The following is a 144,179-nucleotide window of genomic DNA, read 5'->3' as shown; positions in this document are numbered from 1 at the left end:
AATATTCGTTCAGAAGTTGATATAGTATTCATAGTGTGCCAGAAATTTATTCAAGGAGTCATGTGATGGATTATATATGTTAGAGCTTTATTTTAGGTAACTTAAACTCGGTCGACTTGTGCCTGATCGAACGGATATATAGAGTTTCCTAAGGATAAATGTCTTTAAGCTTGTCTAGTCTTTACCCGGTCGGACGTGCATAGAGATCCTTATGTTCCACCGACTTTTGTTCTATCAGTCTTATACTAAGAACTTTATGATGCTAAGTGTCTTTAAGCCCGCCCAGTCTCTACCAGACCAGGAGTACACACATAGCCTAATGTTCGACCGACCTTTGTTTGGCTATTTTTATACTAAGAGTTTCATATGGCCAAGTATCTCTAAGCTCGTCCGATTTTGGCCCGACCGGACGTAGACAGATAGCCTTATGTTCGACCGATCTTTGTTCGGCCAGTCTTATACTAAGAACTTTATGAGGCTAAGTGTCTCTAAGCCCGCCCAGTATCTACCAGGCGGGGCGTACACAGATAGCTTGATGTTCGATCGACCTTTATCCGACCGATAGTATACTAAGATTTTAGGAAGGCTAAGTATCTTTTGGCCCGACCGGGATTTTACCTAGCCGATCGTACATAGATAGCCTTATGTTCGATCGGCCTTTATCCGACCGACCGTATATTAAAATATTGGGGAGGCTAAGCATCTTTTGGCTCGGCCAGGATTTTGCTTGGCTCGGCGTACACAGATAGCCTTATGTTTGATTGACCTTTATTCGGCTGATTATATATTAAGATCTTGGGAAGGCTAAGTATCTTTTGGCTCGGACGGGATTTTACCTGGATGGGTATACACAGATAGCCTTATGTTCGATCGGCCTTTATCCGATTGACCGTATATTAAGATCTTTGGAAGGCTAAGTATCTTTTGGCCCGACCGGAATTTTGCCTTGCCGGGCTTACACAGATAGCCTTATGTTCAATCGGCCTTTATCTGGTCGACCGTATAATAAGATCTTTGGAAGGCTAAATATCTTTGGGCTCGGCCGGGATTTTGCCTGGTCGGGTGTTTACAAATAGTCTTATATTCGATCAACCCTTATCCGACTGATTGCATATTAAGAGCTTCCTAAAACTTGAGTGCCTAGAATTTGGACAACTTTCCATCCGGCCGAGCTCCTTTGAACCTGGCCAGCTATTTATTGCCCAAGCACATGATTTCTTTAGTTTCAGAGTAAAATTCTGGAGTCCTTATATCCGACCGGATTTTACTACTAGTCGGCTTTATATGAACGTCCTATGTGTGTAGGGCATGGGAACTTTAAAACTAGGTGATCAACAAAGCCAAGTGCGGAATGTTTCTCTATCTTAACTTTGACAGCTACATTACCTTAACTTTGACTACCACGTCATCTTTTGGATCTACACGCTATAACCCGTATCAGTGACCAACTTATGCAACGTGGCGGGAGCTATAAGACAACCAATATGAAGCTATTAGAGTGATCCGTAGCAAAAAAGTATGGCACGACCAATGCTTATAGTTTTTTCCATCCACGAGGAACAATTGTACATTAGGCATTGATTGTCTAGAAGGTTAGCCTGTTGCCCAAACATCAATTTACATGATGGCTGCTTGCTCATAGGCGATTGTGAACAGCGAACAAATTGCCTTGTGTACCTCACAAACAGTGCTCCCTGTGTTGACAAGCTGTGGAGTCAAACGATCGCATTTTCTTTTAGTGCCCCATACAAGGTTGCTATGAGATAAAGTTTGGGATTGGCTAAATATCAGGCCAACTATCTACACGATAGGTAGCTTGATCCGAGCCTTTCAGAGGTAATTCCAAGGCAAAGGAAGGTTGATGAAAGTTCATTATTTAGTGGTAACTTGTATGATTTTTTTTTGTATGACAAGCTCTAAACTGATCTCATTTTGAGGGTGAGGGACTCTCTCAACATATTCCATAAGATTCAAACTCATGTCTACAATTTTGAAGACATCTACTATTTGTAAGTTTTCTTTGATCTATTTATACTTTTACCATGTTAGAGTGTATACTGAAAGCCTAAGCTTTTGTAAACATTTATTTTGAATAAAAAATCACATTTGGTCAAAATATCTATATTTGTTTGTAGTTGTTCAATTAATTTATATTGTAGATAACATAGTATGTGGTGTCACATATAGAAGATGATGTTATCAGTACCTTATAAATTATAAACAGCAGCTCACGACCAATGGAAAGGAACAAACCATTGGAAGGTCGTAGTGTAATTAGGAATTAGTTTATCTTAACTATATAATCACACTAGTACACTTAGAGTGTATTGAGTAGGACCATTTGAGGTTGTTTCTTTTATACTGATTTTATAAAGAAACAAATACCTCAGTTATTATGGAAGTGTGTGCTCTTAATCCTAATATAATAACAAGCACATATATTTGATATTTATTTCTTTAATTTATCAATGGGTGAGATTTAGTTCGATAAATCAATAAGCCCGATAAGTTGGGAAATGATATCACTTATAGTGTGTTATTGATTATAGAAGGAAACTGTGTCCTAGTAATCTAGGTTGATAATATCCCCAAGATGAGCTCATAAGGATTGTCATGTTAAACCCTGCAGGTAAACTTAGTCCGACATGACGATAAGGTTGAGTGGTACTATTCTTGGATTAAGATATTAATTAAATGAGTTGTCAGTAATTCACTTAATTAGTGGACATTCGACATCTTAAACACAGGGAGACTAATACACTCATAATAAGAAGGAGCCCAAAAATGTAATTTGGGATTGGTGCGATAGTTCAATAATAGTTCTCTAGTGGAATGAATTATTATTGATAAAATTAAGTTGTGTATTCAGGGCGAACACGGGATGCTTAATTTTATCGGGAGACCAAAACCAATTCCTCCTCTCGGTCCCTATCGTAGCCTCTTATTTATAGAGTACTATACCCACCTATACCCACCTTCGTACCCATGATGTAGGGGCCAGCCAAGCTAGCTTGTGGTTCAAGCTAGGGCCGGCCAAGCCTTGGTTCATGGGTGGCCGGCCCTAGCTTGAACCCAAGCTTAGGTGGTCGGCCCCCATTAAATTAAAAGGAATTTTAATTTTAAATATTTCTTATGTGAAAGATATAATTTGTTCGAGAGATTAAAAATTAAAATATCTTTTTAAAAGGATCTACAAAAGATTAAAGAAAGAGATTAAATCTCTTTCCTTATTTGTAGATTGGAAAGATATTTTATTTTTATTCTTTATAAATTATTCACATGTAGAAAAATTAAAATTATAAAAATTTATTTTTATCAACCATGAAGGGATTTTAAAGGGAAATTTTATTTTTTTAAATTTCCGAAGACAAAGAAGGAATTTTAATTGTTGATTGAAATTGCCTTGTTTGCTCCTATTGAGGTGGCCGGCCATGATGAAATTGATTAGGAAATTTTATTTAATTTTTCTTAATTAATTGTTGTCAAGGAAAGTTAAGGAAATTTTATTGTAATTAAATTTCCTTATTTACCAAAGCTAAGGAATATAAAAGAGGGGGTTGGGGTGCCTTCATGAGATACAACTTCTATTATTCTCTCCCTCTTTTCCTTGGTATTGTGGCCGGCCATCCTCTCTCCCTCTCTTCCTCTTTGTGGTGGCCGAAACTCTTCCATTGCTTGGAGCTTTTGTGGTGGCCGGATACTACTTGGAGAAGAAGAAGAAGAAGAAGGAGAGAAAGCTTGCATCCCTTGAAGCTTGGTTGGTGGAAAAAGTTCTTCATCCTTGGATTTTTGGTGCTTGGTCGAAACTTGAAGGAAGAAGAAGAAGGTGCTAGGTGGTCCTCATCTTGGAAGATCGTTGCCCACACAACGTCCGAGGTTAGAAGAGGAATACGGTAGAAGATCAAGAAGTCTTTCTAAAAGGTATAACTAATATTTTTCCTTTCCGCATCATACTAGTTATTTTTGGAAATAATACCAAATACAAGAGGCTTGTGATTCTAGTATTTCGAAATAGTTTTCGAATTTGTGTTTTTTTTGTTTTTCTTATCCTTGTGATTTGATTGTTCTTTTCGGTTGACCTAAAGTTATTTAAGGAAATTACATATTAGTTTTCCTTAAAAGGCTTTGTCTAGTCGGTGGTGGTTGTTCTCATATCCAAGAGGCCATGTGCCTCGCCACGTCAGTACTGGAAGTCAATTTTAGAAATTAATATTTAATAGAATTAATAACCTAGGTGATTTGGATCGAAAGTGTTAAGTTCCGCAGGAGATCCAAGTCTAAACCTAAAAGAACAAATAGATTAAATTTTGGATCAAACGTGTTAAGTTCCGCAGGCGATCCAAGTTTAATTTAAAAGAACACATGGTAGCTAGGAAAAGGTTCAGACCTTTGTACAAAATTTTTGTACAGTGGAACCATTATGTTTTCCGAGTAGCAACCAACATACCATTCCTAAAATAATTTTATTTACAAATGAAAGTGCATTTATCCTTAAAGCAATGGTTCAGTAGGACTTTTTCTTAATTTCTCGGATATCTAAATATTGAATCCTAATTTTGGAGAATTAATGGATGAATTTTCATTAAAGGTGGTTGACCTAACAACATTAGACTGATAAACTCCCATTACGAGTGCTTCTAGATTTATCCTGGTGGTCGATGGAAAACTTCCTTTAGGCCGAACTGATTACCTCCAAGATTAGTAAATGGAAGCTGGATACCTAGTGTCGACTAAAAAAATATATCTGTATTTACTGTGGAAAAGGTGAAATCATCACTTTGGCGGCTACTCCAGTGTGGCCTGACACTTATTAGAAGAAGATAATGTAGGGGATCGGTGGCCGGCTAGAAGGGGGGTTGGATAGACGGTGCCCCCAAATCGAATACTTCCTACGTATTTGTTAGTTATGCAAGCGGAAATACAATAATACAAACTCAACTACGAAAGCTAAATACTAAAGGAGAGAATGCAAACCAATACACGTCGATGTAACGTGGTTCGGAGATAACTTGCTCCTACTCCACGGCTGTCCGTAAGGTGGACGATCCTTCAATCCGTCAGTGGATTAGTCTCCGGCAAACTCCGGCTATCTCAAGTTGCTCCTTGTGGGTGGAGAAACCTCACCACAAACTTACCAAGACCTCTTGGATTACACAAGCACTTGAGAACTCTTGTGACTACTAATTAGGCTTTAACCAAGTCTAATTTCGTCACCATGGCCGGCCATCCCAAGCTCCTTCTTATAGAGCTTGGAAGAAAATAACCCTGCTGTTTTATCGTTACCAGTCGACTGGTCCTTGCATCAGTCGACTGGTGCCAGCCTAATGGCTCTCTACCAGTCGACTGCTACAGTGCACCAGTTGACTGCTACAGTAACTGCTACAGTGTCGTTGGCTGCTATAGTACCCGTTGATTGCTACAGTACCCATCGGGATTTTCCCCCGAGTACAATCTCTCATGCACTCGTACCCTCATGACTCACTTAACTCTTCTTTACAGCCTTGACCTCTTGCCTTCAAGCCTACTTCCTTTGGCTCTCGTCCCTCGGATGCATCCAAGCCTGCGGCTTGTCCCCAATGCTATCCTTCGCGTATGCCTCGAAGTCGCTTCCCTCGGTCCTTGTCCTTGCTGCCTTGTCTACGGCCCCTTGGATGCTCCATCCTTCACCGGACCCGAAGCCATCAAGCTGAGTCATATGTGTATCCTGCAACCCTACACACTCACATACACATATCAAATAATAAGGGTAAACCTAACTTAAACCCTTTGCCCAAACACCAAAACACATGGTCGCACAGACTATTGGGATTGCTCCAACAATCTCCCCCTTTTTTATGTTTGACAATACGTTTAAGTTAGGGAAAACATATAGCAAATAAACATACTAAAAAGAAACAATGGACTTACGTTGCCAAGGCTACACATTGGACTTACACTACCGAATGGACTTACGTTGCCAAGGCTACACACTTAGACTTACACCGCCAAATCAAAATGCAACATGCATTGGAACCTATCCTAAGGCTCCCCCTGCACCTAAGCTCCCCAATGAGCTAGGATTTTTCCACAGGGATTTTTAAGAACCTATCACAAGGCTCCCCCTATGCAAAGACATTTAAGGTTTTCCCAACTAAACCTTACTTCTCCCCCTTTGCCTAACATCCAAAAAGCTCTCCAACAATATCCCAATTGTTGAAAACTTATCATCCAGACTAACCCTAAACTCATGTATTTATCCCCTATGAATCTCATACATCTAAATGAGTTGACATTGTCAAGAACAGCACTGAAAAATAATATCAGGCTATTATCAGTCAACTGCCCCCCTCGACACAACCTTACAAAAGCATTCTGTGGTAAAAATCTACTGTTACCAGTCGACTGGTACCAGCACCAGTCGACTGCCCACATCAAAATGAGCTTACAGAATCATTCTGTACTAAAAAACACTGTTGCCAGTCAACTGGTATCTGCACCAGTCGATTGGTACCCTATTTCTGCAAAAATCAATCTTTTCAGGCCAACTTCAGAAATGCACCAGAAATTCCATAGACTTCCAAAAATTCTCAAATTTTGTGGAGAGGTCTATTGTACCCTTATCTACTTGGAAAAAATATATTACAAAATGTATCTATAACCAATCCCAAGATTGACATAAAATCCAAAACTAGCTAAATGGTTCAATTGAACCTTGACCTAAAGTCCTAGTTTTGGCTTCTTGTTGATGTATTTGCCCATACCAACCCACAATGCATCCCTAACATTGGTTTATATGGCATATATACATCCAAAAACAATTATCATTCTATATGACCCCAAATGTCATATTTCTTGCATGAAACACAAACTATGTGTGCCAAATCTCTAGGTTTGAGACTCAAGTCCGTCTCCAAACCATTTGGCACACTCCATGGCTCCTCTAGACTCCCAAGTAGTATTCACCTGAGATCCATTTGCCATGGGTCCCAAATTAACTCTTTGAGCTCCCCCTAGAGCCCTTAGCCTTAGCCACCTCCCTAGGTGACTCATCTATAATTGCTAGGCTGCATTGGTGCACCTTCGGTGACACTTGGCCTACAAACCTAACCTTTTTAACCTTGGACATCTTGTCCTTGGTTAACTTCTCCTTACCTTGAAATGGCTTTCCCTTGCCATTTATTGGTTCCTCCTTACTGTAGTCATATGCGACCCTAGCATATGACTTTCCCTTAGCCTTGGAGACATTAGATCGGTATCCCAAACCCGATCTATTGTTGTTGGGTCTTTGGCTACCCAACACCATACCTAAACCCTTAGATCCAATATTAAATTTTTCTAGGGTTTTCTCCAACTTATCAAGCTTTGCCTTCAAAGCTTGATTTTCCCTTTCTAGGTTCCTAAACCTAGAATCAACATGTCCACCATGGACATTCCTAGACCTACCCATTTTTCTAGGCATATGTCTTCCCTTCTTGGGATTAATGTCTTGGGTCTCCTTGGGTCTACTATTTCTAGAGTTATCATGAATTGGTCTCCTATGATTATGATCTACAATTACCCTACTCCTATCATGATATTTAAATCCAAAGTTATGCATGGGTAAATAATAACAATTATTCCTAGCATGCATGGAGGAATTTAAATTTGACTTCAAATTTAAATTAGGGCTTACCTTACTCTTTACCTTTGGAGCTCCCCCTTGACATGAGCCTCCATTCTTCCTCCACTTCTTATCCTCCTTCTTCAAATGCGTCAATTTTTTGATTTCTTTCTTCCTTGGGCATTTGGTGTGGTAGTGACCCCGCTCACCACACGTAAAGCACATTATGTGATTTTTCTCCTTCTTCTTCCTACAACTCAAATTAGAATCAAAATGAATTGAATTGAGTTTAGGAGATACCTCTTTCTTACCCAATGGACATCTACTCTTGTAGAGTCCCTTTTCATTGCACCTGAAGCACACAATGTGATCTTTTGACTTTGCTTCGGTTAAGGTGCTCACTAGGTTGACCTCCAAGACCTCTTCTTCATCCGTCTTGGATTCTTCTTCAACCCTAGAGGACATTAATGATGCTTCATCTTCCTCATCCACACTTGTGGATGACCTTTCTTCATCCTTCTCTTCCTCGGATGTTGAGCATGGCTCAACTTCCGTTTGCTCCTCCTCAACTTGAGCAATTAAACTCATCTCCTTGGGTTCTTCTTCCTCTTGTGTAGGTTTAGGTTCTTCCCGTAGAACTATCTTCACTTTGCTCCACAAATCATGGGTGTTCTTATTGTTAGAGTGTATACTAAAAGCCTAGCTTTTGTAAACATTTATTTTTGAAATAAAAGAATCACATTGGTCAATATCTATATTTATTTGTTAAATGTAATTGTTCAATTAATTTATATAGTAGACAACATGGTGTGTGGTGTCACACACAGAAGATCATGTTGTTAGTTCTTTATAAATTATAAACAGTTGCTCACGACTAAGGTGGAAAGGAACAAACCATCAGAATAGTCGTAGTGTAATTAAGTATTAGTTTATCTTGATTAATAAATTACACTGGTACACTCTAAGTGTATTGAGTAGGACCATTTTAGGTAAGTCCTTTTTGTACTGACTTAATAAAAGAACTAGACCTTAGTTATTATGGAAGTGTGTGCTCTTAATCCTAATATAATAGCAAACACATATATTTAATATTTATTTCTTTGACTTATCAAAGGGTGAGGTTTAGCTCGATAAATCAATATACCCGATAAGTTAGGAAATGATATTACTTATAGTGTGTGTTGTTAATTATAGAAGGAATTTGTGTCCTAGTCATCTAAGTTGAGAATGTCCCCAAGAGGAGCTCATAAGGATTGCCATGTTAAACCCTGCAGGTGGACTTAGTCCGACATGACAATGAAGTTGAGTGGTACTACTCTTGGAGCTAGATATTAATTAAGTGAGTTGTCAGTAACTTACTTAATTAGTGGACATTCGTAATCTTAAACACAGGGAGATTAACACACTCATGATAAGAAGGAGCCCATAATGTAATTTGGGATTGGTGCGGTAGTGCGATAATAACTCTCTAGTGGAATGAGTTATTATCGATGAACTTGAGTTGTGTGTTCGGGGCGAACACGGGATACTCAAGCTTATTGGAAGGCCAAAACCAATTTCTCCTCTAGGTCCCTGTCGTAGCCTCATTAAAGCCTCAAGTCCATCCAAATATAAGCCCATCTTGGTGTCCAAGAAGGGGGTCGGTCCAATGCTTGGTGACCAAGCAAGAGCCAGCCACATCCTCTTCTATGGGGGCCGGCCCCTACTTGTTTGGTCACGGCCCAATTGTTTGGTGACCAAACAAGTAGGGGCCGACCACATTAATCAAACAAGGAGGGTTGTTTCGAATTTTTAAAATCTTCTCTTTGTAGGAAACTATAAGTTTTAAAAGAGAGATTTTAATTTTTAAAACTTTCCTTATTTGAATTAGGCCACATGTTTTAAAAGAAAGTTTAAAAGTTTTTAAAACTTTCCTTTTTTAACCATCCTCATGATTTAAGAAAAAAAGGAGGATAAGTTTTAAAATTTAAATTTTCTATCACCATGTTAAAAAAGAAAATTTTATAAGAGAAGTTTTAAATTTTAAAACATGGTTTTAATTTTTAGAACTTTCCTTTTTTAACTCCTACTTTAGGAAATTAGAAGAGAGCTTGTAAAATTTTATAAGAGAATTTCTTCTTGTAAAATTTTATAAAAAATTATTATATTTCTTTCCTCTTATGGGGGTCGGCCAACCTTGCTTGGTGCCTAAGCAAGGTGGTCGGCCAAAAAGATAAAAAATAAATCATCATCCAAATTGATTTGGTGATTGATTCAATCAAGAGGAAAAAAAAGGAAAATAAAAAGGGAAAAGGAAAAACTAGAGGAAGATTTTAATTTTTGTAAAAAGTCTTCCCTTATTTGGCTTGGGCAAGTATTATAAAAGAAGGGGTGAGGAGGCTTCATGAGACACAATTCTTATTCTCTTGCTTGGAGGATCTCTTGGTGTAGCCGACCCTCTCTCTTCTCCCTTTCCCTTTGCACTCTTCTCCTTGGTGGTGGTGGTGGCCGGATTTAAGAGGAAGAGGAAGAAAGCTTTTGGGTGGTGTTCATCTTGGAAGATCGTCATCCACACGACGTCCAAGGCGAGGCGAGGAATACGGCAGAAGATCTCGAGGTCATTAGTTTACAAAGAGAAGGTATAATTAGCAATTGTTTTCCACATCATGCTAGTTATTTCTTTTTGTAAGAATTCCAAACACAAGAGGCATTAGATCTAGTATTTCGAATTAGTTTTTCGAATTTGTGTTTTCTTTGTTTTCGAATTTGTGATTCGAATGTTCTTTTTTGTTAACCTAGAGTTATTTAAGGAAATTAAATATTAACTTTCTTAAAAGGCTTTGTCTAGGCGGTGATGGTTGCTCCCATATCCAAGAAGGCCATGTGCCTCGCCATACAGTCCTGGAAGCCAATTTTGGAAATTAATATTTAATGGAATTAATAATATAGGTGGATTTGAATCAATAGTGTTAAGTTCTGCTTGCGATTCAAATCTAAACAATTAAGAACAGATAAGTTAAATTTGGAATCAATGATGTTAAGTTCCGTCTGCGATTCCTAATTTAACTTCTAAAGAACACAATAGGTTATTTAAGGAAAGGTTCGACACTTGTACAAAATTTTTGTACAGTGGAACCGGTACGTTTTCCTAAGACTAACCAACAATTGGTATCAGAGCTAGGGTTTGCATCTGTGTGTTTTGGTTTTCAAATTAATTATGCACATGTCATACATAATTTAGGCAGGATAATAATAGGATGTGCTAACTTTGTGGTTGCAGGTTCCAACTATTATGACATTTAGATAGAAAATTATGTATGATGTGCTAACTTTGTTGTTACATTTTGGCATCAATGTCAAATGTATTACAACATCAGCATCAAGATTTACCAACAGCTTATGATATAATGAATAATCTCAAAGAACTCTTTGGGCACCAGAGTCGGACCGCTAGGCAAGAGACAATGAGAAAGCTAATGACAGCCACCATGTCTGAGGGGACACCCGTAAGGGATCATATCCTCAAAATGATGGCTTATCTGAATGAAATATAAGTCCTTGGAGGAGAAATCGATGGGGAAACCCAGGTCGATATAATTCTCCAAACGCTACCCAGAAGTTTTGAGCAGTTTCGCCTGAACTATAACATGAACAAAAGAGGAACTTCTGACAGAACTACAGGCAGCAGAAGGTATATTTCGTCAAAGTTCTCAGATTCACTATGCTGAAAATGGTTCTACTTCTAAGCCGAAAGGAAAGAAGAAGAAGAAACATGTTTTTTCAGCAAAGAGAGTAAATAAACCTCAGGGACAAAAAGATGGAATGAAGAAGTCGAAGGACAAGTACTTCATCTGCAAGCAGTCAGGACATTGGAAGACGGACTGTCCTCATAGGAATCAGAACAATAAAGGTATATCTCATGCTCTAGTAGTTGAAACATGTTTAGCGGTGTTATCTACCAGCACCTAGTGTGTAGATACGGGAGCCACTGATCATGTCTGCAATTCTTTGCAGGGGTTCCAGGAAACCCGACCACTATTTGATGGAGAGATAACCGTCTACATGGGCAATGCTACTAAGGTGGCGGTTGTTGCAGTGGGAGACGTCTACTTATCTTTTGATAGGAATAAAAGTTTGAATTTAAGAAATTGTCATTATGTACCCAATTTTAGAAAGAATTTAATTTCAGCTTCTAAACTGTATTTGGATGGATATTCTGTTTCCTTTAGTAACAATGTCGTTATAAAGAGAAATAAGGTAATTATCTGTTCTGGTGCATTGGTTGACAATTTATATACTTTAAATCCAATTTCTCCTACAAAGCAAAATATGAAAATTAATAACACATCTTCTAACTCTAATAAGAGAAAAGAACCTTCGGAAATGAACCAAACGTATCTTTAGCATGTAAGGCTTGGTCATATTAACTTAAGTAAGATTCAAGGGCTTGTAGCCGATGGACTCTTGGGTTCATTAGAATTGGAAAACTTTCCAACATGTGAATCTTGCTTAGAAGGTAAAATGACCAAGAGACCTTTTAAGGCCAAGGGGTATAGAGCCAAAGATGCGCTATAATTGGTTCATTCTGATTTGTGTGGTCCTATGTCTATCTAGGCAAGAGGTAGTTACGAATACTTCGTCTCCTCTAGACGATTATTCAAGATACGGATACATTTACCTGATGCGCCACAAGTCTGAATGCTTTGACAAGTTCAAAGAATATAGGGCTGATGTGGAGAAACATCTTGGTAAAAATATCAAGATACTACGGTCTGACCGTGGTGGTAAATACCTCTTTGGAGAGTTTAGGGAATTACTTATCAAAAGTCGAGATTCAATCCCAATTGTCTGCACCTGGTACACCCCAACAGAATGGTGTGGCAGAACGAAGGAATATGACTCTTATGGAAATGGTTAGATCGATGATGAGTTATTCAGAATTACCAAATTCGTTTTGGGGATATGCTCTGGAAACAGCAGTGTACATTCTGAATATGGTACCTTCTAAAACAGTTCCTTCTACTCCCATGGAATTATGGAATGGGTATAAGCCTAGTCTGAATTATATCCGGATATGGGTTAGTCCAACACATGTGCTGAAGGGAGATATTGATAAGTTGGAATCACGTACAGAAGTTTGTGTAAGACCGTTAGATTCGATAGAGGGGGGTGAATATCGATTCGAAAATATCGAGTATAAACGCAGCGGAAAAGTAAAATAGACACAATGGTTTTACTTCATTCGGAGCCTGTGACGACTCCTACTCGAAGGCCCGTGGTCCTTGACCACTTTCGTTGGGCAATCACTAGCAATTCGAAATGATGATTACAAAAGAACCGTACAGGGAATGCTAATGAAAACTGAAAACAAATACCGACAAAAAGGGAAAAGAACGGAGCGTAGTGTCGGAGCTTTGTTGGCATCGCACTGAACGTCGAGAAGCAAGACCAGCAGTAGAAGAGTTCTCAGCTTGATTGATTCTGAAGCTCCTGCCTGGTGCTTCTTTTATATGCTGTTCCGGGCGCCTGGATTCCTTCCGGGCGCCTGGAATGTGACATAACTGCTCAAACCGAGATGCTCCACGTGGCGACGACTTGGCTGGATAGAATTCGCCTTCCGGGCACCCGGACCACCTTGTTTCAGAAAACTCCCTTTTCCTGCAAAACAAAGTTAGTCCGAGGCAAATATACATCCTGTAAAACAGATTGTTAGCACAGTTAAAGTTCAACAGGTGGATAAAAAGAGTATGACTTAGATTCCGTCTTTCCGAGACCGGAATCTAGTCACGATCTCGACTTAGACATCCGAAATGGATCTAAGCCGGATCGACGCCTAATGTTCCCTTCCCGGGAACGCGTCCTCGCAGTCACTCACCTCCAGTGACTTACCTGCCAGACGTCCGGTCAGCCCGTCGACCCGTCTGGACTTCTCGCCAAGCGTCCGGTCAGCCCGTCGCGCCTGCTATCCGGTCAGCCCGTCGACCTAGCTGGACTTCTCGCCAAGCGTCCGGTCAGCCCGTCGACCCGCTTGGACTTCTCGCCAGCTATCCGGTCAGCCCGTCGACCTAGCTAGACTTCGTGCCAGACATCCGGTCAGCCCGTCGACCTGTCTGGACTTCTCCTGCACACTCGATCAAAGTGTCAGACAACAACAAAACTAACTTAACCTATTTGTCATTCATCAAAACCTGGGTTAAATCGTTAGTGCTAACCGCACCAACAGTTTGTCTGTTTGTGGGATATCCTAAGGGAACGAATTAGGTGGTTTGTTTTATAATCCTAAAAATCAGAAGATCATTGTTAGCACCAATGCTCGATTTTTAGAAGAAGATTATGTAATGAACCATAAGCCCATGAGTGAAATAGTTCTAGAAGAAATAAGAGAGGACATGTCTACTTTAGTACCAACAGTACAAGATGAAGTACCACTAGAAACTGCAACACGTGTCACACATGATACACAACCAGAGACAGTGTCTCATCGTAGTGGGAGGGTTGTAAGGCAACCTGAGAGATTCATGTTTTTGGGAGAGTCTTCAAACTTAATCCCGGGTAAACATGAACCTGATCCCCGAACATATGACGAAACACTCCAAGATAAAGATGCAGTATCTTGGCAAAAGGCAATGAATTCTAAAATAGAATCTATGTATTCTAATAAGGTCTGGGAGCTTGTAGAACGACCTGATAGTGTAAAAGATGTTGGATGAAAATAGATCTACAAAAGGAAAAGAGGGACAGACGGGAAGGTAGAAACCTTCAAAGCAAGGCTTGTTGCGAAAGGGTATACTCAGAAAGAGGGAATCGATTATGAGGAGACTTTTTCGCCGGTAGCTATGCTTAAGTCTATCCGGATACTCTTATCCATTGCCGCTCATATGAATTATAAGATCTGGAAAATAGATGTCAAGACAGCTTTTCTTAACGGAAGTCTTGAGGGAAACATCCATATGAAGCAACCAGAGGGATTCATTGAAAAAGGCAAAGAGCATCTAGTATGCAAGTTAAATCGGTTCATTTATGGACTGAAGCAAGCTTCAAGATCTTGGAACATCTGGTTTAATGAAGTAATCCAGTCATATGGATTTATTCAGTGTCCGGATGAGTCTTGTGTATACAAGAAGTGTAACGGAAACGTGATGGTATTTCTTGTACTATACGTAGATGATATTTTGTTAATTGGCAACGATGTCAAAGTATTATCGGACGTAAGGGTATGGTTGTCCAACCAATTTGATATGAAGGACTTAGGAGAATGTGCACACATTCTTGGGATCAAAGTTATAAAGGATCGCAAGAAAAGAATGTTGTGTCTATCTCAAGCTTTATATATAGATACAATCCTTGCTCGTTTTAGCATGCGGAACTCCAAGAAAGGTTTCTTACCTTTAAGGCATGGAGTAGCCTTATCTAAAGAGATGTCTCCGAAAACATCAAAGGAGATAGAGGACATGAAGGCAGTTCCTTATGCTTCGGCTGTGAGAAGCCTAATGTATGCAATGCTGTGTACGTAGAGCTGTCAATTTGGGTTGGGCCCGTCAAGTTGGCCCGCCCCGTCAAACAATTTAAGCGGGTTGAGTTGGAATGTTATCAACCCAAGCCCGCCACGAGCCGACCCGCTTAGGCCCGCGACCCGCGCGGATCAGCCCGCGATGGGCTTGGGTTGGCCCGCGGGTTGAGAAACACATGTAAGTTAAGTTTTTTGTCAATTTATTATCGTTTTTTGTTATAATTTTGAAATACAAATAGTACTATTCATCCCACATAACTACTCGTTTGTGTTCATTTATATTTAAAATATATGTTTATGAATACATTTGGTTGATGAAACATTTCCGAAGTAAAACATTGAAAATATAAAATATTTTTTATTTTTTTTTAAAAAAAATTGATAGGCCCGCGGGTTGGCCCACTAAACCCGCCTAATATTGGGTTGGGTTGGAAATTTTCCATCCCGCCAAGTTGACGGGTCGGCCCGCCCCGCCCCGCCCCACCCCACCAAATGATTGACCCGCCACGGGCCGACCCGCCCTGCCATGGATTGGCCCGTTTAACAGCTCTATGTGTACGAGACCTGATATCTATTTTGTCATGGGCATGGTTAGCATATATCAGAGTAACCCTGGACAAGGACATTTGACTGCTGTAAAGCATATATTGAAATACCTGAGAAGGACTAGAGATTATATGCTAGTTTACCAAGCAGACGATTTGCTCCCTGTGGGTCACACGGATTCGGATTTCCAATCAGATACGGACAACAGTAAGTCTACATCAGGCTATGTGTTTACTTTAGGAGGTGGAGCCATTGCATGGAGGAGCGTTAAGCAGAAATGCATTTCAGACTCGACCATGGAAGCTGAGTATGTGGCAACCTCTGAGGCAGCCAAAGAAGTAGTTGTTGGTTAGTCCTAGAAAAACGTACCAGTTTCACAGTACAAAATTTTTTTGTACAAGTGTCGAACCTTTCCTTAAATAACCTATTGTGTTCTTTAGAAGTTAAATTAGGAATCGCAGACGGAACTTAACATCATTGATTCCAAATTTAACTTATCTGTTCTTAATGGTTTAGATTTGAATCGCAAGCGGAACTTAACACTATTGATTCAAATCCACCTATGTTATTAATTCCATTAAATATTAATTTCCAAAATTGGCTTCCAGGACTGCATGGTGAGGCACATGGCCTTCTTGGATATGGGAGCAACCACCACCGCCTAGTCAAAGTCTTTTAAGGAAAGCTAATATTTAATTTCCTTAAATAACTCTAGGTTAACCAAAAAGAACAATCGAATTACAAATTCGAAAAAGAAGAAAACACAAACTCGAAAAATAAATTCGATAAACTAGATCAAATTGCCTCTTGTATTTAGAATTCTTACAAAGAAAATAACTAGTATGATGCGGAAGAAAATTACTAGTTATACCTTCTCTTTGTAAGCTAATGACCTCGAGATCTTCTGCCGTATTCCTCACCTCACTTTGGACGTCGTGTGGACGATGATCCTCCAAGATGAACACCACCCAAAAAAGCTTCTCCTCCTTGTAATATTTGGCCACCACCACCACAATAGAAAAGAGAGCAAAGGGAGAAGAGAGGGAGAGAGGGGCAGGCCACCAAGAGAGTCTCCAAGCCAAAGAATAAGAGTTTTTGTTTCATGAAGCCCCCTCACCCCTTCTTTTATATTACTTGCCCAAGGCAAATAAGGAAAAACTTTTTACAAAAAATAAAATCATCCAAGAGTTTTTCTCTTTTCCTTTTTATTTTTCCTTTTCTTTCCTCTTGATTGAATCAATCACCAATTTTAATTTTGTGGTGATTTTAATTAATTTAATATGGTCGGCCACTTGCTTGGGCACCAAGCAAGGTGGCCGGCCACCTCATCAAGGGGGAAAAGGAAATATATTCTTTTATAAAATTTTACAAGAAAACTTTTATAAAATTTTACAAGCTCTCTTTCCTAAAGTAGGAGTTTAAAAAGGAAAGTTCTAAAAATTAAAATCATGTTTTAAAATTTAAAACTTCTCTTTCAAAATTTCCTTTTTTAACATGATGATAGAAAATTTTAATTTTAAAATTTTTCTCCCTTTTTTTTATTAAACCATGAAGATGGTTAAAAAAGTAAAGTTTTAAAACTTTTAAAACTCGCTATTAAAACATGTGGCCAAATTCAAATAAGGAAAGTTTTTAAAATTAAAATCTTTCTTTTAAAACTTATAGTTTTCTACAAAGAGAAGATTTTAAAAATTCAAAAACAACCCTCCTTGTTGGAATATTGTGGCCGGCCCCTTCATGCTTGGTTACCAAGCAAAGGGTCGACCCCTATAAAGAGGATGTGGCCTGCCCTTGCTTGGTCACCAAGGATTGGACCGGCCCACTTCTTGGACACCAAGAAGAGCCTTATATTTGGATGGACTTGAGGCTATAATGAGGCTACGATAGGGACCTAGAGGAGAAATTGGTTTTGGCCTTCCGATGAGCTTGAGTATCCCGTGCTCGCCACGAACACACAACTCAATTTCATCGATAATAACTCATTCCACTAGAGAGTTATTACCGCACTACCGCACCAATCCCAAATTACATTATGGGCTCCTTCTTATCATGAGTGTGTTAGTCTCCCTGTGTTTAAGATTTACAAATGTCCACTAATTAAGTAAGTTACTGACAACTCACTTAATTAATATCTAGCTCCAAGAGTAGTACCACTCAACTTCATTGTCATGTCGGACTAAGTCCACCTGCAGGGTTTAACATGGCAATCCTTATGAGCTCCTCTTGGGGACATTCTCAACCTAGATAACTAGGACACAGATTCCTTCTATAATCAACAACACACACTATAAGTAATATCATTTCCCAACTTATCGGGCATATTGATTTATCGAGCTAAACCTCACCCTTTGATAAGTCAAAGAAATAAATATTAAATATATGTGCTAGTTATTATATTAGGATTAAGAGCACACACTTCCATAATAACTAAGGTCTAGTTCTTTTATTAAGTCAGTACAAAAAGAACTTACCTAAATGGTCCTACTCAATACACTTAGAGTGTATCAGTGTAATTTATTAATCAAGATAAACTAATACTTAATTACACTACGACTATTCCAATGGTTTGTTCCTTTCCATCTTAGTCGTGAGCAACTATTTATAATTTATAAAGAGCCGACAACATGATCTTCTGAGAGTGACACCACACTCCATGTTATCTACTATACAAATTAATTGAACAATTACATTTAACAAATAAATGTAGATATTGACCAATGTGATTCCTTTATTTCAAAAATAAATGTTTACAAAAGCTAAGCTTTTAGTATACACTCTAACAATCTCCCACTTATACTAAAAGACTAAGTTGCCATATCTATTACCATACATCTGATTCTCATTCCCTCCACATGTCGATCAAAAGCTTTCTCCGGAAGGGCCTTAGTGAAAGGATCTGTCAGGTTATCCGCTGATGCAATCTTGGCGACGACAACTTCTCCTCGCTTGACGATGTCTCGTATCAGGTGGTACTTGCGCTCTATATTTTTACTTGACTTATGGGCTCGTGGTTCCTTCGAGTTTACAACTGCACCGCTATTATCACAATAAATTGTGATGATCTTAGGCAAACCAGGAATCACATCTAAGTCCATTAGAAAATTCCTGAGCCATACAGCTTCTTTGGCTGCCTAAGAGGCTACCACATACTCAGCTTCCATGGTTGAGTCCGAGACTCATTTCTGCTTAACACTCCTCCATGCAATGGCTCCACCTCCTAGAGTAAACACATAGCCTGACGTAGACTTACTATTGTACCTATCTAATTGGAAGTCCGAATCCGTGTAACCCACAGAGAGCAAATCGTCTGCTTGATAGACTAGCATATAATCTCTAGTCCTTCTCAGGTACTTTAATATACTTCACAGCAGTCCAATGTCCTTGTCGAGGGTTACTTTGATATCTGCTAACAATGCCCACGGCAAAATAGATATCAGGTCTCATACACAACATTGCATACATAAGGCTTCCTACAGCCGAAGCATAAGAAACTGCCTTCATGTCCTCTATCTCCTTTGATGTCTTCGGAGACATCTCTTTAGATAAGGCTACTCCATACCTAAAAGGTAAGAAATCTTTCTTGGAATTTTGCATGCTAAAACGAGCAAGGATCGTATCTATATATGAAGCTTGAGATAGACACAATATTCTTTTCTTGCGATCCCTTATGACTTTGATCCCAAGAATGTGTGCACATTCTCCTAAATCCTTCATATCAAATTGTTTGGACAACCATACCCTTATGTCCGATAATACTTTGACATTGTTGCCAATTAACAAAATATCATCTACGTATAGTACAAGAAATATCACCACGTTTTCGTTACACTTCTTGTATACACAAGACTCATCCGGACAGTAAATAAATCCATATGACTGGATTACTTCATTAAACCGGATGTTCCAAGACCTTGAAGCTTGCTTCAGTCCATAAATGGACCGATTGAGCTTGCACATTAGATGCTCTTTGCCCTTTTCAATGAACCCTTCTGGTTGCTTCATATGGATGTTTTCTTCAAGACTTCCATTAAGGAAAGCTGTCTTGACATCCATTTTCCAATCTCATAATCCATATGAGCGGCAATGGATAAGAGTATCTGGATAGACTTAAGCATAGCTACCGGCGAAAAAGTCTCCTCATAATCGATTCCCTCTTTCTGAGTGTACCCTTTCGCAACAAACCTTGCTTTGAAGGTTTCTACCTTCCCATCTGTCCCTCTTTTCCTTTTGTAGATCCACTTGCATCCAACGACTTTTACACCATCAGGTGGTTCTATAAGCTCCCAGACCTTATTAGAGTACATAGACTCTATTTCAGAATTCATTGCCTTTTGCCAAGATACTGCATCTATATCTTGGAGTGCTTCATCATATGTCCGGGGATCAGGTTCATGTTTACCCGGGATCAAGTCCGAAGACTCTCCCAAAAACATGAATCTCTCAGGCTGCCTTACAACCCTCCCACTACGACGAGACACCGTCTGTGGTTGTGTATCATGTGTGACACGTGTTGTAGTCTCTTGTGGTACTTCATCTTGTACTGTTGGTATTAAAGTAGACGTGTCCTCTCTAATTTCTTCTAGAACTATTTCACTCATGGGCTTATGGTTCATTACATAATCTTCTTCTAAAAATCGAGTATTGGTGCTAACAATGATCTTCTGATTTTTAGGATTATAAAATAAATCACCTTTTGTTCCTTATGATATCCCACAAACAGACAAACTTCTGTACATGATTCCAACTTGTCAATATCTCCCTTCAGCACATGTTCTGGACTACCCCATATCTGGATATGATTCAGACTAGGCTTACGCCCATTCCATAATTCCATGGGAGTAGAAGGAACTGTTATAGAAGGTACCATATTCAGAATGTACACTGTTGTTTCTAAAACATATCCCCAAAACGAATTTGGTAATTCTGAATAATTCATCATCGATCTAACCATTTTTATAAGAGTTCTATTCCTTCGTTCTGCCACACCATTCTGCTGGGGTGTACCAGGTGCAGACAATTGGGATTTAATCCCGACTTCTGATAAGTAATTCCTAAACTCTCCAAAGAGGTATTCGCCATCACAATCAGACCGTAGTGTCTTGATACTTTTACCAAGACATTTCTCCACATCAGCCCTATATTCTTTGAACCTGCCAAAGCATTCAGACTTGCGGCGCATCAGGTAAATATATCCGTATCTTGAATAATCATCTATAAAAGAGACGAAGTATTCATAACCACCTCTAGCCTGGATAGACATAGGACCACACAAATCAGAATGAACCAGTTCTAACGATCTTTGGCTCTATACCCCTTGGCCTTAAAAGTTCTCTTGGTCATTTTACCTTCCAAGCAGGATTCACATGTTAGAATGTTTTCCAACTCTAATGAACCCAAGAGTCCATCGGCTACAAGCCTTTGAATCCTACTTAAGTTAATATGACCAAGCCTTAGATGCCAAAGATACGTTTGGTTCATTTCCGAAGGTTCTTTTCTCTTATTAGAGTTAGAGGATGTGTTATTAATTTTCATATTTTGTTTTGTGGGAGAAATTGAATTTAAAGTATATAAATTACCAACCAATGCACCAAAATAGATAATCACCTTATTTCTCTTTATAACCATATTGTTACTAAAGGAAACTGAATATCCATCCAAATACAGTTTAGAAACTAAAATTAAATTCTTTCTAAAACTGGGTACATAAAGATAATTTCTTAAAACTAAATTTCTATTCCTATCAAAAGATAAGTAGACATCTCCCACTACAACAGCCGCCACCTTAGTAGCATTGCCCATGTAGACGGTTATCTCTCCATCAAATAGTTGTCGGGTTTCCTGGAACTCCTGCAAAGAATTACAGACATGATCAGTGGCTCCCGTATCTACACATCAGGTGCTGGTAGATGACACCGCTAAACATGTTTCAACTACTAGAGCATGAGATATACCTTTATTGTTCTGATTCCTATGAGGACAGTCCGCCTTCCAATGTCTTGACTGCTTGCAGATGAAGCACTTGCCCTTTGGCTTCTTCATTCCAGCTTTTTGTCCCTGAAGTATTCACTCTCTTTACTGAAAAGAACTGTTTCTTCTTCTTCTTGCCTTTCGATTTAAAAGTAGAACCATTTTTAGCATAGTGAATATGAGAACTTTGACGAAAAATATCTTCTGCTGCGTGTAGTTCTGTCAGAAGTTCCGCCAACGTATACTCTCTTTTGTTCATGTTATAGTTCAGGCGTAATTGCTCAAAACTTCTGGGTAGCATTTGGAGAATTATATCGACCTGGGTTTCCCCATCGATTTCTCCTCCAAGGACTTATATTTCATTCAGATAAGCCATCATTTTGAGGATATGATCCCTTACGGGTGTCCCCTCGGACATGATGGCTGTCATTAGCTTTCTCATTGCCTCTTGCCTAGCGGTCCGACTCTGGTGCCCAAAGAGTTCTTTGAGATTATTCATTATATCATACGCTGTTGGTAAATCTTGATGTTGATGTTGCAATACATTTGACATTGATGTTAAAATGTAACACCATGCCATCTCATCAGCTTTCACCCATTTCTTATGATACTCAATCTCCTCTGGGGTAGAGTCACCGTCAGGTGCATCAGGGCAAGCCTTAGTCAGAACAAACTTATAGCTTTCAGCAGTAAGGACAATGTCTAGGTTTCTTTTCCAATCAATATAGTTGGGACCAATAAGTTTGTTCTCTTTCAGTATAATGGCCAGTGGGTTGAAAATCATCCTAAGAATCACAAAAATAAACTTTGGTCAATACTCTAAATTTAGAATAATATTTATTCCTCAAACAATACTATTTTAAATTAACCAACATCTCAAATCACCGTGAATATTGCATGTCACTTTAGTGTGGACGTATACAAATTCAACATTTGTAAGAGGAGGGTGTGACCCATTAATTTTATTATCTTGTCATCCTAACTTTATGACAAATGAAATTAATAGTTGGTTTCACTTTGGTCACACAAAACAATAGCAGTGACTCCGTTGGGAAGGATACTATTGAATGTGTCTAAGTGTATACCATTACTTGATACTAAGTTCATTAAATAGGATTGTGCCCCTTCAGTTGGAGAAGATCACACGCTCCTAAATAATTTCCTATAACCATCTATAAAAGGAAGTTTGATCTAGTGATCAGCAACAAACCCATCCGTTGTGGAGGGAGGCACTTAGAGCCAACACGCAAGCTTGTTGCATCACTTATAAACCAGTAATGGAGACCATGAGATTTATTAAAATAAATCCCTCTCCCACTTAGTTATTTAAAGTGAGGAATTTTAAACTATCCTAGCATACATCACATGCAAACACACACATCACAGTAAATAAAAGCAATAAATATGAAAATTATTTTCCAACTATTATGGTCTTTTTCTGTTACTGTCCTCCATGTGCACCAACCCTAGCTGCTGCCATCTTTAGCCACAAGATCGCAAGAAAAGAATGTTGTGTCTATCTCAAGCTTTATATATAGATACAATCCTTGCTCGTTTTAGCATGCAGAACTCCAAGAAAGGTTTCTTACCTTTTAGGCATGGAGTAGTCTTATCTAAAGAGATGTCTCCGAAGACATCAAAGGAGATAGAGGACATGAAGGCAGTTCCTTATGCTTCGGTTGTGGGAAGCCTAATGTATACAATGTTGTGTACGTAGAGATGTCAATTTGGGTTGGGCCTGTAACGACCCAAATTTCCTCATTTTGAGCCCCAAAAATAATTCAAAAATATTTAGAAATACCTTTAAAATATTCTAGAGATTTTTAGGAATTTTTAGAGTATTTTTACGTAATTTTTGGAGTTCGTTTGGTATTTTTACCAAGAGGAAGAAGTTTAAAAAAATATATAATAAAATAAAATAAAAAATGTTGAAGCCGGGTTTTGAACCCAAGAAAAGAATGTTGTGTCTATCTCAAGCTTTATATATAGATACAATCCTTGCTCGTTTTAGCATGCAGAACTCCAAGAAAGGTTTCTTACCTTTTAGGCATGGAGTAGTCTTATCTAAAGAGATGTCTCCGAAGACATCAAAGGAGATAGAGGACATGAAGACAGTTCCTTATGCTTCGGTTGTGGGAAGCCTAATGTATACAATGTTGTGTACGTAGAGATGTCAATTTGGGTTGGGCCTGTAACGACCCAAATTTCCTCATTTTGAGCCCCAAAAATAATTCAAAAATATTTAGAAATACCTTTAAAATATTCTAGAGATTTTTAGGAATTTTTAAAGTATTTTTACGTAATTTTTGGAGTTCGTTTGGTATTTTTACCAAGAGGAAGAAGTTTAAAAAAATATATAATAAAATAAAATAAAAAATGTTGAAGCCGGGTTTTGAACCCAAGACCTCGGACCCAAACCAGGTTTTAACCAAACTTAGCCAACCAACCGATCTGCGAGAGTTTTGTTAATAAAGTATGGAATAAAATGTATATAAGCAATTTTTGGGAATAGAAATACCAAAATAAAAGGGAGCCGAGCAGAGTTCGAACACGTGACCTTTAACTCGCGCTAAACCGCTGCTGACCAAGTATTCAGACCGTCGGTTCTGTTTAGAATTGATAGCAAATTTATTTAAAGAAGTTAACCGAATATTGAAGTTATAAAAGAGGAGAACTTAGGGCTTAATTGATTACCCGTGACCTAACTTCCTCCCCTTTCTCTCACGCACGGCGCGTCGACGCTCCTCTTCACGGGCGAAGATGCAGCAGGGAGTTGGGGCTTCTCCGACGGCCGGCCAAAGAGGATTTCCGCGAGCTCTTCTCGGACCCGAGTCCCTCTCGTCAAGGAGAGCTCGTGGGTGCAAGGAAGAGCTGGGATCTCGAGCTCGCCGAAACCCTAGAAGTTATTCCGGTTGTGAGTCAAAGAACAAGAGGTAAGTTGCTACTCACCTGCGGTAAGAGTTGTTCCGATTTTTGCTTTGCTATTTTCTTGTTTTCTTGAGTTTTACCGTGAAGAAATCTTGGTTTTTGTTTGCTGCCGTGAATCCTAAAGAAAGAAGAGACAAATTAAGTTCAGTAAGCATGAAGAATGGATTTGAATTTAGGTTTTCAGCGACAATTTTTCCTTATTAGAAGCACTTTGGTTTCTTTTGTTTATTTACTGTGGTACTGATTAGAAGGATGATTGAGTTAGGAGTTTTACTGCCGTGAGCCTAAAGAAAGAAAGAGGATGATTAGTTTGGAATCTTGTTGTTGGGCAAGGTACAAGAGAGGGTTTAGTTTTGTTCTAAAGTTTGTAGGTTGATGTTGTAGCTTACTGCAGAATAGTATACTTTGTTAACAGAACGTGAAGAACAGCTGAGTTAGATTCTTTAGTTTTATGATTTAGCATGTTGTTAGACTTTCCTATTTGTTATTAGTTAAGCATGTGTAGTTTCTTTATTACTAGAAGAGCATGAGCAGTGTTGAATTGTAATGTTTCTCCTTGATATTAGAATAACATGAACAGACTTGGGTTTGGTTTATCTTGAAGCTTGCTGCCATAAGACCAGATTTAGTTGTTTAGATTTGGGAATGAGAGCATGTAACATCCTAGTACTTGATTTTCTTCTTTGCTGCCATGTGTAGGAATAGGCCTTTTAACGAGCATGCAGTAGAGTGGTTTTGTGCTGTTAGCATTTCCATTGCTTAGTTTGATATAGATCCTTCCTTATTAGTTTTATGCATGCAGTTTTCAAGTTTATGTAGCTCCAATGAGTAGGAACAGCTATGTCAATTCACGTTGCAGTTTTGGGTTTCCTTTGCATTATAACAAATCTGATCAGCTTTCATTTTAGCATGCTTAAAGATTTCAGAATTATTTTCCTTTGATTTAATTCTGTTGTAGCATGCCTATATTCTTTTTAAGAGTTTAAGGAAAATATCAGAAAGATAAAGAAAAGAAATAAAAAAAAGGCCAAGGCCTTAAGTAGATCCCAAAGTCAAGACTTTAGGGATTTTGACACACAAAGTGCTAAAGAAAATGCCGAGGCATTATATAGAAGTATTAAAAGATAACAAGTATTTTACTTTTATCAGTGGCACTGTGTTGGACTCTCTGTCCTTGGGCTGGGCTCTCATAGTCGTCCCTAGGTTTAGATAACCTAGTAGTAACGGCTTGGCCGACGGTCGACGGTCGACGACCATAGGGTCGCCAAATGGGCCGCCGAATGGGTCGGGTCGTTACAAAAGTAAAAGCACAGTTGCCGGGCCCAAGAAGAAGTTGATTATTATTTTGAAGTATTATAAGTATAAGTTTTTGAACAAGTAAAGCAAGTTTTACATAAGTATAAAGTATTAAAGAATAAGTCTTTAAGCAAGTGAAATAAGATTCAGAAGGTGTTTAGAATTCAGTAAGTTTAGTCCTTTATGCTAGCATGATTGTATAGATTTACTTTACATGTTTAGCCTTTCAGTATGTTTCTTTCACTAGTAGATGAGCATGAGTAGATTTCCTTTTGAGCATTCAGTTTTAGATTTCAGTATATCCTCATGCATATCAAGATTTTGTGAGTTAGATAGCGCTTACTAAGCAAATTTTGCTTATAGACTACACTTCCTCTTACTGCAGATACAGGAAAGGAAAAGATATAGAAAGGAAGGCGACAAGGAGGTGTTCGAAGGATGTGTGATGCCAGGACTATGGAAGCCTTGGGACTTAGTTTAAGAATTTATTAAGATTGTCATTTATTAGGAATGTATTAGATGAGTCATTTTAGTCTTCCGCTGTTAGTTAATTGTATGTTTTTATTTTGTTTCCGCTATTTATTACTTGCATGATTTGATTTTATTAAACTACGTGGTGATGTTATTCCTTTTGTGTGTTTGATATGTGTTCCAGCCGCCTGTGGCTGTGTATATTATATTATGTATGTCAGTTTAGGGTCACCGGTACAGGGGAGATTCTATCGAAATTTTTCGGTAGGGTTTCCATGTGATTTCTAATCATACCGGTTAAGTAGAGTTAGTAGATAAGTAACGGTCATCCTTAGAGAGTAGTAGTAGTAAGAAGGGTGGTCGTTACAGTTGGTATCAGAGCAGTTCCCATTCTCCAGCATCACACATCAGCACCATCCTTGCCGTCTTCAAGTAAGAAAGTATTTAATTTTTCTTTTATGCTAATTAATTGCGGTATAGAGTATCTGCTTATATGCGGTTAAGTAAGAAGAAAATTCATGTTTTAATTTTCTATGTTTTGATACATATGCTTAGAAAGAATAGAGACAATTTTAGTTTTGTTTCTCTTATATTCGTATATACATAAGTATGTTTAGAAAGGATAGAGAAGATATCAAGTCTTCCAAAGACCACTAATGGGTATGAATCGATATGAATGATAGAGGACCGAGAAGTTAAGAGATTAAGGAACAAAGAGTATCGTTAGTGAAAGTCATTTGGAATCAGAAGTATGAGGAAATTACCTAGGAGTGTGAGGACAGTATGAGATAGAAATATCCAAAATTATTCTAATTTCGAAGACGAACTTTTTATAAGGTATGGGGAATTGTAACGACCCAAATTTCCTCATTTTGAGCCCCAAATATAATTCAAAAATATTTAGAAATACCTTTAAAATATTCTAGAGATTTTTAGGAATTTTTAGAGTATTTTTACGTAATTTTTGGAGTTCGTTTGGTATTTTTACCAAGAGGAAGAAGTTTAAAAAAATATATAAATAAAATAAAATAAAAAATGTTGAAGCCGGGTTTTGAACCCAAGACCTCGGACCCAAACCAGGTTTTAACCAAACTTAGCCAGCCAACCGATCTGCGAGAGTTTTGTTAATAAAGTATGGAATAAAATGTATATAAGCAGTTTTTGGGAACGGAAATACCAAAATAAAAGGGAGCCGAGCAGAGTTCGAACACGTGACCTTTAACTCGCACTAAACCGCTGCTGACCAAGTATTCAGACCGTCGGTTCTGTTTAGAATTGATAGCAAATTTATTTAAAGAAGTTAACCGAATATTGAAGTTATAAAAGAGGAGAACTTAGGGCTTGATTGATTACCCGTGACCTAACTTCCTCCCCTTTCTCTCACGCACGGCGCGTCGACGCTCCTCTTCTCGGGCGAAGACGCAGCAGGGAGTTGGGGCTTCTCCGGCAGCCGGCCAAAGAGGATTTCCGCGAGCTCTTCTCGGACCCGAGTCCCTCTCGTCAAGGAGAGCTCATGGGTGCAAGGAAGAGCTGGGATCTCGAGCTCACCGAAACCCTAGAAGTTATTCCGGTTGTGAGTCAAAGAACAAGAGGTAAGTAGCTACTCACCTGCGGGGGAAGAGTTGTTCCGATTTTTGCTTTGCTATTTTCTTGTTTTCTTGAGTTTTACCGTGAAGAAATCTTGGTTTTTGTTTGCTGCCGTGAATCCTAAAGAAAGAAGAGAGAAATTAAGTTCAGTAAGCATGAAGAACGGATTTGAATTTAGGTTTTCAGTGACAATTTTTCCTTATTAGAAGCACTTTGGTTTCTTTTGTTTATTTACTGTGGTACTGATCAGAAGGATGATTGAGTTAGGAGTTTTACTGCCGTGAGCCTAAAGAAAGAAAGAGGATGATTAGTTTGGAATCTTGTTGTTGGGCAAGGTACAAGAGAGGGTTTAGTTTTGTTCTAAAGTTTGTAGGTTGATGTTGTAGCTTACTACAGAATAGTATACTTTGTTAACAGAACGTGAAGAACAGCTGAGTTAGATTCTTTAGTTTTATGATTTAGCATGTTGTTAGACTTTCCTATTTGTTATTAGTTAAGCATATGTAGTTTCTTTATTACTAGAAGAGCATGAGCAGTGTTGAATTGTAATGTTTCTCCTTGCTATTAGAATAACATGAACAGACTTGGGTTTGGTTTATCTTGAAGCTTGCTGCCATAAGACCAGATTTAGTTGTTTAGATTTGGGAATGTGAGCATGTAACATCCTAGTACTTGATTTTCTTCTTTGCTGCCATGTGTAGGAATAGGCCTTTTAACGAGCATGCAGTAGAGTGGTTTTGTGCTGTTAGCATTTCCATTGCTTAGTTTGATATAGATCCTTCCTTATTAGTTTTATGCATGCAGTTTTCAAGTTTATGTAGCTCCAATGAGTAGGAACAGCTATGTCAGTTCACGTTGCAGTTTTGGGTTTCCTTTGCATTATAACAAATCTGATCAGCTTTCATTTTAGCATGCTTAAAGATTTCAGAATTGTTTTCCTTTGATTTAATTCTGTTGTAGCATGCCTATATTCTTTTTAAGAGTTTAAGGAAAATATCAGAAAGATAAAGAAAAGAAAGAAAAAAAGGCCAAGGCCTTAAGTAGATCCCAAAGTCAAGACTTTAGGGATTTTGGCACACAAGGTGCTAAAGAAAATGCCGAGGCATTATATAGAAGTATTAAAAGATAACAAGTATTTTACTTTTATCAGTGGCACTGTACTGGACTCTCTGTCCTTGGGCTGGACTCTCATAGTCGTCCCTAGGTTTAGATAACCTAGTAGTAACGGCTCGGCCGACGGTCGACGACCATAGGGTCGCCAAATGGGCCGCCAAATGGGTCGGGTCGTTACAAAAGTAAAAGCACAGTTGCGGGCCCAAGAAGAAGTTGATTATTATTTTGAAGTATTATAAGTATAAGTTTTGAACAAGTAAAGCAAGTTTTACATAAGTATAAAGTATTAAAGAATAAGTTTTAACAAGTGAAATAAGATTCAGAAGGTTTTAGAATTGATAAGTTTAGTCCTTTATGCTAGCATGATTGTATAGATTTACTTTACATGTTTAGCCTTTCAGTATGTTTCTTTCACTAGTAGATGAGCATGAGTAGATTTCCTTTTGAGCATTCAGTTTTAGATTTCAGTATATCCTCATGCATATCAAGATTTTGTGAGTTAGATAGCGCTTACTAAGCAAATTTTGCTTATAGACTACACTTCCTCTTACTGCAGATACAGGAAAGGAAAAGATATAGAAAGGAAGGCGACAAGGAGGTGTTCGAAGGATGTGTGATGCCAGGACTATGGAAGCCTTGGGACTTAGTTTAAGAATTTATTAAGATTGTCATTTATTAGGAATGTATTAGATGAGTCATTTTAGTCTTCCGCTGTTAGTTAATTGTATGTTTTTATTTTGTTTCCGCTATTTATTACTTACATGATTTGATTTTATTAAACTACGTGGTGATGTTATTCCTTTTGTGTGTTTGATATGTGTTCCAGCCGCCTGTGGCTGTGTATATTATGTGATGTATGTCAGTTTAGGGTCACCGGTACAGGGGAGATTCTGTCGAAATTTTTCGGTAGGGTTTCCATGTGATTTCTAATCATACCGGTTAAGTAGAGTTAGTAGATAAGTAACGGTCATCCTTAGAGAGTAGTAGTAGTAAGAAGGGTGGTCGTTACAGGGCCCGTCAGGTTGGCCCGCCCCGTCAAACAATTTAAGCGGGTTGAGTTAGAATTTTATCAACCCAAGCTCGCCACGGGCCGACTCGCCTACGCCCGCGACCCGCGCGGGTCGGCCCGCGATGGGCTTGGGTTGACCCGCGGGTTGAGAAACACATGTAAGTTAAGTTTTTTGTCAATTTATTATCATTTTTTGTTATAATTTTGAAATACAAATAGTACTATTCATCCCACATAACTACTCGTTTGTGTTCATTTATATTTAAAATATATGTTTATGGATACATTTGGTTGATGAAACATTTCTGAAGTAAAACATTGAAAATATAAAATATTTTTTAAATTTTTTTTTTAAAAAAAATTGATAGGCCCGCGGGTTGGCCCGCTAAACCCGCAACCCGTCTTAGATTGGGTTGGGTTGGAAATTTTCCAACCCGCCAAGTTGACGGGTCGACCCGCCCCGCCCCACCAAATGATTGACCCGCCACGGGCCGACCCGCCCCGCCATGGATTGGCTCGTTTGACAACTCTATGTGTATGAGACCTGATATCTGTTTTGTCGTGGACATGGTAAGCAGATATCAGAGTAACCCTAGATAAGGACATTTGACTGCTGTAAAGCATATATTGAAGTACCTGAGAAGGACTAGAGATTATATGCTAGTTTACCAAGCAGACGATTTGCTCCCTGTGGGTCACACGGATTCGGATTTCCAATCAAATAGGGACAACAGTAAGTCTACATCAGGCTATGTGTTTACTTTAAGAGGTGAAGCCATTGCATGGAGGAGCGTTAAGCAGAAATACGTTTCAGATTCAACCATGGAAGCTGAGTATGTGGCAGCCTCTGAGGGAGCCAAAGAAGCAGTTGTTGGTTAGTCCTAGGAAAACGTACCAGTTCCACTGTACAAAAATTTTTTATATAAGTGTCGAACCTTTCCTTAAATAACCTATTATGTTCTTTAGAAGTTAAATTAGGAATCGCAGATGGAACTTAACAACATTGATTCTAAATTTAACTTATCTGTTCTTAATGGTTTATATTTGAATCGCAAGCGAAACTTAACACTATTGATTCAAATCCACCTATGTTATTAATTCTATTAAATATTAATTTCTAAAATTGGCTTCCAAGACTGCATGGCGAGGAACATGGCCTTCTTGGATATGGGAGCAACCACCACCGCCTAGTCAAAGCCTTTTAAGGAAAGCTAATATTTAATTTCCTTAAATAACTCTAGGTTAACCAAAAAGAACAATCGAATCACAAATTCGAAAAAGAAGAAAAACACAAACTCAAAAAATAAATTCGATAAATTAGATCTAATTGCCTCTTGTATTTAGAATTCTTACAAAGAAAATTACTAGTTATACCTTCTCTTTGTAAGCTAATGACCTCGAGATCTTCTGCCGTATTCCTCGCCTCGCCTTGGACGTCGTGTGGGCGACGATCCTACAAGATGAACACCACCCAAAAGAGCTTCTCCTCGTAATATTCGGCCACCACCACCACAATAGAAAAGAGAGCAAAGGGAGAAGAGAGGGAGAGAGGGGCCGACCACCAAGAGAGTCTCCAAGCCAAAGAATAAGAGTTTTTGTCTCATGAAGCCCCCTCACCCCTTCTTTTATATTACTTGCCCAAGGCAAATAAGGAAAAACTTTTTACAAAAAATAAAATCATCCAAGAGTTTTTCCTTTTCCCTTTTTATTTTTCCATTTCTTTCCTCTTGATTGAATCAATCACCAATTTTAATTTTGTGATTATTTTAATTAATTTAATATGGCCGGCCACTTGCTTGGGCACCAAGCAAGGTGGTCGGCCACCTCATCAAGGGGGAAAAGGAAATATATTCTTTTATAAAATTTTAAAAGAAAACTCTTATAAAATTTTACAAGCTCTCTTTCCTAAAGTAGGAGTTTAAAAAGGAAAGTTCTATAAATTAAAACCACGTTTTAAAATTTAAAACTTCTCTTTCAAAATTTCCTTTTTTAACATGATGATAGAAAATTTTAATTTTAAAATTTTTCTCCCTTTTTTTTATTAAACCATGAAGATGGTTAAAAAAGGAAAGTTTTAAAACTTTTAAAACTCTCTATTAAAACATGTAACCTAAAAATGAAAGTTTTTAAAATTAAAATCTCTTTAAAACTTATAGTTTTCTCGAAGAGAAGATTTTAAAAATTCAAAACAACCTCCTTATTTGAATATTGTGGTCGGCCCTTCATGCTTGGTCACCAAGCAGGGTCGTCCCCTATAAAGAGGATGTGGTCGGCCGTTGCTTGGTCACCAAGCATTTTTTGGACACAAAGAAGAGCCTTACATTTGGATGGACTTGAGATAATGACGACGGGACCCAGAGATGAAATTGGTTTGCCTCGATGAGCTGAGTATCCAGCTGCCCGAACACACAACCGAGTTCATCGATAACTCATTCCACTGAGAGTTATTACCGCACCCATCCCAAATTACATTATGGGCTCCTTCTTATCACGAGTGTGTAGTCTCTGTTTAAGATTACAATGTCCACTAATTAAGTAAGTTCTTGGCAACTCACTTAATATCTAGCTCAGTAGTACCACTCACTTCACGGACCACCGCATGGTTCACGGCATCCTAGCCCTCTTGGGTGCATTCTTAACCCAGATAACTAGGACAGATTCCTTCATAATCAACAACACACACTATACCAACTTATCGCATATTGATTTATCGAGCTAAACTCACCTTTGATAAGTCAAAGAAATAAATATTAAATATATGTGCTTGTTATTATATTAGGATTAAGAGCACACACTTCCATTCTATTAAGTCAGTACAAAAAGAACTTACGTAAATGGTCCTACTCAATACACTTAGAGTGTATCAGTGTAATTTATTAATCAAGATAAACTAATACTTAACTACACTACGACTATTCCAATGGTTTGTTCCTTTCCATCTTAGTCGTGAGCAACTATTTATAATTTATAAAGAACCGACAACATGATCTTCTGAGAGTGACACCACACTCCATGTTATCTACTATACAAATTAATTGAACAATTACATTTAACAAATAAATGTAGATATTGACCAATGTGATTCCTTTATTTCAAAAATAAATGTTTACAGAAGCTAAGCTTTTAGTATACAGTCTAACAGCAGTATGGCTCAGGAATTTCCTAATGGACTTAGATGTGATTCCTGGTTTGCCCAAAATCATCATAATTTATTGTGATAATAGCGGTGCAGTTGCAAACTCAAAGGAACCACGAGCTCATAAGTCAAGTAAACATATAGAGCACAAGTACCACCTGATACGAGACATCATCAAGCGAGGAGAAGTTGTCATCGCCAAGATTGCATCAGCAGATAACCTGGTAGATTCTTTCACTAAGGCCCTTCCGGCAAAAGCTTTTGATCGGCATGTGGAGGGGATGGAATCATATGTATGGCAGCAGATATGGCAGCTTAGTCTTTTAGTATAAGTGGGAGATTATTAGAGTGTATACTAAAAGCCTAGCTTTTGTAAACATTTATTTTTGAAATAAAAGAATCACATTGATCAATATCTACATTTATTTGTTAAATGTAATTATTCAATTAATTTATATAATAGACAACATGGTGTGTGGTGTCACACATAGAAGATCATGTTGTCAGTTCTTTATAAATTATAAACAGTTGCTCACGACTAAGATGGAAAGGAACAAACCATCGGAATAGTCGTAGTGTAATTAAGTATTAGTTTATCTTGATTAATAAATTACACTGGTACACTCTAAGTGTATTGAGTAGGACCATTTTAGGTAAGTTCTTTTTGTACTGACATAATAAAGGAACTAGACCTTAGTTATTATGGAAGTATGTGCTCTTAATCCTAATATAATAACAAACACATATATTTAATATTTATTTCTTTGACTTATCAAAGGGTGAGGTTTAGCTCGATAAATCAATATACCCGATAAGTTGGGAAATGATATTACTTATAGTGTGTGTTGTTGATTATAGAAGGAATCTGTGTCCTAGTCATCTAGGTTGAGAATGTCCCCAAGAGGAGCTCATAAGGATTGTGCAGGTGAACTTAGTCCGACATGACAATGAAGTTGAGTGGTACTACTCTTGGAGCTAGATATTAATTAAGTGAGTTGTCAGTAACTTACTTAATTAGTGGGCATTCGTAATCTTAAACATAGGGAGATTAACACACTCATGATAAGAAGGAGCCTATAATGTAATTTGGGATTGGTGCGGTAGTGTGATAATAACTCTCTAGTGGAATGAGTTATTATTGATGAACTTGAGTTGTGTGTTCGGGGCGAACACGAGATACTCAAGCTCATCGGAAGGCAAAAACTAATTTCTCCTCTAGGTCCCTGTCGTAGCCTCATTAAAGCCTCAAGTCCATCCAAATATAAGCTAATCTTGGTGTCCAAGAAGGGGGTCGGTACAATGCTTGGTGACCAAGCAAGGGCCGGCGACATCCTCTTCTATGGGGGTCGGCCCTATTGTTTGGTGACCAAACAAGTAGGGGCCGACCACATTAATCAAATAAGGAGGGTTGTTTTGAATTTTTAAAATCTTCTCTTTGTAGAAAACTATAAGTTTTAAAAGAGAGATTTTAAATTTTAAAACTTTCCTTATTTGAATTAGGCCACATGTTTTAAAAGAAAGTTTAAAAGTTTTTAAAACTTTCCTTATTTGAATTAGGCCACATGTTTTAAAAGAAAGTTTAAAAGTTTTTAAAACTTTCCTTTTTTAACCATCCCCGTAGTTTAAGAAAAAAAGGAAGATAAGTTTTAAAATTTAAATTTTCTATCACCATGTTAAAAATGGAAATTTTATAAGAGAAGTTTTAAATTTTAAAACGTGGTTTTAATTTTTAGAACTTTCCTTTTTTAACTCCTACTTTAGGAAATTAGAAGAGAGCTTGTAAAATTTTATAAGAGGATTTCTTCTTGTAAAATTTTATAAGAGGATTTCTTCTTGTAAAATTTTATAAAAAATTATTATATTTCTTTCCTCTTATGGGGGTCGGCCAACCTTGCTTGGTGCCCAAGCAAGGTGGCCAACCAAAAAGAAAAATAAATAAATCATCATCCAAATTAATTTGGTGATTGATTCAATCAAGAGGAAAGGAAAGGAAAATAAAAAGGAAAAAGGAAAAACTAGAGGAAGATTTTAATTTTTGTAAAAATTCTTCCCTTATTTGCCTTGGGTAAGTATTATAAAAGAATGGGTGATGAGGCTTCATGAGACACAATTCTTATTCTCTTTCTTGGAGGATCTCTTGGTGTGGCCGACCCTCTCTCTTCTCCCTTTCCCTTTGCTCTCTTCTCCTTGGTGGTAGTGGTGGCCGGATTTTAGAGGAAGAGGAAGAAAGCTTTTAGGTTGTGTTCATCTTGGAGGATCGTCGTCCACACGACGTCCAAGGCGAGGCGAGAAATACGGCAGAAGATCTCGAGGTCATTAGTTTACAAAGAGAAGGTATAATTAGCAATTATTTTCCGCATCATGCTAGTTATTTTTTTTGTAAGAATTCCAAACACAAGAGGCATTAGATCTAGTATTTCGAATTTGTGCTTTCTTTATTTTCGAATTTGTGATTTGATTGTTCTTTTTGGTTAACCTAGAGTTATTTAAGGAAATTAAATATTAGCTTTCCTTAAAAGGCTTTATCTAGGCGGTGGTGGTTGCTCCCATATCCAAGAAGGCCATGTGCCTCGCCATGTAGTCCTGGAAGCCAATTTTAAAAATTAATGTTTAATGGAATTAATAACATAGGTGGATTTAAATTAATAGTGTTAAGTTCCGCTTGCGATTCAAATCTAAACTATTAAGAACAGATAAGTTAAATTTGGAATCAATGATGTTAAGTTTTGTCTGCGATTCCTAATTTAACTTCTAAAGAGCACAATAGGTTATTTAAGGAAAGGTTCGACACTTGTACAAAATTTTTGTACAGTGGAACCGGTACGTTTTCCTAGGACTAACCAACACTTATATTTACCTACACGACTCATCACGTCATTAGGCAAAATATCAATCAAAATAGATATTACCTTATCATTTGCCTTTGATTGTGAGGTTTACTCTTCGTCTAATGACGCGGTCGGAGTCTCTTCCCTTTCTTATCGTTTGGGACTTCGAACAGCTCTTTGACCACCATCATGGTGTCTCAATCTGTGTTAAAGAAGACCTCCATTTTCATCATCCAATATGTGATGCCCCCAAGGCTTTCTCTTTCAAACTTTGAAGGTTCAATCAAGTCGGTCATCTTCTTGTAGTTGCTCTTCTTGGTGGTTAGTCCGGTGAAGTGCAAACCTCACTCTGATATCATTTGTAGGGGATCGGTGGTCGGCTAGAAGGGGGATTGGATAGACGGTGCCCCCAAATCGAATGCTTCCTACGTATTTGTTAGTTGCGCAAGCAGAAATACAATAATACAAACTCAAATACGAAAGCTAAATACTAAAGGAAAGAATGTAAACCAATACATGTCGATGTAACGTGGTTCGGAGATAACTTGCTCCTACTCCACGGTTGTCCGTAAGGTGGACGATCCCTTAATCAGTCGATGGATTAGTCCCCGGCAAATTCCGACTATCTCAAGTCGCTCCTTGTGGGTGGAGAAACCTCACCACAAACTTACCAAGACCTCTTGGATTACACAAGCACTTGAGAACTCTTGTGATTACTAATTAGGCTTTAACCAAGTCTAATTTCGTCACCATGGCCGGCCATCCCAAGCTCCTTCTTATGGAGCTTGGAAGAAAACAGCTCTGCTGTTTTACCGTTACCAGTCGACTAGTCCTTGCACCAGTCGACTGGTGTCAGTCCAACGGCTCTCTACCAGTCGACTGCTATAGTGCACCAATCGACTGCTACAGTGCACCAGTCGACTGCTACAGTGCACCAGTCGACTGCTATAGTGCACCAGTTGACTACTACAGTAACTGCTACAGTGCCGTCGGTTGCTACAATACCCGTTGACTGCTACAATCACCCCCCTAGTTAACTGCTACAATACCCATCGAGATTTTTCCCCGAGTACAATCTCTCATGCACTCGTACCCTCACAACTCACTTGACTCTTCTTTGCAGCTTTGACCTCTTGCCTTCAAGCCTACTTCCTTTGGCTCTCGCCCCTCGGATGCATCCAAGCCCGCGATTTGTTTCCAATGCTATCCTTCGCGTATGCCTCGAAGTCGCTTCCCTCAACCCTTGTCCTTGCTGCCTTGTCTACGGTCCCTCGAATGCTCCATCCTTCACTAGACCCGAAGCCATCAAGCTGAGTCATATGTGTATCCTGTAACCCTGCACACTCACATACACATATCAAATAACCAGGGTAAACCTAACTTAAACCCTTTGCCGAAACACCAAAACACATGGTCGCACGGACCATTAGGATTGCTCCAACAGATAAATCATGGGAAACTTCACCTAGTGGTGGATCTAGGGGGGAGCAGGGGTGTGCTTGAGCACCCCCTTGCTCCCAAAAAATTCCACCAGTATGCTGCAGTCCAAGGGGCAGCGAGAAAGAAGACAAGCTCCAACTCCCTTCTTTAAGCACCCTCTTCCTTTTTTATCTGGATTCGTCACTGTGACTTCACCCAACATAATAATACATGTCAGGGTGAGGTAACTAGTGACACATTTGTGTTTATTGATTCTATATTAGTTTGCTAATTGGGATCTATTATCAAAATTTAGTAATAAATTTACATCTATCTTTTTTTATCGCTTTCGCTTTGTGTTTGATTGTGCTACCAAACTTAGTCAATAATTCTCACTCTCTCTCTATCTCTAATTTTGGGTTACTTATTTGATGTCCTTTCGGGATGGATAGTTGGCTAGCGTATGGTGGTATTATCATCATGAAATCTGGAGGTTAAATCTCAATTAGTAGTTGTGTGTCTATCCTATTCCATGTGTTACCATGTATAACTCATCCCTATTTACTTGTCTCCTCAGTCACCATGATTGACCTCATCTATGTTGAATTTGAATGAGATAGTGGATGTTAAAGGTGAGCGCTTCGCGGTTAATCACTTGGTGAAAGATGAGGTTAATTACTTTAAATTTAGTTTTAAAAGGTTAATTGGCTTGTAAGGTGAGGAAATCCCTTTGCCATGTTCCCCAAACTCCGGTTGTTGATTCATCGTTTAAAGCCCTATTGAATTTGAATGAATCAGTTGTTTTCTCGAGTGTTTTTTTTATTTAATTGATGTGCGCAGATTAAAATATTAGAATGGTCTGAACTCGAAACATGACATCAAATCCAAATCTTCTCAGGCATTCAAATTGTATGCCATTGGTTGGTTTTGAATAATTGATATTTTTTTAGTATTTATTATAATTATTTATTTTTTTTAGTTGACATTTTCTCTTTACTTATACCGATTAATTTTAGAGGTGATCAATCCAATCTATAAAAATTTTTCATAATCACTAAAAATAAATTAGCTCTAGTAGTAAGTAACCCTTTAATTTACTATTCTTAGATCAGCTTTTTAGCCGACCACATAGCTAAGTTTTAGAATTATCAAATCGTATAGGTTAGTTTCAACATTACCAAATCACTTACTCACTTCCCGTTTTATTCCAATAAGTCAATTGATAAAAAAAGTCAGTTGAATTGATTTCTATTTGAAAATTAGTCATTTGCTTTTTAACATTAGTCGATTGATTTTTAACACTAGTCTAATCGATTTCTCTATGTAGTGAAGTTTCGAACAAATCAGTCGATTGAAAATCAGTCGAATCGATTTATTTATGTATCAAAGATGATTTTGGGCAAAATCGATTGATAGACCAAACAATTTCAGATTAACATGAAATTAGTTTGAATATGTTTGACTAGTTCTCCTAATTATATCCATATTCTTAAACATTAATTTGACTCAATATATTGAGAGTGGTGATTTTTTAAAGATACATGTATTTAAAAAATTCAATTAGTGTTTAAAAAAATCATTGCTCTCAATATATTATATCAAATTGATATTCGAGTGAATGGATATAATAAGGAGAAATAATTAAACACATAGCAATTAGTTTCATATCAATCCGAGGATGTTTGCTTCATCAACCGATTTTGTCCAAAACCGGCTAATAGACCATGATTGAATTTCTCGAACACATTACTATTTAAAAAATTATTATTCTTAATATATCGGGTCAATATTTGAGAATATGGATATAATCAAGAGAATTAGTCAAATATATAGGAACTAATTTTATATCAATCTTAGGTCGTATGATTCATCAATTAATTTTGTCCAAAATCAATTTTGATATAAAAGTAAATCGATTCAACTGATTTTTATTAAAAGTTGATTGATTTATTCAAAATTTTGATATAAAGAAAAATCGATTTAACTGATGTTAAAAACCAGCCAATTGATTTTTAAATGGAAATCAATTCAATTATTTTTTAAAATTATTTTTTTAATCAGTAATCAATTGAAATCAATTCAATTATTTTTAAAATTATTTTTTTATCAGTCGACTACTGATTAAAAGTAAAATTAGAAATGAGTACTTAATTTAGAAATTTTAAAAAGAGCCTAGACGATTTGATAATTTGAAAACTTATCAAAAGTGTTGTTATAATGATGAAGTAAATCGATTTGTTCATTGGGATGAGTCATGAGCCTATTCTCTCTAATACAGTAAAAGTAAAAGGGAATCTGGGCCTAGGCCCTACTAATTCAGCCCAAATAGTATTTCTTGGGCTACAAGTCACAACAGAATTGCTGGCGTATTTGTTTCTTCCGCATCGAGCTTTTCTTGCTTATCGACGAACCCTAGAGACTTCCTCTTTGATTCACAATTTCTGGTTAGTTGTTTGCTGCTTACTCGATTCTTGGAATTCCTTAAACCAATTCTTTGTTTTCTTTTTGTTTGCAGACATTGGCCATGGAAGCTTCGCTAATCGTAAATAATGGTGCTACTGAAAGGACCTTGTATGGATCTCGTAGTATCTTCCTCGCTTTCGTAACTTTTTGATGATCATGATTGGTTCCTCAGTGAAATGATCTCACTATCAATTTAATCTCGAGATTCCGAGCGTCGATCTAGCGGTTTATTCTATCAAACTATCGAAGAAGTTCTTATTTAGCTATTTTAGAATCTGGGGCAGCAAGAATTCATGTGATGATTTCTGCAATTTAAGCTGACGCTATAATGCAATAATTCGTCCAGTTTTTTACTGGTTTGATTTATAGATGCTGGGAGCTTATGTGGGCTCGGGTACCATAGCAACAGATGATTGAATTTGAGCGTAAATATGTCGTTTGAAAGTACCTTACGCATGGACTTCTAGGTGCTGGGATTAAGGTCGTTGATCTCTATAGCATCACTTGCTAGTAGAAATCACTTGGATAATTTCCAACAAGGCATGTAATTGAGAGATCATGCACATCTAGAAAGCTTGTGGCAGAGGAAATCTTTGCTCCAAGGTTATCAAACATTTTGTGCATACCTGACGACAATTTGCTTCTAACAATAAGAAACAAGAGAACCAAATCTAACATTAAAGCAAATAGGTTAACCTGAATTTCATTTGAAACTGAACTGTATCACTTGCTATTCTCGCATATAGGATGACACTTCTCAGTCTTTGATATGAAAGTTTATTCAATTTCATTAGTAATTATTTATGATTCATCAGTATTCCGTGTTATAGATAATATCTATATGATAATTGTGTTCAATCTATTCTTTTTAGTGTCTTCCCAACTTTCTATAATTTTGAATAATACTATCTTATTTGTTCATACCAACTAACATAATATTAAACTTGTCAAATATTTTGACAGGAATCCATATGTGACTGGAACATCAGTGATAGGAATGAAATATAAAGATGGTGTTATCTTTGCGGCTGATACTGGAGGTTGTTTTCTTTGAGATTTTATTTTATTTTATTTGTAGTATTTTTCAGTTTTCACTATTATATCATAGTGAAAAACCTTACCAAGAAACTAGTTGAAGAAGCCTCCTGATGATGTTACTTTGATATGATGTAGATTGTTTTCTACGAAAATGCTAACACTGGGTTTAATATATTTCTCAGTGACTTGTCTAGATGGAATTAAAGAAGACATAAACAGAAGTTGAACAAAATTATAACCAAACTAGTGGTTGTGCATGTATTTATACGCACATAAAATATGCAGACAAGGTCATAGAACTGAAATTGGTTTAATTAATTTTTGATCTATTGGCCTTTAACTTTGTGATCCTTTTCTTCCCCTCCCCTTTTTGTCTTTGCTCAAAGGTGAGCAAAGCCTAAGGATTGTCGTAACCACACTAAATGAGAGGATGGATATAATTTATTACCAGAAATAACAGAGGAATCCATCTAAATTTGATGGAAAATTAGAAAACGGCTGATACACTAAACTCTTGGAAATCTTTGCAGATGCAAATGATAATGAGACAACAGTGAAAGAGATGAAACTCAAATACGAACAAAAAAAAATTTGAGTTCTTGCAGTAGCAGTGTCAATAAAGAATTACTTTTAAAAAAAACAGAAAGATGAAAATGCAATAAGAAATATAGTTGATTGTTCCATTGCTGCTATGTTTTTTCTCGCCAACATTTGTTGATTGGAAATCTGCAGGTTCCTATGGTTCGACTTTGAGATACAAGAGTGTGGAACGTATAAAACCTATTGGGAAACACTCTATCCTAGGTGCAAGTGGTGAAATCAGTGATTTCCAAGAGATCCTGCGCTATCTCGATGAGCTCATGTAAGAAATTTGCTTGCATATTCAAGTATGGGTTGCTACACCTATTACTTTTGAAATAGTCAGCAAGTCTTAGTTGGTGAATATCTGGTTGAATTTAAGTTGAGCTAACCTCATGTAGTGTTGGAATTTCATGTATCTGTCTTTTACCTTTTCATGTATTAACAAGAAGCATTATTTATTTTCCCCTAGCTTGAATGACAACATGTGGGATGATGGGAATTCACTTGGTCCCAAGGAGATCCACAACTATCTAACTCGAGTTATGTACAATCGGCGCAATAAGTTCGACCCTCTTTTTAACTCACTTGTTGTTGGCGGAGTGAAGAATGGACAAAAGTATCTTGGGATGGTATGTAAATACCTTCTTGTTTTTGTTTGTGTTTGAATTAACTTAAGAATGGAATGCCCATATTATAGGTGAGTATGATTGGCACACATTTTGAGGACAATCATGTGGCCACTGGATTTGGAAATCATCTTGCAAGGCCATTACTTCGTGCTGAATGGCGTGAAGACCTGAGCTTTGAAGAGGCTGTTAAGCTGATGGAGAAGTGCCTGCTTGTGCTCTTATATCGTGATAGATCAGCAATTAACAAGTTTCAGGTATAATCTCCCAACTGGCCTAGATTGTCTTTTTGTCATTATTGATATGCAACACAAACAAGGGGAAAATGAGTAATGTTAAGTGTGATTATGTTCAACTTCCATTTATGCGTTCATACATATATTCTCCATTCACTTTAATGATAGTAAATAGACAAACGAAAGAGAAAAGGGTTATCTGACAATAAATGGGTGGAGAAGGATGTGGACTTTAGTGAGATTAAAACAATTGATTTTCTTTACAACAAAAAAGGAGTGAAAGGAAAGCATGACTGAAAGGTCGGGTAATTTTTTGACAATACCCTTGAACTTTGGATTGACTAGTTTAAGTTGAATTACTGGAAGAAAAGATAAGTGTGCTAGGAATGGCCATACACAAGATCCAATGAACTTGATTTATGGTCTTGAGTTTGCGTAGGGAATGGAACAAGAGTGGGGCACATCTCAAAAGATGTCCTTCTCATAGACGGAGGGAGATGAAGAAACACCAGATTTGCTAGTGAAAACAATACATCCAAACTTAACTAAATATTTTTACCCAGTATAGAGGACCATTTCGTAGCTCTGAGTGTTTGCTTATGCATTGCTGGCTACTTGGGTTGCTTCAGAAGACAGTTGATTAACGACTAATTAAACATATTTACTTGAATAGATTTTGCGATCGATGTGTTCATTGAAAAGATAGTTACATAATGTTTCAGGTCTAGATGAGATATGCTACTAAACTAATAAGACATCTGGATATTTGCTGCTTTCTATTGGACAATTGTCGTAATGCACTAGGCATTCACCTTAGCATACCGAATAATGGCAATCTTCAAAAAATCTCAAATGGGTGTTGCATTGTCTAGCTCAAAGATTTCCTTTGTATTCTACCATGCAGCAAGATCTGTGATGATTGTTGATCTTATTTAATAAGTGCGATAATTCTCCCCGTCAAACTTGGAAAGCATGGTTTCTTAACACTTCAATTACATTGCAGATTGCCAAGATAACAGAGGAAGGAGTGACCATCTCTCAGCCATATGCTCTGAAGACCAACTGGGGTTTCTCTGCCTTCCAAAACCCAAGCAAGGGAGCTGAGGGAACATGGTAAAAATTGCTATGCACTGAAGGAGTGGTGTGTTGATATCGTTCTAGTTTCTTGGGCAGAAATCTAAAATTATGGAGACAATGTCGTGCACTTGTTAAACTGTATGTGGATGCATTGTGATTGACTTTGGCGAACTTGTTCCAAAGATTTATTTTGTGCCTCGCCCCGGAGTTTGTTTTAGAAATTTTAATTTGCCCTTGGTTCCAATTTATGTTTTGCCTGCCAATTTATGTCTTGAATGAAAGTGAAAAAATAGAGTTATTTATTTTGTCTTATGCTTCATTTGGAGGAAAAGTATAAACTTTCGAAACTTATTTATTTCTAGAATAAGTTTTAAAAAATAAGTTTAGTTTATTTTAGCCAGAGCTATTGATCAATGTTTTTTCCCCGTCGAATCAGATTGAAATAAATTTTGGTGAAATTGAAAAAGGGCTAAAGCATTTCTTCCCTTGCCTCTATTTTCACCAAAGAGAACGAACCAAAAAAAAAAAAAAAATTGATTCATGTCACGTCACCATTTTCCCTCGAAAAGATCCCTTGAAACGAAGCTTATTATATTTTAAATTATTTTAAAAAAAATCTAGATCGTTAATCCCATTGATCCAAAGTGTCCCACCGACCCAAATTCGGAAAGTACATATAGATTCAGTGGTTTTAATACGGTGGGTATATAATACGCCTTGCAAATCATTCATACTTGGTATCATCACATTGTGTGTTGGGGGTGTTATTTTAAATTGATTTTTTTAAAAAAATAATCTAAGTATTCAACTCTGTCTAATCTCGACTGACTCGGCATTATGAAATTTTTTATCGACTATCAGGATAAAGTAAGAAACGTTCATAGAGGTCAACCAAGCGACCAATTTTTTAGATTTGTCATCTACTGAAGGAAAATTCTTACAGTGTATCGTAAATTGAGATTCAAACCTTAGATATCCAGTTAACCGCTTGAAAGGTCTAACTACTGTATCATAGCCTTAGGGGTTTGCATTTAAAATTATTTTTTTAGTTGACACAATGTATCTAGCTATTCGAATTGGCTAATCCTGGAGATGATCAACGTTTGACTAATCCTGGAGATGACCGATTCAATCCCATAAAAGTTTCCTACCGGTCCACAAGATCAATCGGAAGATGTTTGTGATGGTCTATTCAGATGGTCCATTTTCTCAGACCCGCTACTCACTAGAGAGAAATCTCTCCTGTAGTTTACCATAGTTGAGTCTCGACCCTAAGATTCCTGAGATGCACCCTGGAGGTCTAACCACTTCACTGTAGCCCCGAGAGCTTGTATTTTAATTGACATGATAAAAAATAACTCCCATATTCCAAGCACTCCTCATCGTTGGTCCCACAATGTTAACGATGATCAAGCGACCTCTCTACGTGGGAGAAATTTTATTCCCTAAGAGAACATTCTGATCTCTTAGGAATTCGATCTCCGCTCTCATGTGGCAATCTACTACTCAAGTATCAACTCGGCTATACTTGTGGAAAACTCACTCATCCTAAGTGCCCTTCACCGTTGACCCCACAGTGTTGTATTTTAAATTGATTGTTGCAAAAGGAGATAACTCTCACCATGGGTAGCGATGACAACGAGTAGGATTTGGATTGGATTTCATATATTCCGTACTCATCCCTATTTATTAAATACATCCCTATATTCATCTTCATATTCATCGGAAGATCAGATATCCATACTTTACCCATGATTCTATTACTATATATAATTATTTTTAAAATAAATAAATAAATTATTTTAATAAATTTATGAATATTTATTAAATTCTTATATTCCTCGCGCTCCTTCGATTATATGAGGATTTCTCATGAAAAAGAAGATGAGATACGTGTTGGTAACCTAGAAAGAGGTAAAATAAATTTTTTTCGTAGGAAACAAACTAAAAAATTTTCTTTCCAAACAATATATATATATATATAGGGTAGAATATAAGTAGAATTTTATCACATGCACCTCCATATCCAAATCCAAAAATACTCATACCTAACACTCTGTTTGGGAGGTGAGGGAAGGGAAGGAGAACTTTTAACCTCGTTTGGAAATGAGTGAGTTACATAGATGAAGGGGAAGTAAAGGTAAGCTTTAACCTTGTGAGAGGGCAAAGAAGTTGAATTCCTTACACCCCAAATCGGAGTGTAAGGGAAAGGAGAACACAACTAAAATTTCTTTCAATATAATCCTTTGCCAAAGCTTGAGGAGGAGAAGATGACCGAGGCTCTTTCGACAAGTAGCAACCGTAGAGGTGACGTGTGACGGTGAGAGCGTGCTTGAGGAGGCGGCGATGGTGATGAGAAGACACCGCCACCTACTATTCTTCGACTGCTTGATGAAAAAGAGGGGGTAGCAATAGACTCATGGCGATGCGAGCATGTTCGAGGAGGCGACATTAATGGTGAGGAGATGTCAACGACGACTCTTCTCTGCTCAATGGGGAAGATGGGAGTAGGCGACGAGTGGATCACGCAAGCTAGAGGAGTGCGTCGTGCGCAAGGGAAGAGAAAAGCAGGACAAAATTAAATTTTGAATTAAAACTTTGATTAACATTTCAATTGATTTCTAATTTAAATGAGATATATAAATTTATTTTAAAATTATAAAAAAAAATTATTTATTATTTTTATATTATTATTAATTTGATTTAATTTATTCTAAAATAAATTTATGATGATGTATTAATGTGGATAATTTTATACGTTTAACCTTCATTCCCTTCCCTTTTTTCCTAAATAAGATAAATGTTAAGTTAATTAACCTTCCCTCCCTCCCAAATAAGAGAAAACTAAATATTTTACTTCCTTTCCGTTAATAAGCCTTCCCTCACCCCATACAAATATAGAATAAATATCAATTATTTAATTGGATCTAACCTTTCTCAATTCAAATCAAATATTAAATTTAGATGGAATTATTATCTCTAGCCCTCTAGCCTATGCAAGACCCTCCAATTATATTGGAGTAAATCAAGGCGCCATGATCAAAGCAGGGATCTCCTGATCCACATTTTTGTAAACTAGGAGATGGATCATACGAAATTACGATCGGATTATGATCGCGATCCGACCGCAATTAATTGTGATCCCTCTCTGAATTCACTGTCCCTCCCATGTTATAATTTAGTTTGAAACAAGCGGTCTGAGGTTGCTCAGAGGCCACTAGTGGTGGGCAAGTGGCTAGATTTCTGGACGTCGTACGGGAGGCAGCTTTTGGACGGCCTACGGTCGTCCGCTTCGAACCAAATTATAACATGAGAGGGGCGGTGAACCCAAGGAGAGATCGCAACCAATTATGGCCGGATTACGACCATGATCCAATCGTAATTTCATGTGATCCATCCCTTGTTCCACAAAAATGTGGATTAGAAGATCCCTGTTCCCGTGAACAAAGGTGCAGTCATGATAAATACTAGAAATGCAAAACATTCATAGAACCAATACAAAGGGAAATTGTAAACTTTAAGTTGATTAAAGCCAAATTCCTATACAATATCTTCCACAGAAATTAAAAACCTCGAAGGATAGCATTTTCACTGGAACCGACATATATAGCATGTGCATGGTTTCAGCTTTGTAAGAACAGCAAAAAAATGGAGTTTGTGGAGAAACTTCGCACAACAAAACAATAGAAAACAGTACAGGTTATGGAGACATCTGTAGATGCCAAAATAACAAACAAGAAACAGCCTTGTCAAGACGAATTCATAGAAGTTTTTTAAAAAATATTCATGCCTAGCATTGATTTTGTGAAATTTATTCCATATAGAGTACTAAACCCAGTTCAATAGACAGAACTATGTGCACAGTTTAAACAATTTGCAATACTGAGTAACATAGGTAATCACAAGTTTGACAAGTAAAAATCCATCTCTATCCCTGTTGTACGAGGCATACTTTTTCTAGGGATTCCTTAATTCAAACTTAAAGAAACTGAAACACTTTGCGATCATAAAAAACAAGTTGAAGGGCAGTGCTAGAGATATGAGAAGTTTGTAGCTCTGTTTCATTATAAGAACATGGCAAAATCCTATAGATCTTTTTTCAAGACAGAGAACCTGAATCTATAAATAACTGTTCCAAAGTGTATGAGAGATCCATGATTTCAGGAATGTTTTTAGTTAAACAAACACAAGGATCATAAAGTTGCAAAAAGTAGATAAGGTTCTACCCTGTGGAGGCAGAAACAGATCTCAGAAAGGATGCCAGCTGACTAGAAACCACATTATCAGATAAGTGAACAACTGACTAGAGAACTTTTAGGATAATTTTCCTTCAAAATAGTTTTAGAAAAAGCTAAGAAGCTCCCAAACAACTAAACAAATCTATGCATTGCTTCAACTTACACTAAACTGACTCAGCCTCCCAACAAAATGAATTACAATGTCCCAAACACTTATGGTAATTACTTGGATCATTTACTATCATCAAAATCTGTACAAGTTGATATTATCTTTAGTCAGACTAAAAGCAATCTAAGTATTTATGTTTAATAACGGTCATTAAGTAAAACATACAGATCATATATAAACATTTTATATAGGTGAGCAAAAAAATATTGTTACAAAGTAGCATCGTCTTTGAACTCCTTGCGTTTTTTCATAAATAGAAAAACATAATTTCATTAAATTTCTCACATTCCTGCTACAGGACAAGAGGAAATAGGAAAATGAACGGTCAGGAAGTAGGAAAAATAAATGGTGAAGTCATAGGGGTCTACCTCTGTCTACCACTGCTAATTGCTCTAGGAGGTCGTGTCTAGCCTTTAGTAGTGGACTCAGTATGCATTAGCCCTTAATAAAAATCTAGATATGCCAATTAAAGATTAAATAAACCAATATAGAGTATGCATATGCGCTAATGTTTTAAAAAGCCATTTTAGGAGATAGGCAATCATCCCACTGTATAGCCACCTAGGCAGAAAGTGAAAGCTTAGGCAGTTGATATTAAGATAATATTAAATTAAAATAGATTGATATTAATATTAAAACATGCCTACCACCCTATATATCCAACAAAGCATATGAATTAATTAAAACAATATTACTATCACCAGTAAACAAGTGATAATTGACAGGCAAACTCCTAACAACAATAAAACAAACTTATTCCACATTGAATCATAGAACACATAACTCATCAAAAACACATAAGAAAAACAATGTGCATCAAATCAATTATAAGTAATTAACAACAACAACCAACTCTTATCCTAATAGGTGGAGTCAGCTATATAGATTCTTCTATGTCATTAGGCTCTATCCCCTACTATATTATTATTTATATTTAAATAAATTTTATTTTATTTTACTGTTGCTAATCAAATCTTTTTTGGTCTTCCTCATTTGATTTGCATATTTGTCATAGTTTCACATCGCCTAACTGGAACAGTTATTGATCGTCTAAGTATATATTTGTATCATCTTAATCATATCTCTAAGAGTTTTTGTTCAATAGATGCAACTTCGACTTTCTTTCTAATTTTTTTTATTTCTTATCCTATCCATCCTTGTATGTCCGTACATCTACTTTAATATCTTCATCTCTGCAACTCTCATTTTATGCTATGTCCAAAAGTCATAACTCAACATTCAACTCCATATAACATAGCAGATTTAACTATCATTTTGTAAAACTTTACTTTTAAATCTTAGAAGTACTTTACGATCACAAAGAACACCGACGCTTTCTTCCATTTCAACCATCCTGCTTGTATTCTATGTAAAACTTCTCTCTCAACCCCTCCATCTTTTTAAAAAATAATTCTACATATATAAAGTTTTCAATTAGAGACAACTCACCATCTCCTATTTTAACAATCATCTCATTATATTTAATATTGCTTAACTTAAGCTTCATATATTCCGTCTTTACTCTACTAAATCTTAAACTTTTCACTTCTAATATTTCCCGCCAAAATTCGAGTTTAGCATTTACTTCTTCACATATCTCATCTATCAAAATAATATCATCAGTAAACAACATGCATCACAGTATTGTATCTTAGATGTGTCCAATGAATTGGTCAACGATAGACTTAGAGTCTATCCTTGATGTAATCATATATTTATAGGAAACACTTTGGTTAGTTTTGTCGTTACATCTTCAAACACATCCGTAATTAGTTCAATATATGTTATGCTAACACTTCTCTTTTCTAGAATTCTCCATATAATTTTCTTTGGGACATTATGATAAGCCTTTTCTAGGTCGACGAATATCATATGTAAGTCTTGCTTCAGTTCTCGATACTTTTCAATTAGTAGATGTATAGTTTTTATTGTCGACCTTCCAGACATCAATCTAAATTGATTTTAGGCTACCATGGTCTTCTTCCTTAGTCTTTTTTCTATCACTCTTTTCCAAAATTTTATGGTATAACTCATTAGTTTAATATCCTTATAGTTTGCACAATTTTATATGTCTCTTTTATTCTTTTATAAAAGAATTAAAATACCCTATATTGATCAGATATTTTTTAAAATATTTAATATCAGGTTGAATAACTTTGTAAGTCATTTAATACCTTGTTTCCCGAGGTGCTTCCATACTTCTATCAGAATAATCATTTGGTCCAACTATTTTATTTTGCATTCCCTTTAAAGATTCTTCTACTTCTTAGGATTGAAATTTAATTCTACGATAAAAAGTTGAAGAAAATAGTTCTTCTATCACTCTTTTATTTCCTCATCATTTATTAGTATCATATTATATTCATCTTTAATACATCTTATTTGGATAAGATACCTGGACCACTTAGGAGATTAGGAGGGTCTCTTGAACTACTTTTGAAAAATCCACCTAAAGGAATCACTTATTCAATAAGTGAAGTGGTCCCCTAACAAGACCAACCAGACGACCACCTAGGTTACTTTTTTGAGACATGATTTGCACCGTCTCACAAAATCTCATCCAAATACACACTCAATACAGAAGCACGATTGCAGTGATATGGTGAACCCATTGAATGTGACTGTATGGACTAATTCTAAAACAATGCACTGAAAGTCTTCCTCCAATCATGTTATAGTCATAACATTAATACTTCTTTCACTTTAACATCTAGTAAGGATATTATGCATACCAAAGATCTCTTAGACTTAAACATTTTGAGTAACAGTATTGAACAATACCTCAATATCTGACTCATACATAGTTGCTATATATGTTTATCCATACTACATTAAGATCTAAATATTGACCTCACACTGTCAAAGATGTGAGCAAACATTTAATGTCAACTACAAATTAATCTAAATCCTTAAAGTTTCAATGAATTTCTGAAAATGAGGAAAACTGATCATAAGCATATTCTTATATGATATGTTTTTTTTTTTAAAAAAAATAATAAATCATGCTGTAACTCATTAGAGTAATTCTAACAACAACAACAACAAAAAACTGACTTTGAATGTGCACTTTCTTCTTACATGATATTATCCAAGAAAAATGAATCGCCACAAATAATATTATAAGGAAACAAGAACTCTAGTATTAATATAGGAAACCAACTGCACGCAGATTACATCATTCTTCAAATAACATAAGCGTTGAATTATGCAAAACAGTATCATTGAAGATTATTATTCGAATAAACCAGAAAAACATCAAATGCCTTTGATCCAGCAACAGAACGACGAGCACGATGAGTTTTTTTTCCCACCTATGGGATGTCCCAGGGCTTGGGTTTAGGGACAACGACGACCATACCTTGCAGTTCGTGCTGAAGAATAATCTGACACGCAAGCCTTGCGTGCTTGTTAAACACACGTTTCTGGGGTCTCGCGGTGCGGACTAAATGCTCATGGGTGAGGATGTAACGCTCATCGTAGGACAAGGGGGGAAGCTTGTCAAGCCACTCCTGGGCGATATGGACCTCGCATTCACCAGAGCAGGCGTCGATTTCCTCAAGCCGATGGGACGCCGGGTCGATCAGGCCGCCATTGATCAGAGCGCGGAGGAGCGTATGCCCGACCAGTCCGATGATCGCGTGCTTGTTCTCATGGTGATCGATGGCGGAAAGCTTCACGATCCGGTCGGCAATCTTATTGGATCCAGTAGCCGAGGGCGTCGAGACGGCGTCAACGAGCGCCGAAGACGCGGAGGTGCGGGAAAGAGGTTGTCGGAGGTGGGAGGGGCTTGTTCGGCCGAGGTGGATAGGTATCCGGCGAAGGGCCGCAAACGCCATTTCTAGGGCTTCCCAAACTCGTCGAGATCGGGAAATGAGGGGGGAGTGCGATCGCTGTGGGGTCACATCACATGTAGTCGGCTCTTAACAGGTCGGATTATTCTGTTCGATCATAAGGATTCGAAATCCAAAACAAGCAGACCGGGTGACCCGACTCGTCCAACCAACTTGCCTCGGACTCACCGTTTATTGACTGAGTGTTGATTCGAGATACCGTTTTGGATCGTACAGGCAACATCGTCGTGAACAATCGTTATGCGATGATAAAATTTTCTTTATTATTTATCTATTTATATTTTATTATTAGACGAACGATACTAAATTGTGTAGGATAGAATAAAGTATTCAGTCAAAATCGAATAGATTAAATTCAAAAGATGAATCATCTCACAAATGAATTTTTTTTAAATTAATTAAACGGACTAAATTAATCAAAATTTTATAATCTTACTTTTCACGTCTGATCCTCGGCCCACCCGATCTAATAAGACTCCTTATTTAGCCGCAATTAAGATTTCCTGCGTCCTCTTGATCCGAATATAGGAGACCTCCAGAAATTGAAATTTACTGATACACCTAGTGAGTTCCGATTGCACCCATTTCAATTCTTGTAGATTTCTAAAATTATAAGAAGTCCAAATATGCCAAATGAGTTTCGACATTCCTAGTGCGTCCTCTCTCTTTCTTTCTTTTTCTTCTTTTTTCTTTTTTCTTTTTTCTTTTTTTTTATTAGACCTTATATTTTTTTATATCAGATTGTATGATATCTTCCCATATCAGGCCCAACGTGGACCTGATATGGGAGATATCAGGCCTAATAATAAAAAAAAGAAAAAAAAGGAGAGATATAGGTTGTGGGTCTAATATGATTTATATATCATGCGTATGTTATGCATGCACGCATTGAAAAAAAAAAAGAGGAAAAATTAGATTGATTGTATGCATAGAAGAAAATAAATAGAAGAGAGAGTGAGAAATGACAGTGAAAAAAAAAGTCAAATTTATCATAAGGATAAAATAGAAAATGCACTTAAAAAAGTGCGTTCTTTTGTAAATATCAAAGTAATATATATTTTTTTTATATAAATTTAAATCTCTCTATGCGTCCTTTGATAAATTGTCAAATTTTCTTTATTATTTATGTATTTATATATTTATCAACTAGTTTGTTGCTGGAGACATTTTAACGGTCGGCTGTAGCTTCGAATGCAAGCATCACTCCCTGTCCCTTCCATGTCAAGCGTGTACTAACCTTTAATCATCAGAACAATATGTCGACTAAGTACCATCGTGAACCCAATCTAACTAACTAATAATTAAGATGCAGTAAGAACCAAGCAAGCTAATTGATAGCAAAGAACTTGAAATCCAATCCTTTTTTTTAGAGAAAGCTGATTGAACTCGCAATCTGTTCTAGTTTAGACAAATCGAACCAACTGAACCGACCTGATTTGACTTTGGAAATGTTGCTGTGCCTTCTAGGGCACTGTTCTCTGTAATGCAAACAAAGAAGTCTATCTCTAAACTGCATGATTGTCACTTGCTAAACCTTTGCTTTGACTAGGCAACCACCCTCTCTTTTTTTTTTTTTGCCTTCTTTCAAAAACAAAGGAAAAAAGAGTTATTGCGCATGATATCCGTGGATATAAATACAGAAGAGAAGGCATAATTAGGTTTGCCTTGCATTCTTGCTCTTAAAACACACCTGGCCATGGCGGCGGCGGCGGCGGCGGCGGCGGCTGTTGCTGTTTATTCTTGTTCTTGTTCTGTTCCTGGTTTTGAAATGTGATAAGCAACAGCTGAAAGAGGTGGTGGTATGGGGAATCAAGCGCAATGGTCCGAGAGAAGAATTCATGTAAAATTATTAGTTTGTTATCTGATTAATTATAGTTGATTTTTTTTTCTTTTTTTTTCAAGTTAATAAGATGAGTGGTCTTTGTATATATATATATGTGCTATCTGTGTGTGTGAAATTAAGCTTTACTTCAATCAAGAAAGTGCTGATGAAGCTGGGCTAGTAGGGTTTTGCATTATATCATGGATTTGAACTAGTTGAATTGTTTAGATATATTTTTATGGGTTTCAAATGTTGATTGTGATGTACACCTCTGGCTATTAATTACAATTGAGAAATTAAGGAAAAAAAAGACAACAAAATTTCTTGATGAAGGATCACAAAGACATTTTAATTAAGGGGAAAAGGAGACGAGACAAGTCATGTAACAATCCGACCACTACAACATTCAAATCATGCTTTTAGAATTAGCTATTATATGCTATCCAGCAACAGTGCAGAAGTTGGTACATACTTCAAATTGAAAGCGGTATCAGAGGCAATCATATTAGAAAAACAAAATTAGCATGATGTTTGATGGAGCATGAGACATTTCTTAGTTGAATATGCAGGATCTGGTCATTTCCTGTTTCCTCCTTTAGTTACCTTATAGGTTACAGATGTAGTAGAAAAATTACATCCAAAGTACAACAATAATAAAGAGAATAACAGAGTTCATGTATGCCATTGTCAAATTGTTTCCAACACAATTAAGGAATTCTCTTTCATGACAGTTGACAATATCTAACAATCTGAGCGGCAGGAGGACAGCCATATCTTATCAGGTTATAATCTAAATGGAAGTTGCTATTTTTTGATAAACAAACTTTAAATATCTGAAAGTGAAAACATTTTATCTCAGAATTATTCTTAGTGGAGTCTAGCTTTAGTGTATGTTTCTGCTTTGTTCTACTAGTGATGATGAGTATTAAAACAACGAGAGTAATGGATGGTCAAGGAGAGAATTATTGCCACTTGAAGGATGGTTCTCGGATGATTATTATGAAAATAAAATAAACAGATTTAGTTAACATTCAGCTGAATCCAGCATAGTGACTGACGAACTTAAACTTACTGTGAGTAGCAAGCTCGCAGATACATATACACAGAAAATCTGGTAATGAATCTGCTTCAGCAAGATAAGTATTCAACAAAAGAGTAACAAGGTGGAAAGGGATCTAGAAAGTTATGAATCTTAATTAGCAACTCAAATGATCATATTCATCAAGGACACAACTTTAATACAAAGCGAACCTCACGAATTAGGAGACAATTGAACCATCGAAAAGCAAATTGAAGGAACTCAAGCCCTTGCTCTTCCATGTGTCTTGATACAGGCTCTAGAGCCAAAAAAGGAAGGTCAACCATCAGGATGGAAAAATTTTGAATCCAAAAATTATGACAAAACTAACTACAGTGGAAGTAAAAAAACTTCTCTGAGATTAACTGAAGCACACTCCAAAAAGCATATAGCCACTGATCAATTTAACAATGCTATTTCTATTTGAAAGATTATTTGTCAAAAGAAATTACCGAAATTTAAGTAATCCCTTAAGACAATGGTTTGATGTGCTATAACAACTAAGCTGAGACATCAAAATTCTAAAATACTATTTGTGAATGTCTTTAATATCATACATAATGATAATTACATGATATGTCCAATATATATGTTCTGATTATACATACCATGCAAGCTCATTGGCAAGTCCTACAACCACAAAATGTTAATAAGAGAAATTCATGATTCAAGAATCAGATAGTTGAGTGGCAACGAAACAACAAATTTGTCAATGGAGTGCCCAAAAAAGCATGACACTGCTGGCCAAAAAACCACTCATTTAGTTGGACATAACAATTGATAAATCAACCATAACTTATAGTGCTGTAATAGAATGATAGAAGAAAGATCTACATACTGATTTAAACATATTTGCAGGTCAACATTACCACCTATCAAGAGATGTGAGAAGTTGAAACAAGAAGCATTAAAAGATCAAACTAGATTCCAATTAAACAAGAAACATGTGCATATTTGCCTGATAGGTGCAGGAGTATGATTAGAATTAGATTATATAAAGTTGGTATGAGGGAAAAGAGCAATTGCTCCAGTGTAGCAACCTGTGATTAGGACTTAATACAAAGAACAAAGGAAGAAAGCTTCATGCAGAAAACAGATCAGCATAAGATATAAAACTAATCTAGTGGAATAATAATAAAAAAAAAGAAATATCACAAAAGATTAGAATTACCATCAATCCGACAAACCAGTTCACACAATCTGAAAACAAGGTGCTGAATTCCTGGTTGAGCAAACGTGTAATGATCCTGCATGCCATCAAGCAATTTTGAGAGGCACCAGTAACAATCAGCTTCAGTGTTAGATATTATCTGAGGAGAGAGATCTGAAATTGACCAACTCTCTCCATGCTGCCATTTAGATATTCAGATAAGAACACTATCAAAAATGGTGTGAGAAGATCATTTATTCCTTGAACATATCCACTTGTTGGGTGACGAATAGCCCTGGAAAGAAATAAATCAAATAAACTAAATTTTAGTGCACTTCTGACAAAATAATATATAAGAAATACAAGGAATGTTAAAAAAGCCCATAAAGCCACTCACTTTCACCATTTGGATACAATTTCCAAGAGAAAAAATAACATCACAACTTTTTGAGTGACAAATTTTAGAATTTGGAATGACAATCATGCAGATAATATTAAAAGTAGTTTAAAGACTTTTTACTTGTTTCAGAAAAATAAAACGGTCCGGTAAAATAATCTGGTACATGATCTAAAAATTAAACATAATAATATTTACTATTTGTAGTTGAACTATTTCAAGCAAATCTAGTCTAACAACATGTCTGCTTGAGTCGAAGAAGCAGAGAAAGGAAAGAACAGTGGTGGGGAAGGGAGGAAGGGAAGCGAAGGCCATAACTTTTGACTTGGTAACAAGGCGCTGTTTGGCTTGAATCGAAGCTCGTTTAGAGACTTAGATTTGTTACCGGGTGGAACCCAAAATTGGCCAACTTTCGTATCCAAAAAACATCGTTTTGGGCCTTTTCGGAGGCTCCAAACATCTTTTTTACTATTTTTAGTCATTTTCGTATTTTTGGGCTTTAGGATATTTTTGGGATTTTCACCTTGCAATTAGGCTTTTGGGTTTATATAAGGATCCTGTTTAGTTGTTTTGAGAGAGTTTTGATTATTACTATTTTGAGTTGTCGTTTCCTACTTTGAACATCGAGTTTTTCCTATTTCCTAGAATTCCTCTTCGAATTAATAGGTTGTAAAAGATTACTTTTGGTATTTGTGCACAAATCAATGGATTAAATAGCTTGCGTTACGTAAGAAAGGAATGAAGAGGAGAGAAGTTTTCCTTGTTTGTCTACTTGATAAGAGAGGAAATGAGGGAAAATGAGGAAAATTGAAAAATTAGCCATTTGATTTTGTTATTATGAGATGGAGGGTTATATCAGTCTTTTCAACATAACTTTACTTTGGCTCCCTTCCTCTCAAGTAGACAAGCCATAAGTTGAGAGGTTGGTATCTGGTCTTAGAGTCCGGCTGTCTGAATAAAGCATTGTTGAAAGTTTGACATGTATCTTAGGAGAAGAGTTATTGTACGACCTATACAAAGACTCCCCTCCTATTATTTTAAACATTGATGAATTGATAGAATTTTTAGTTATCCAAATAATATTTTCTCTCTTATCTGACAACCAAGTGATTCATGCAAGCATGGAAGAACACTCACAGAGGCACACAACCCCTGCTTGTGATGAGCACTGAGTTTCATTAGTTCTTATTATAATGGCCTCATAATTTCCCACAAACATATGATCCATTGGAGAGTGTAGTCACCTTAGATTTTTTGGTGGAATATCAAAAGGAGCATCAAGTTGTTGAAAGTGATATGACAAATTGATACATATCCTAGTCTAGCTACTAGCTTCATGGAAGGTTAAAGTATATATAGAGAATTTAAGTGACAGCAATAAAATTCACATAGTATTAGATGAACTAAACATGTTCAAGACATACCATCGAGTATGATTTTATTGGTGAATAAAGATTTTTTCAATAAAGAGTCAGAATTAATCCTGATATTAGATGAACCTAGCAGCATATTCAAGAGATATTACCATGAAGTATGATAATACTGGTCAATAAGGTTCATCTAAAGTGGTAGGTTAATGTGTACCATGAAGCAAATAAAAATTGTTGATCATAAACAATTACTACAACTTAACACGGGAGAAATGTGCACATTCACAGGGAATCATAAATGGTATGATCACATAAAAGGAAAGAATGTGGAATTTAAGTCCTACTCTGACAAAGAGTCAACCGTTAAATCTAACCATGTATAAAGCATGCGTTCCAAGGATTTCTGAATTTGAGCATGCTGGAAGAAACTAACATTGGGTACCGTTCTCGGGCAGTCAACATAGATCTGTTAATAAAGAATATGAAGATTTAGACTACAAATGCAAACAGCATGAAAACCATGTCCTAAAATATGAAAAAAAAAAAAATGAATGTAAAACCTGGCGAAGCATGTTGATCTCATCATCTGACCTCTGTGTCAGGAATGTCATAATATTGAGTGACACATTCAACATACTCAAGTCTCTTTCTAGCCAAAACCCCCTCCCTTCTATCAGAATTAGGCGGTGCATATCCCTGTTTTCAGCTGATGAGTAAATTTCACATATTTCAGAGAATGGTTATAGATATATCATAGATAAATGCAACAGAAAAAGATTCATATAGCAAAACCAGGGATTTTCAGGATGATGATGTGAGAAAGCTAATGAATGCTAATTGCCTACAAGTGCACGGTATCCATTAAGGAACCAAGTGAATCCTGGCATAATCCATTAATATAAATCAAGGTAAAGAACACAGCACAGTAATGAGTTGATTTCTCTATTGATTAACAGTGTAATCTCAAGAGGAGACAGTTATGGGCATATGTGAGGAATTGAGTCCCAAGGCAAGATATCTTTAGGTCTAGTTTAAAGTTGATTATGAGAGCTCTCTTTTTCCCTCCAGGAGACACCTACTGCAAGGAAAAGTAACTGTACTGAGAAAGAAGGGAAAATTCAGCAACAAACAATGGTGCAACAGTGGAGCAATGTCGGAGTGAATCAAAGTCGCAGAGAAAAAGAGAGAGAGCATGGGAGGTAGATTAAGCAAAAGAGGGAAGAGAATCTTGTTAGTATTTGATACGGATTATAAGGTGCAATTGCTCTCTTTTTAGAAACTCTCAACTGGAGTTTCTCTAATGGTTCAATCTACTTATTGGCTAATTCATCATTCAGTGATTCATTATTTGATTTATTCTCCTAGGATTGGTCCCTTAGAAGATCATTCCACGTCTATCTTGTTGTATCTATCTTGATCCCTTGGAGACTTATATATGGGATCATAACATTTCCTTCCCTGTGAGATTGTGCTTGTCCTAAGCACAAGGTTTGTCTTCCCATTTGATTTCTTAGCTTCTTCTTTTGATATGTCTTTGGTTGACATTGATCCCTTTGGTTCTCGAAGTAGGTAATTATTTTCTGCTAGTGACGTCTTCATTTGTTGCATATATTTTTGTTTCTCTTCCAGAAAGTGATTTTAGCCATTGTCGGGGTCCCTCAGTTTATCTTGACTTCCTTGTGATATTAATTTTAGCAGCGGTCATGGTGTTGAAATCCAAGAGGATGAGACCCAATATGCTCAACCATCTAGTTCCTAATACAATATCAAATTTTATATGAAGAAAAATAAGGAAATCGAAGTATCTAATAGTAGTGTGGACACTTGGGCAGTTTGTGATCCTTTGTAGTCATTTCTCATTAGAGATTAAGACTGAGAATTTGAGCTCCTTATCTCCTGTTAGCTTAGCTTTAGTTGATGACGAATTGTTCACTGAAGAAGTTGTATATTTCCTAAGTCGATGTAGACTTTAAAACGTGTGTGGATAGTGGCCAAAACTTAAAATATTTGAGACTCAGGAATTCCTAGTCCCTAGATGACCATTAGCAAGTATTTAGGAGATTCTTTTGTCTCCTTATCTTTATCCACTTAATCCAGCATAAAAAATTGCTTGCACTCATAGCCAAGTGAAAACAATTTGTCATAGTCGAAGGTGAGGCCCCTTGTGCATCATTCGGCCATCTCCATGTTGGTTAAACATCAAATAGTTAGTGGTGAGCTTCAATCATTGGTTGGCTATAACAACTGAGGTATTCGAGGTTCCCATGCCTTGGCCATATATATGCATGTCAATGGGGCTGCACTTGGTAGATACTTTCGGTAGTGTGTCCTCATCTCTAAATGCACTCTAAGCACGGGGTCCAAGTAGTTGGAACTTGGAAGATAAAATGATATACCTCTTAGGTGACGATCAAGGTAATAGCACAGGCGAAGAGTTTTTTAAACTCTCTGAAATACTTCTTGATTGAGCATGTTTAGCGTAACTTGACTAGCTAGAGTTCTTAGTAGGCTTCTTACAATAAGGTTGATAATCCCTTTCAATATTCAGGGCTCAAAGTAGGCATCACAGAGTTCTATGAAAATGAGTAATTTCTTTCAATCTTTAGGGACCAAGCCAAGGTTTAAAATCTTGTTTCGAGTTGAAATTTCAGTCCCCAGCCAAAACGAAACAATTTCATGTCATTTCATCTAGTGCCAACAAATGGTGTCCGTCGCTGCAACAAAGAGCAAGAAGGAAAGAAGAGGAAGAGGAGGAAAAAGAAGAGGGGTGGAAAGTTCACTGACCTACAGGGGCATTGCTTGCAAGGGGCAAGGCAGAATAAGAGCAAGGAATAAATAAAAGATGAATTCTTCCAAGACTAACCCCTTAAAGGATTGCTCCAAATCTATATTGTTGAGTTTATCTTAATCCCTTGGACGCTTATTCCATGTGGGATTATAATAGAGATGCCCCTAAGGCCAGAAGGCATTACAAAGGTTTAAATTTGAGCTCCTGAAAATGATGACCTCGCAATACTACTAATCTAAAAGTGAGTACCTTACAATACTATTAATCTATTTCATGCTGAGAGATTATATAATGAGACCCTCCTCAAAATTGTTGTAATAACCAATAGGTTGCGGATAAATAAGAAGGCACATCACTAAAAACTATTCTCGAGCTTGCATTCCTCTCTTGTCTCCTATTGTCACATGGGATTGTGTGCAAAGCTTGATTTCTTGCATAACATTTTTGGTTGTCTAAATTTTCTTATTTTATTCATTTTAATTATTTATTAGAGATTAGAAGCACATATAGTGCTAAACATCTTGGCATTATCTTGAGATTTCCTTTACTAATCATAAATTACATCTACATGTTCAGCATGTTCATTGAACATCATTTACATGAGACACAAAAGCTTATAGATGGCAGATGTTCTTGATTACTGCAATTCTACATTCTAGTCTGATAAACATTATACACCTGAGATATTTCTACTTCAGAAGGATAAAGCTATAATGGGTTGATTATTCAAGGTCCAAGAATAAGGTTAAAATGAAATTCATTGGGGACAAAGTTGACGGTGGCAAAATCTTACTATAAAACTAAATAAGCAGGAGATGGCTAGTACAATATGTTGCATATCAATGATCAGGAATTAACAAGAAGTGACCCTTAAGGAATGCTTTAGTCACCTTTTATCAGAAGAACAATGTTCAAATAACAGGTATGAGCCATGATAAATAGTTGAAGGAACAGAATAGTCTTTTTAGCTGTTCAAAAAAGTTAACCTGCCTATTATGTTGACTAAAAAATATGTATTCCCCCGATAAAATCAGAATTCTATTTCAAATTCTACAACAAATAATTAAGCAAAGTTATGATAAAACTTGAAAAGGGCAAACAAATACCAGAAGAAGTCTCCATATATTAGGTCTCATAGATGGCGGTACACCACTCCAAGAAAACTCATGCAACTTTTCTGCAGATATGTAAATAACTTAGGGACCAATATGGAACAAATCTTCTTTAGAATAAGAATTAAAATTGGATAGTCATATAACTAGAAAGAAGGGACTTGGCGCAATGATAAAGTTGTTACTTTGTAACCAAAAGCTCACGAGTTCGAATTTTGGAAGTAGCCTCTTGCAAAATGTGGGCTGCCCTTTTAGTCATATAACTAGAAAAGTATGTCTTTATAATGTAAACATTTGACTTAGTACCTTTACCAATATGTGTGAAAAATAAGAGATCATTAACTCTCAAGTAAGTTCTATCAATTTCATTTGTTATTTGTTTTTGAATTGTTGGAAAAAATAGTCATTAAATTAGGTGATTATGTTTCTAAAATATTATGTTGATGATAAATTAGGTGAAATAATAATGTTGAGATATTTTAAGAAAATACAAGATGAGCCTACTTCAAACAAGGCATCTCCCCCTCCACCATCTACTCCACCTCCGCCTCCTCCACCACCTCCTTCTTATGCTGACTCAAATGAGTATCCTAGTGATATTGGGCTAAGAAAGAACATCCTTGAGTATAATGTGAATGAAAGGGAGATTGTTCGAAGTTACTATTTACAAAAAGATTCATTTCAGCCTAAGAATCATGAATTTCCTTGGCTTTCTTATCCAAAGGAGAAACGAAGATTTCAAGCTATATGGTTTAGTTTTTATCCTAATTGGCTAGAATAGAGCATTGCAAAAAACACGGCCTTCTGTCTTTATTGCTATTTATTCAAAGTGGATCATGGTGGTCAAAGGGGTGGTAATTCTTTTGTTACGGAGGGATTTAAAAATTGGAGGAAGAGAGAAAATTTTCATGAACATGTTGGAAATCATAGTAGTTTTCACAACATGTGTATGATGGCAGTTTATGACTTAATGAATCAAAAACAATATATTGAAACTTGTTTGGTCAATTAGTCTAGTCAGGTAGCTGCTAATTATTGTGTTCGTTTGACAACATCAATTGATTGCATAAGATTTCTTATGTGTCAATGATTATCATTTTGTGAATCAACAGACTCACTCAATCATGGTAATTTTTTTGAACTGTTAAGATTTCTAGTTGATCATAATGAGGATATCAATAAAGTTGCACTGGACAATACTCCCTCGAATCTCAAAATGGCATTGCCTGATATTCAACAAGATATTATCAGATCCATTGCAATTTAACCATTAATTCTATTCTTGGAGATCTTGGTGATGAATTATTTACTATATTGGTTGATGAAGCTCGTGATGTATCTGTTAAAGAACAAATGACAGTTGTTTTACGGTTTGTAGACGAAAGGGGGAATATTGTTGAACGCTTTCTAGGCATTATACATGTAAGCGACACTACTGCCATATCACTTAAGACTGCTATGGATTCTTTGTTGTGCCAATATGGATTATCTATATCTAATTTACGAGGGCAAGGAAACAATGGAACTAGCAATATGAGGGGAGAATCCAATGGCTTAAAAAGTTTAATTATGATGGAGAATAAGTTTGCTTATTATGTTCATTGTTTTGAGCAATATTGTTGGAGTGTCATGCAAGTGAAGAGACATACTTCGTGAGAAACAATTTGAAAAAGTTATTAAATGAATTTCAATGATGATATCTTCACTGGACGAGGTATGAATCAAGAGAAGACATTAAAAAAAGCTGGGAGCACATGTTGGGTTCACATTAAAATACATTGTTGAGTTTGATATGCTTGTATCCTTCTGCTATTAATGTCTTTTTATTTGTTGAAGAGGAGGGAAAAGAACACAAGCAAAGGGGCAAGCAAACAATCTGTTTGAATTGATTGGAAAGTATGAATTTATATTTTAGATACACTTAATGAAGAATATCTTAGAAGTCACAAATGATTTGTCTCAAGCTTTGCAAAGAAAAGATTAAGACATCGTAAATGCTGATTCTTGTAAGATCAAGCAAACATCAATTGTAAACTATGAGAGATGATGGTTGGGATTTGTTACTGAATGAAATTTCTTTATTTTGTGTTAAATATGAGATAATCACCCCACACATGAAAGATTTGTTCGTCTTTTATGGAAGATCACGACAAAATAATGAAGGAAAGACAAATCCTCACATTAGCGTGCTGAAAAACGTTTTATGAAATGATAGATTTGCAACTTCAAGAGTTGAACAGTCACTTTAATGAGATGAACATGGAATTGTTGTTATGTATGACTTGTCTTGATCCATCAAATTCATTATCTACATATGATAAGAGAAAATTTCTTCAGTTTGCTCAATTTTATCCAACTAATTTTTCCTAGATAGAGTTAAAGCATCTTGAGCACCAACTTGATAACTTTATTTTTGATATGCGGAGTAGCAATCAATTCTTTGAGGTTGTAGGGATTAGTCAACTTTCTAAAAGGATTGTTCAATTGAAGAAACATCGATTGTATCCTTTAATATATTTACTTTTAAAGTTAGCATTGTTATTACTTGTTGCAACTGCAACTGTAGAGAGTGTTTTAAATAATGAAAATAATCAAAACCTCACTTCGAAATCGGTTGGAAGATGATAAGATAAATGATTATTTGATACCATATATTGAGCGAGATGTGTTTGATAACGTTAATAATGAAACTATTATTCAGCATTTTCAAAGTATGAAATCTCGGAGAGTGATATTGTAAAAACATATATGACTTTTATTATACATTTTGTGTTGTATTTTTTATTTATTTATTAAATTCACTCCCTCCTCATGAGGAAATCCTAACTACATTGTTTACCGTTGCGCCAATACTCCCCTTCTAGTTTACTATTATGTCATAACTCATTAAAATCGACACAATCAAGGAAATTTTTACCTTGGCACATGCATCACAACTCTTTAAAATTAAAATGCTTAGCTTACATATTTTTTTTTAATAAAAAATGCTCGCATATGCTCTCACCAAATACAAGGTTAAACATTGAGCAAGTAAAATACAATAAGGAGTGAAAAGGGAAAAATTCAATAATTATTAACACAAAATAAGAGCTAGTAAGATAAATTTTTAGAAGGAAATTGGAAAAACCAAAATATATCCTTTCCCGAACCTCGCATTGGTGGGAGTTTCGTGCATCGGAATGTTCTTTTTAAATTGGCAAAACCAAAACAAAAGGGGTGCAAAGACAGAAAAAAATCTTTATACATAGTATAACAACTTGTCTAGAAAGTTCCTTTGTAAACTTTGCAACTCTTGCAGAATCTGCGGCTCAAGCTCCAGAAATAGAACCTTGAGCATCAGATGGTGCACTTGAAGTAGTTGACAACGATATATTTGTCTTCTGTAGATTTGCATTGTTTGCTGTTCTTCCATAACTTCTAACCTCTGCCTGTGGAGTAAGGAGCTTTTATTGTTACCTTGATGGAGCTGTAAAGAGATAAGTCCTTCTAGAACATCCATATACAATATTCACAATTACTTCAAACAAACTGCTTGTGTGTTCATTTCCAGGATCATTTTGGGAGTAGCTTCTTTCCATTTCTTGAGTGAGTCGCATGAACATTTGGAGGCTCAGATTTCCTAGTCAGCAAAACTGCCAGGGAAACTGTGACCTTTAAGCAAACTGAATGAAGGAGATATGCAAGATAAATTTATAAAGCCAAATATCATTTCTGTCCATGAGATTGGCACATAGGTCTTTGACATATATACTGTTCGAAAGTTATAGCAATACGGAGGTCACATTGTTTTAAAAGCATCACAGTTATCTTTACAAGATTCCTAATATTTAAATTTTGAAGAACATTTTATTTGTTTATTTATTTATTTTTTTTAAAAAAAAATAGATCAGGTCTTTAACATATCATGGAGGAAATTAACAAGACATGTTATTGAAACATGATTGTTAACCCATTATATCTGAGCTAGTATCACAACACTAAACCCACAGATAAAATGCATTCTTCATGCACCAAATGCCGAAACTAAGTGACCAAGCCCTAGAAACACTAATGCCAACAAATTTCCAACTAAAATGTGTTAGGGAAATGACTCCTACATTGTGGTTGGGTTACACCGAGTTTTTTTTTATGTGTTGACAATATGGTTTATGTACTAAATTATGATTTAATATAGTGCATCAAGTGTGTGGGTACTCGGACAGTGCACATGCAATCGTAGAAACAGTGTGTTTGAGGGGTAGATGCTTGGATTAAGTGGAGCAAGGAGCTCGATGGCCTCAAGGGAATCAAGTTGTGCATGTGGTGATCATGAAAATTTGTGTGTTCAAGGGTTGGAGGCCTGTGTTGAGTGGAGCAAGAAGCTCAATGGACTATGAAATCAAGCTGTGGACACCATAAATGTGCGCTTGAGACTTCAATGGTTGTGGGATATTTTCCCAAGTTGTGTTTTGTCGACCCACTCAAGTTCAGACCTTTGTATAAGCTTACAATTGGGTGTAAAATGAAGAACTACCCAGTTTCCTGTTGACTGAATCTTATCAATTGCCTAGGTGGTTTATATGATTTTCAAGAGAACATAAGCATTATATATTGGCCAGTGGACTATCCTTCTAGCAGATAACCAGCAATAGAGTTGTTAGCTTTTGACAATTACTCTTGGGACTCCTGTCTCGAGTGGAGTCCTTTTTCAATCAACTATAAGCAGCTGAAAGGTGCTTTGAATATAAGATGTTGGCAAGCTTTTGAGCACTTAGTACTCATGAATACTTCTCTTAATCTCTTGCTCAAGTGATACAAGTGTCCAAAAGGATCCAAGAGCTTAAAGAAGGTATCAACCTCTTCGCAATTTACCTCTTCCCTTTCATTTTCGTCAGTAGGAAGAGGTGAGAATTAGTTTTAGTAAAATTCCATATAGGGTCAAGCTTGTTAAACCTTGTGGAAATCTCTTTGGATTGGCCCAACTTATCATTTTATTTCCATTGTCTATACACTTGACACGACCACCAAACACACACAAACACTTGTGCTACTAAAATTGTTGCTGTTTGTGTTTTGTGCAAGGAATTCGATGATTTGGGCGCGCCGTCTATTCACCCTCCCCTAGTAGGGATATAGTAGATTTTATTAAATGGAGAATTGCCACCCTAATGTTGTGTCCAAAGTCCTAAATTCAAAACAATAACAACATTGGAACAATCAAGCAACTTTATTCTCATAAACCTAGGCACTAAAATGAACAGATGTGGAAGCTAATCTCTATCTCAATATCTTCGTAGCAAGGGAAAATATTATTCACAACCAGATCAATTCCCCACTCCCACCATCAAAAATAAAGAGAATAAAGCACAATAGTCATTCAAGATTCAGAATTTTCGAGTAACCACACTATTCAACAGTAAAACTGTACCAAATTCCATACACCATTAACATTGGCACCTAAGATCAAGAATTGGTTAAGGGACCTAACAAAATGGGGATCGAGAGTAAAAACAGCCACCAACCCTTGAACATTTCGGAGGGTTTCGTTGAACCTCCATTCAGGATTAGAACTGGGGATCCCTCCTCCGCCACTACTGCCGCCGACGGTGGTGGCCACGTCGTTCCGTGTGGGTTCGTCCTCTCCGCTACTCATCATAGAAACACCTTCTGCCCCCGGGATTCAGATACGGCGAGAGGCGACCTTCTCTCCTTGCTCCCGTCGTCCTCGCTGAAATAGGCTGCCTGTTGGCCCTGTTCTAGTTGGAGACGCCAAAAAGGGTCGGAAGAGGTGAGTTGCACTATTTTTTATGCTTTATCTGGTCCGTCTGATTACGATTGGACGGCAGGGATGCAAATCAATTCAGCGATTCGCGGGTCACGAGCAAAAACCTCAACAAAATTTTCATTCAAAGAATGTTTTTATTTTAATATTATTATAGAAGCAAAGCAATTTTAATTCGGTGAAAAATGACGATGATAAAAAAATTTACAGTAATACTAAAATAAAGAATATTTTGAGATAAAAATTATACCATTGTTTTTATTATTATTATTTTTTAAAATGATGAAAAGGATAATTAAGGGAACTTTTTTTTTGTTTTTGACTCTAATTTTTTTGAGATTTATATACTATTATTAATAATAAAGTTAATTAAATTACTTTTGTTATTCGTGTTTTCTAAAACTTATTTTATCTATTTATATTTTGTGCCCTGATATATTTGTCAAACTCAATTTTTTTTTTCATTTATTGTATGTAGAGAGGTCAATTAATTTGAATTAACCTTAAATTGAGCATGTTGAGTGGGCAAGACAAATCTACTAGGTCAATCAAATCAGATGAATTAATTAAGTGAACATTTTATCTTGACCATATTTTTCATTAAACACTAAAAAAATGATACAATTTTTTAAAGATGTTTTTTTTTTAAAAATATATATTTTAGTTCATGAAGAGTTTTATTTTTTTTTGTAATTTTTATGAATTTCTAAAAGTTAATTAACAAAAATATAAAACTTGATGATTATAAATATAAAATAAAAAATAGATATATTTTTAAATTTTAATTAACTTAAAAAAAATTCTAAACAAAAGATGGTTAGGATTCTAAAAGATTAAAAGAGTTTCAATTTTCTTTTAAAAAAATAAATTTTAGTTGTACTGCCTATTAATCATAGAGATAGACAAATTTTTTTATTTATCAGTTCAATAAAATAGTTATTATGCTCATTTCAGATATTTTTTATTGGTCCATCCCAAATTATATGAAAAGAGATAAATCAGAAGATTATCTTATAACTTATCATTAAGTTGGTTAAAATATGGGAGAATTTTTTTTTAGAATATGTCTGTCAAAAATTGATTCCTTAATTATAATAAAATTGTTAACTTGTATGCAAAACGGAATGGAAATAAAATTTTTTATAAGAAAGGTTTTTTTAAAAAATATTTTATTTTCATCATCTTTATTAAAATAAAATAAAATAAAATTGAAGTAATTTTAACATTGGACTAATTTTAACTCCAGCATTTAAACCGAACTAAACTAACTTTGACAAGTAGAACCAATTTTAATTAGTATTTAAATAGTTTCAACTAATATTAAGATAATTTTGATCAAAATCATTTGTAGCCATTTATAATTTTAGTAAAAATTACAACAACAATATTGAAAAAAAATTATTTTAAAAATAAAAAACAGATCGAGTGCTTTTTAATATATTTTTTAACATGAGACCCTCTTATATTTATAAGAAGATAACTACTAAATCTTATCCCATGGGACGAAGTTGACAATATAAATTTTTTTACATAATTGAGTTTATCTTTTATTATATCATTATTTATCTTTAAATAAATTTTATCTTATTTTATTATTATTAATTAAGTCCTTTTTGTTATTTCTATTTTTCGTTTGTTGTTCATATTTGTTGTAGACATTGCCTAACTTGAGCATGTATTAATTGTATGAGTACATGTTTATACCATCTTAAATATCTTTCAGAGTTTTTTTTCAATTCTTTCTAATATTTACATTTCTTATCCTGTCTATCTATATATGTTCTCATATTAACTTTAACATTGTCATTTATGCAACTCGTATTTTTTGCTCATGTCCTTGAGTCATAACTCAACATTTAGCTCCATGTAATATAGCAGTCTAACTATCATTTTGTAAAACTTTCCTTTAAATTTTAAAGATACTTTATGATCACAAAAAACACTTGACATTCTCCTCCGTTTCAACCTTCCTACTTGTATTCTATATAAAACATCTCTCTAAATTCCTTCATTTTTTTTGCAAAAATGAACTAAATATCAGTTACACAACTCGTCATCTCTTATTTTAACAATTATCTCATTACATCTAATATTTCTAAACTTAAATTTTATATATTTTGTTTTTATGCTAATAAGTCTAAAATCTTAATCATCTCTAACGTTTCCAGCTAAAATTCGAGTTTAGCATTTACTCCTTCGCATGTTTTATCTATCAAAATAATATCATTTACAAATAACATATAGATATGATATCATATTTTAGATATGTCTAATAAATTCGTCCATGATTAGTATAAAAAAATAAAAACTTATAACTGATCCTTGATGTAATTCTATTCTTATGGGAATCACTTCAGTTAATCAGTCCAAAGTCTTCATTTTTGTCATTATATTCTTATATATATCTTTAATTAGTTCAATATACGCTATGTTAACATCTCTCTTTTTTAGAATTCTTCATATAATTTTCTTTGGGATTCTATTATAAATTTTTTCTAGGTCGACGAATACTATGTGTAAGTTTTGCTTCTGTTCCTCGTACTTTTTCAATTAGTTGTCTAAGAAGATATATAACTTCTATTGTCAACCTTCTAGGTATAAATTCAAATTGATTTTGATCACTTTTGTCTCCTTCCTTATCTTTTTTTTCCCTATTACTCTTTTTCAAAGTTTTATGATATAACTAATTAATTTAATACTCCTAATCCTCTTTATTCTTATATGAGTGAACTAAATATGAGAGAACGGGGTGCTTGGTTGGAGGGAATGAGAGTGGGGAATGGGAAAGGGATTGAAAGTGGATGTTTGGTTGGGAGGATTAGTGGTGGGTCCCACGGATTCATTACCCTAAACATGGGAATGAACCATTCCCTAGCAAAAGGAGGGGAATGGGAAACCCCCCATTCCCATTCCCCACTTCTATCAATCCCATTCTCATTCACATTCCCTTATGTGAACCAAGCACCTCATTAAAATTACTTACCCTTCATAGACTTTTAGATTGAATAACTTTATAAATCATTCAATATTTTATTTTTTTTAGATATTTTCATAGGAATATCATTTAATCTAACTATTTTTCCATTATTCATCCAATTTAAAATTTATTTTACTTCTAATGTTTAAATTCTATAATAAAAAATTAAATTTATATATTTATTTGATCCACTTAAATTATCTAAATTAAATTAAATTGAATATCTAAATATCCGTTAAAAGTTGATAAAAACTATATATTTTCCATCACTTATTTATTTCTCATCATTTTGTAATACCATATTCTCTTCGTCTTTTACCTCTTATTTTGATAAGATTTGAATTTTTTTTTTTCTTTCGTTCTCATTTTAACTATTCTGTATGAATTTTTTTATCCAATTTTATATAAACTGTTAAAAATTTCATCTCTTCATTCATTATTTCTAATTAACCTCTCTTGATTATTATATATTTGTAAAAATTTTATCATTCTTATCCGTGTATGATGTCTTATAATTTTTTTTTCAACTTTTGTTTGTAACCATTAAATAAGTTTTTAAAATACTCAAATCACATATCATAATTTAAAAATTACTAAATATTTTTCTCTTTACCCTCGTCTTCAAATCAATTCAACTAGAAAAAAAAATCAATTGACTAATTTTTTCCGAATCGAATTGATTTCTTTCTGTGTATTTAAAAAAATTCATCAGCCGATTTTGGCCAAAACAGACTGATGGACTTAGAAATCTCGAAATGACATGAAATCAATTTCTATGTGTTTGTCTAGTTCTCTTGATTGTAAAAATATTATCAAACATCAATTTGACCTAATATATTAAAAGCAGTGTGTAAGAAATGGAGAAAGTGGTAATGTGGGAATATGCTCACGTTTCCCACTACTCTTAATGGGAAAGTCCATTATACCCCTAGGTTATTTCCCTTTATAAAGGGTGCGTCCAAGGATCATTCTGAGGATAAGAAAAAAGATAAGAAAGAGAGAAAGAGAACATATGAGGCGGTGAGATTTAGTTCGTGGAATTGCGAAGAGCTTTCCGATCCTGTGATCGTTCTTCCGACAACGAGTCTTGTCGTCGTCGATTACAGATCTGCGGGAGATCCCTGTAAGTCTTTACCATATTAATTCGTTTTAATTCATGCATTTAGAATTATCAACAATGATATCAGAGTGGTGTTATTTCTAAATGCTTAAGACGAATTATGAAACCGCTGTTCGGATATTTTCTGTATCGCTTTGTCATTTCTCGTCACTGTTTTGCACGACTAATGTGTTGTAGCATACAACGTCGCTCACCTGCGACGGGGTCGCTGGTAAGAGTCACCGTCGACGTTAACGTTGCTGCTTGACAACGCACTGTGCCAAGTTTGAAAAATCGCAACAGTATAGTTATTTCCAACGGAGCAAGGCTCGGTCGCAGGGATATGCCGGCGACGGCATTCCGTGGGCTGCAATGGTGTCTCGGCTGGCCGACGATGTGCTGGTGGAGAGGCAAAACAAGCACTGGGGAAGTCATCGGGCCTAAAGTTGACCGACGTCCAGTGCCAAAGAGGACCGGCGGTCGTCCGAGTAGGCCAGAGATCGGCCTATGTGGTCAGTGACCGAGTTCGGCGCAGCGTGCGGCGCGACGTGCGGACGTAGGCAGCGTGCGACGGAGAAATCGGTGAAGAAAACTTGAAATGACGAAGCACATTGTCCGTGAGAACAAGTTTGATTTTAGAAAATCAAATAAAAAAAACATAAACTTTAATCGATTAAAGGTTTTGATTTAGTCGATTGAATCTCGATTTAATCGATTAAAGCTCTTTTATCTTCAATCGATTAAACTTTTTACACCATCCATTAAATTTTAAATTTAATCGATTAAATAGAGACCAATTTTGATCCAATTAGACTAGGTTTAAATTAAACCATTAGTTAGTTTAATCGAACCAATTTGATCCAAATCTGAATCAATTTGGATTGATTAATTATATTGGGCATGGATCAAATATGATCAAATGATCAGATTTGTTCTATTGGGTCAGATTTAATCAATTGATTAGATTTGTTCTAATAAGTCAGACTTAAATCAATGGACATTGGTTTGATCAAATGGACCTGATTTTGATCAATAAGTCTGAAATTGATCGAAATGGACTTAAATTGTAAAATAATAAAATATAGGTACAGAAAATCCTTATCCAATTAGATCAGTTTTAATTGTGGATAATGGACCAAGTTTAGGATCTGGATTCCTAATCAACCGATCCAATGGGCCAGTCGACTTGGACTCCTGAAAATCGAGAAGATTTATTCTTCTTGATTTATTATGTTGGATTATGCCTATATAAATTGAATTAAGCCGATTTTGTGCTAGTTAGTCGGTTTTATACTGACTTATTTAATTTCAATTTTTTAGATGACACGGACGATTACCACATTGACTCGTCACGAAGTACGATGAAATTAGCTCAGGGAGGAATTCAGGAGATAGAGTATAACTCTACTTATGGAGTTGACGAACACATTGGACGATTTGATGATCTATTTTGGAAACTTGAGCGAGAAGAGTTTCCAGTCCTGGACAGTTATAGGATCTGGGCTTTGATGTGTTCATTGCTAGAAAATCCTAGGATGATAGCAGACTATATTTAGGGGTGTCATCAAGGACGCGTCACATATTCAGTATTATGTGAGGAACTGCTTCACCACATGACTGAAGAGGACCCGGAAGAGTTCGAAGAGGACCTGGAAATGATATTAGGAGGATCCAGAAGAGGATCCAATTGAGGATCCTATAGAAAATCCTGAAGTTGTCCTGCTTGATATTACCCCTAATGAGTCCAGGTTGAAAGGGATAATGTTGGCCACTGCACTAGTGTTTGTCCTAGTGGGAGTGGTGGTAGTCTATCTAGTTTACTAGAGTTCTGTTATTGTTATTTTCATTATGTGTGAATAATTTTAGCTCATTTCGTTCATGTCAGTCAGTTATATGTTAACAATATGCAGCATAATTTTATATTAATAATATGTTCATTTATTTATACTATTTACTTGACATGATGCATGATTAGTCCACTTTTATTAAATAATCAGTTCATTTAATTAAAGTAATCATGATTTATTAAATGATCAACTCATTTAATTAAAGAAATTATGATTTTATAAATGATTAGTTCATTGGTTGGGATGTATGTAATAGAATTGATCAATATTGATTTGATTGGTCATACAAATGATGAGTGAAAATATTGTTGTCACTTGATTTTATAAATCAACTCAAATTAATATTAAGTCAATCATAAATTACATGCATATGAATTACACTGAATACTAAATAATGTGTTTATTTATGATAGATTATTGCAACAAAAAATATTATAGCTGAACTCAATAAGGGTGAAAAACTTAATGGGGATAACTATAAGATCTGACACCTCAGGATACAATATGTACTTGAGGAACAAGAAGTTCTAGAGGTTGTAAATCAGGTTATGATATAACCTATAGATGGTCCCACTACACAACACAGACGAGATCTTGATGCCTATAAGGCATGGAAGAAAAATGACTCCACTACGAAGGCATATTGATTAGTTCAATGGTAGACGACCTAGCTTTTGAGTATGAGTTGTATCTTTCGGCTCATGTAGTCTGGGTAGCCCTTAAAGAAAAATATAGTAGAGTAAGTCTGAGCAAGCTTCGATAGCTGACAATCAAATTTGACAGCTACAAGAAGCGCTCGAATATATCAATGGTTCAACACCTCAGGGAGATGTTTAACATGATTCAGGAGCTTAAAACGGCTGGTCATGAGTTGATCGATGAACAACAGGTTCAAGCAGTTATTTGTTCACTTCCAGATTCTTGGGAGACCATGAAGTAGACCCTAACTCATAGTGAGAGTATCAAGACTTTCACTGACGTCTCACGCCATGTAGAATTGGAGGCGGAGAGAGTTGAATCCGCAAGGATTTCTGGACAAGCCTATATAGTTGTAGGTTCTGCTGGATCATCTGGATCCATGAAAAAAAATAGTTCAAGAAAAGGAAGGGAAAGAAGAGGGAGGTTGCTGCTGTGGAACAAGGCCCAATCAAGAAGATAGTAAAGAAGACTAGAAAGAAACCTAAAAACAAGTTGACTTGTTTTAATTGCGACAAGAAGGGTCACTTCGCTCGAGAGTGCATTGAGCCAAAAAAAGGTAAATCCAAGTATGCCTTCTTTTTCTGAGCATTTTGTTGCTAGCTCAGTGTTGTTAGCTGATTCTTATCCTTTGTGGATTATAGATTCGGGAGCAACCAACCATGTAGCTCGAGAGCGAGTTACATTTGTAGAGTATCGTCGGGTACCAACTGGCAACAAATGGATCTATGTAGGAAACAATGCAAGAGTTAAAGTCAAAGGAATCGACACTTGCAAACTCAACCTCCGTGGTGACAGAGTTTTGTTTCTACATGATGTCCTGTATGCTCCTGAAATTCGACGGAATCTTATTTCCATTACGTGTCTTCTTGATTTAGGGTATTGTATTAATTTTTACAGTCAATGTGTTGAACTTAAGTTTGACTCAGTGTCAATCGGACATGGTTTTTTAACAAATGATTTTATGGTTCTTGATGTAGAACCAGATGTCAATTATGTTATTGATGATTGTTTTTCAAACATTGCTCTAACTAGTGATACAGATATAACTGATGAGGTTTGACATGCTAGATTAGGACATATAGGACAAGAATGTATGAATCGGTTGGCTAGAGAGGGTCTATTGGGCACTCGGGCTAAAATTCAATTGTCTATATGTGAGCATTTTCTTGTTGGAAAAGCAACTAGGAAATCATTTGGTAAGGCTATTAGATTTGAATTAATATTGCAGTTAATTCATTCGGATATTTGTGGTCCAATGAATTTGAAGGCTAGACATGGAGCTTCCTATTTCATTACATTTATTGATGATTTCTCTCAGTTCGGTCATGTGTATTTGATTTCTCACAAATCTGAAGCATTGGATTACTTCATTCGTTATATGAACGAAGTTGAGAATCAAACGGAACGTAAAGTTAAGACTTTACGCACTGACCGTGGAGGAGAATATTTGTCTGATATATTCAAGATAATATATAATGATAGATGGATTATAAGACAACTGACAATCCCTGGAACTCCACAGCAAAATGGGGTAACTGAAAGAAAAAATAGGACTCTTCTTGAAATGGTTAGGTCTATAATGGCGCAGGCTAATTTGCCAATCTCCTATTGGGGAGATGCATTATTAATTGCAGCATATATACTTAACAAAATGTCTTCAAAGTCAGTTCCGTCTACCCCATTTAAACGTTGGATAGACAGAAAACCAGATTTAAGTAATCTGAGACCATAGGTGTTAGCTGTTTATGTTTATGATAGTTCTCACAAGTATGAAAAACTGAGATCTAGGGATAAGAAATGTATCTTTATAAGATATCATGAGACCTCCAAAGGTTATGTTTTCATAGGTGAGCAACTAGATGGAACCATCTCCGAAATAGATTCGAGAGATGCAACTTTTCTTGAAACAGAGTTCCCAATCAGAGGTGATGTTGATAAAAATGTTCCTCTATTTGAGGAGGATGAGATATTATCAACAAGAGAGGTGTCAAAAGGGATACCTGAGTCTAGTTAATCGAGTGGGAGTGATATGCCGAGTCATGAGTTGACTTTTCAACAGCCCAACTTACGGAGAAGTGTTCGTAAAATCAAACCTAAGAAGATGTTTGATATTGAGAATGAGGCATTGATTATACTTCCAATTGACGATGACGAACCTCAATCCATTGAGGAAGCATTGGGATGTAGAGTTAGAGGAAAATGGAATGCTACAATGGCTGAAGAGATGGAGTCCATGATTCAGAATCATGTTTGGAACTTAGTCGATCTTCCTTTGGGCCGAAGAGATATTGGGAATTAGTGAATTCTCAAAATAAAGAGGAAAGATGATGGATCAATTAATAGATACAAAGCTCATTTAGTTGCAAAAGGATATATCCAAATAGAGGGTATTGACTTTAAAGAGACATTTTCTCCCGTAGTAAAATTTGTGTCAATACGAGTTATTTTGGCCTTTGTGGCACATTATGACTTGGAATTATATCAAATGGATGTAAAAACTACTTTCCTAAATGATGATCTTGACAAAGAAATTTATATGGTTCAGCCAGAAGGTTTCATTGCTGAAGGCCAAAAGCAGAAAGTATGTAGACTTAGAAAGTCTATATATGAGCTAAAGCAAGCGTCAAGACAATGAAACATAAGATTTAACAAAGTCATTTTATCTTATGATTTCAAGATGATCAATGAGGATCATTGTATTTTCCTTAAAAGAGAAAAAGGAAAGTATGTCATTTTATCATTATATGTTGATGATATGCTGATAGCTGGAAATAACATAGGATATGTGAATGAAGTCAAGAAGTGGCTGTCATCACAATTTGATACAACTGATATGGGAGAAGCTGAATACATCTTAGGAGTGAAGATCATAAGAGATCGTCCTAAAAGACTTTTGGGTCTGTCACAAGAGTCTTATATAAATAAGATGTTATATCATTTCAGCATGTCAAATTGCAACGTAGAACATACACCTATTGTAAAAGGTACTGTTTTGAGCAAGAGTATGTGTCCTAAAACTCTAGAGGAAATAGCTGAGATGAATAAAAAATCATATGTTAATGTTATTGGTAGTTTGATGTACACTATGTTATGTACACGTCCCGCTATCAGATATGTTGTGGGCTTGGTCAATCGCTTCCAGTCAAACCCAGGACCGAGACACTGAAAGGCGGTAAAAAGGAAATTCAGATATCTAAAGGCGACAACAGATTATTGTCTCTGTTTTCAAGGATCAGATATGAGTCTGAAAGGTTATTCAAATGCAGATTGGCTGGGGACTTGGATGATAGAAAATCCATATCATGCTATGCATTCTTGTTGAATGATGGCGCCATCTCTTGGAACAACAAGAAACAAGCTTCTGTAGCTTTGTCGACTATGGAAGCTAAATATGTGGCATGTTTGGCGGCTGTGCAAGAAGCAGTCTGGTTGAGAAGGTTCCTGAAACATCTGAAAATTGCTGAGAATAGTGGGAGTCCAGTAACTGTCTACTGTGACAGTCAAGTTGCAATAACTTTTTCCAAGGATCCCAAATATCACAGCAATTTAAGACAAGCATATAGAAATTAAATATAATTTTGTGAGGGATATTGTGGCTAAAAGAAAAGTAATTCTTGAGTATGTCCCTACACGTGTTATGCTTGCAGATCCTTTTACTAAGCCAATGACTAAAGAGTCATTTAAAGAACATGTAAAGTCTTTGAGATTTCATAGAATGTAATAATATTGAAATAACAATCAGACTTTGTGATTTGATTGTGCCATTTGTCATAATTTATTCAGTGTATATGTTGTATTTGTTACATTCATATAAGATCTCGGTGAGCATGTTGGCAGGTTGAGATTGGTCCACTCACATGAACAATCATCTCTATTTGTTAAGTACAAATAGAGGTAAGACCGTTACTTATGGAATAACTTATATAGCTGAAATTAGAGACATGTCCATAAGTTGAGGCCGTCTTGATAATTGTGTCAAGATGAGATCATTTAGGTGTTAATAATGATCGAAGTAAATTAACCTACCATTTACTGAACTTGTTGAAAGCCAGATTAGAATTCATATATTGAATTCATGATTAGACATTAGGTATGTTTAGATCAAAATCTGTACGATGTTAAATTTGAGTAAAACATGCGCTCTTTTTAGTAAAGAGAATAACATCGTAATATGTGATTTATACCACATATGTTATTGCGACAATAAAGGTAGTAGGAGAATGAATATCTGTTTCTCTACTATGTGAAACTTTTGAGATTATAAGTTAACTGAATTTTTACCTTAGTGACTATTTAGCTGTTTACTTAAAGTTCTAATCAGTGCCTGCTACTTTAGCATGTATCATATGACTATGTATGATTCGGTCTATGGAACATAACTAGGAAAGCGACTGATTAGTATGAATAGATTCTAGCTAAAAAGGAAGATTAAATATATTTACATCATTAGATGTTATTCACTGGTCGACCCATTTATATTATGTATAGAAATGAATCTGAATATTGAATATGGAACATGCTCTTGACATAATGGTCATTATAAGGGATTAGAGATGTTCATATTAATGTAAATAAAAATTATTTAATCTGGGTAAATAGCAAGACATGGATATCTCTAAGATAATGGCTATGTGCCACTGGGAGATTGGATGGATCCTGGATAAAGGCTATGTGCCATCAGGAAAGAGGCTATGTGCCATGTAGAGTATGTCTCTAATTTATTTGAGCGACTAAGTAAAGTGTAACAACTTTGTTAGCATTGATTGCTCAGAGAGCAGCTATGTAAAGTGTAACAATCTTCTTAGCAACTATCGCTCAATGTGCTTGCTGTTGCACGAACCATTTTCTCTAAGTATGAATTGGATGTTCTAATATGGTCTATGTGACTAAACTCTCAAATAGTCTATGTGACTTATTTAGTCTTTGTGACTAACTAGTCTTTGTGACTTAACCGAATGAACTAGTCTTAGTGACTTACCTTGGACGAGTGGGAGATGCAGGAAATAGGGAAAGTGGTAATGTTGGAACATGCCCATGTTCCCCACTACTCTTAATGGAAAAGTCCATTATACCTCTGGGTTATTTCCCTTTATAAAGGGTGCATCCAAGGATCATTCTGAGGGTAAGAAAAAAAGATAAGAACGAGAGAAAGAGAATATCTAAGGCGATGAGATTTGGTTTGTGGAATTACGGAGAGCTTTCCGATCTTGTGATCGTTCTTCTGACAGCGAGTCTTGCCATCGTCGATTGCAGATCTACGAGAGATCGCTGTAAGTATTTATCGTATTAATTCGTTTTAATTCATGCATTTAGAATTATCAACACAATAATTTTTTAAATATGAATGTGACCGAAAAACTAATTCGTATTTAAAAAATCATTGCTTTCAATATATATTTAATCAAATTGATGTTTGATAGTATTTTTACAATAAAAAAAACTAGATAAAAACATATGAATTGACTTCATGTCATTTCAAGGTCTCTAGGTCCATCAATCGATTTCGACTGAAATCGGCTAATTGACCTAGAGACCTCGAAATGACATAAACCAGTTCCTATGTGTTCGTCTAATTCTCCTGATTGTAAAAATACTATCAAATATCAATTTGATCAAATATATTGAGAGAGCAGTAATTTTTAAAATATGAATGTGTCTGAAAAATTAATTCGTGTTCAAAAAATGACTACTCTCAATATATTAGATCAAATTGATATTTAAGGACATGATTATAAATCATAAGAACTAGAAGAACTCATAGGATCCAATTTCACTTCATTCCGAACTCTCTAGGTCTATCAACCAATTTTGGTCGAATGAACCTAAATAAAACTTACATTGATTTTATTTAAGTTCATTTGACCATAGTTTCAAAAAAAATCATCACTTTCAATATATTATGTCAAATTGATATTTGATAGTATTTTTACAATTAGGAGAACTAGATAAACATATATGAACTTGTTTTATGTCATTTCAAGGTCTCTAGGTCTAACAGTTGATTTCGGCCAAAATCAATTGATGGATCTAGAGAGTTCGGAATGATACGAAACCAATTCCTATATGTTCATCGAGATCAAATCCTCTGTCCCCAAATTTCTCTGTCCCCGTGTCCCCTTACGGATCAGACGGACCAGATTACATCTCAAGGATGCCTTGCACATCACGAGGATATTGCACACATCTTAAAGATGTCATGATGCCTTAAGATGTAATCTGGTCCGTCTGATCGACAGGGGACACGGGGACAGAGAAAGTTGGGGACAGAAGATTTGATCTGATGTTCATCTAGTTCTCCTGATTATTAAAATGCTATCAAATATCAATTTGATCAAATATATTGAAAATAATGATTTTTTGAACATAAATGTGTTCGAAAAATTAATTCATGTTCAAAAAATCATTACTCTCAATATATTAAATCAAATTAATATTTGATAGCATTTTTATAATCAAACGAATTAGACGAATATATAAAAATTATTTTATATTTTTCCGAGATTTTTAAGTCTATCAACTAATTTTGATCGAAATTGGTTGAATAGATTTTATAAACAGAATAAAATTAATTCGATTAAAAAAAATTAAACGATTAATTTATTTTTCTAGTCGAATTAATTTGAGAACGAGATAAAACAGAACACAACAGGAAGTGGACGCACAATTTGATAATTTTAAAACATTGATACGTAATTTGGGTATTTTGACATTGATACGTAATTTGGGTAATTTGAAAATGACTGGATTCGATAAAAAGCTGTAATTTTTTTTATTTTTCTGTCCTACTTTATTTTCGAAGGACGCTCATCAAGAGAGGACATTTTTTTTTTCTCTTTAAACCCTAAAAAGAATTGCATTAACAAACCTATCAAAATAGGGCAGCCACACTAAAATAGCATTGCTGGAAATGACTAAGTACCAGAGCATGTGCCCAAATAGTTCCCAAAATGGCCGACTTGCCATATGCAATTTTATGATCGTCCAAGTTCTTGTCATGCTTAATTACCTATGCTCTGTAAAAAACAAGAAACAGAGAACATTACTCGGTTAAGACTCAAGAAAAATAGATGGCTAGCCAGTTAAACATCATTCATGAGTGTTTTTGTCGTCTGATGGAGCCTCTCCAAACTGGTTCTGCAATGGCAGTGACGCCCCTTTCATTCTCAGGTCTGTGGTCGATTGCTGTTGCTGCCGTTGCTGCTGTTGTTGTTGCTGCTGGGTTCGCAGCTGCAGCAGCTGCTGCTGAACCTGATGTTGCTGAGTCTGATGAGGTTGCAGCTGTTGTGGATGCTGAGAGCGGATTTGCAGTTGCTGAAGTTGGTGAGTTGCCAGGAGAGATTGCATTGCCGGATTGTGATGATAATATTGCTGGTTTGCTCCAAAAGGCGAAGCAAAGTTCATCATTTGGCCGCCACTCGGCAACATCTGGCCAGTAGCCATCTTCAACCGCTGAACCTCATCTCTCAGGTTCTCATTCAGTGCTGCACCAATGAACAAGTTTTTCTGTCATGCACATGCTCAAATTTGAAGTATTGTGCAGAAAAGATTAAGGTCGATTTAAACTAAGCATTCAAGCGCATTAGAGGAGATTCAATGGAATAATAATATCAAATCACAGATCCGTGTATGAAAAATTAATTTCACATCACAAACACCACTAGATTTGAAGTATTGGATTGTATCCATGATCTAACCAAATAATACCGGTCGGCTCATTGATGTCAGATTATGATGTTGAATTGATGTGCGAAAGATGAAGAAACAAAGCAGAGTAGTAACAACTTTGACTTCCCTTGGAAAAAGAACAGACAAATTGTGACAAAATAAATTTACTAAAGATGATTTAGCAGAAGAAACAAGAGATGCATCATAAAAGAGGACCTTACCATCCTGCAGGTGAACCTGTTGTTCCATTGTCTGTAATCTCAATTTCAATTCATTATTTTCAACTGTTAGACCATTGGTGTCTCTCTGTACAAGGAAAAGATGACAGTAATAAGTTTTTTTTTCCATATCTGAAACAATTCATCCTTTCCAATATCAACCATGAAAAGAAATGCACAGAAGCAAATTATTTATCGACTCATTTGGAAGATGGCAACAAATATAACAAACATTAAGCTAATAAACATAAATGAATGTATTATGATTTGTCCAATAAGACTAAGATGCACGAGTTGCAACAATCCAAGATAATTATTTACTCCAGATTAAGCAAACTATAATTTTCTACCTACTGAAAAAGTGCCCTTTCAACAAGAGTGAAGGTACAAAGAAATGACACAAATCACCAAGTACTATGAATACAAGAAGCAAAACTGAACTTGACCCATAACATATAGGTAATTCATCAAATGGCTCTGTTATGGACCTACTAGGGACTTAAATATAAAGGTCCACTTGCAACTTTTTAACTTGATATATATATATATATATATATAGATAGAGAGAGAGAGAGAGAGAGAGAGAGAGAGAGTGATGGGACTATCTAGGGTACTTAACTTTTCCTGTAACATGATATCAAAGCCCTAACTATCTCACACCTCTGCACAAGCGTGAACTCCCTTCTCACAGTTCGATCTCAATGAGAGATCAAAAGCATGGAAACCCGCTAAAGTCTCGATCTGTGATATCTCCACCTTGATACAACCTGCCAAGGCGCAGCCCCATGGTATTGTCCAGTGTAGTTGAATCAGAAGATGTTCTCTAATGTCATCTTTATGCTATATGCGCCAATGATGGCCTTTCAGATGAGTAAATATTCACTTTGAAGGCTTGCCAATCTTAAGAAGCCCTTTTCATTCCGTCTCCCTGCAAATTGGAAGCACCAGAAATCAATTTCACCTCCCTTATTGAACTCCTCTGTCATTCTCCTTATTGAGCTCCACGCGGCCTTCTCTATGGCTCCCTGCCACTCCAACTTGGAAAAGTTTCATCGATTACTAATGACAATTCAATCAAACCCCACCCCACCATATTACTACAGCAATATTATTTTTCTTTGAAAAGAAAAGAAATATAGAGCTAAATTTATCTTGTTTGGTGGATTCTCTAGAGAAAGTTTAATCCAAAATGTTTGATACCATGACTACCTTCTTGATACCCCACGGTTTTCAAGCCTTTCTAGCTTCATCACAATCACCAAGGAGAAATTGGATAGAAAGAATTATGCTTTATGGCTAGAAGTGAAAGTTTAATTTATTGGCCAGAATCAGAGTCACTCACATATTAGGACTGTGAACGAAAGTGGCCAGACGGCTAGAGGGGGCTGAACAGCGTTTAACATGCAAATATGCTCTTCCTCTTGCTAATGACTTAACTGTTGGACCTCGTGGTAGTTTTGATGTGATCAATCAAGTTAGTTAGGTCCTGCGTTTTGTCTGATCCCTGTGTCTGAGTGTGCAGGAACTTAGGTGCACAGGAAGTCGAGCGGAAGACGCAGCTAGCGAGAAGGACGGCACGGGAAGGGAGCCGACGGGCTCGGTGAGTCCGAAGGACGAGAGAGCTGCAGAAGAGTACTCCGGTGGAGCGAGAAGAACGTGCGTGGCGTTCGAGGGACGAGAAGCCGGACGGAAGCCTGCTCGAGGAGAAGGCCGGGAATTGGGTTCGGGTGAGCCCTATTCCGGTGGGCCGCAATCACCCAAGGAGCCGAACCGGAGCAAGTCAACTGGGAGTTGACTTGTCAACGGTTCGGTCGACCGAACCTACTGATCGGTCGACCGAACCCTTCATTAACCAAAGCCAACCGCAGCAAACACGTCGAATGCCACGTCAGAAGCTGACCGTTGGTGGAGCTGATCGGTCGACCGAACATCCTGATCGGTCGACCGAACCGAAGCTAATCCAGAGACCAAGTCGAGCAGTTTGATCGGGCCAACTCAGCTGGAGACCGTTGGCCGATCGGTCGACCGAACAAAAGGATCGGTCGACCGAACATAGCTCGATCCACAGAGACTGCACCTGGACGGAAAGCTGGGCAGGTATAGCAGGTTCGGTCGACCGAACCTGGGGATCGGTCGACCGATCCCTCTCGAGTCAAACCTGATCCCGAAGGATCAGGTGATCTGATAAGCTCGAGAACCACTATATAAAGAGGGTCTCGGGCAGCTTTACAGTACAACGATTTGATACGAAACCCAACTCTTGTAATCTCTGTTTAAGCAACCTCTGTGCTCTCAAAGTGTAAAAGGCTTCTCCGCCTTCAAAGAAGGAGTTTCTTACTGCGCTTTCCATCGCCCTGGATTAACAACCCTCTTGGTTGTAACCAGGTTAAAAATTCTGTCTTCACTTCTCTTTCTTTTATTTAGTGTTGCATTATTTTAGAGTTGAAACGCTTTGAGGAGGGTAACTTTTATTTGCAGGCAATTCACCCCCCTCTTGCCAGTCCCCGTTGCACCAACAACAAACTCCTCTTCATGCAAATATGCTCTTCCTCTTGCTAATGACTTAACAAGGTCAACTACAAACTCCTAGCACAACGAAATAAGAAACAACAAGCATACCAACACTAACACATTGATATAATATGGTTCAAAATCCTCATTCCCATTCCATAGCTTATGACTTTTTGGCGAATCACTCTCCAAAGCCCACTAGTTTTTCTCCTTGAACTTCTTTCAAAGGTGGAGAAACCTTTTACAACAATCTTCTTACAAGGTAAGGAACAAGTAAAGTGAAGATTAAGGCTATGAGTACAAGAGAGAGCTTGTAAGATTAAGAACAATAAAGTGAATAAACTTAAAGGCCAACCTTTGAATGCTCCCCTTGGGCCTCCTTTTATAGCTTCAATCTTTTCATCTTTCACTTTCTATCTTTTGTACCATAGCCGATCAGTCAACTGATATCGATTGGATCCACCATCAGTCAACTATTTTCTTGATCGCTATGGGCTTTAGCATGCCAACAGCTATCTCAGTCAATTAGTTTCATTGTAGACCTTCGCTCATTCAACCGTTGCCGCTCAACTTTGTAGATCAATGACTACTTCCAACTTTTCAGTTTAGCCGTCAATCAACTTCCCAATCAACTCAACCATGAATAGAAACATGATGTTCACTGGCTGATCAACTTGAATCAACTAAGTAGTTGACTCAACCACTAGATGATCACCGAACCTAAACCCTATCCTTTGATCAATTGGATTGTTCTAATGGTCAAGTCTTCACTAAGTTGAGAACTACCCCTTCTCGAGTTACAAATCTCTCAACTTATTTCACCTTGCAACTCGCTTTTGCCCACGAGGTCATCTCTCTAGTCGGATTATATGGAATCATCCTTTGGACTCGAGATTTAGAAGCCTTAAGTATACTCTTGGTAACATATAGTCTTTCTCAAATCTCACATCACCAGCATGTCATACCAATGTCATAATAGGCAATGTGACTCACTTATAGGCTAAGGGCATTGGAGATGTCTCTCTTTCCCCTTTATTTCATCTATCCTCTATATTTTATACCTTTAAATTTTCATTGAGCTTATATTATTTATTAAGCTCAATACGGAATTAAAATATATTTTTACCAAAATTTGAGGACGAGTAAAGTTGATTAGCATAGAGCTTAAGTTCTTGCAAGTTGTGCTTACTAATTGTATCTCCATCATCTTTTGCACTTCTATGTTTCCTTCACTTCTTTGAATACATAGTCCACATGGTCACCTAAGTCTCTAATGTTTAAAACTAGTCTATCTAGTCATTTTCTCTTGAGTGCGAGTAATAGCAATTAAGAACATATACTAGATCCTCATTCCCTAATAGAGCCGATCAATGTGTATCTTCACATTTTTTTTGTTTGGTCCAATCTGATGTTGGGATCTACATTGTGTAAGTTCCACTCTCAGATGTGAGTTGATTATTCTCAAAGCACATGGTGTTTCTTAATGAAAGATCATTTTGATTTTTTTTGCTATATTTTCTTTCTTTTTTGTGTCAAGATTAAAACTTAATTTGGTATTCTATAAATTTTTAGCAACAACAAAGTTAAAGTGTACTTCTCTCATACCTTAGTCATTTATTTTGAGCCTTGATATTATTCACTAATCTTCTTACCCCTACATCTCAAAAAAGAATGGTGAAGTGTAAATCAATGAAGCAACTCTGCCACCCGAGTACCAACTCAGCTATGTCCGTAACAGCTGGTGAAGTGTAAATCAAGAATTAACTTTCAGTTGACTCTAAGAATATGTAAGCATGCACCCATTTCTTTTTGGGGTGATGCACTTCTTACAATATGTTACATTATAAATTGTATGTGGTCCTCTATTATCCATGAATATGTTCCTTACACAATTCTCTTTTTCACATAATGTTTTATATTCTCTTCCACCGCAAGCATTCAATTGACCCTACTTTGACCCTCTACTATCTCCTAGATAAGATAAATTACCCTAGTCATTACGTTTTCCCACATTTGTTGATTGAGGTCAAAGAAATTAGTGGCAGGATGCTCCATTAACTAAGTTTTATTTCACACACACACACACACACACACACACATCATCATCATCATCATTGTTGATTCTAAATCTATGTTTTGCTAAGAGTTACTCTATCTTGTGTAACAAGTTAGTAGGTTCCAGCTCTGATTACAATATATACAACACAATGTCTCTTTTCCTAAATTCAACGGCAGCAACAAATATTTTTTAAATAAAATAAGCAGAAATATGCTTTAAAATGACAAATCCAAACTTTAGAAGATATGCAGATAGTGTTTAGTTTTGATATACATGATTACAAAATAGAAATCATATAAAAACCATTTCAAAATAGAAATATAACAGTTTAGTGGAGACACTTCTGGGAAACAGACTCTATAAAGACCATAACAACAGATCAGTTTATGATGGTTCCATCAGTATTTCCATCTAAGGCTTGGGTTTCACTCCAGAATAATGTTTAGTTTTGATATACATGATTGCAAATGGAAATCATATAAAAATCATTTCAAAATGGAAATATAACAGTTTAGTAAAAACCCTTCTGGGAAACAGACTCTATAAAGACCACAACAACAGATCAGCTTATGATGGTCCCATCAGTATTTCCATCTAAGGTTTGAGTTTCACTCCAGAACAGTCAACAAATAAAATAGGCAAAAAAATGTCAAGATATCAGCGAACTTTGCTTTGAAGTCCTGTGTATTGTCTATTTATAAAAGATTTTGATGCTACTTATGATCAAGGATCAGTTAAAAATTATAGGAAATTGTTTCCAACATATGATGAAGCAAAGAAAAATACTATGATAAATTTCAGACTTGGGAAATATTTATAGCCGACACAGTGGCTTTATGGCATTCTCTTTGTCTGACAACTAATAGCAATATATTATAATCCATCCTCTGGCTACTAAAGCCATCACTGCTTGTCATTATCTATGTATAAAAGAACAGTGGACCAACCCTTTAGTTCCAACTATCAATGCCAAGGATCATTTATAGTATCATGTGCACATATTTCATGAATGCTTCATTTGTCCCAAAGAGAAGCAAATATCAGTAATTTCTGTTTCTTTTGTAAGAGAGTAATTTTTCCTTTTTTTTTTACTTTATTTTCATTAAAATTTTAACATAAAGGAAAACACTTGTATGATTGTTATATCAAAAAGAAAATAGCAAATATTTCAAGTATTCTTCTCATTATTATTTTGTGCTATCCAGCCACATGCGGCTGCATTAAATATCCCATACCTGTTTGAGATATATGTGGTAATGTAGAACATGTAACCCATACACCGCTAGGCAGGCTATTATGTAGCTGCCTATGAATTGATTGTGTCAACTAAAAGATGGTCAGGTTATAACCTCTAGTCTTAGATAAGGAAATAATGAGGAAAGACTGAGTACAATCAACTATTTGGAGTTTTTTGGTCCTTATAATATGTATAAATTAATGGGAATTATGATTGCAAGAGCTTAGTATATATGTAAAAGGTGCCAATCAGTATCCTGCATTCTACTCCTAAGCAAATGAAATATCTCACATACGTAGTAAATTTCAAACATTCAGCTTCAACATTGAATATTGTAAAGGTACTGTGTTGCCATGCCTAACTGCTAGCGACATATTTTCACCAGTTCATATTTCATAGAGTAAGCATCAATAAAGAACAAAAAATCATCAATGGAAACACCTGTAGCATACTCAGCTGAGCAGATAATGTGGTTGCTTCAGTTTGGAGAGTTTGCACCTTCCGCTCAAGCTCTGAAATATATCTCATCTTCCTTTCTTTTGATCTTGAAGCTGATTGTCTGTTCGCCAAAATCCTGTAAAACTCGGGCATTGGATCGATGAAGGAAACAAGGCCACTCAATGAAACAAATGGTAAAAAAATAGTGTTATGTGAAACCTCTTCGCACGCTTTGGATCAACAAGAGCCAGTTCAGCAAGTTTTGCAGCTGACATAGCCTTCTTCACGTCCACAGATGAAGGCCCTTCACCCCCAGCCATCAAAAGCTCAGGCTTTATTGAAGTGCCATCTAAAGATTGGCTATGTTGATGCCTCATCCTTGGCTTCTCACTGGAACCGGAGGGAACATTGTCACCCTGAGGAAGAGCTGGAACAGGTGATGCCTCACGAATGGACAGACCAGCAGAGGTAGCACTAGAGCTGAACTTTTCGACATCAATGAACATGGAAACGAGGTCCTCCTCAGTTTCATCAGAGAGTGAAGGCCCATCATGCGACCCCACCACACCAAGGTCGCTACCAAAGCTAAGGTCATCTGGGAGACTGAGGATTTCAGAGTGGGCTCGCCTGTGGCCAGAATTTTTTGGAGGACAATCTGGCATCCTGCTGACATCGTAGCTAAACCTCCCAGTATCAGATGGCGTGACGTAACCAAATTGACCAGAATCAGGTGGCTGGGAGGAAGAAGAGGAGGGATCGTTTGTAATTCTGCAACTGTCTGAAGGCGAGGCAAATAAGGCATATCTCGAGGACTGGGGCGGCAAACCACCAGCATTACCTCCTCCTACTGCTCCTCCACCAGGTACAGGCCACTTCTCCTTGTCCATACTACCGGATCTAGAAAGCTCAAATACCACAGAGGCACCATCTTTCTCAGAGAAACCATTGCGAAATAGATAACCAGAAAGAAATATCAAAAGTCTAGCAAGTGAATAACTCAAAGTTGCATTTTTTTTATAAAAAAAATAAGATATTGTTTTCAAGATCCAAAATCCACAACATCATGAACGGAAAAAAAAAAAAAATCGAAGCAAAGTTATCACCTTTCCACGAACACACCGCCTAGAAACGGGTCACCGTGCAGAACCTAAAAACCCTAGGAACTGGGGAGATCTGGCGACCCTGAAGCGAGAAAAGGTGGCGACTTTTCGGAAAGCAAGCGAAATGACGCCCGTAAACGCTACAATACTGCAAGTATCGGATTTTCTTGGATCCCTTCAAGACTGCAAACCCGAAAGGCTACGACGGAGGGTCGCCGCAATGGATGTTCTATGAGGCGCGTGACAGAAGCGAGGAGATAAGCACATCACATTACACGGATTCAGAAAAGGGAAGGAAACACACCGGACTGATGCGCGCATTAAAACATTCCTTCTTCCTGCCTTGGCGGGATAGGAACACCAGCCATGGGCTCGCCTCTGCAAGTAATAAAACGACGCCCAACGAGGAAGAAGAACAAGACGGTGTGGGTTGACATTCCTCGGTGAGGTGACTAACGCATTCCCAATTTTATCGAACGATTCGAGCAATTGCGACGTCGATGGAAGGTGGAGGGATCCAACGGCTGGAAATGGATGGCTCATCCATCGCGGGCATCGTGAGACACCGGGAAGAGCGTTACGTTTTTTTGGTCCATCGCGAATGGTTTGAGAGTCGTGCGCCTTGCGGTGGGCCACTCATTCATGGGCCGGACCGTGTTGCAATCTTATAATAAAAAATGATACGCTGAATCCAAACGCGTCCCAAAGCATGCGGAAAGGAAATAAATCATACTGACCAAACAAAACAATATTTTAGATGGGAAGAATTTTATTTCCTAGAAGACGAATTTTATTTCCTAGAAAATTATTCCTCCAAAATTCGATCTCTTGTGATAATTTACTATCCGAGTGCTAACTCAGTTATGTCTGTGAGGGCAAAAAGGAAAACTCCCCCGATATAATCTTTTTAATTGACACCCGATGTCCCATTTACACCGCCCACTCCCGGATGCAATCTTGAATTTAGCACGAGAGGACAATCAGATTATACGCCATCTTGAATTAACTAGCTTGAACAGTTTGAAGATTCAAAGTGCTCGACAAACTTACACATGAGAGTTGCCATACAGAAACAGATGCAATACAATCCAAGGTTAACTAGTCCTTTTCGAGGGACAGCAATTCATAAAATTACAAAACTTCCAATGTAGTTTAAATTAGAAAGCATTGGGCATCATTTCATTTCCAGTACTCCCACTATGGTGCGGTTCAGGGAATTGATGCATCATTCGGTTTCGCGGTGTTGAACAAATGATATTTAAGGTTTCATAGTTCATCCTGCAAGTAGAGTAGTAAAATGATCACCACATTTGATGAATCATGAAGAGAGAGAGAGAGAGAGAGGAGGATGAAATTAAGGAAAGAGTAGCTAGAGATCTTACATGATAATCATCATGGATGTAATCTCTATGATGACGCTGCAAACCGATACTTCCGAGTTAGAAAAGCATTTCATGATATAAAAGGATCAACTAAAATGAAAGTGTCTGATATTATAGGCTGATCTGAAGAAAAGGAAGATATTAATCTACCCTTCTGTGGTCCCTGTAGCGCTCCCTGTCTCGGTAACGTCGATCATGTCCCCTTTCTCTTCTCCTACGCTCACCTTCCTCCCTTGCTCTTTGAGATTCCTGTGCAACGAACGTTGTTAATGAGCAGGTGTTCACAAAAGGAAATCAAAATCAACAACCAACAGGGATATCATTTGATTTCACAGAGAAAACCTAGAGAAAGTTCGGTGTGACTCAGGAAAATAGAAGGTAGAACAAAAGGAATTTGTTAAAATAGAAGAGTTATAACCTCATCCTCTTTTGCTTTCTTTATTTTTTCGGCTTCCTCGAAGGCCTCCTTTTCAGTCTGGCACAGGGAAAATACATGATGAAAATTCAACTAAATAACAATTCCAATGAAGGTCTTCAGCAACCAAGCGTAAATGATAAACTGACCTCTCTATGCTTAAGAACAGTCTCCTCTGCAACCTCCTTTGCATAATCAGGATCATCGCAAATCAGGATGTTGTCAAAGACTGAACCTGCCTTTACCTGCATAGTCATTATGTTGGCATGTTATGTATCGTTCTGCAGATGCAGGAGGATCATCGAAGGACAAGTTTAGCAAGAGTGCTATCAAGCAAAGAAATTTACCTGCCAAACTTCAATGCCAATGTACTTCAAAGGCTTCAGCACATATAGATCTGGGTCATCCTCGAACTCTGATGAAAAGGTAACAATTAAATCACCAGATAGAATTACACTTTACCATTTGATAGTTTCTATACCATGAAATATTTTGCTAGGATGCTTCAAAAAATTGTTTTTAACCCATGAAGCAAAAAAAGAAAAAAAAGAAAACTAACCAACACAACCGTCAAATTCTTGAAAATTTTGACACATTCGATACACTGAATTTCCATAGACGTTACTAGTTTGAAGCCTTTCAAATAGTGATTCTCAAATTAGATACAACTCCATGAGGATTTGTAACAAGAGAAATTCTTGATGTGAGATCACATGGCAACACAACATGTGCAGTGACAATTCAACTATTCATCCAAAAGATTTCCTATATCCCAGATGTAGACAATTAGAGATGTAACGCCCTCTACGAATCCTAGCATCATCTATGCATCCCAGAAAACCAAACATCTAAGATAACAATACCATTTCAAGAAAATAGGTAGAAATAATCTAGTGCACGATCAGGAATAACAGCTGCCATCAGAGATATTGTGCTACAGATGCCCTCCCAACCACTGTCCAGTATGTGTCTACAGCATGTTTCAACACACTGACGAACAATGGACAGTATAATACTTTGAACTTGTATGGCACAGAAGCATGGGGATTCTGAGCAAGACTTATGATTCTCTGAGAAAACACAAAGATGCATCTCCCATGGTAAACTTCCCTAGCATGGCATCATCATCGTGACATCAATCACCATATGGGTTTCTCCCAACTATTCGGGGTCAGCTATTACACGCATCTTGTCACTCCATTAAGTTCAATATAAGATTTTATCACTTCTAATATTTGAATGAGTTATATTGATTTTTATAATGCTACAAATTTTGTTGTCTCCTTCTACGTCTTGCATTCTAATGGATTCAACTCGACTACCTATTAATGTGCATCACCTTTAAGCATGACTACACCTAATTGGTCTCAGAAATAGCATCTTTTTAATCCTTTAGATAACCCCCACCCATCCTGAGTTCCTTCTGATAATGGAAGAATTTATGAAAGCATTTGCACAATTTATTATCCACATTCTATTAGATCATATCCATAGTTCCTAAGATAACTGAAGATCTGAAAAAAAATAGATTTTTCATGAATATAAATTTTCACTAGCATCAATTTTTATTTATCCAAAATGCAAACATGACAATTAGTATTAAGCTAATGGGTTTATCAGCAATCAGATGCTATGCTCATCTTACCAGGATTATCAATCCACGGGGTCTTCCATTTCCCTTTGTAGTTTGGGTTCTTGATCCTCTGTAAACTCAATCATGGATGAGAATTATAAATTATACATACACAAGACATTACATTCATCAAGCTCAGATTGGAATTACACACCTTGCGTTTCCATGGCCCCTTGTACTGTGGATTTGGAATCTTTGGTGGTTTCCATATTCCATCCTCATCCTCATCCCACATGTCAGGCTAATTTGAAAAAATAAAAATAAAAAGAATAAAGAATCCCAAATTACTAACCCCCATAATGAAAAGACAACTCATCATCAATAAAGAGGATCTACTTCGAAACAAATTGAGCTACAAGCTCCTGAAACAGTATGACAACTACACCAGGACTTGCGTGTTGTAAACATGAGTTTTACAGTTTACAGGAATAATACCTTTTTCACCTTTGGGTCAGGAATTTCTTTGGGAATAGAATCATACCCCTACCACATGAAAAAAAAAGTTAGACAATGTTTGTCAAATTAAAAAGAATTATTTTAGAATGTTGGGCAAACCTCTGGTTTGATATCATCTGGATCATCAATGTATTCCCTTTCATCCCAGTCTTTTGGCTGCAAAAGTAAAATGCATGTATAAGAGAAATTGCAGAAAGAAACAAGAGTAATTTCATTTTACTTCAACTATTCTCAGGAGTGTCAATAGACTCCAATTCCAACCTTCTTAGCATTAACTTCCTTGATCTTCCGAGGTGGAAGTATATCCCAATCAGTATACATGCTCCCAGATTCTCTTTCTCGGTTGTCAACGAGGAGGCTATATGAAGCATCAGGTCTAAGAATAAATGTATAGACATGTGCAAGCTTATCAGTCTCACACTGTAAATCCTTTTTGATGGGATAATTCTGCCCCTGGTAAGAAAGGATTAGATGGAGCTTTTTTGTTTGTGTTCCACAAATGTCAGGGCCCAACATTAAACTGCATGAGAAAAATATCATCAGGTATACTATTTTCCACTCCAAAAGTGCATATGTGATATTAATAAGTAGAAAATGTTCCAACGTAGTAACAATGAGAATGCTGACTTTTGTGCAAGTTCAAAAAGAATATTGAGGCAACAACAAAAGGAAAAACAAAGAATATTAATTGGTCTCCCTTTTTTGGTCTTTACCATAAACAATTATTTAATATTATTCTAATAATTTAAACAAATTCAAAAGAGGTTAACTAAAAAAATATCTACATCAATCGCATAATCATAAATATTGATAATATAGTACACAACATGAAAGATACAAAACCTATTTGATATTAAAGAAACCAATAAACCTGTATGGAGTATCACCACCAAATTTCTTCTGATTAACATATCCAGAAAGAAGCTTTATATAGCCTCCACCACATTCAATGTCCTGCTCAAACCTTATAGAATACTGGACCACCAGTGTCCTGTTCTTGTTACTAAATTCTGGAAATTTTGCAGATATTGCAGAATGCCTGGCATCTATAGATGTTTGTAATCCTGTATACAGAAAGGTCATTCTCATCAGATAAGCACTGAAATACAAAAAAGAAGAAAAATATTAGTCACACTGAGAATCTGAAGGCTCATTTTTTTTTTAAAAAAAGAGTTTTTCTTTTTATTAATTTATTTATCAATCTTTTTTTATATTGAGATGAATAATAAAAAAAAGGTTGACAACTTAAAGAAAGACACTAAGTGAGGAAATGACAATGAAAAATTCACACCTTTATCATCTGGATCACCAGGCCATTTTCCAGCAGTATGTTTAAAAACACCAGCTTTTCCTTCACTCCTTTTCCAGTCTGATTTTACCCATCGTTGCTCCCAACCATCTTCCCAAAGCAACAAAAATATTTGTCAAAATTCCAATTTAGTTAAAAACATATAAATATATAACCATTGGAAATTTAGCAACTGAAAAACAAACAAAAGGTCAAAAGCACAAGTAGTTAGGAAATAACTGTCAATAAAACGATAGTTAGATGTTAGAGAAATATAGAGAACTCAAATATTTCACACTTCAGCACACATAAGATAAATTTTCAACGAAACCATCTTGGACAACTTATCATCTAAACCCACATACATGTTTAATATCCTTCCAAATATTTGCGCGTGCCCTATTTAAGGACTATTTTCTTGGCCTAATTAAATCAAAACCAGCGGTCCCTCCGCTCTCCGATCAGATCAACAGTTCGATTTCAGATACTCGATATAGCATAGCTGAGATAACTATTAAAGGAAATAAGTTAACTCTCAAGTATCCCTCTCCTGTGTCGTATCTCAAAATGGGAAAATAAATGTCAAGCTCTAACCAAAATGGAAAGCTATAAATGATTACGGAAAGTAGAAGCATGCAAGCAATGAAGTACATTAAAAGATCCAAACCGTTTACAAACAAAGAAAGCGCGGAGGAGGAGTCAAATTAGGGTATGCGAAAAGAGCAAGATACCGTCGAATCGCTCTTCGAAGAAGATCTCGACAGCTGAGGCATGGAGGAAGAGCACAAGTGACAGCACCAGCCATCGAAGCTCAAGCTTCGAAGCAGCAACTAAAAAGTGTGGTTGCGCCATCGCCGGCCACCGCCGCGATGCCGATGATCGCGGAGCAAGTAGTGCCCCTTCCATTTGTAGAGTGCGGAGTCTCATAAAAGCCCTTGTATAAGCACACAAATTACAGCTTTAACACTCACACCAGTGAAATAAAACCAAAAATATTTTTTTAAAAGGCAAAAAAGTAGCTTTAGCAATTGTCTCTTTTCCGAAACAGGATCTCTTGGATCATTTTTATGGTCTAGGGGATATGTCACTTATATTTACAATTAAATTATGATCGTGATCCAATCGTAAATGGTTATAATTCTTTCTTGGGTTCATCGTCTCTATTAGATTATAATTTTTGTTCGGAGCGGGCGGCTGGAGACCGCTCAGAGAACACCCTCGCTTGGCGCTTAGTAACCTGACCACTTATTCATCACCGGAGGTCTTCGGACGACCTTCGACCGTCCGCTCCAAACAAAAATTATAATTTGATGGGGACGATGAAACCTAAGAAAAGATCACAACCATTTACGATCAGATTACATTTATGATCAGATCGTAAATACGAGTGACATATTCTTAGACCATAAAAAAATAATCCAGAAAATCTGTGCTCCTCTTTTCCTACTTAACTTTTACTAAAACAAAATTTCTTAAAAAAACCTATTAAAGGTGTCCCTTTTGTGATTTTCAACAACTTCTGTGGGCGTTTTAGTCTTTTAGCGACTAAGCGGGACATAGACTTCCAAGTCACTCAGTCTGTGGCCCGAGACTTACAAGGACTGCGAAATCATTCGCATACGTAGAAATCTGACATGGGGAAAGCAACTGACCTATTGGATAAGAGGGTAATATTGTTCGTCATCCATTCGGGTGTATGTTATTTTTTCGCTTTAGCATGGAGCGGAGACTTGGTACGCTAGCACTTCCAATCAGGCTCCATTAACATATTCCAGACCAATGGGAATCGAACACGTTTGCATTTTGACGTGTACTTTGACGTTGATTGGATTGTTCTTGGTCAATGCTGTTGGTCAACACTTTTTGTAAAAAAAAAAAAAAAATACTAATCTCCTATTTTATTTGTCTTCAGATTTTATGATTTGTGTCTTAAATAATAAGCGAAATAATAATAACAATAATAATAATAATAAATAAAATAAAAAGAGAAGTTTAAGTTTACTTCAATGTAGTCAATCAATATGATTATAATAATCTATTGGTATTATAAATTAATGGATAAATTTTGTTAATAAATAATTAATTTAAAAATATAGAACTAATGAGTTGTAGAATACTTTTTTGATTTACTCTGATCAATCAAGATGATCATTCAAATATTAATAGATATAAATTGGATACCCAGCGCTAACATTTGTAATTATAAGTAGTTTAAATGAGTTTCATTTATCATTGATTTTTTGAGTTAACCTATTTTAAAGCTTTAATAAGATTATTGAACTAGAAACATTGAGTTAACCTATTTTAAAGCTTTAATAAGATTATTGAACTAGAAACAGTTTTGAAAAATATGTATATTTTAAATATTAAAATAATATCCACCATATTTTTTTATCTTAAAAATACTATTATGTTTTTTTACTGCTATAACAAATTAGCAATTATAATATAATTACTACAATAGAATAAGTATAACTGCTATAATAATTTTAACTAATTTAAAATATTTATTATCAATATAAATATTTTTAAACAAGTTAATGAAGAGTATTTGATAAAAATAATTTATATATAATAACTTTTGATTAAATTAAATTAAATTAAATTAAATTTATAATATAATAATTACAATTTTAGTTATTAAAATATTTTTAAAATTAAAAAATATGATAGATATTGTTTTGATATTTTTTTTCAAGGGACGCGTGATTTTTGCCCAATAACCAGAAAGTTATTAGTGCATATTGGCAATGGATAGTACAATGTTAAAGCATTTAGGAAAGTAATAAAACAATTGATAATTTAATGATTGAATCATGTAGCTAATATTTTCTAATACTCAAATTACATATCCAAATTTCATATTTATGAAAATACATATTTATTTTTCATTACACCCCTTCTTCACCGGCAGTCGACTACTATATGGACAATCGATTGCCCCAGTCAATTTATAAATTTTTTATGCTCAATCGATAAACTCTAGTCTACTGCATCAGTCAAGTATTAATCTAAGTGTTTCATCTTTTAAAATCAAAAGATTAGATTGACAAGAAAATATATTACACTAATTCAAAGACTTCTAAGTCATGACGATAATCTTTTGTTTTGTCAGCTTTTATTTTATATTTTTATTTGCATGTTATTTATTACTACTAGCAGTATATTTAGACTACAAGCATAATTATTAACTTGATTGTGTAGATGACTTTGAAAATATAGATAGATATAATTGGTGTAAGGTTCTATATGACTATAGATGAAGGACATTAGTGTAATGCTTTCACTAAGGCTAAAGCCAGAGGATCTCAAGGGAAATCAAACTCCAATGTTGAAAGGATTTGCACATCTACTTACTGTAAATTATTAAATTTTACTATAACTTCATTGATGTATATCGTTGATTCAAAATAATAACCATACTTATTATATTGCAGGTTTAGATGTGTGAACATGTTAAAATTATAGAGTCATACAAAGAACTTCGCCCTTTCAAGAATGTGCCGATGGAAATAGACAACCTCACATGTAGAAAAAATAAAAACGATAATTAGAAAGTTACCTTCATCAAAAATAAAAGTTAATTTAATTCCATCAGATGTAGACAAACATATGTTATCAACTATTTCCTTAGCAGATGTTGTAGAATAAATTGATGATTAAATTGCATAGAACTTTATCATTGTTTCTTTTCCTGCGCAAGCAGAGGATGTTTATGAGCATGTAGTAGAGGAAGTTTAGGATCATGTAGTAAAGGATATTCGGGATCAAGCTACAAAGGATATTCATGAGCAAGCTGAACGTCAATGCTGCAAAGTAAAATATGATAAACTTGCTGAGATACAAACTTTGGTTGTTTAAATGTGCAATCATATTCAAGAGAAAGAGAAAAAAATAAAGATACTAGTAATTATGAAATTAGCATTGCTAAGAAGGATAAGAATATTAGTTATAAAAGACAGAATAATAGCTAAACAAGAAAATAAAACAGCAGATCAAGCTCTAAAGTTTGTTATAGAGAAAGGTATTAGAAGAGCCCCGAGTAGCCTTTACCCCGGATAAAGAGGTCATTGGGCCTAATTCAACAACATATATAAGGACAAAGAGGTATGCTAGAAAGAGTATTTGGCTAATACAGACTCATAAATTTGAATAAGCCCCTAAAAGAAAGAGAACTAATAGTAATAAACAACTACAATACCTATGTATACACAAGGTACAACTATAGGAAAAGAGAAAGGGAAAAAAATTATTTAGCATGAAGATCCAGAAGCCCCTTTTCCATTAATCAAATCTACCATAGTTTCATTAAATCAACAATGCTATCCTAAGATTGATAGAAAAAATCCAAAGTATTAAAAGTACAGTTGACTATAGTGAATTCTTTTAATTATTTTTGTTGTTTTTTCCTCAATGACATGTTTATCTATGTATTTGTTAGCAAGCAAAAGCATGTTCTAAGAAAAATAAAGTTGTTGTGGTAGCACATGTATTATTGAAGCTTAGTCAATTAAAATGAGTTAGTTGGTAGCATAGTTGCATAAGTGTGTATTACTATGACAATGATGAGTAATTTGTTGAAGTCTCAATAAGTGCAATATTAAAAGCTTATGGATCAACTATGGTTCAATAGTTAGTACCGAAGAGTTTAAATGTTTTGTAGATCACTGAGTTAGGACAATATGGAATTAAAGCTTATAGATTTAGGGTTGGAGATAAAATTATAACAGAAAAAACTGGGCAGGACAATTTTGAAATGCCATTTTAAAAAAGCAATGACAATTTTAAAATGTATGTTCATAAAAAAATAGTTTGTAGTTGTCATTATGATATTATTTTGGTTGCTGTCAGGGATAGATCTAGGAATTAAAAGTGGGATAGACTGATTCCAAATTGGTTAAGTTCGCCAAAGATGTTGTAGAAGGGGTTCAAGTTCACTTTACATGAGCACATTATCATCTCGCATTTTCCTATATTTTATCAAATTCTAAATAAAATTATATACAGATTTATAAATAGAATTGTAAATAGATTTATAAACAAATTAAAATTATATTTGATATGTTATTTGAGATAGATTAATAACGGATTTAAAATAAATTTAGAGACAAAAATTTCATTTGAAATTAATTTTATTTAGTCAATTTAAAAGCAAATATATAAATATTTTTCTAATATGTTTTTGAAACTAGAAAGGGAATATTTTTATCTCAAAATTAAATACCGATTTAGGCGAATGAATATTTATTTAAAATCTTTATGTAATTAAGTTTATTAGTTATTACTATGTACTGTGCAAAGGTCTTCTTCGTGGCTGAGATAACCAAAGTTGACTTTGAGATACCAGATGAGCAATTCAAATTTTTGATTTTATCGAAGGGTTAGGCTACATCACAACCCAACCCTTACATAAATCTGTCCTGGTTGCTATATCAAATTTTAGTTAAACAACTTATTAGTGCTTCACATGAGTATTATTCTCAATTTCAAAAAGTATTGTTTATATAGTTTTAGTGAATTACAAGTAATACACTTTCATATTACTCAAGGTATTATTTGTTGTAGTAACTATGATCCCGTAGCTGCAACAACACAGTTTTGACGTTTACTAGCTACAAAACCGTAGCTACTACAACGCAGTTTTGACTTGTTCAATCACTGTAGTAGCTATGGTTCCGTACATGCTACAACACAGACTTGACATTATAGCAACTATGATTTTATAGTTGCTACAATGCTGTTTTGACTTGTTCAATAAAGTTGTAGCAACTACGATTCTGTAGTTGCTACAACATAGTCTTGATGTTGTAGTAGTTACGGTACTGTAGTTGCTACAATGTGGTCTTGGCTTATTCAATCACATTATAGCAGCTATGGTTTCATAGCTGCTACAATCATATACTTGATGTTATAATAACTACAATTCTGTAGTTGCTACAACACGGTCTTGACGTTATAACAGCTATGGTATCATAACTGCTATAATGTGGTGTTGACTTGTTTAATCACGTTGTAGCATCAACGATTCCGTATATGCTATAATACAGATGATCCTGTCCGAATGCTGAATCAACGGACGCTGGGCACGTGACGCTCCCCGGCTGCTGACGTGGATCTTCGACTGGTAGCACGAACCTCCGGCGATCCTGCACAGAAGTCGGGCCGGGAAGGGGCTCCCGGCGGCGACCCTCCGACGCTCAAGTCAGGCAAGCAAATAGTGAAGGAGTGGCTCCCAAAATATCAGAATGCATACCTCCGACGAAGGATGAGGGCCTTTATATAGGGCAACGGAGAAGCGAGTGTACACATACCAAGGTGTACACGTGTCCGCGGCCCATACCCCAGTGAGGGCTTGTCAGTGAGCTTACCTGACCCATACTGCTACAGTCCAAGTATGTCCTCGATGGGACAGAGGAGCCTCCTGTCATAAGATTCGGAGTATGGCCTACATGTGGAACATACCCGCTGTCAGGGAAAGATCTTTTCCCCTTTGCTCGCGATCTAGCGTCCGGCCGGCCAGCTTTCGTTACATCCGGCCGGACGTATGCGGTGGTTTACTCGAGGAGATTCTCAATCACACGATTTGTGGAGACTATTAGCAGTATGCTACCTTATGGCTTTGGCTAAGCGTGCAGTCCGCTCGGCCCTGCGATCTTGTCCACTGAGCGCCGGAACCCTGTTTTTCGACAGGGCGCCTTTAACCATCAACCAGACACCAGTCGGCCGGCCGGCCGGTCGGACCCACCCCTCTCCGGCCGGCCTCCTGCCACTTTGACTTCCACGTGGCGTTGACTCCACTGGACGGGGGTCCCCTATTCTTACAACCGGATCACTTGCCTCCCCTTCAAGTCTAGTCGAAGGAGGCGATTTGTCCGACTGATTGGACTGCGAATCTAGCCGGGCGGCTCCTCCGTGCTAGTATCCTCCGATCGGCCTACCGCAGAGATGACCTTAAAAGTGAATCAACCATGGCACTCACCGGATCCCCTCGTAACCTATGCCAATCCTTGACATTAAGGCTGAGCATGCGCTCATTAAATGCCTCGAATGGTTGACTGCCACGTGGCGCACTGTCGTCATCGTACGGTGGAGGCGGCGTGGGGCTTTGATGGGATCGAGGCGGTTCGAAATGGACGGCGCGATGTGCACTTTGACTCCCGTGACCTGGATCCAACGGCGGAGGCCGCCCGACCTCCGCCATATAAAATCTTCGCTCTCTCCCATTCCCCTTCACTTGCTTTCGCGATTTCAACCCCTGCCCCCAGCGCTTGGAGCTCCGGCGATACTGTTTCTGTTCTCCGACGCTTTCCGACGCTCTCCGGCGCCTCTTCCTTGATCACTTTCCTCTCTGTAAGGCTTTATAACTTTTCTTCCTCATTTCCGGTGTTCCCTCCGCATTTCTTTCTCCCGTTTTTGCTCCCGGGTACTGTTCCGGTGCTCTCTTCTTGTTTTCGTCTGTCATCTTTCCTGGTTTCATTCCGATCGGCCCATGGCTAGCTCTTCCCGTCCCGAAGAACAGTCGCTCGGTCCATGGTACACCACCATGCAGTCCCGATTCTACCAGCGCGATTTTGATATTCTGACCGACAATTTCGAAATCCCCGAAGATTTTGAACTTCTTTTAGCCGGTCCTTCCGCTCGGCCGCACAGGCCGCCGCGCGGAGCGTTCTGTGTTTTCCGCGACCAGTTTACCGCTGGTCTGTGTTTCCCTGTACATCCGTTCATCATAGACGTTTGTAATTTTTTCGGTGTGCCGCTCGACAGTCTAGTACCCAACACTTTTTATCTTCTCTACGGTGTTGTTATTTTGTTCAAGATTCACAACATCCCCCTCCGACCGGAGGTCTTCTTTTATTTCTATTACCCCAAGCAAGCCGAGCCGGGCACCTTCATGTTCCAAGCTCGGCCAGGCTTAGTCTTCTTCAACAAACTATCCACTTCCAATAAACATTGGAAAGATTATTTTTTCTACATCCGTATGCCCGATCTGGCCAACTTCCCGACCAAGTGGCAGGTCGGCTTGCCCCCCACTCCCGAGCTGAAGAAATTCAAGACTCGACCGGACTACCTCTATGCGGCAAATATGCTAGCCAGTCTGTGGCTTGACATCAATAAGCTTCTTCACGAAGGAGTGATGTACATCTTCGGCCTGAGTCCAATGCGGACTCCCCTTCCGAGCTGAAGAAATTCAAGACTCGACCGGAATACCTCTATGCGGCAAATATGCTAGCCGGTCTGCGGCTTGACATCAATAAGCTTCTTCACGAAGGAGTGATGTACATCTTCGGCCTGAGTCCAATGCGGACTCCCCTTCCGAGCGGCTTTGGTAAGCATTTTACTTGGTCCTTTATTTTGATTGCTAACTGATTTCTCTCCTTTCCTTTGCAGCGGATATCGTCATGAAGTCGGTAATGGCCGGTATTCTGAAGAGAAAGACGGCAGCGCTTGAAGCCGCAGCGGCCAAAGAAATGGAAACGCTGGGTATCCAGCCGGTCGGATCCCATGAAGGGGAAAGCAAGACTCAGGCTGAGTCGGTCGCTCCAGCTTCTCAACAAAACGTGGCCAGCGGGGCCACCCCCACTGGGGAACCAACTGTCCCCGAGGAAGGTTCCGCTCGGGAGGAAGAGCAACCTCTACCCAAGAGACGCCGAGTGGAGACTGTTGGTGCGGGTAGCACTAACGGTCTAACCCAGGTTTTGATGAATGACAAATGGGTTAAGTTAGTTGTGTTGTTGTCTGACACTTTTATCAAGTGTGCAGGAAAAGTCCAGCTAGGTCGACGGGCTGACCGGATAGCTGGCGAGAAGTCCAAGCGGGTCGACGGGCTGACCGGACGCTTGGCGAGAAGTCCAGCTAGGTCGATGGGCTGACCGGATAGCTGGCGAGAAGTCCAAGCGGGTCGACGGGCGGACCGGACGCTTGGCAAGAAGTCCAGACGGGTCGACGGGCTGACCGGACGTTTGGCAGGTAAGTGAGGTAAGTCACTGGAGGGGAGTGACTGTGAGGACGCGTTCCCGGGAAGGGAACATTAGGCGTCGATCCGGCTTAGATCCATTTCGGATATCTAAGTCGAGATCGTGACTAGATTCCGGTCTCGGAAAGACGGAATCTAAGTCATACTCTGGATGCTAATTTTTATTACTGAACGTACCTGTAAAAATGTGCTAACAAACTGTGCTGCAGGGTTTATTTGCCTCGGACTAACACTGTTTTGCAGGTAGGAAACAGTGGGGGTCCGGGCGCCCGGAAGGGATCCGGGCGCCCGGAGGCAAATTTTATCCCCAGGACGACGTTGACACTTGGAGCATGCTGGTTGGGAGTGCTACGTCACATTCCAGGCGCCCGGAGGGGATCCAGGCACCCGGAGCAGCATATAAAAGAAGTCCCAGGCAGGAGCTTCAATATACAAGTCTTCTGAGAACTCTGAGTCCAATCACTCTGCTGCTCTGCGCTCCAACGACGTTGACAAAGCTCCGACGACTCACTCCGGCTCTCCTTTTTAATTCATTGTTTGTCGGTTAGCTTTGATTTCTTTCTTTTCATTAGCAATATTTGTACGTAAATTGTAATTATCCGAATTGCTAGTGAATTGCCCAACGAAAGTACTCAAGGAGTACGGGCCTTCGAGTAGGAGTCGTCACAGGCTCCGAACGAAGTAAAAATCAACAGTGTTCATCTCTTTACTTCTTTACTTTTCCTGCTGCGTTTTAACTCGAGATTTTCGAATCGATATTCACCCCCCCTCTATCGAATCTAACGGTCTTACAAGTGGTATCAGAGCAGGTACCGCTCTGATTTGGTGCAACCACCAATCAGACAGGGGGTGAAATCATTTTTTTAACAATTCCAAACTGATATTATTATCTGTTTGGAAGTTTTTTTTCGTTGCATTTAAATTCAAAATTGGTACAACACCAACTTAGAGTTTCTATTTCTCCCGCACTGCTAATCCAAGACGAAGTCTTGGGATTTTTTTTCCAGTTAATTTAGTGTGTGCAGGATAAGATGTCTCAACAAGAAGGCTTCAGCACAGTACATTCTCCCCTATTCAACGGGGATGACTTTTCGTACTGGAAGAGGAGAATGGAGGTCTACATGAAGACAGACTACGACCAATGGATAAGCGTCACAAAGGCTTACAAAATTCCAGTAGACAACTCCGGGAAAATAGTAGACCCTGAAGAATGGACAAATGATATAAAGAAAAAGGCATCAATTGAAAACAAAGCCATCAATACTCTACACTGCGGACTAACACGAGAAGAACTGAACCGGGTCGGACCACATGAAAACGCTAAGGAGCTTTGGGATAAACTGATCGAGCTGCACGAAGGAACAAGCGACGCAAAGGTAACAAAAAGAGATTTGCTGTTAAATAAAATTTTTAATATAAAAATGCAGGAAGGAGAAACGACAAGTCAGCTCCACGCGAGGGTCAAAGATATCCTCAACGGTCTCCACGCGATAGGCCACCAAATGGAGAACCGAGACTTAATCAGGTACGCGTTAAATGCTTTTCCGCGAAACAATTTGTGGGCATCAATCGATGCCTACAAAATTTCAAAAATTTATCTAAATTAAAATTGGATGAACTCTTCGTGAATTAGAACTTCATGAGCAAACTAACGCCGGTCGAGAAAGGTGTAGCTTTATTTGCGTGTTCCTCTAAAGAAAAGAAGAACAAACCCGAATCAAGAAGATTCCGATCAAGACTGAAGAACACCCAGTGAACCTGGTAAGGAAAATGTTCACCAGAAAAAAGAGGATCTTCAGAAGATCAGTTCGCCAACCGACTCAAGAAATGTCACATGTTTCGGATGTAACAAAAAGGGGCACTACAAGAACGAATGCCCAAGATTGAAACTTGACAAACCAAAGTCAACAAAGAAGAAAGCCCTCAAAGCAACATGGGCGATTCCTCCTCGGACGAATCGGAGGAGAAAGGCAAAGCACCAAAGTCACCTCGCGCGATGGCTCGCGGCTGAAACGGAAGATGAATCAGAGGAATCGGAAGACGGGTCCGAACCCGAATCGAGTCACGAGTCCGCACTCGTTTCCGAAGGTTCCGAAGAGGTATACCTAAACTTAAATCGTAAATTCTTTAGAATTATCTCGTGTTTAAATAAAAAAGTAGTTAAATTGGAAAATGAAAATAAATCGCTTCTTGAGGAAAATCAAAACCTCAAGGAACAATTAAAAAATTCGAATCCAACTCAAGATCGAACACTTGAGGAGGAGAATTTATCATTAAAAAAATGAAATTAATAAGTTAAAAGAATTGTTGGAAAAATTCACAACAAGATCTAAAAATTTAGATTTAATTCTAAATAACCAAAATGCATGCTATAATAAAACCGGACTTGGATATAAGTCAAACTCAAACAAAACCTTTAAATCATTATTAACCCAACACAAAGCAACTAAACAAGCTTGGGTCCCGAAAGCGTGCTTAACCACGCAAGTAGGACTTAATCAATTCTATATACCTAAAGATAAAATACATTATATAAACTTGAATAAATCAGATCAAAAACTAAAATATAAATTTAACTTAAAATCAAAATTCAAAACTCAACAAAATTTAGATTATCACCAAGTTGATTATAACTATAAAAAGAATCAACACAAACCCAAAATCTAAATTAATGGCCAATAATTCAGGGGGAGGCTCCAGAATAGCTAGCACCTCCAAAACTAACATACCCGACAGGGTAACCCAAAACAAACTAACCCGACAGGGTAATTAGGATTAGTTAAAAAGAGACCAAGTTTAACTTGACTCATGGTACTGGTGAAGTTTTTGGATGATAGTACGTTAGGGAAGCTTGGGCATCGCATGTCTAGAAAGATATGGCTTCGATCTGGTGCATTTGGCCAAGTGGAACTGACCGAAGCTACCCTTAAATGAATCCTAACCAGTTAGACCAAGATTTAGTACTAAGTTCCGTGGATAGGACTATTCGGAAAACTTCGAAAGGTTGGTTACTTCTAATGATGTCCATGAGACTCACCAAGCTTAGAAGTTTATCCGAAGAATGCCTATTTGTGGAAACCAAAGCTAAGTCTGAATCTAACACTAGTTAAACCAAAACTCTATAATCAAACCAATTTCATCTCACAAAACCATAGGTTTCCCTGATTGATAATATAGATCGGCTGAGATGAATAAGACTTAAAAATTATCAAAATTTAATTTTAAAACTTAAATTAATTTCAAAATTTAATCTTTAAATTAATTTCAAAATTTAATTTTAAACTTAAATTAATTTAAAAGTTTTAAACTCAAGTTATTTTCAAAATTCAAAAATTAACTTCAAATTTTTAAACTTAAATTAATTTCAAAATTTTAAAATTAAGATAGTTACTTAATGTTTGATTAAAAATTAATAAACTAAGACTAACATAAAAATCCTACTTGTTGTAGGAAACCAAGTGGATTTTGGACAGTGGTTGCTCCAAACATATGACTGGAGATCACACCAAGTTCACTCAATTAACCTACAAAAGCCTAGGAACAGTTGCCTTTGGAAACAACGGTAAACTCAAGGTAATTGGTATAGGTAATATTGAATTAGAAATAGATTTCATAATTACAAATGTTCTACTTGTTGAAAATTTTAAATACAATCTTCTGAGCATAAGTCAATTATGTGACACTAGGTATAAGGTAAAATTTCTATCCACAGAATGTTTGATCAAACATCTAGATAATCCAACTATAAGCCTAAAAGGCTTTAGAAAAGACAATATCTATGCCATTAACTTAACCACTTCTTCAGTCAAGTGTTATTTAACACAAAAGAAGAAACCTGGCTATGACATCGAAGAATGTCAACCACACATTTCAGAAACATAAGTAAACTAAATGGTCTAGTTAGAGGCTTACCAAAATTACCTAACTTAGATTTAACAATATGTAATGCTTGTCAACAAGGCAAACAAACAAAATCTACCCACAAACCAATTAATGAATCCCAAACCAACTCAGTCCTAGAACTTTTGCACTTAGACCTATTTGACTCCCATGGAGTTAAATCAATAAATGGAAGTCTATACTGTTTAGTTATAATAGATGACTATTCTAGGTTCACTTGGGTCAAATTCTTAAAAAATAAAGATGAAACCTTTGAAATTTTTTCAAATTTCTGCAAACAAATTGAAAATGAAAAAGGCATAAAAATTAAAAGAATCAGAAGTGATAATGGAGGAGAATTTAAAAATCATAATTTTGATAAATTTTGCCTTGAAAATGGCTACCATCATGAATTTTCTTGCCCTAAGACTCCCCAACAAAATGGAATTGTAGAAAGGAAAAATAGAACTTTACTTGAAGCATCTAGAACTATGCTAAATGAATACAACTTACCTAAATATTTTTGGGCAGAAGCTGTTAGTACAGCCTGCTATGTACAAAACCGAACAACACTAAACAAAAACCACAATAAAACATTTTTTGAAATATTTTACAACAAACAACCTAATGTAAAACACTTTAAGGTATTTGGTTGCCCAGCCTTTATCCTAAATACTAGAGAACACTTAGGCAAATTCACTTCCAAAATAGAAAATGGAATTTTTCTAGGGTAGTCTCTGAATAGCAGATGCTACAGAATTTATAATAAAGTTACCTTAAGAATTGAGGAAACCACCAATGTAAAATTCAAAGAATCCAATCAAAACCAAGAACAAACCCAACCTCTACCAGTTGACCCTGTTCACGAACATATCAATTCTGAAGGAACAAACCAAACCCAAAATTATGAAGAAGAAGAACAACTACAAGAAAGTCAACCTTCTAGAACCATAAGAGTCAACCCAAACCATCCTACTGATCAAATAATTGGTGACCCAGACCTTAGGGTCCAAACCAGATCATCTTTCAGAAACCTAAGTCAAATCTCATTAATCTCAAATATTGAACCCAAAACTGTAGCTGAATCCCTACTTGACCCAGACTGGGTCATAGCTATGCAAGAAGAATTAGCTCAATTTGAGCGCAATGAAGTTTGGGACCTAGTACCTCCACCTAACGATAAGAAACTAATAGAAACCAAATGGGTATTTAGAAACAAGTTAAGTGAAACTGGAGAAATTACTAGAAACAAGGCCAGGTTAGTTGCCAAAGGGTTCAGTCAAGTTGAAGGACTTGACTATGATGAAACTTATGCCCCGGTAGCTAGACTAGAGTCTATTAGAATGTTACTAAGCTATGCAACCCATAAAGGATTCAAACTATACCAAATGGATGTCAAGTCTGCCTTTCTTAATGGATTAATAAAAGAAGAAGTTTATGTAGGTCAGCCACCTGGTTTTGAAAGCCTAGAACACCCCGATTATGTCTACAAATTAAAAAGGCATTATATGGACTTAAACAGGCACCTAGGGCATGGTATGAAAGACTAACCTCTTACTTAATCTCTAAAGGGTTCAACCAAGGTCAAGTTGACCCAACACTATTTGTGAAATCAATAAAAGAAGATATTTTTATAGCTCAAATTTATGTAGATGATATCATCTTTGGTTCAACAAACTCAGAGTTTTTAAACGAATTTACAAACCTAATGGAACACGAATTCGAAATGAGTCTGGTAGGAAAATTAACTTATTTTCTAGGATTACAAGTCAAACAAACAAATGAAGGAAATTATATCTATCAACAAAAATATACTAAGGAGTTACTTAGAAAATTTGGAATGGAAAATACTAAAGAAATAAAAACACCTATGGCTGTAAACACAATCCTAGATGATGATCCTAATGGGAAATCTGTAGACTTAAAACATTATCGGAGCGCAATAGGTAGTCTACTTTACTTAACTGCAAGCCGACCTGACATTTTATTTGCAGTTAGTATGTGTGTTCGATACCAAACCTGTGCTAAAGAATCTCATTTGACTCAAGTCAAAAGAATCTTTAGATACCTCAAGGGAACCACAAATGTAGGAATTTGGTATCCTAGGACCAACAACTTTGAATTAATAGGATATTCTGACTCAGATTATGCCGGATGCAAATTAGACCGCAAAAGCACAAGTGGTGGATGCCAACTACTTGGTTCATCTCTTGTCAGCTGGTTTAGTAGAAAGCAACACTGTGTTGCACTATCCACAACTGAGTCAGAATATATAGCTATAGGCGAATGTGTTGCACAATTATTATGGATGATGCATACTCTAAAAGATTTCAACTTAAATATCATAAATGTAAAAGTATTAATTGACAATATAAGTTCAATTAACTTAACCAAGAATCCTGTGCATCATTCAAGAACCAAACATATTGAAATTAGGCACCACTTTATCAGGGATCATGTTACTAAAGGTGATATTGAACTCAAGTACATTGAGTCTAAATCAAATTTAGCTGACATTTTTACAAAACCACTCCCTGAAAGTGAATTTAGCAACTTACGACGACAACTAGGGATGTGCTCAATAGTCTAGGAAATTTCAAAAAATACTTTCAAAAATGATTTTATCAAAGTATAGGTTAAACTTGTTTGTTTTCAAAAACTTTCCATTTTTAGATTTTCAAAAACAGTTTTGGCCTTAGACTAGGTTTACATCCTTAGAAAGCATGTACCCATAGGACTAGTTTTTGAGCATCTCACCAACACCCTAGGGTTACCTTGCTTGTGTTTGACAAACATAGAAAGGGGTGAGATGCATAGGCCAACTGTCTAGACTTAAGATGCTTATTTCAGTGCATCAACATAAGTTTGGACATTAAATACAATTCAGATATTAATCAGATTAAAGTTCATCAGTCAAGTCAAACACTGACTGATTATAATTTCCTTAATCTGACTAACCTAGTGAAAGCTACTATCTTCTGATAGTTAATTAGTACCTAATTGGTTAGACAGCTGGTTAGAATTAAGTATCAATTTCAGGGGGAGAAATAAAACTACCTTAGTTTTCCAAATTGAATTTTAAACTTAATTTTGAAAATCAAAGTTTAAAAACAACTTGTTTAAAATTGTGAAATTCTTTTACCTCACAAACTTTTTATCCATTTTTCCTAGTCTTTGTAAACTGACCTTTTCAAGTATTTTAAACCATGGTTTTGAATCTAACACTTTTACACTTTGAAAATCTGATTTTAAAAAAACAAATTTTACAAACACATTCTAAAAATATGATCTTACTTTTACCAAACTCCTTTGAAACTGAAAGTAAAGATTTAAATTTAATTTAACTTTACTTTGAAAAATGGTACTGAATCTAGTCCTTAAAACTTGAGTTTGACAATTTAATTTCAAAGCTAAATTTTACAAACTAAGCTTCTCAAAATCATTTTCTTTGATTTTGAAAATTGAATCTTTTACAAACTAAAAATAAATCAGTTTTGAAAAATATATTTTCTCAAACTTGTTTTGGAAAGTTGGTTTGAAACATTAGACCTTATACACTTATGATTGAAAATTAGACAATCTACACTTAGCAATTTTTCAAAAGCTAAAGAACAAATGCGTTAAACAAGTTTTTTTTAAACTCCCCCAAAGTCAAATTGATTTTTCTTGGATTTAAAGATTGTACTCTTATCCTTGAATTTTGAACCAAACTCAGTTATTTTTCATGATTAGGTAACTTAAACACTATGCTTATTTACCCTTGTTCTTTTTTGATGAATGCCAAAGGGGGAGGAGGGTTAGGTGGTTAAGTTAGCTAAACCAATTTGAAAACTCAAACTAACTTTAAAACCACACAAATGCATGTTGCTTCGTACATATGCTTTCACTAACTTAACCAGGTTGTCATTCCATCAAAAAGGGGGAGATTGTTGGTGCGGGTAGCACTAACGGTCTAACCCAGGTTTTGATGAATGACAAATGGGTTAAGTTAGTTGTGTTGTTGTCTGACACTTTTATCAAGTGTGCAGGAAAAGTCCAGCTAGGTCGACGGGCCGGATAGTGGCGAGAAGTCCAAGCGTCGACGGGCTGACCGGACGCTTGGCGAGAAGTCCACTAGGTCGATGACCGGATAGGTGGCGAGAAGTCCAAGCGGTCGACGGGCGGACCGGACGCTTGCAAGAAGTCAGACTGCCCGTCATGGTCGCCTAGGCGGTAAGTGAGGTAAGTCACCGGAGGGAGTGATCATGAGGACGCGTTCCGGGAAGGAACATTAGGCGTCGATCCGGCTTAGATCCATTTCGGATATCTAAGTCGAGATCGTGACTAGATTCGGTCTCGGAAAGACGGAATCTAAGTCATACTCGATGCTATTATTTATTGAACGTTAAATGTGCTAACAAACTGTGCTGCAGGGTTTATTTGCCTCGGACTAACACTGCTTTGCGGTAGGAAACAGTGGGGGTCCGCCCGGAATGGCTCCGGGCGCCCGGAGGCAAATTTTATCCCCAGGACGACGTTGACACTTGGAGCATGCTGGTTGGGAGTGCTACGTCACATTCCAGGCGCCCGGAGGGGATCCAGGCGCCCGGAGCAGCATATAAAAGAAGCCCCAGGCAGGAGCTTCAACATACAAGTCTTCTGAGAACTCTGAGTTCAATCACTCTGCTGCTCTGTGCTCCAACGACGTTGACAAAGCTCCGACGACTCACTCCGGCTCTCCTTTTTAATTCATTGTTTGTCGGTTAGCTTTGATTTCTTTCTTTTCATTAGCAATATTTGTACGTAAATTGTAATTATCCGAATTGCTAGTGAATTGCCCAACGAAAGTACTCAAGGAGTACGGGCCTTCGAGTAGGAGTCGTCACAGGCTCCGAACGAAGTAAAAATCAACAGTGTTCATCTCTTTACTTCTTTACTTTTCCCGCTGCGTTTTAACTCGAGATTTTCGAATCGATATTCACCCCCCCCTCTATCGAATCTAACGGTCTTACAGAGACTCCCCTGCGGTCGGCTACCTCCGCGGTCCAACCATCCGAGTGGGTCACTGCGACTGCTCGAGGCAAGGCGCCAGAGGTTGAAGCTATTTCGTCCGACCGGACGCCTTCCAAATGGGACGAGCCGGCTGTTCCAATTGAGGCTACTCCGGTTAGCACCCTTCCGCCTGCTCGTCACTCAGTCCAGCGCTCAACCATCCATTCCCAGTTTTCTGCGCCGGCTTCTGATCCTCTTCCGACTGCCGGTCGGACGACCTCCGGTCATGGCCGCACGATTCGGGTCACTCTTCATCTCCCGACTGAAGAGCTGCTGCCAGAGGCCGACCGGCCAACCGCTCCCGAGCACACCATTACCTTGAAAGGGCCCCTAGCTGAGATGTGGGCCGATGCTCGGGCGCGCATCGCGCTGATTCCTCTACGGAACTTAGCCAATAGCCATATGCAGGAGGCCACGGGGGTAAGTTCGCGTTCTTCGAAGTTTTATACACATTGTTTCCGATCGGCCACCAATAATTATAATTTTCTGTTGCCAGAGATGGGTGGAGGAGATAGCGGTCTCCAACCGCCTGGCGATGGCGGATGAAGAGCTGAGACAACTGAAGGCGGCAGTTGGTCCGTCCGGCCCTCAAGGCCGTCGTATTCCGAGCTACAAAAGGAGCTGAAGAAAGCTCAATCTTTACTGGCGGCCGAGCAGAAGAAGACGGTCGATCAGGCTCACGCCTTGGCCGAGTCCGAGCGGCAAGTCAAGTTGCTTGACACAAAAATAACTCTGGCCACCACTCGAAAAAACACGGCCATCTCCGATCTGGAGAAGAAGAATGTTGAGGCTCGGGGATTGGAGCAGAAAATCAAAGGGTTGATGGAGCAGCTCGACCAAGAGAAGGAGGGCCGTGCGGCCAATGCAAGCAATCATCAGGACGAGCTGAAGACTCTGCAGGAATCCCTTGCCGCGTCTCAATTGGCCTTCAAAGAATACCAAGGGGCCGAGCCGATCCGAGTTGCCGCTCTGAGACAGAATTACATCCGCTCACCCGAATTCTCGGAGAAAGTCTGCGAGCGGATGTACACGGCCTTCGACCTGGCTATGACCGCCACCACCAAGTATCTAAAGTCGAAGGGGCATCTTCCCGAGTCCGTTGTTATCCCGGTCGCAGATCAAACGGCTCTCCTCAACAACATCCCCTCGACGCTTTATGAATATCTAGAGTAGGAATCCCCAAGTAACTGGGCCGCTCGGCCAAACAATGAATCTTTTTTGTATCCTTGCCACTCGGCACAACTTATTTTTGTTGTAGTTTCCTTTGTTTGACCCGCGTTTGGCGTAAATAGATCATCTTTCTGTTCTTGCAACTTTGGATTTGGGCAAGAAATTTTTCTCTTGTCATGTTTAAAGTGTTCTTTAAAACTCCTCCGATCGGCTTCATACTATAACATGAGCTTAAGCCACTTGTTTTCAAAAAATGCCTCAGCATGCGACTGCATAGCCGCTCGGCGTGCGAACGTTATTCACTCACGCGCTTCCATTTTTAATTCGTATTAACCGTATTTTGCTTAGCACCTTACCTCAAAAGGGGTTTTTCATCTATTTTTGCTAAGCGAGCCACTCGGCTGTATGTTGGCCTTAAAGAACAGGCTCTGTCGTCGATCGGCTCTTACCGTCGGAATGTATCACGTGGACGGTCTTCCGCTCGGAGGGTTTATAGACGCCGACTCGTCTCTCGATATTTAACGTCGGAGCTCGACGGTCTTCCGCTCGGAGGGTTTATAGACGCCGGCTCGTCTATCGATTTTTAACGTCGGAGCTCGACGGTCTTCCGCTCGGAGGGTTTATAGACGCCGGCTCGTCTCTCGATATTTAACGTCGGAGCTCGACGGTCTTCCGCTCGGAGGGTTTATAGACGCCGGCTTGTCTCTCGATATTTAACGTCGGAGCTCGACGGTCTTCCGCTCGGAGGGTTTATAGACGCCGGCTCGTCTCTCGATATTTAACGTCGGAGCTCGACGGTCTTCCGCTCGGAGGGTTTATAGACGCCGGCTCGTCTCTCGATATTTAACGTCGGAGCTCGACGGTCTTCCGCTCGGAGGGTTTATAGACGCCGGCTCGTCTCTCGATATTTAACGTCGGAGCTCGACGGTCTTCCGCTCGGAGGGTTTATAGACGCCGGCTCATCTCTAGATATTTAACGTCGGAGCTCGACGGACCCATTATCGATCCTTAAAATCATTCTTGCTTCCTGCATTATAAGGATATGGGCGACCAAAATATACACAAAAATGAATTACATCAATGCACCTTTCACCCAGCTCGATAAGGCTGGAGATGATTCACGCTCCATGGTCTATCTAGCTGCCGACCGTCTTCATCCTCCAAATAATAAGCGCCCGAGCGGAGTTTTTCGATAACCTTGAAGGGGCCCGCCCAAGGAGCTTCCAGCTTGCCGACGCCGCCGACCGGCTTGACTTTCTTCCAGACAAGGTCGCCGACCTGGAATGATCGGGGAATGACGCACCGGTTGTAGTTTTGCTTCATTCGTTAGCGGTACGCCATCAGCCGGACGGACGCCTTGGCTCTCTCTTCATCCACCAAATCCAGCTCCATGTTCCTCCGCTCGGCGTTGCCTTTATCGTCACTCTGGATCCGCACGGATTCGACACCAACTTCGACGGGGATCACCGCTTCGCCGCCATATACCAGATGAAAAGGCGTGACGCCCGTTCCTTCCTTTGGAGTCGTTCAGATGGCCCATAGGACGCCCGGCACTTCATCCACCCAACTTCCTCCCAAATGGTTGAGCCGAGCGCGCAAAATACGAAGAATTTCCCGATTGGCTACTTCGGCTTGACCGTTGCTTTGGGGGTAGGCTACAGATGTGAAGTGTTGCTCAATGCCGAAGCTTTTGCACCAATCTTCAAGCAATTTTCCTGTGAACTGCCGCCCGTTGTCGGAAATAAGTCGACGGGGGATGCCGAACTGACATATGATGTTCTACCAAATAAATTTCTTGACCATCTTCTCGGTGATCTTGGCTAGCGGCTCGGCCTCCACCCACTTGGAAAAATAATCAACTGCCACAAGTAAAAATTTCCACTGTCCGGTCGCCATAGGAAATGGACCCACAATATTCATTCCCCATTGGTCGAACGGACAAGAGACAGTAGCAGCCTTCATTTCCTCCGCCGGTCGATGAGAGACATTGTGATACTTCTGGCAGGATAGGCACGTCGACACGGTCCGAGCGGCGTCTGCTTGTAAGGTTGGCCAGAAGTATCTGGCCAGCAGGATCTTTTTAGCTAGTGATCGTCCGCCCGGATGGCCACCACATGACCCTTGATGCACTTCTTGGAGGATGTAAGCCGAGTCTTCCGAGCTCACGCATTTCAGCAGTGGGCGAGAGAAAGCCTTCTTGTAGAGTTGATCCCCAATGAGTGTGAACCGACCGGCTCTCCTCCTTAACAGCTCGGCTTCATTCCGGTCGGACGGGGTGGCGCCCGAGCGCAAAAACTTCGTGATAGGTGTCCTCCAATCGCTTGGCAACGTGAGGCCCTCCATCCGGTCGACGTGCGCCACCAAAGATACTTGTTCAACTGGCTGCTGTATGGCGATCAGCGTTATCGAGCTTGCAAGTTTGGCTAACTCATCAGCCGCTTGGTTCTCCGCTTGGGGTATCTTCTGGATAATAACCTCTCTGAAGTCGGCTTTGAGTTTCTCGAAGGCTTGAGCGTAAAGCTTGAGCACAGCGTTGTTGATTTCAAAAGTACCTGTGAGCTGTTGAGCGGCTAATTGGGAGTCTGAATGTAGCGTTACCCGTCTGGCCCCTACATGCCGGGCAGCCTATAAGCCAGCTATAAGGGCTTCATATTCTGCCTCGTTATTCGTAGCTCTATAATCCAGCCGGACGGATAAGTGCACCCTCTCTTCTTGGGGAGACAGCAATAAAACACCAATACCGCTCCCGAGCCGAGTGGAGGATCCGTCTACAAATACCTTCCACATGGCTTCGGGCTCTGGCCTTTGTACCTCGGTGACGAAATCCGCCAAGGACTGCGCCTTTATCGCCGACCGGGGCTGGTATTGAATGTCGAACTCGCTTAACTCGGTTGTCCATTTGATGAGCCGTCCGGACGCTTCGGGATTCAACAGCACTCTTCCCAACGGGCTATTCGTCCGGACGATGATAGTATGAGCCAAGAAATACGGACGGAGGCGCCGAGCGGCGAGGACCAAAGCGAAAGCAAGTTTCTCGAGCCCGGTGTAGCGAGATTCAGCATCTTTTAAAATATGGCTCAGAAAATACACTGGCTCTTCTCCGCTCGGCCTTACTAATGCTGAGCCGACGGCTTGTTCAGTAGAAGATAAGTAAATACAAAGTGGCTCACCCGCAGCTGGCTTGGCTAGTACCGGAAGAGAATTCAAATATGTCTTCAGCTCTTCGAATGCCTGATCGCATTCTTCGTCCCATTGAAACTTGGCGGCTTTGCGCAAAATTTTGAAGAAAGGCAGGCTCCGGTCGGCTGTTTTGGAGATGAACCTAGACAGGGCGGTTATCCGACCGGTCAAACGCTGCACTTCCCTCAGATTTCTTGGAGGCAGCATGTCTTGTAGAGTTTTCACCTTGCTGGGATTTGCTTCAATACCCCGCTCGGTCACTATGTAACCTAAGAAGCGTCCTCCTTTTGCTCCGAATAGACACTTCTGGGGATTTATTTTAACGCCATACCTCCTCAGCGTTCGGAAAGTCTCCTTCATGTCTTCCAAGAGGTCGGCCGCTCGGACGGACTTGATGAGAATGTCGTCCACATACACTTCCAGATTTCGCTCGATCTGCTCTCTGAATACTTTGTTCATCAAGCGTTGATATGTGGCCCCCGCATTCTTCAATCCGAACGACATCACATTATAGCAATAGGTACCGTCGGCCGTCATGAAGCTGACTTTTTCTTGATCTTCACGGGTGAGCAGCACTTGATGATAGCCTTGGTAAGCGTCAAGCATACATATTATTTCACAGCCGGCCGTAGAATCCACCAGTTGATCGATTCGGGGCAAGGGGTAAAAGTCCTTTGGGCATGCCTTGTTAAGGTCCCGGAAATCGATGCACACTCTCCACTTGTTGCCGGGCTTGGAAACTAACACCACGTTCGCCAGCCAGCTCGGGAACTGAACCTCGCGTATATGGCCGGCCTCTAGAAGCTTCTCAACCTTCGACCGGATGATGGCATTCTGTTCGGCGCTGAAATCTCTTTTTCTCTGCTTTATTGGCCGAGCGTCCGGTCGGACATGTAGCTCATGCTGCGCTATGCTTGGCGAAATTCCGGGCAGCTCGTGCGTCGACCAGACGAAGACATCACAATTTCTCTGGAGGCACTTGATCACTTCCTGTTTCTGGCTTTCCTCCAGATCGGCCGCAACGAACGTTGTGGCCTCCGATCGGGTCGGGTGAATCTGCACTTCCTCTTTTTCTTCATAAACTAAAGAGGGAGGCTTTTCAGTTATAGCGTTCACCTCGATCCGTGGCGACTTCCGAGCGGCATTTGCTTCTGCTCGGACCATCTCGATGTAGCATCGTCGAGCTGCTAGTTGATCTCCCCGTACTTCTCCCACTTTGTCATCGACGGGAAACTTGATCTTCTGATGGAAGGTGGAGACAGCCGCGCGGAACTCGCTGAGCGCCGGTCGTCCCAAAATGACATTGTATGAAGAGGGAGAGTCGACCACCACGAAGTTTGCTATCCGCGTCCTCCTGAGCGGCTCTTCTCCCAACGAGATAGCCATTCGGATTTGTCCGACCGGCAAGACTTCATTACCCGTAAACCCATAGAGGGGGGTTGTCATGGGCAGTAGCTCGGTTCGATCAATTTGTAGTTGGTCAAATGTCTTCTTGAAGATAATGTTGACCGAGCTCCCTGTGTCAATAAAAACGCGGTGGATAGTATAATTTGCTATTACTGCTTTGATGAGGAGAGCGTCGTCATGTGGCACTTCGATTCCTTCCAAGTCTCTGGGCCCGAAGCTTATCTCGGGTCCGCTCGCCATTTCCAGACTACAGCCGACCGCATGGATCTGGAGCTGTCGGACGCTCGCCTTCCTCGCTCGGTTAGAGTCGCCTCCAGTCAGCCCGCTAGCAATAATGTTGATTTCACCTCGGGAAGTATTACTTCTATTTTCTTCTTCCCGAGCGGACGGCCGGGATCGTTCTCTGGACATTCGGCGATTCTCCCGCCTCGGAGAGCGATGCCAATCGGGCGTCTGTGGTTTTCGTCTGTCAGCTTGCGTCCGATCGGCTTCATGATTTCTCTGTCACCTATCGAATGAGGGCGATCGTCGAACACCACTTCGGGGAACGGGATGAGTAATCAAGGGAAGACTTCGACAATCCCTTGTGTTGTGCATATCCGTCCGGTGGATGGAGCAGAACATGGGGGTCCACTTCTTTTTTGGCTTGGGCCTATCGGCTGCTACTTCTTGGACATGGGACCTAACATTGGGGGAGCGGACTGCTTCGGCCCTCGGCCCTCTCGGAGGCTGATGAGCGATGTGCGGCTTCCTCTCGGTAGTAGGTGCCCACTCGGTTGGAGTTTCTTTTTTCCGGGCCGCTTGGGCTTCCTCCACGTTGATGTATTCGTTGGCCCGATGCAGCATATGATCATAGTCTCGGGGCGGCTTCCGAACGAGCGAGCGGAAGAAGTCCCCGTCCACGAGGCCTTGTGTGAAGGCGTTCATCATTGTCTCTGAGGTGGCCGTAGGAATATCCATGGCCACGTTGTTGAACCGCTGGATATAAGCTCTGAGCGGCTCTCTTGGCTCTTGCTTGATGGCGAACAAGCTGACACTCGTCTTCTGATAGCGCCGACTGCTTGCAAAATGATGGAGGAAGGCCGTTCGGAAGTCCTTGAAGCTTGTGATGGACTCGTTCGGCAGTCTCCGAAACCACCGTTGAGCCGATCCAGCGAGGGTGGTTAGAAAAACTCGACACTTCACCCCATCCGTATATTGGTGAAGGGTAGCAGTGTTGTCGAACTTTCCCAAATGATCATTCGGATCGGTGGTCCCATTGTATTCGCTGATCGTCAGAGGCACGTAGTGCTTGGGCAGAGGGTCTCGTAGAATAGCCTCTGAAAATTGGTGATTGATCCGCTCGGGCAATGAGTCCACTCGAGGGGCTTTTCCTTTTCTGCCTTTTCTAGGCATTTCATCCGAAGAAGATCCCCGATCTCTATTGGTATCTGCAGCTTCGGGGGTACGGAATAGGGCCCGATGAAATGCAACGGTGGCCTGCGGTGCTTCCGCTCGGCCACCAGACGCGGACGTTGCTTGCTGCTCCGGCCGCTCAGCTGCTATTTTCTATTTTTGCTCCACAAGCTTGGCGGCCCTCAACTCAATCAGAGCGTCGAGTTCCTCCGAGGAAAGCGTCACCGTGTGTTGTCGTCCAGCCTCGTCCATTGTTTCCGTTCGGATGCAGGAGCGTTCCCACAGACGGCGCCAAATTGATCCTGTCCGAATGCTGAATCAACGGACGCTGGGCACGTGGCGCTCCCAGGCTGCTGACGTGGATCTTCGACTGGTAGCACGAACCTCCGGCGATCCTGCACAGAAGTCGGGCCGGGAAGGGGCTCCCGGCGGCGACCCTCCGACGCTCAAGTCAGGCAAGCAAATAGTGAAGGAGTGGCTCCCAAAATATCAGAATGCGTACCTCCGACGAAGGATGAGGGCCTTTATATAGGGCAACAGAGAAGCGAGTGTACACATACCAAGGTGTACACGTGTCCGCGGCCCATACCCCAGTGAGGGCTTGTCAGTGAGCTTACCTGACCCATACTGCTACAGTCCAAGTATGTCCTCGATGGGACAGAGGAGCCTCTTGTCATAAGATTCGGAGTATGGCCTACATGTGGAACATACCCGCTGTCAGGGAAAGATCTTTTCCCCTTTGCTCGCGATCTAGCGTCCGGCCTGCCAGCTTCCGCTACATCCGGCCGGACGTATGCGGTGGTTTACTCGAGGAGATTCTCAATCACACGATTTGTGGAGACTATTAGCAGTATGCTACCTTATGGCTTTGGCCAAGCGTGCAGTCCGCTCGGCCCTGCGATCTTGTCCACTGAGCGCCGGAACCCTGTTTTTCGACAGGGCGCCTATAACCATCAACCAGACACCGGCCGGCCGGCCGGCCGGTCGGACCCACCCCTCTCCGGCCGGCCTCCTGCCACTTTGACTTCCACGTGGCGTTGACTCCACTGGACGGGGGTCCCCTGTTCTTACAACCGGATCAACTGACTTAATGTTGTAGTAGCTATGGTTCCGTAACTACTGTAACACAATCTTGACATATCAATCAGGTTGTAATAACTATTATTTTGTAGCTACTACAACACAAACTTGACATTATAAGAGCTACAGTACCATAGCTTCTACAACAGGGGTTGTCTTGTTTAAACATCTATAGCAGCTAAAATTTGGTAGTTGCTATAGCACAGTCTTGACATTGTAGCAGCTACAAAATTGTAGCTGCTACAACACAAGTTTTATATCCCCTACTTTAGATAATTCTGTCGCATGTGATGACTAACATACAAACCCTCAACCAGATAAATGACATTAACTCTTCTCTCGCTCATATACATTTGCACGTCTATCAATGAGCTGGGTTGTAACTTCAGAATTGATGTTTCAACTACTCGAATTAAATTTCACCAACTTCTCCCTTACATTTAATGACTTTAAATATGGAATTGATGAAATCACACTATTATAAAGATGACCTTCTATCTTATGTTGACCTTTCACTTTCAAATCATGGCACAAGACACTTTGCAGATCATAGGTGTTTGTGTCGTCAGAAACCAACACCTTCTTTGGGTCCCATGATAGTGCTTGATTATTCAACTTCTAACTCTTTTAAGGGGTCTTCGGAAGACTCTTCCCTCTCCCTATCTACGAACATCTTGGTAGGGTCTTCTATACCAATGAATCCTCAGGCTGCCAGGTGATATTTCATCTCTAAGCAATCCCTTTTTCTTATATATTTGATAGTAAATTGCAGGAATTACTCACTTGAACTTCCATCCTAATATTGATTTTGGTCCCCAAATCTTTCAGTCTAAGTAGTGTCATTAGGTAGAATATTCAACTACATCTAGTTTGGGCTCAAATGAAAACTTGAAGCAACAATGGAATTAAGCGATGAGCAAGTTGAAGGCTACCCTTCAAAGACTGGAAAAGGCTCATGCCACACTTGCCAAGATGAATGAGAAAGTGACAGAGGTTAATGTAACTCTAAAAGAGGTCATGGATCTATTGACAAGTAATAATTGCTAAGGGAGGGGCTTGCTTTAGAAGACCGTAGGGCCTTAGGATCATTTTGTCAATCTTCCTTCTATTGATGTCTTATAACAACTATCTTCCTTATGTTGTATGTCTTCTAGACTTGAGAACTTTTAATTATAATATTGAATGGTTGATATATCTCAATAGCAGTTATAATTCAAAGACCCATAACTATCAATCATAACCTTGTTTAATCATGTTGTAGTAGCTACGGTTCCATAACTGCTACAACATAGACTTGACGTTATAGCAGTTACAAAATTGTAATTATTATAATGCAGCTCACAATCTTGTTCAAATACATTGTAGCAGCTATAGTTCTATAGCTGCTATAACACAGGTTTGACATTGTAGTAACTGTTGGTGCAGTGAGACCGACTAGAGGGGGCTGAATAGCTCTGAAAATAAAGTTAGAGGATTTCTCTTGCTATCCAACTTAGCAAGGACACAAGATTAATAGAAGCAAGTAATTAACATAAAAGAATAACAACTTAATGAAAAAGTAAGAAGGCTAATAAGTTTTTTACTTGGTTACAACCTAGGTGGTTGTTAATCTAAGGTGGTTGAAAATAGCTCCACTAAAAAGATTCCTTTGTTATAGGTGGAGAAACCTCTTACACTCTTTGAAAAGCTCATATAATAGCTAAAAATTGATTACATAAGTTGTTGTACTCATTGCTAGCACCAGGGAGCTTTTTATAGCCTCTTAGGATAAAGTATCTGTTGATGTTTGTCTCTTAGAGGTGCCTCCAAGGAGGTCCAAGGTGTTTGTGCAATCGACCTCCAAGGTTTTAATATCCGATAAATATGTTTAATGAAGCTTGATCAAGAAAAGTCCTAGTTGTAACTAGGCAAGGGTGAGAAGTCTACTGAATGATTAGTCCTAATTACAATTAGGGAAGGGAAGACCTAGTTATGGCTAGGTAAGGGAAATTTCAACAGATCTTGGAAGTCAGGTAGAAGGATTCGGTAGGTCTGGAGGACCCAATATCGAATCCCTGGTGGGTCGATTCGATGAAGAGTCCTAGTGAGTGAAGCTAGACAGAGAAAACTCTAGAGGGAGGTAACTCTATGTTATGGTGAGTGAAGCCAGATGGAGGAAATCCTAGGGGGAGGTAACCTTAGGTAACGAGAAGTCTTGGAGGAGTGAACTTCAAATAAAGTTGATCAGATGGTTTCCGGTAGATGATGCGCAGTCGACCGGACAAGCGGATCTGGGTAAATCTAAGTTTATTTTTACCATGGTATTTTACATTACTATTATTGCTGTTGGCTAATTTAGTATTGTAGGAAAAGTCTTAGTGGATCAGGCGATCAGACACTAAGCAGAGAAAGTCCAAATAGGTTCGGAGGACCAAATGCTTGGCAAGTAAGTTAAGGTAAGAAACTGGAGTGGAGAGATAGGGAGGTCGTGTCCCAAGAAGGGACAAACCCTAGGTTGTTGATCCAACTGAAGAAACTAAGAGGTTTCTAAGTTGAGATCAAGATAGGTTTTACTGTCTTTTCTTATTCATGCATCATTATACCACTGTGCTAACTTTATGTTGCAGGAATATTATTTTTATATCGTCGAACTAACTTTATTTTGTAGAAACCAGAAGGATCGATCGACCAAACTAGGCTGACGTATCACAAAGTTTAGATCGAGCAGGACAGACTTGGCAGGAAGGCGGATTAGTTGACCAAACCTATAGATCAGTCGACCGAACCAGATATGGCAAGCACAGTGGCAAATTTGATCTCGACAGAAGTTAAAAATTGCAGGGATTGATCGATCGATCAAGGTGATCAGTCGACTAATCAATTAATGCTCTTAATTATGTGAAGATCAGATCTCGACGAAGAAGGAAGGTTGGATAATTAGTCGATCGATAGGGTGATTGGTCGACCAAAAGTATTAGTCGATCGAACCCTTTTTTGGTTGACCGAATGTGTCTTATAAAAGGACCTCAAGATCAACATTGACAATAACTTCTTCTGTACAATCCTTTGCTCATGCTTCTATTATTCTGCGCCTCAAACTACATGTGCAAGCTGCTACGCTAAGAAGGATCGACGAACTTCATCTTTTCCTCTTTGACGGTATACTTTTAATTTTAGCTTGCATTATTTACAAAAAGATAGTAGTGCATTATTATCTTCCTTTTCATTGTACGAATTGCTTCTTTTTAAAGGTTTCGAAAAAAAGAGTTAAAGTGGATTACCTATGGGTGTGATCAAGGATCGCAGGTCTTGTAGTAGGAGTCCATATATACTCCAAACCAAGTAACTAAATGAGTCTTATTATTTTCCACTGCACTCTTATTATTTTTACGATACAAAAGAAGAAGTTTTAATGAGCGATATTCACAACCCCCTCTATCGCTTCTTTTCGATTCATCACAAGGTACCTCCAATAGGATAGAGCTTATCATCTAGTGATAAGACTTTATCCTCTCTCAAAGGCTACTGGAGGCACCTCCAATGAGCTTGAGGACGTCTCCCATGAAGGCATGAGGGCGCCTTCCATCTACTTGAAGGCGCTTTCCATAAAGGCGCGAGGGCGCATTTTATCTTCTTGAGGGTGCCTTCCACTAGTCAGTTTGAACATTTAACCTTCAAGAATGGTAACTTTTCCTCACTCTTCCTTTTGGGTGATGCTCTGGCCGTCTAAAGTTGAGCTAACCCAAACCCAACTCTGATCTTCCCTTCGAGTAGTCTTCCTCCCTGGCTTCTCATCCTTCAGACTATCACGCGCATCCTTTTCGCTCCACTAGTATACTCTTCTGTAGTTTCTTATCCCTCGGATGCACTGAGCTCGTTGACTCGCTTCCCGTGTCATCCTTCTAGTTCGCTACGTCTTCTGCTCTACTTCTTGTATTTCTAAGCTCTTGCACAGTTAGACATAAGACATTAAATACAACAAGACCTAACTTGACTTGGTTGACCACATCAAAATCAACCCGGAGTACTTACAGTAACTATGAAACCATAGTTGTTACAACACGATTCATAACCTTGTTCAAATGCGTTGTAGTTTAAAATTTTGTTTGGAATTTTCAAACTTAGTTAGATCTCCTTAATTGGATTATTTTAAACTTAGGTTTAAAAATTGATTTTATTTTCAAACTCTAAAATTTTCAACTTTAATTTTGAAATTCATACTTTTAAAACTTAATTTTGAAATTTAGACCTTCCAAACATAGGTTTAAGAAGTTGATTTTGCAAAATAAACTCTATTCGGGTTTGTAACTTATATTTTTCATTTCGAAAATTATATTCTACTTGGTTTTTTTTTTTAAAAAAACATATCTTTGGAGATTTATTATAAAAATTGGAGGTTACAAACTTAGGTTTGAAAACATATTTCACTTAGTTGGATTTTACAAACTAAGTCTTGAGAAATAAAATCTTATTTAGTTTTGAAAAAACTTGATTTGAAAATTAGACTTAACCCTAATAATTTCTTAAAAAATGCTATATTTATTATGTTTTCAATTTACAAACCTTATTTCGAAAAATTAAGTTAAAATCATAAATTTTAACTATTTTTCTAAAGTTAACTATTTTTTGAGAAAGATAAAAGTAAAAGCTTAAAACAAAAGTCATCTTTCTATGTTTCTAGCTTAAACTCCCCCAAGTCAATCTGACTTACATTTGTCAACTTTCTTGCATTCTAAGTTATAATCTACTCTACGTTTATTTTTGATGAATGCCAAAGGGGAAGGGTTAGGTGGTTTAAGTTAGTTAAACAATAAAATTTAAATCAAATCTAACTTAACAACCTTATAAATGCTTGTTTTACTTGCATATGTTTTTCACTAACTTAACCAGGTTGTCATTGCATCAAAAGGGGGGAGATTGTTGGTGTGGTTAGCACTAACGGTCTAACTCAAGTTTTGATAAATGACAAAATAAGTTAAGTTAGTTTTGTTGTTATCTAACACTCTGACCGAGTGTCCAAGAGAAGCCCAAACAGGTCGACGGGTTGACCTGATGTCTGGCACGAAGCCCAGCTAGGTCGACGGGCCAATCGGATAGCTGACACGAAGTCCATCTTGGTCGACGGGCTGACCGGATAACTGACACGAAGCCCAGATGGGTCGAAGGGCTGACCAGACGTCTGGCAGGTAAGGGAAGGTAAGTCACTGGAGGGGAGTGACTATGAGGACGTGTTCCCGGGAAGGGAACATTAGGCGTTAATCCGGCTTAGATCTATTTCGGATATCTAAGTCGAGATCGTGACTAGATTCCGGTCTTGAGGAGACGGAATCTAATTACTACTCTATTCTTTAATTGTGCTAACACTTTATTTTGTAGGGTAGTTTGTATTTTACCTCGGACTAACTCTTTTTTGTAGGTTGCTGAAAATTGGAGGTCCGGGTGCCCGGAAGGGATCTAGGCGCTCGGAGGTCCGAGCGCCCGGAAGGGATCCGGGTGCTCAGAATGCAAAGTTTATCCCCAACGAGCTTCACCACGTGGAGTACCCTGGTTGGCTCGGCTACGTCATATTCAGGGCACCCTGAAGGTATTCGGGCGCCTTGAACCTCCTATATAAGGAGGGTAAAGGCTGAAGCAAACAATCAACAACAACGCCTTCCAACTCTTGTGTTGTCGTGCTCTTGCGACGCCTCTCCGACAAAGGGCTGCTGTTTTCCTTTTCTTATTGTCGGTATTAATTTCTTAAAAGCAAGTTATATACTCTACTATTATAATACTTTTCGAATTGCTAGTGAATTGCCCAACGAAAGCACTCGACAAGTGCGGGCCTTGGAGTAGGAGTCGCCAAAGGCTCCAAACCAAGTAAAAAATAATACTTGTGTTAGCGTTGCTCTCTCTTTCCACTTTTTTTGCTGCGTATTTACTCGCTTAAATTTTTAAATCGATATTCACCCCCCTAATCGAATTCACGATCCAACACTAATTAATAATCATTTATTTTAAATATGTTAACTCTATTTTGTAGGTTATATTTTCTTTTATGGATTAATGTTTTTTTGCAAGGTTAAAGTGCAAAAATCAACCTCGGAGGAATAGTGTCCGAGGCACCTAGGAGCTGTGGAGAGGCGCCTTGATAATTATCATTTTTATGTGATATTTTAGCTCTCATACTTAGAATTTTATCCTCTCATTCACTTAAATCTTGCTTAATATCACAATTTATGAGTTAGGATATATTTGTGAGTTTATTATAATCTCTTCCTAATTTTGACATTATTTCATAATTTTTGTAGGGAATTAAAGAGGAGCTATAGATATGAGAGGAGACAGATCAATTGGACCCAATGCTAGGGTTGAGCATGAGTTAATTTGAAGTGTCAAATTGTGTTTAATCCGAATGGCCCATTCCTCAAGCCTACACTTCTAAGCCCAATTCTAAAAGCCCATTCATCAACCCAATTTCAATCCTTATTGATTATTAGATCCGGATCTCACTCAAACTTCTCAACCCAAAATCCAACTTCCAAAACCCGAAACCTATTAAGCTTACCTCTTCTCCCGATTCCCAAACACGGAGCAAGGGGCTTCTCCTCTCTGTTCACGTTTTAGGGCACACGACAAGCTAAACGCCGGCTCACTTCTTCCCCTTTCTTTCTCTTCACAACCGGTCGGTGGCCATTCTCCTTTCCTTCATTGTCGCTGGTCGACCCTCCACAGTTGTTCTTCTTCTTCTCTGATCCTGTCCGGAATCTGAGTCGGATGGAGGTCGGCTACGCTGTCGCTAGTGTTGACAGAAGGTGACGGAGACCCTCAGTACTTTGAGAGCAGGCTCTCACAGGCTGCTGACAAGGGGCAGTGATGAGGATGACGAAGTGAAAGCTCCCTGCACATACTCAGACAAGCACCCTCCACGTTAGGGACCAAGAACCAGGGAAAAAGTCCCTGGAGCAGGTCCTCCAACGCTCAAGTTAGGTACTTTTTCCTTAGAATAACAGTAAAGAAATGCAGAAAGTAGAAGATAGATGCAAAAAAGTTAGTGAGCGTACCTGTGCAAGGGAGAGGACACCCCTTTTTATATGACCATGTGTACTTAGGGCTTTTGCCAAGCGTCAAGAATGTCGAGTGTCAGACCTTGTCTGGCGGTGGGTGACACTTGACATCCTCTTATAGGTCGAAGGAAGGTGCTGTTATCAGCTAGTCACAGACCGTTAGAATATACCCTGACACACAGCAAATATTCTCTGACAGGTGGTTATGATTATCTGATTCTATTGTCGTTTTTGTTGATCGGGCATGAATAAGAGAACTCCTGACAGCCATCACTCGACGAGCATGACCTGAGTGCATCTGAGTAGTCCGCCATATCCCGACCAGGCACATCAAGTTCTTATATATAAGTATGCTGTGAGAAAACTCGGCCGGTAGAGATGGTTCTTTCTCCTCCCTCCCTGTTCCTTATGTTACCAGTCTGACTTCCCGACCTGGACATATCGACCTAGCAACCATTCTGCATTCCCAACCTGGGCATCCTGACCGAGCTGTAGGTGCAGTGGAGGGCGGCAAGAGGGGGGTGAATTGCCTGAAAAAAAAATTAAAACTATACCCTCCTCGGATTTTTCAACTCAAGAGTGCAATAGCAATAAAAATAATTGAAAATAAAGTAACAGAAATAAACTAGAGACTCAGCAGTTAACCTAGTTACAACCAAGAAGGTTGTTAATCCAGGGCGATGAAAGAGCGCACTAGAAAAATCTCCTTTGCTGAAGGCGGAGAAGCCTTTTACACACTGATGGCTCAGAACTATTGCTAGGAAGTTGTTACAAAGTTGAATGAAGAATTGATGAATATTTCCTAGCTTCAGGGGCCTTTATATAGCTCCTGGAAAGTCTATCCCGAGGATCCAAGGCGCCTCCAACAAGGTTCAAGGTGCCTCAAAGGGGTTTGACCGGATAAACATCTATCGAATCACAAACGGCTATGTTGGCCAGGTCTGAGGCACCTCAAACAACCTTGGAGGCGCCTCAGACATTTTGAGGCACCTCTAATGGGTCTGAGGCGCCTCAGACTATCTGAGGTGCCTCCAATGGGTCTGAGGCGCCTCCAAGCCTGGATGACCCAATTTCTACATGATATAAAAGCCCAATTTCTGCATGGTATAAAAGCTCAATTTCTGCATGGTTTAAATAGCTTCAAGCTTATCTTTTTCCTTCGCTTTGACTTTCGAAGCTTCGATAACTTGGGTGATTGCGGCCAACCGAAATAGGGCTCACCTGAACCCAATTTCCGGCCTTTCTCGAGCAGCCTTCCTCCCCGGCTTAACGTCCCTCGAACGCCACGCACGTTCTTCTCGCCCATCGGTGTACTCTTCTGCAGCTCTCTCGTCCTTCAGACGCATCGAGCCCGTTGTCTCTCTTCCCGTGCCGTCCTTCTCGCTAGCTACGTCTTCCGCTTGACTTCCTGCGCTCCTAAGCTCCTGCACACTCAGACACAGGAATCAAACATAGAGCAGGACCTAACCAACTTGGTTGATCACATCAAAACTACCACGGGGTCCAACAATCTCCCCCTTTTTGATGTGCATCAACCTAAGTTCAAGTTAGGGTAAAAATAGACACAAAAAGTAATTTTAAAGAAAATTACTAAACTAATATGTTAAGCATAAATTTGCAATAAATAAAATTGCAACACAGTTTAGAAAAATATTTAAAAATTTTAATTTTCCTAACTCCCCCTAAACTTGTACTTTTTTCTCTCCCCCTTTGATCACAGCAAAAATGGGGTAATAATAAATATGATATTGTGAAAATGTCTTTTTAGTATTTTCCAGAAAAATTTCTGAGTAAACTTAATTTTTTGGAATTTTCCAAAAAAATTTCTAAGTAAACTGAGTTTTTTTTTTGAATTTTCCATAAAAAAATTTTCAAAGCATTATTTAACTTTTAGCTTTTAATGCTTTTATCAAAAAGTTAATTAAATGTTTCATTTCTATATTTGGTTTCCAGGCAGTGGCGAGACACTAGACCTTCTTGGTTATTGGAGCAACAACCACTTTCTAGTCAAAGCCGCATAAGGAAATTTTCTGTTAATTTTCTTTTCTGAAGGTGCTAAGTCTAATCATTTCAATTTAAAAATTCTTTATGATTCTTAAATTTCCATTTTAGTTTCTCATAATTTCTCAAATCGTAGTTTTTTATAATTGTAGCAAAACATATTGAGCATGTAAAAAATTGTATATTTTTTATTGTTAATTTGTTGAAATCTCTTAATTGACAAATTGTGTCTTTTAACTCAATATTCTTTAATAGTTTTTCAGTTTTTAATTCAAAATATTCTTTTGTCAAAATAATTAGTAATTCATAAGAATCTTTCAGCAATATTTCAATTGAATCAATTAATTTGCTAAGAGGTGGAGACCATACTGACTTACCTTGTCGGCGGTTGATTCTCCCCCTGTTGAGTTGTTTTCTTCCGCAGATTCTCCCCCTTCATCGATGCTCATTTGTGATGAGCACTTTAGGTCTTCAAGTTTGAGTTCGGTTGCTTGTTCTATCTCGGCACTTACCTCGGTTTCGGACTCTTCTGACGTCGGATCAGTGTCCATCGAGGAGTCGAATTCAACTTCAATTGGTTCTTCGTGGAGTTTTAAGAACTTTTCCCAAAGTTCTTTTGCACTTCGGTAGTCGCCAATTCTGTCGAGATCTTCATCTGGTAGTATGCTTAGAAGGTGAAATTCAGCTCGAGCGTTTGCCGTAGACTCGTCACGTTGCTTATTGTTCCAGAGGTGTATCTCGAGCTCTTCTCCATTCGTTGTCTTTGGTGTTTCATATTCAAATTTCATTATTGATAAAATATTAAAATCTGTGTTAAGATATACTTCCATTTGTTGTTTCCATGTCGCGAAGTCTCCGTCAAACTTCGGGGGATGAATGATCGCTCCGGCCATCGTCTTGATCGTTGTGCTTCAGTCGGCGATTAGTCCTTCTGAGGCGGACTTGACTCTGATACCAATTGTAGGTGCAGCGGAGGCTGGCAAGAGGGGGGTGAATTGCCTAAAAAAAAAATTAAAACTATACCCTCCTCGGATTTTTCAACTCAAAAGTGCAATAGCAATAAAAATAACTAAAAATAAAGTAACAGAAATAAACTAGAGACTCAGCAGTTAACCTAGTTACAACCAAGAAGGTTGTTAATCCAGGGCGATGAAAGAGCGCACTAGAAAAATCTCCTTTGCTAAAGGAGGAGAAGCCTTTTACACACTGATGGCTCAGAACTATTGCTAGGAAGTTGTTACAGAGTTGAATGAAGAATTGATGAATATTTCCTAGCTTCAGGGGCCTTTATATAGCTCCTGGAAAGTCTATCCCGAGGGTCCAAGGCGCCTCCAACAAGGTTCAAGGCACCTCAAAGGGGTTTGACCGGATAAACATTTATCCGATCACAAACGGCTATATTGGCAAGGTCTGAGGCGCCTCAAACAACCTTGGAGGCACCTCAGACTGTTTGAGGCACCTCCAATGGGTCTGAGGCGCCTCCAATGGGTATGAGGCGCCTCCAAGCTTGGATGGCCCAATTTCTGCATGGTATAAAAGCCCAATTTCTGCATGGTTTAAATAGCTTCCAACTTATCTTTTTTCCTTCGCTTTGACTTCCGAAGCTTCGATAACTTGGGTGATTGTGGCCAATCGAAATAGGGCACACCCGAACCCAATTTTCGGCATTCCTCAAGCAGCCTTCCTCCCCGGCTTAACGTCCCTCGAACGCCGTGCACGTTCTTCTCGCCCACCGGTGTACTCTTCCGCAGCTCTCTCGTCCTTCGGATGCACCGAGCCCGTCGGCCCTCTTCCCGTGCCGTCCTTCTCGCTAGCTGCATCTTCCGCTTGACTTCCTGCGCTCCTAAGCTCCTGCACACTCAGACACAGGGATCAACCACAGAGCAGGACCTAACCAACTTGGTTGATCACATCAAAACTACCACGGGGTCTAACACGAGCATCCATTCTAAAATCCCGACCTGGACCCCCTGACTGAGCATCTATTCTGACATCCCGACCTGGGCATCCCGACTGAGCAACCTGTCTGAATTCCTGACCTAGACCCCCTGATCGAGCATCTATTCTAAAATCTCGACCGAGCAGTCTGTCTAAATTCTCGACCTAGATCCCCTGACTGAGCATCTATTCTGAATTCCCGACCTGGACCTCTCGCCCGAGTAACTTGTCTGAATTCCCGACCTGGACCTCTCGCCCGAGTTGTTGGTTGCTACTCGAAATATCGTTCTGGTTCCTCTGTACAAAAATTTTGTACAAGTCCCGAACCATTCCTAACAACCTATTGTGTTCTTTAAAAATTAAATTTGGAATCACAAACAGAACTTAACATTATTGATTCCAAATTCATTTTATCTGTTCTTAGAGGTTTAGACTTGGATCACAAACAATGTTTAACATTATTAATCCAAATCCACTCTAACAATCTCTCACTTATACTAAAAGACTATGTTGTCTTAAATGCTGCCATATATCTGATTCCCGTTCCTTCAACATGCCGATCAAAAGCTTTCGCCGGAAGGGCCTTAGTGAAAGGATCTGCCAGGTTATCTACTGATGCAATCTTAGCGGCAACAATTTCTCCTCGCTTTACGATGTCTCGTATCAGGTGGTACTTGCGCTCTATGTGTTTACTCGCCTTATGGGCTCATGGTTCCTTCGAGTTTGCTACTGCACCACTATTATCACAATAAATTGTGATGATTTTGGGCAAACCAGGAATCACATCTAAGTCCATTAGGAAGTTCCTGAGCCACACTGCTTCTTTTGCTACCTTAGAGGCTGCCACATACTCAGCTTCCATGGTTGAGTCAGAAACATATTTCTAATGGCTCCACCTCCTAAAGTAAACACATAGCCTGATGTAGACTTACTATTATCCCTATCTGATTGGAAGTCGGAATCCGTGTAATCCACAGGGAGCAAATCATCTGCTTGGTAAACCAGCATATAATCTCTAGTCCTTCTCAGGTACTTTAATATATGCTTTACAGCAGTCCAATGTCCTTGTCTAGAGTTACTTTGATATCTGCTAACTATTCCCACGGTAAAATAGATATCTGGTCTTGTGCACAACATATCATACATTAGGCTTCCTACAGCCGAAGCATATGGAACTGCCTTCATGTCCTCTATCTCCTTTGATGTCTTCGGAGACATCTCTTTAGATAAAGCTACTCCATGCCTAAAAGGTAGAAAATCTTTCTTGGAGTCTTGCATGCTAAAATGTGCAATGATTGTATCGATATATGAAGCTTGGGACAAGCACAACATCCTTTTCTTGCGATCCCTTATTACTTTGATCCCAAGAATATGTGCGCATTCTCCTAAGTCCTTCATATCGAATTGTTTGGACAACTATACCCTTACTTCTGATAACACTTTGATATTATTTCCAACTAATAAAATGTCATCTACGTATAGTACAAGAAATACCACCACGTTTCCATCACACTTCTTGTATACACAAGACTCATCCGGACACTGAATAAATCCATATGATTGGATTACTTCATTAAATCGGATGTTCCAAGATCTTGAAGCTTGCTTCAGTCCATAAATCGATCGATTGAGCTTACACACTAGATGCTCTTTGCCTTTTTCAATAAATCCCTCTAGTTGCTTCATATGGATGTTTTCTTCAAGACTTCCGTTAAGGAAAGCTGTCTTGACATCCATTTGCCAAACCTCATAATCCATATGAGCGGTAATGGATAAGAGTATCCGGATAGACTTAAGCATGGCCACCGGCGAAAAAGTTTCCTCATAATCGATTCCCTCTTTCTGAGTGTACCCTTTCGCAATAAACCTTGTTTTGAAAGTTTCCACCTTTCCGTCTATCCCTCTTTTCCTTTTGTAGATCCATTTACATCCAACGGTTTTTACACCATTTGGTGGGTTTACAAGCTCCTAGACCTTATTAGAATACATAGATTCTATTTCTGAATTCATTGCTTTTTGCCAAGATGCTGCATCTATATCTTGGAGTGCTTCGTCATATGTTCGGGGATTAGGTTCATGTTTACCTGGAACCAAGTCCGACGACTCTCCCAAAAACATGAATCTTTCAAGTTGCCTAATAACCCTCCCACTACGACGAGGCACTGTTTGTTGTTGTATATCATTTGTGATACGTGCTGTAGTTTCTTGTGATATTTCATCTTGCACTGTTGATACTAAATTAGACGTGTCCTCTCTTATTTCTTCTAGAACAATGTTACTCATGGGCTTGTGGTCCATTATATAATCTTCCTCTAATAATCGAGCATTGGTGCTAACAATGATCTTCTTATTTTTAGGATTATAAAACAAATCACCTTTCATTCCTTTGGAATATTCTACAAACAGACAAACTTCTATTCGTGATTCCAACTTATCAGTGTCTCCCTTCTACACATGTGCTAAACTATCCCAAATCTGAATGTGTCTTAGACTAGGCTTACACCCATTCCACAATTCAGTGGGAGTAGAAGGTACTAATTTAAAAGGTACCAAGTTCAGAATGTGCGCTGCCATTTCCAGGGCATATCCCCAAAATAAATTTGGTAATTCAGAATAACTCATCATCGATCTAACCATTTCCATAAGAGTCTTATTCCTTCGTTCTACCACACCGTTCTGTTGGGGTGTACTAGGTGCAGATAATTGGGATTGAATCCCAGCCTCTGATAAGTAATTCCTAAACTCTCCAAAGAGGTATTCACCACCACGATCAGACCGTAGTGTCTTGATACTTTTACCATGACGTTTCTCCACATCAGCCTTGTACTCTTTGAACTTATCAAAGCACTCAGACTTGCGGCGCATCAAGTAAATGTATCCATATCTCGAATAATCGTCTATAAAAGAGACAAAATATTCGTAACCACCTCTTGCCTGGATAGACATAGGACCACATAAATCAGAATGAACTAGTTCTAATACATTTTTGGCTCTATACCCCTTGACCTTAAAAGGTCTCTTGGTTATTTTACCTTCCAAGCAAGATTCACAAGTTGGAAAGTTTTCCAACACTAATGAACCCAAGAGTCCATCGGCTATTAGCCTTTGAATCCTACTTAAGTTAATATGACCAAGTCTTAGATGCCAAAGATATGTTTGGTTCGTTTTCGAAGGTTCCTTTCTCTTATTAGAATTAGAAGATGTGTTATTAATTTCCATTTGTTGCTTTGTGGGAAAAATTAGATTTAGAGTATACAAGTTGCCTACTAATGTACCAGAATAGATAATAACCCTATTCTTCTTGATAACTACTTTGTCATCAAAAGAAACAGAATATCCATCCATAAACAATTTAGAAACTGAAATTAAATTCTTTCTAAAAGCTAGTACATAAAGACAATTTCTCAAAATCAAATTCCTATTCCTATCAAATGATAAGTAGACGTCTCCTACTACAACAGCCGCCACTTTCGTAGCATTGCCCATGTAGACCGTTATCTCTCCCTCATATAGTCGTCGGGTTTCCTGGAACCCCAGTAATGTATTGCAGACATGATCAGTGGCTCCTGTATCTACACACCAGGTACTGGTAGATAACACCGCTAAACATGTTTCAACTATAAGAGAATAAGATATACCTCTATTATTCTGATTCCTACAAGGACAGTCTGGCTTCCAATGTCCCGACTGCTTGCAGATGAAGCACTTGCTCTTTGGCTTCTTCACTCCAGCTTTAGGTCTAGTACCTAGAGATCTTTTCACCTTCTTTGCTGAGTCAGCCTGTTTCTTCTTCTTCTTGCCTTTCGACTTAGAAGTAGAAACATTTTCAACAAAGTAAATCTGAGAACTATGATGAAATATACCTTCTGCTGCCTGAAGTTCTGCCAACGTATAAGCCCTTTTGTTCATGTTATAGTTCAAGCGGAACTGCTCAAAACTTCTGGGTAGCGTTTGGAGAATAGTATCAATCTGGGTTTCCCCATCGATTTCAGCTCCAAGGATTTGTATTTCGTTTAAATAAGCCATCATCTTGAGGATATGATCCCTTACGGGTGCCCCCTTTGACATGGTGGCTGTCATTAATTTTCTCATTGCCTCTTGCCTAGCAGCCCAATTTTGGTGCCCGAAGAGTTCTTTGAGATTGTTCATCATATCATAAGCAGTTGGTAAGTCCTGATGCTGATGTTGCAGCACATTTGTCATTAAAGCCAAAATGTAACACCTCGCCATCTCATCTGCTTTTACCCATTTCTTATGATACTCAATCTCCTCTTTACTAGAATCACTATTAGGTGCATCAGGGTAGGTCTCTAACAGTACAAACTTATAGCCTTCAGCAGTTAGGACAATGTCTAGGTTTCTTTTCCAATCTATATAGTTTGGACCAGTAAGTTTGTTCTCTTTCAGTATAATGGCCAATGGGTTGAAAGTCATCCTAAGAATTACAAAATAAACTTTGGTCAAGACTCTAAATTTAGAATAATATTGATTCCTCAAACAATATTATTTAAATTTACCAACACCTCAAACACCGTGAATTTTGCATGCCACGATAGTGTGGACGTATATAAAATCAAACATTTGTAAGAGGAGATTTTACCCATTAATTTTATTCTTGTCAACCTAACTTTATGACAAATAAAATTAATAGTTGGTTTTTCCTTCGGTCGTACAAATAATAGCAGTGACTCTGATGGGGAGGATACTATTAAATGTGCCTAAGTGTATACCATTACTTGATACTTAGTCCATTAAATAGGATTGTGCCCCTTCAGATGGAGAAGATCACATGCTCCTAAATAATTTCCTATAACCATCCATAAAGGAAGTTTGATCTAGTGATCTGCAAATAAACTCATCCGATGGGGAGGGAGGCACTCAGAGCCAACATGCAAGTTTGTTGCATCACTTATAAACCAGTAATGGAGACCATGGAATTTATTTACTAATCCCTCTCCCACTTAGTTATTTAAGGTGAGGAATTTTAACTATGCAAGCACACATCACAACAAATAAAGCAACAAATATGGAAAAAATAATTTTTCAACTATTATGACCTTTTTCATCACTGTTCTCCGTGTGCTGCCAACCCTAGTTGCAGCCATCTTTAGTCACTGTAATCGGGTCTAGTCACCGCATCTATCTTGTTTCTTTTTCCGCTGCGCCTCTGGTCCATAAAAAGTACCACACCTCGCAAGGATACGATCCGCGACAAAAATAGAATTTTACATATATCGATCATATATTCCACAAAAGAATGTACATGTAATCTAGATCGAAGTAAAAATGTAAAATCCTAAAACTAATACAGCTCCTGCTGTATTTAATACATACAATCATGCACACACAAAAATGCCCTTGACATGTCCAAGGGTCCAATCACACACAATATCTATAAGCCATAATAGTTGGAGCCTGCAACCACAGAGTTAGCACATCCTACTATTATCCTGCCTAAATTATGTATGACATGTGCATAATTAAACTGAAAACCAAACACAGAGGCAAATCCTAGCTCTGATACCAATTATTGGTTGATACTCAGAATATCATACCGGTTCCCTTGTACAAAATTTTTCTACAAGTCCTAAACCATTCCTAACAACCTATTGTGTTCTTTAGAAATTAAATTAGGAATCGCAAATAGAACTTAACATGATTGATTCTAAATTTAACTTATCTATTCTTAGAGGTTTAGACTTGGATCACAAATGATACTTAACATTATTGATCCAAATCCACCCATGTTACAAATTCAATTAAATATTAATTTTAGAGATTGGCTTCCAGGTTAAACATGGCGAGGTACTAGGCCTTCTTGGGTATGGGAGCATCCACTACTTCCTAGACAAAGCCTTTCAACGAAATTTAATATTTAATTTCCTTATAGTAACCCTAGGTTTAACCAAAAGGAACAATCGAATCACAAGATAAAAAAAAAGAACACAAACTCGAATCACAAATTCGAAACCTAGAATCATATGCCTCTTGTGTTTGGTATTTCAAAATCTACACAAAGAAAACTAGTATGATGCGGAATAGAATTACTAGTTATACCTTTCTTTATAAGCAACAACCTCTTGATCTTCTATCATATTCCTCTTCTTATCTCGGACGTCGTGTGGGTGACGATCTTCCGAGACGAGAACCACCCAAGCTTCCTTCTTCTCCAAGCAAGTTTCGGCCACCACAAGAACTCCAAGAGAAGATGAGGTTCGACCACCACCAAGCTCCAAGAGATGCTAAGAAACAAGACCTCCTATCTCTCCTTCTTCCTTTAGCAAGATCTGGCCACCAACCAAGCTCCTTGAGATGAAGATGCCATAGGCCAAGGAAGAAGAATAGGAGAGGGAGAGGAAGAGAGGGGTCGACCACCAACCAAGGAAGAGAGGAATAATAGAAGAGATATTGTTATGAGGTGAGACACCTCTACCCTCTCTTTTATATTCCTTGGTTTTGGCAAATAAGAAAAGTTTTATTAAAACTTCCTTATTCTCTTTGCCAATGAAAAGAAAATTTAATAAAATTTCCCTTTCAAACTATATATGGCTGGCCACCTTAATCCCTCCAAATAAGGAAAGTTTTAAACACAAAATTAAAAATTCCTAATTTGTTTCCAGAAATTTTTAAATAAAAATTTCTCTTTTGAAAATTCCCTTCATGGTTGGTCATAAAAGGAAACTTTTATAAATTAAAATCTCTCTATTAAAACATGTGGATAATTTACAAAAAGAAAAGTTTTATCTAAAATTAAAATATTCCTTTCAATCTACAAATAAGGAAAGATATCAAATCTTTTCTTAATATTTTGTAGAAACTATTAAAAGGAAAGATTTAATTTTAAAACTCTATTTTAAAATCATGAGGATGGTTACAAAAAGGAAAGTTTTATCAAAAATTAAAATCTTCCTTTTAACTACAAATAAGGAAAGATATCAAACTTTTCTCTTAATCTTTTGCAGAAAACTATAAAAGGAAAGATTTAAATTTTAAACTCTTTTTTAAAACCATAACTTCCACATAAGAAAAGATTTAAAAAATAAAATCCTTTTTATTTTAATGTGATCGGCCACACCAAGCTTGGGTTCAAGCTAGGGCAGACCACCTAATGAAACCAACTCACCTTGGTTTGGCCGGGGCTCTAAGCTAGGCTTGGCTGACCACCTTAAGGTGGGTAAGAAGGTGGGTATAATACTTTATAAATAAGAGACTACGATAGGGACCGAGAGGAGGAATTGGTTTTGGTCTCGCGATGAAATTAAGCTTCCCGTGTTCGCCCCGAACACCCAACTTAATTTCATCAATAATAATTCATACCACTAAACAATTATTATTGAACTACCGCACCAATCCCAAATTACATTTTGGGCTCCTTCTTATCATGAGTGTGTTAGTCTCTCTGTGTTTAAGATATAGAATGTCCACTAATTAAATGAGTTACTGACAACTCACTTAATTAATATCTAACTCTAAGAGTAGTACCACTCAACCTTATCGTCATGTCGGACTAAGTCCACCTGCAGGGTTTACATGACAATCCTTATGAGCTCCTCTTGTGGACATCATCAACCTAGATTACTAGGACACAATTTCCTTCTATAATCAACAACACACACTATAAATAATATCATTTCCCAACTTATTGGACCTATTGATTTATCGAACTAAATCGCACCCTATGATAAGTCAAAGAAATAAATATTAGATATATGTGCTTGTTATTATATCAGGATTAAGAGCACACACTTCCATAATAACAAAGGTCTTTTTCTTTTATGCAGTCAGTATAAAAAGAACTTACCTTAAATGGTCCAGCTCAATACACTCTGAGTGTACTAGTGTAATTTTATAGTTAACATAAACTAATACCAAATTACACTACGACTATTCCAATGGTTTGTTCCTTTCCATTTTAGTCGTGAGCTACTATTTATAATTTATAAGGAATTGATAACATGATCTTCTGTGTGTGACACCACACACCATGTTATCTATAATATAAATTAATTGAACAATTACACTTAGCATATAAATGTAGACATTTGACCAATGTGATTCTTTATTTCAAAAAAAAATGTTTACAAAGGCTAGACTTTTAGTATTCACTCTAACAGGGATAAACACAACATTCTTTTCTTGTGATCCTTTATTACTTTGATCCCGAGAATATGTGCACATTCACCCAAGTCCTTCATATCGAATTGCTTGGACAACCATACCCTCACTTCCGACAACACTTTGATATTGTTTCCAACTATTAAAAATGTCATCTACGTATAGTACAAGAAATACCACCACGTTTCCATCATACTTCTTGTATACACAAGACTCATTCGGACACTGAATAAATCCATATGACTTAATTACTTCATTAAACCGAATGTTCCAAGATCTTGAAACTTGCTTCAGTCCATAAATTGACCGATTGAGCTTATAAACTAGATGCTCTTTTCCCTTTGCTATGAACCCCTCTGGTTGCTTCATATGGATGTTCTTTTCAAGACTTTTGTTAAGAAAAGCTGTCTTGACATCCATTCGCCAAACCTCATAATCCATATGAGCAGCAATAGATAAAAGTATCTGGATAGACTTAAGCATGGCCACAGGCGAAAAGGTTTCCTCATAATCGATTCTCTCTTTCTGAGTATACCCCTTCACAACAAGCCTTGCTTTGAAGGTTTCCACCTTCCCATCTGTCCCTCTTTTCCTTTTATAGATCCATTTACATCCAATAGCTTTTACACTATTTGATAGTTCTACTAGCTCCCAAACTTTGTTAGAATATATAGATTCTATTGTTAGGATTGAAAAGAATTTAGATATCTCCACAATTACATGATATTGTCCACTTTGGGCCTAAGCCCTCATGGTTTTGCTCTTGGGCTCTACCCAAAAGGTCTCATGTCAATGGAGATATCTTTCTCTTATAAACCCATGATCTTTCCCATGTGTTTTCAATGTGGGACTATGTTTGAAACCTTGCAACCCCAACAATCCCCCTCTCAAACAAAGGACCACATGCTTCCCATGTCCGTTCCTCGACCCACCAGGTCTTCTTGCCCCTCGGTCTACCCGACCTACTAGGACTTCCTTGTCTAGCCACAACTAGGACTTCCTGCCTGGTGTTTGGTCCTCTTGATCCGAACATAGGAGCCCCCACTTTCTTTGTTCGAGGTCAATATTGTACCCACATGGCTCAATCAGACCATAGCTCTTGTGCACAGTCGGCGGTTAAACCTTCTGGCAGTCCGAGCTCTGATACCAATTGTTAGGATCGAAAAGAATTTAGATATCTCCACAATTGCATGATATTGTCCACTTTGGGCCTAAGCCCTTATGGTTTTGCTCTTGGGCTCTACCTAAAAGGCCTCATGCCAATGGAGATATCTTTCTCTTATAAATCCATGATCTTTCCCATGTATTTTCAATGTGGGACTATGTTTGCAACCTTGCAACCCTGCAACCCCAACATCTATTTCAGAGTTCATCGCTCTTTGCTAAGATACTGCATCTTTATCTTGGAGTGCTTCATCATACGTCCGGGGATCAGGTTCATGTTCACCAGGGACCAAGTCTGAAGACTCTCCCAAAAACATGAATCTCTCAGGTTGCCTAACAACCCTCCCACTACGACGAGGCAATGTCTGTTGTTGTGTATCATTTGTGATATATGTTGCAGTTTCTTGTGATATTTCATCTTGCACTGTTGGTACTAAAGTAGGCGTGTCCTCTCACATTCCTTCTAGAACAATTTCACTCATGAGCTTATGGTTATTTCATAATCTTCCTCTAAAAATCGAGTATTGATGCTAACAATGATCTTCTGATTTTTAGGATTATAAAACAAACCACCTTTCGTTCCCTTAGGATATCCTACAAACAGACAAACTTCTGTATGTGATTCCAACTTGTCAGTATCTCCCTTCAGCACATGTGCTGGACTACCCTATATCCGAATATGACTCAGACTAGGCTTATGCCCATTCCACAATTCCATGGGAGTAAAGGGTACTGATTTAGAAGGTACCATATTCAGAATGTACACTGTTGTTTCTAGAGCATATCTCTAAAACAAATTTGGTAATTCAGAATAACTCATCATCGATCTAACCATTTCCATAAGAGTCATATTTCTTCGTTCTACCACACCATTATGTTGGGGTGTACCAGATGCAGACAATTGGGATTGAATCCCGGCTTCTGATTAGTAATTCCTAAACTCTCCAACGAGGTATTCACCACCATGATCAGACCGTAGTGTCTTGATACTTTTACCATGACATTTCTCCACATCAGCCTTCTACTCTTTGAACTTATCAAAGCATTCAGACTTGTGGTGCATCAAGTAAATATATCCATATCTCAAATAATCGTCTATAAAAGAGATAAAGTATTCGAAACCACCTCTCGTCTGGATAGACATAGGATCACACAAATCAGAATGAACCAGTTCTAACACATCTTTGGCTCTATGCCCCTTGGCCTTTAAAGGTCTCTTGGTCATTTTACCTTCCAAGCAAAATTCGTAAGTTGGAAAGTTTTCCAACACTAATGAACCCAAGAGTCCATCGGCTATTAGCCTTTGAATCCTACTCAAGTTAATATGACCAAGCCTTAGATGCCAAAGATATGTTTGATTCACTTTCGAAGGTTCTTTTCTCTAATTAGAATTAGAAGATGTATTATTAATTTCCATTTGTTGCATCATGGGAGTTATTGGATTTAGAGTATACAAATTACTAACCAACATACCAGAATAGATAACTTCCCTATTTTTCATGATAACACCTTTGTTATCAAAATAGACAGAATATCCATTCTTGTATTATTTAGAAACTGAAATCAAGTTCTTTCTAAAACTTGGTGCGTAAAGACAATTTCTCAAAACCAATATTTTATTCCTATAAACATCTCCCACTGCAACAGCTGCTACTTCTGTAGCATTGCCCATGTAAACAGTGATTTCTCCTTCGTGTAGTTGTCAGGTTTCCTGGAACCCTTGCAAAGATTTGCAGACATGATTAGTGGTTCTCATATCTACACGCCAGGTACCGGTAGATAACATAAACATGTTCCAGCTACAAGAGAAAAAGATATACCTATATTGTTCTCTTCCTACGAGGACAGTCCGCCTACAAATGTCCAGACTGCTTGCAAATGAAGCACTTGCCTTTCGGCTTCTTTATTCCTTCTTTTAGTCCAGTACCTAGAGATCATACAGTCTTACCTGTCAGCCTGATTCTAGTGTCTGAAGAGTTCCTTGAGATTGTTCATCATGTCATAGGTAGTTGGCAAGTCCTGATACTGATGTTGCAGTACATTTGACATTGAAGCCAAAATGTAACACCGCACCATCTCATCTGCCTTGACTCATTTCCTATGATGCTCAATCTCCTCTTCACTAGAATCGCCATTAGGCACATTAGGGCAGACCTCTAATAGTACAAACTTATAGCCTTCAGCAGTTAGGACAATGTTCAGGTTTCTTTTCCAATCTATGTAATTGGGACCAGTAAGTTTGTTCTCTTTCAGTATAATAGCCAGTGGGTTGAAAGTCATCCTAAGAATCACAAAATAAACTTTTGGTTAAGACTCTAAATTTAGAATAATATTGATTCCTTAAACAATATTATTTAAATTTACCAGCACCTCAAAACACTGTGAATTTTGCATGCCACGTTAGTGTGGACGTATACAAAATCAAACATTTGTATGAGGAGGGTCTTACCTATTAATTTTATTATCTTGTCATCCTAACTTTATGACAAATAAAATTAATAGTTGGTATTCCTTTGGTCACACAAATAATAGCAGTGACTCCGTTGGGGAGGATACTATTAAATGTGCCTAAGTGTATACCATTACTTGACATTTGGTCTATTAAATAGGATTGTGCCCTTTCAGTTGGAGAAGATCACACGCTCCTAAATAATTTCCTATAACCATCCATAAAGAAAGTTTGATCTAGTGATCTGCAAACAAACTCATCCGTTGTGGAGGGAGGTACTCAGAGCCAACACGCAAGTTTGTTGCATCACTTACAAACCAGTAATGGAGACCGTGAAATTTATTTACTAATCCCTCTCCCACTTAGTTATTTAAGGTGAGGAATTTTAACATGCACACACACATCACAACAAATAAAGCAATAAATATGGAAAAATAATTTTCCAACTATTATGGCATTTTCCATCACTGTCCTCCGTGTGCTGCCAACCCTAGCTGTTGCCATCTTTAGCCACCACAATCGGGTCTAGTCGCCGCATCTATCTTACTTCTTTTTCCGCTGCACCTCTGGTCCACAAATAGTACCAAGCCTCGCAAGGATACGATCCGCGACAAAAATAGAATTTTATATATATCGATCCTATATTCCACAAAGGAATGTACATGTAATCTAGATCGAAATAAAAATGTAAAATCCTAAAACTAATCACTACAACAAAAACTGCAAACGACAATGGATATTATCCGTTGTTGTAGGGTCAAAAAACCGTTGTAACTGAGGGCGTTGTAGAATGTATTGCCCTACGACAACAGTTTTGAATCCGTTGTCTTTGTAGACATTCGACAACGGTTTTTATCCGTTGTTGTTTATATCTCAAAATTTGTTTACGAAGTATACGACAATGTTTTAAAACCGTTGTGGTAGATAATTTCGACAACAGATATAAACCGTTGTGGTAGACTCTTTTTACAACAGATATAAACCGTTGTGGTATATAATTTTAATATGTTTTACAACGAATAAAACTGTTGTCTTTTATCACTTTTCACAAAAAAAAATCTGTTGTGGTTACGTACTTTTTACAACATTTATGACCGTTGTCTTTAATGTTCATGTTGTAACATGATAATAACAAACAACCAATCTTTATTTAATATAAAGAAACCACCAATACAAAATTAAATATTTACTACATTCAATCCATGAAAATGTTATCTTTAA

The 144,179-nt window shown here is 37.9% G+C and overlaps 4 protein-coding genes and 1 pseudogene across 5 annotated transcripts; 1 reads left to right on the top strand and 4 right to left on the bottom strand.

Annotated features, from left to right (window-relative positions):
* Nucleotides 1–39,663: 39,663 nt before the first annotated feature.
* Nucleotides 39,664–43,634, top strand: LOC122016564 (proteasome subunit beta type-4-like). Its single transcript, XM_042573905.1, has 7 exons — nt 39,664–39,812; nt 39,884–39,939; nt 40,795–40,871; nt 41,602–41,731; nt 41,921–42,080; nt 42,149–42,334; nt 43,317–43,634. Exons 2-7 carry the CDS (start codon nt 39,893–39,895, stop codon nt 43,428–43,430), a joined length of 714 nt encoding a protein of 237 aa, XP_042429839.1. The 5' UTR covers nt 39,664–39,812; nt 39,884–39,892; the 3' UTR covers nt 43,431–43,634.
* Nucleotides 43,635–50,914: 7,280 nt separating this feature from the next.
* LOC122015391 lies at nt 50,915–51,694 on the bottom strand. The gene has a single exon (XM_042572260.1). The coding sequence runs from the start codon at nt 51,631–51,633 to the stop codon at nt 51,109–51,111; it is 525 nt and encodes a 174-aa protein (XP_042428194.1). The 5' UTR covers nt 51,634–51,694; the 3' UTR covers nt 50,915–51,108.
* Nucleotides 51,695–53,327: 1,633 nt separating this feature from the next.
* LOC122014054 lies at nt 53,328–67,119 on the bottom strand (annotated as a pseudogene).
* Nucleotides 67,120–80,687: 13,568 nt separating this feature from the next.
* Nucleotides 80,688–89,417, bottom strand: LOC122015581 (probable transcription factor PosF21). Of its 2 annotated transcripts, XM_042572557.1 has the most exons (6): nt 89,281–89,417; nt 88,980–89,205; nt 88,096–88,773; nt 87,880–88,012; nt 81,635–81,719; nt 80,688–81,229 (listed from the first exon to the last, which is right to left on the bottom strand). In XM_042572557.1, exons 3-6 carry the CDS (start codon nt 88,761–88,763, stop codon nt 80,835–80,837), a joined length of 1,281 nt encoding a protein of 426 aa, XP_042428491.1. In that variant the 5' UTR covers nt 88,764–88,773; nt 88,980–89,205; nt 89,281–89,417; the 3' UTR covers nt 80,688–80,834. The 2 variants fall into 2 exon arrangements, with proteins under 2 accessions (XP_042428491.1, XP_042428490.1); XM_042572556.1 differs by having other exon boundaries at nt 88,980–89,417.
* Nucleotides 89,418–89,973: 556 nt separating this feature from the next.
* Nucleotides 89,974–95,042, bottom strand: LOC122015580 (calreticulin-3-like). The gene is made up of 14 exons (XM_042572555.1): nt 94,882–95,042; nt 94,154–94,261; nt 93,734–93,926; nt 93,124–93,382; nt 92,962–93,018; nt 92,842–92,889; nt 92,561–92,647; nt 92,419–92,476; nt 91,121–91,188; nt 90,923–91,018; nt 90,777–90,833; nt 90,509–90,607; nt 90,359–90,394; nt 89,974–90,254 (listed from the first exon to the last, which is right to left on the bottom strand). Exons 1-14 carry the CDS (start codon nt 95,000–95,002, stop codon nt 90,243–90,245), a joined length of 1,299 nt encoding a protein of 432 aa, XP_042428489.1. The 5' UTR covers nt 95,003–95,042; the 3' UTR covers nt 89,974–90,242.
* Between the last annotated feature and the right edge of the window lie 49,137 nt (nt 95,043–144,179).

This window comes from Zingiber officinale, chromosome 8B (genome assembly GCF_018446385.1).
Source record: "Zingiber officinale cultivar Zhangliang chromosome 8B, Zo_v1.1, whole genome shotgun sequence".
Classification (NCBI taxonomy): domain Eukaryota; kingdom Viridiplantae; phylum Streptophyta; class Magnoliopsida; order Zingiberales; family Zingiberaceae; genus Zingiber; species Zingiber officinale.
This window is presented reverse-complemented; position numbering and strand designations above follow the sequence as displayed.

Coding starts and splice junctions, on each gene's coding strand:
- LOC122016564 (XM_042573905.1), top strand. CDS start 39,893: ATGGAAGCTTCGCTAATCGTAAATAATGGTGCTACTGAAAGGACCTT. Junction 39,940..40,794: donor GGTGCTACTGAAAGGACCTT/GTATGGATCTCG, acceptor ATATTTTGACAG/GAATCCATATGTGACTGGAA. Junction 42,335..43,316: donor CAGCAATTAACAAGTTTCAG/GTATAATCTCCC, acceptor ATTACATTGCAG/ATTGCCAAGATAACAGAGGA.
- LOC122015391 (XM_042572260.1), bottom strand. CDS start 51,633: ATGGCGTTTGCGGCCCTTCGCCGGATACCTATCCACCTCGGCCGAACA.
- LOC122015581 (XM_042572556.1), bottom strand. CDS start 88,763: ATGGACAAGGAGAAGTGGCCTGTACCTGGTGGAGGAGCAGTAGGAGGA. Junction 88,013..88,095: donor GATCCAAAGCGTGCGAAGAG/GTTTCACATAAC, acceptor CGAGTTTTACAG/GATTTTGGCGAACAGACAAT. Junction 81,230..81,634: donor ACAGGTTCACCTGCAGGATG/GTAAGGTCCTCT, acceptor TCATTGGTGCAG/CACTGAATGAGAACCTGAGA.
- LOC122015580 (XM_042572555.1), bottom strand. CDS start 95,002: ATGGCGCAACCACACTTTTTAGTTGCTGCTTCGAAGCTTGAGCTTCGA. Junction 91,019..91,120: donor TTGGCATTGAAGTTTGGCAG/GTAAATTTCTTT, acceptor ATGACTATGCAG/GTAAAGGCAGGTTCAGTCTT. Junction 90,395..90,508: donor GCTACAGGGACCACAGAAGG/GTAGATTAATAT, acceptor ATCGGTTTGCAG/CGTCATCATAGAGATTACAT.